The sequence below is a fragment of the Triturus cristatus genome, chromosome 4_2 (assembly GCF_964204655.1).
Source record: "Triturus cristatus chromosome 4_2, aTriCri1.1, whole genome shotgun sequence".
Classification (NCBI taxonomy): Eukaryota; Metazoa; Chordata; class Amphibia; order Caudata; family Salamandridae; genus Triturus; species Triturus cristatus.
The window spans coordinates 835,767,773-835,911,951 of record NC_140586.1 but is presented as its reverse complement, the minus strand read 5'-3'; positions in this window follow the sequence as shown (position 1 = coordinate 835,911,951).

The window sequence follows — 144,179 nt, the reverse complement described above, 5'->3', positions numbered from 1 at the left end:
TGGTATTCCATAGCTCTGTTAATACATTCTGGATCTCGCCCTGTTTGGACAAAATGATATATTTTATCTAGATGCGCAGTCATTCCTGGTAACTTCCCTAAATACACTGCGGCTCGTCTGATACGTAATGATGCTAGGGTCATTTCGTCCTCTTTGCCGGGCACAGGGTCATATCTGCAATCTATAAGAAGTTCCTTCAGCGTACGGGCACTTATGAGTTTGGGTGTACGTGAATGTGCTGACTCTTGAAACGTAAGTTTATTTATTCTGGGTGGCGTAGAAAAAATATTGGTAGCACCTCCCGTGGCCCCATCTGGGGTGTCGGGTGTGAAAGGATTCGTTGAACGTGACACGGCAACTATAGGTGTGGACACAGCTATAGAAGCAGCTGTAGGAACAGATGTAGAAACAGATGTGCTTGCCGGAACTTGTTGCTGTAGAGATACGGGTACCGGATCTTGGCGTTGAACCTCCCTGATAGGTGGTCTATGTGAGGCGGAATTAGCATACTCGGGAGCTGCGTCATCTAAATATGAGGAAAGAAAAACATCTTCTGCGGTTCTAGGATGCCCCTTAGGATGTACCTTTATTGGGAACAATGGGGGTGGCAAGTCTTTCGGTATTTCTGGAGTAGCCTTAGGTAATCCTTCAGCCAGAAGGGGATACATACCATTCATAAGGGCATTTCTTTGTCTGTCTACTTGTTCTGATTTCACTCGTGCACCTTCTTCGATTAATAGATTCTCTCGAACTTTATTTGAACTCTCTTTATTCTTTTCTTCCTGTCTACGTGCTTTTTCTGTGCGTCTATGAGATTCTTTACGCCATAACTCAACGGCGTCTTTCTGTGACTGTCTGACTTTCCTTTTCCATAACTCTTCCTCGACTTTCATGATGCACTCTGCATCCCAGGTTCCCGCTGTGGGCCACCTCTGACTTTCTGGTAATTCCTTGGTGTAATCTACCCATAAATCAAGAAATAATATAGCGTCTAAGCCATGTTTATGATACATGAAGTACCCTGGAGTGTCCCTAGGAGGAATAGGAACGGCTTCTTCGAGTACCCCTTTTCTTGTAGTGATCTGTCTTAGTTTCGAAAAGAACGGCATATTGAGAACTGACCTTATACTTGATTTTGACCAACTGACCTGATACTTGATTTTGAACAGACTTAATACAATAAACACGATAAAGAACAGTCATTCATACCACAATATGCAGAACGTTTAACACATTAAACATTAAACATTAAACATTAAATATTTTTAACCTTTAAAATAACCAACAATGATGATCGTCTGCATAACTAATCACCAAGCATAATTCTTGACAATAACTAGATACTTCGGAATACTTGATATACTGCTAAACAGTACAGATACACTGCTGAAACAGTGCAGACCGGATTTGTGTACCCAAACCCGTCTTGACCGGCACAACCTATGTGCACGTCAGAAATGCCTCCCCAGTAATGGTACTCACCGGGTAGCTTCGGAAACGGAAGGCCTCGGAAACCGGACTTGGACCGGACTGGACTCGACTCGACTCGTCGGAAACTGGACTCGACTTGGGACTTCGGAAACTGGTGGGCCTCTGTATACCTCGGATCTTGCTCTCTCAGCTAGGCTCTGGTCGGGATACTTCGCACTTCTCACCGCCTCGTCTGGGTGTTGATCGCAGTCTCAGTCGCCCCCGCTTGACCGGAGGGAGATACAGGAAATCCTGCTGGTACGCGTTATTGTCCGTCCAGCTGTGGCAGGAGACCGGGCCTGCAACTCACCGCCGGCGCGTGAGATGAGAAAGTGTCCCTGTTCGGGCGCCATTCATGTGGTAAATAAAATTCCTTTACCTGGACTTAATTTGATACAGAAACATAATAAAATAGCTCAGTAAAATGAGAGGCAGAATCCGTGGTATTAGAGGTTCGGAATGGGCTTTATTCCAATGAACGATTATAATCGGTTGCTCCAAGTTCCATCACCACGGAGGTTCAGGAAGTGAAGTACATACTTTATTGACAAGAAATGACTTTTATAGTACATACATTACAATGAGGCGAATGCAGTAGGCGTAACAATTGATAAGGAAAATGACGATTTATCTGCGTAACCAAAAATGGGTGTAATAAGGAGTAAAAAGAAACATAATTGGTTATGATGTCACATATAGGTGGATCTATAAGATAATACTTGGCATAGATGCGCGCGCAGCAGCATGACGTGTAATTGACGTGTAACTAGGGGGTGAAGGGGACTTGACATTTAGCTCTACATGTGGAGACGAAAAGTCTGGGGGGTCAAGTCAACCTAATCCCAAATCATATCTAACATCCTATGTTTAAAGAACTATGTTATCCACGAAAGAAGGACTCTCGGACAGAATCTATTCTATACTGACTGTGCGTGCGTGTACAAGCGTCTAAGTGTCTACACTAAATGCGAGGGGGTAGAAATATTCCATGGTAACAGGACTATGAATTACTTGCATGAGGGCAGAGAAGCCGGGCCTTTTGCTCGGTAGCTGGAAGAATGTTTACTTAAACTACTAGGCAGGAATGCATCGGCTGAGGGGGAAGCAGATAATTCGAAGGTGAAATACAGTTCTTGGCAGAGAATAGGCTGATGTCAGGCTTCGTGAGCCGCGCAGAGAATGAGGCAAAGTTCATGGTCACAGATGCAGGCTCAGACTCGAGCTTTCAGAGGCAGAAGGCAAGAAGAGTTTGATGACAGAATCAGGGCCTACTTGCCTGGACTGTAAAATGGCATAAGTGAACCATATAAAGCCGGTGGCCTTTCATATTTAGGAATGGAATATCCGGCCTATTCATGGCGGATCTGACAGAGGACATGTTGACGGTGGACGCACATGTGTTTGCGTCTTCATAACTGGAACTGGAGGAAACATACATGTACTTGTAACATGCACATAGAACCGTTGGGGTCCAAGATAGGGGACATAATTGACCAGAAAAATCCATATTTCCACAGTTGTTTGGACTGATACAAGGTGTACACTAGAACTAGTGACATCATACATCAGGCCAACTTCTCACATATTACCCCTAGCAGAATTGCTAAATGGGGAACAGGCAAAGGGACGTTTTGTCCTAGGTGTTCGGAGTTTAGTGCCGACTCAGTACATATGTTCGCAACTTGCTCGAAACTCACACCACTCCTTGTTAAAGTACAAGATTTCTTAAGGAATGTCCTTTCTCAGGATATTCAGTTAACCTCCACGACTATTTTGTTAGGGACACAAGACAAGGTTAGCAGAGAGAGCGGTGGTGCATTTATCTTTGTAGCCATGACAATACTGCGGATTTGTGTAGCCTCTTCATGGATAGACCCAAAACCTCCATTGTTCTCTCAATGGTTTGCCCAACTGGTTACGACATTTCAACCTCGACAAGGCTATCTCCGCTATAACAGGCATCCTGGGAAAAAGGAAGGGTTTAATTATATGGGAACCCTTAACGGTATGGCTCAATCAGGTACACTACTAGGGCCTCCGAAAGGCAAGATCCCTTCCTTCTTTTTCTAGCCAGTGACCGTCTATCAATTTTGTTAGTCTACGTTGCATGTGTTGGATGATTATTTAAAGGATTGTCCTTACTGATTCTCTTAAAGAATTATGGCAGGGACATCGTTATGTTTTTGGCGACCACACATTTTATTGTTTACAGCTCATTATGGTTGTTAAAAGATCTATCACCTGCTGGAAGAAACTGTAGAGAGAGAGAAGAGGTTGCCAAAGAGGAAAGAAGGTAAAGGTGTGGAGATACAGGACAGGGGTAGCATAGAGAGGGAGTAAAGGATTCATTAAACAAAAGAAACTACAGGGGGAATGGGAGTAAGGGGGTTGCAAAAACTAATGGGAGTAAAGGGGTGAGAAGGGGTTTATAAAAAAGTGGGAGTAAGAGGGAAGGGGGAGTAAGTGGTTTTATGATAAAAGGTTCCTCACTCATCCTATGACATTTACTAAGATTTTATGCCGTGTTTGCATCACAAATGATGCAAAGCGGCGCATAATCTTTTCTTTCAGATGTAGCACTGGAAATAACGTGAGAGTAACGCAAAGTAGCGCATATCGCTGCTTTGCATTACTTAGCGCCAAGATGGCGTACCATGGGTGGAGCTTGGGCATTCCCATGCAACCACCCAAGGCTTCTGACGCTAAACCCAATTTACTAAATAAAGTAGACAGGGCGTAGCATCAGAAAACTGCGCCTTTTTGAAGTAGACGCAAGGAAGGAAAATGCTTTCATTTCTCCTTCCTTTTCTGACCTTCTACGTGAGCTGCACTGTACAGCAATGTTGCCCCCCTCCCCCATTAGGGCAGGGAAGCGTCACCCCCCTGCTGCCAGTGCACCAAGAGTGAAAAAATAAAATGGTAATAAAATTAATTACCATCTTATTTTTCACTGCTCCCAGCCCAAGCAGTGTTTGGGAGCGGGGCATAGCTGGTGGCTGGCAGCAGGGGAGTGGTGCTCACTTCACCAGTTTACACTGCACAAGTCCCTTTGGCTAGCCGTCTTGCGACGGCCAGCCTGACTTGATCAGTGTAAACCTCTCCACATAGCTGTCTCAGGCAGCTGGGCGGGGAGCAGGCACAGGAGAATGCAGTAGGAGTGCTGAAGAGGACAATGGAAGAGGTCAAGAGGTGCTGGAATGACGTCAAGCACAAAACCAAGCTGAAGCTCGCCAACAACCGGAAGGCAGCAATGCAGACTGGAGGTGGGAGACCTGCGCCACAGGAGGAGCTGGACGACATGGAGGAAATGGTGTCCACAGTCATCAGTGGGGAGACAGTGGCTGGAGTTGGAGGACCGGACACTGCTCAACAGGACCGGACACAACAGCACCAGGGTGAGTGACGACCTGGGATAGGGAGGACGGGGGAGATGGGCACAATGGCATACATGCACAAGTAAGCACAGCACATCTGCCGACAAACCATGCCCCAGACCCCAACTCCCACCAAGAGAACAATGTACCCAAGTATGCAACATCTCAGCACTGTACAAGCACAGAAGTCAAAGGCACATCGCTTGAAAGGGATAAGGGGCAGCAAAACAGAGCAGCAGGGGCCACCCCTCCCCCAATGCAGCACACACATAACATGCAGAGCACATCAACACTGACAACAAAGTGGCACAAACCCCAACACGTCCACACCAGAATACAGGACACATCTGGTGCCGACTGGGTGTAGACACTGGCCAATCACAAGTGGCACTGCAGGGAAATCTGAGTTAATATTGTACAAGTACAAACACACATCCGTGATGTTGTCGAAATGTCCACTGCCCCCAGCAAATGGGCAGCCCCTCCGAAACAGCCATGATGTACACAGTCATGCAGTCTGTATGTAAATAAATAAAATGCGATAACACACATGTGAACACATTGTTAAAATGCATCTCCCCTTCACATTGCAGAGGGACAATCAACACCTCCTGCAGAGCAGCCCGAACCTCTCTTCTCTGATGACGAAGAGGACCACCACAGCTTCGACTCCGACGCTCACCAAGAGTTCATTAACAGTCTCCGCAGCCCACCTCCAGGAGCAGGGCAGCCCAGCTGCAATGGGGACACCCCACTGACTGCACAGACCACGCAGCAGGCAGCACCCACCACCACAGCTGCCTCCGAGGACCCCCACGAAGAACACATGGCCTTCCAACGCCGTGTGTTGGGATGCCAGGAGCAGCTGGCTGAACAGGCGTGGGTGGGCTTCGACCGCATGGCAGACAAACTAGATGCCATACGTGGGTGTCTAAGTCCCATCAGGGACCACTCACAGTCCCTAACGGACACCGACATTCCGCTCCATGCCGTCCAACGAACCATGGCTGACATCGCCAGAGTCCTGACTGTGTGACAAGAATGATTGTCTAGTCAGGGTGGCTCCAGCGAGCTCACCCGGGAGTTGGGACTCATGCAGAGGCTCATGGAGACCATGGAGCGGGCCAATGCGGAAAGAGCAGCTGCCACGGCTGCACACCAGCGAGAGGTAGTTGGGTTCCATAATGACCTCAAAACCATCCTCATGGCATTGCTGCCACAAGGCCTGGTGCAGATGCATGCTGCTGCTACCACTACATCCACATCTCTGCCCCTGAAGTGTGAGTTTCACACAGTGCAGCAGGCATTCCACCTCCGGCCCCTGAGGTGTCACTGCCACACAGTGTTCGAGAAAGGCCAACACCACCCACACATGAGGCACATGAAACCGCAGAGGACGAAGATGCGGATGAAACTGCCTTACTGGTACAGAGAAAACTGTAGCATTCATCTCCGCCATATGGCCGGTTTCATCTTGGTTCTGCCCTCTGCATCATCACCTTCCACTGTCCCCCGATACACTTTGCGACACTCACCTTGGACCTCGCAATGGACTGCCATATTCTGTTTGATCGCCAATGACACAGCTAACAGACTGCGGACTGAACTCTTCCACTTCCTTTGGACTGGTCATTCCCTGAATGACTCTGGCTGGCCCTCCACGGGCCAACGTTTACATGGCCCTGTACTGCTCCAGATGCAACACTCCACTGAACGGGCATTGTTATGTTATGTTATGTTAATAACTTTTATAAAGCGTGGCGATTACCCAAGGGTGTCCTGGTGCGAACATATCTATCCTGAGGCAGGGAGCAAGGAGGAACTGAGTTTATTCAGCAAAAACCCAGGTCTTCAAACCCTTCCTAAAGTCTAACATATCAGTAGAGTTTCTTAGGCGAATCAGAAGGTCATTCCAGGCTTTCGCCATGCACACAGCAAAGCTTCTGCCCCCCCACAAAGCTTTCCTCCTAGGCGGTACAGAAACCAGCTTAGCCCCTAACGAGCGAAGTGCTCTTTTCGGAATGTACCACTGGAACAGCTGGTTCAATTAGTCTGGGCCTTTGCCATGCAGAGCTTTGAAGACTATGCAAAGTGATTTGAAACGCACTCGACTCCTTACTGGGAGCCAGTGCAGCTTCCTTATTTCCTTTGAGATGGAGGAGAATGACGATTCTCCAATTATCATACAGAGAGAATCTTGATTTCATTAAAGACAACGGAGGCTGACATTATGCAATAACTTTTATTGCGCCGCTTAAGATGCAGCCCTTTAAAGTGTAACAAATACATCATAATAAGAACATTCCAAACAAGGCAACAGAGTCCCATGGTAACCGCTAGACTTCCTCTTAGAGCTGCGAAGAAAAAGGTAACTGTAGGTTAAACTTCCTCCATGAAAGAAAGGGTTATAACGAAGAAGAATCTGAAAGAAAAAACAAAGAGGGTAGTATTCACCATAAAAGGTGACAAAGTTTACATGAAAAAGGCATATTACATCAAGAGAAATAAACAATATCAAAGTATTACATCAAGAGAAATAAACAATATCAAAGTACAACATTAATAAAACATCCACCTGGGAGTGGTGGGAGGGATAATGTCAGCCTCCGTTGTCTTTAATGAAATCAAGATTCTCTCTGTATGATAATTGGAGAATCGTCGTTTCATTACAAGACCGGAGGCTACATTATGCAAGTTCAAAGCTTCTAAGTGCAACATTGCTCACATGTTCAACAGGTTTAAGGTAAAATTTAACAAAAGTTGAAGCGTTAGACCAATCAGCTGCTTTAAGAATATCTGAAAGTGATCGTCCACCCCAAAATACCTTACTTGCCATAGCGGCACGTGAGGAGTGTGCGCCGAATTTAGACAAATCTATTTCTGCTTCAAACATGACAGACCTTACCCATCTAGCAATAGTTGCAGACGAAACGGCCTTGAAGGGTTTTACATAGGAAATTAGCAATTGCATTTCACTGCGAGGTCTAAAGGCACTCGTCATTTGTTCATAAACCTTCATGCAACTGACTACACAAAGTTTTGGAGAGTCTGGAAAAAGGGGATAAAAGATGTTCTCAGACATGGTTTTGGTCCTTTTACATATTTCAAAAACTACTCCATCTCGGGAGTAAAATCTATTACATATTTCTAGGGCTTTTACATCGGATACTCTTCTAAAAGAAATAAGACAAAGTAAAGTAGCTAGTTTAGAAGATATTTGCTTTCTTGTAAGAAAAGAGTTGTCTGGCCAGGATGTAAAAAGGTCAAAAACCAGGTTAACGTTCCATAATGAATCATATTTGGGTTTGGGAGGACGTTTGATTTTAATACCTTTCATTACTCTGCGGATCAAAGGATCGGTACCAATAGAGAAATCGTTCAACAAGGAGTGCCCTGCTGAAATCGCAGATCTATAGCAGTTAACGGTTCTATAACATAGTCCAGAATTAAAGAGATCTGCTAAAAAATTTGCTACTTCAACTACAGGTGCTTCCACGGGATCCATATTCCGTTCCATGCACCAACTACACCATCTTTTCCAAGCACTGGTGTATCTTTTTCTGGTTCCGGGGGCCCATGATTCATCCAAAAGGCTTTTAGCTTCTCCTGAAAGACCTGAGTATCTTGAAGATTCCCTGAAATCTTCCAGGCGAGAAGGTTCATGTTTCCTTCTAAAAGAAGAGGGTGTAATTCTCCTTCCAGACCCTGTAGAAGATCTAAACTCCCTAGGATGAGACGAGGAATTTCCATGGCCAGTTCCATCACACCTGGGAACCAAATTTGTGAATTCCAAAAAGGAGTGATTAGAACAATTCGGCAATGATCTGAACGAACCTTCAGAAGAATTCTATGGATTAGAGCGAAAGGAGGGAAGGCATAACAATTGAGATTGTTCCAAGGTTGGAGAAGAGCGTCTACCGCTAGAGCAAGAGGATCTGGTCTCCAGCTGAAGAATTGGTCTACCTGGGACGTCAGTCTGCTGGCGAAAGGGTCTATATCGAAGGGGCCCCATAAGTTTTGAATTCTCTAGAAGATTAAAGGATTCAGTTTCCAAGCTTGAATCCAGTGGCAAAGTGAGCAAGGGACCCACGTCTGGGCATACCCTGCCAACTAAGGGCGAACAAAGCAAAACCAAAGGGAATGATGGATGGAGTGTTGAACATTGCAAGCACTCACCCCCAGTCAACTGATCTGGGTTAAATCCATCATCATTCCTTAGCTCACTCTGCCACCCCAGTTCTGACATGGCCATTTGCAAATCAGTCTGACCCTGTGCCTCATGGGAACAGTCCAACCCGAACTGCCAAGCCATGTCTTCCCTGGACCGGAAACAAGCATCCTGGGACCGGTTTCTGGATAATCAGCCGTCATCAGCCAGGCTAGCTTGAATCCACATCACCCTGCCAACTCCATACCACTGGAATCAAGCTATCCTGGCTGAAGTGGGGTGAAACCCCTCAACCGGTCCTAGGATGCTTGATCCAGTCCAGGGAGGACCTGGCTTGGCAGTTCGGGCTGGACTGTTCCCATGAGGTACAGTGTCAAGACTGATTTGCATATGGCTGGGTTCAAACTGGAACGGCATGGTGAGCAAAAAAACTATGGATTTAGGCCCAGATCTCTGTACTGGGGTGAAAGTATGACATTGTTCTGCATTCTGTCCATCAACTGTTGTTTTTGCATTTGTCACCCCGAATGGGACGGGTATGCCCAGATGTGGGCCCCGTGCTCTCCATGTCACTGGAATCACGCTATCCTGGCTGAAGAGGGGTGAAACCCCGAAACCGGTCCTAGGATGCTTGTTTCCAGTCCAGGGAGGACCTGGCTTGGCAGGTCGGGCTGGACTGTTCCCATGAGGCACAGGGTCAAGACTGATTTGCATATGGCTGGGTTCAAACTGGAATGGCATGGTGAGCAAAAAAACGATGGATTTAGGCCCAGATCTGTCCTGTGTTCTCTGGCCATGTAGTCACTATCCCTGTGTTCAGTGGCACTGTGTTCACCGTCCCCGTGTTCACTTTTGGCTCTGCGTTCACAGGCACTGTGTTCTTCACTGTTCCTGTGTTCACTGATCTGTGATCTCTGAGCCTGTGTTCACTATTCCTGTGTTCACTGACTTGTGTTCTCTGGGCCTGTGTTCTCTGTGCCTGTGCTCTCTGGCCATGTGGTCACTATCCCTGTGTTCACTGGCACTGTGTTCATCTGCCCCGTGTTCACCTTTGGCTCTGTGTTCACTAACCTGTGTTCTCTGGCCCTGGGTTCTATGTCCTGTGTTCTCTGGCCGTGTGTGTTCATTGGCCCTGGGTTCTCTGGCCTTTGTTCTCTGGCCGTGTGTTCATTGGCCCTGTGTTATCTGTCCCCGTGGTCACTGTCCCTGTGTTCACTGACTCTGTGTTCAATGGCTATGTGTTCACTATTCCTGTGTTCACTGGCACTGTGTTCTCTGGGCCTGTGTTCTCTGGCCTGTGTTATCTGGCCTGTGTTCTTTGGCCTTGGGTTCTCTGGCCTGTGTTCTCTGGTCTGTGTTCTTTGGCCATGGGTTCTCTGTCCTGTGTTCTCTGGCCTGTGTTCTTTGGCCTTGGGTTCTCTGGTCTGTGTTCTTTGGCCCTGGGTTCTCTGTCCTGTGTTCTCTAGGCCTGTGTTCTTTGGCCTTGGGATCTCTGGTCTGTGTTCTTTGGCCCTGGGTTCTCTGTCCTGTGTTCTCTAGGCCTGTGTTCTTTGGCCCTGGGTTCTCTGTCCTGTGTTCTCTGGCCTGTGTTCTCTGGCCCAGGGTTCTCTGGCCTGTGTTCTCTGGCCCTGGGTTCTCTGGCCTGTGTTCTCTGGCCTGTGTTCTTTGGCCCTGGGTTCTCTGGCCTGTGTTCTCTGGTCTGTGTTCTCTGGCCTGTGTTCTCTGGCCCTGGGTTCTCTGTCCTGTGTTCTCTGGGCCTGAGTTCTCTGGCCCCGGGTTCTCTGTCCTGTGTTCTCTGGCCCTGGGTTGTCTGGCCCTGTGTTCTCTGACCCTGTGTTCTCTGACCCTGGGTTCTCTGGCCCTGAGTTTTCTGGCCTGTGTTCTCTGTCCTGTGTTCTCTGGCCCTGGGTTCTCTGGCCTGTGCTCTTTGGCCCTGAGTTCTCTGTCCTGTGTTCTCTGGCCTGTGTTCTCTGGCCCTGTGTTCTCTGGTCTGTGTTCTCGGGCCTGTGTTCTCTGGCCCTGGGTTCTCTGTCCTGGGTTCTCTGTCCTGTGTTCTCTGGCCCTGGGTTCTCTGGCCCTGGGTTCTCTGTCCTGTGTTCTCTGTCCTGTGTTCTCTGGCCCTGAGTTTTCTGGCCTGTGTTCTCTGACCCTGTGTTCTCTGGCCCTGTGTTCACTGTGACCCGGTGATCACCCACCTGCCTCAAGCGGAGGCAGGTGTGAAAGGCGCCCTTTCAGCTCTGGTTGTGGTCTGTGCACAGCTCACCCCACTCATGCCCTGATGGACACGGGTCTTCGGCTGCAACAGGAAGCCCTCGCCCCCGCCGGGGAGCCGGGCAGCGGGGGCGAGGTGCCGCCCCTCTGATCTGAGCCCCCCCGCTGACCGCTGGGGGCTGACAAGGTCATTTCAAAGCCGCACGCGACCTTTCAAAGGCGCAGCTCTTTCCAAAACTGACTCCTTCTCTATCTGACATTTATCGCCGTCTCTCTTCAAGGGCTGAAGTCCTACAGTCACACATTTAGGGTTCAACAGTTTCATTTTTCGAGCACCTCCTACACTTGAAACACATATAGAATATGTGTATAAATATTATTTTTATAGTTTCAATCGAAATGCAAGTCTGGGATCCATTTTATTTATAAAATAGTTTTTGATATAGCGCTGTATGCCCCGGCAGGGTGGCAGAGCGCTTTTAAACAACGCCTTCACTGCAGTGCAGGTACATGGAAGGTTAGCTGAGGCAGGTGAAGTGGATAAAGGCTAACACCAGGGCTTTAAGTGGGATGAAAAAACTGGAGGGTGGGGGAGGGGGAGCGTCTCTCACAGGGGCGTGGCCGATGCAGTTAAGGGCGTGGCTTAAAAGGTTAGCTAAAAATCTATGCTTAAAATAATGTGCCGCCTAACTCCTCTGATTGAATCCAGATATATAATACAACAAGCATTGGCATAGCCAATAGGTCTCGCCTTTGGGACCTTATAAGTGTTTAGCCGTGCAACACTTGATGTTGCACCAAGGATATTGTGCTGCATACCTAAATACTTATAAAGTCCCAAAAGCAAGACCTATTGGCTATGCCAATGCTTGTTTATTAATCCTGGTGTTCCCTTGTACCAAATTGTGTGCTCTTTGCCAATCACTTTTTGAAAACATTTATCTTCCCCTCTTTTTACAGTGACATGAAGAACTTAAATCAAACTTAACACTGTTAGTAAGTATGCAGTAAAAAACAGGAATTTAACCCAAACATCATTTGATTTTATCAATGGGGGTGAGAATACCCCCTCTCATAGTCAGTCCGCTAACTACATGTGGTGTAGTGAGAAAGTTATGAACCTTGAAGCAAAGATTTGTACACTGTGGTGTTGTGGCTCCTGCCTCACCAAATTGAATTTAATGATGGCCAAATGGTGTCCTTTGTATGTCTTTGTTCCCTTATTTGCAATAATGTGATAGAGGTGGGCGAATCACTGAGGGCAGAGAGGCAAGCTAGATCCAGATGCGTGGCTCTGGCTCAGCATGATACAGATGCCTTGCTCAGCTCGAGCTCCTCTCGAATCCTCAATTTCAAAACAAGCCACGCCTTCATGTGCCTTCTGTCTGCCACCCACGCTCTAACCTCATGCAGCACGAATTCAAAACAAAGCCTTAACTTTCAATGTGAAGCCAGAGGGGAAAGATTACTAATCTGGTGGCTGAAGTGCACAAGGTGAAACCATAAATCATGGGATCATTCCAAGCTTCCTTGCTGTAACAAATTGTCCAACAAGATTTTTCTGAACAATTTGTTAAAAACACTAGTGTTACTTTTCTCCATCTCTTCAGACATGGAGGTTTTTTGTTGCTGCACATTATTTCTGATTCTTCATACATTTTGGACCTTGCAGCCAGTTATTATAAAGCCAAGAATGATTGAATTTAATTTTCTGAGTGTGTGTTATGAGTGCAGACTGAGTGTGAGAGCAGGGTCAGTGTAGGATGAGGGTGTATGAGTGTATGGTGAGAGATGTGTGGGTGTTGGGTGAGTGGAGGGTGACAGCATGGTGAGGGGTGTGAATGCAAGATGAGTGCTTTGTGTGTGGAAACAGGTGGTCGTATACAAAGTGAATTGTGTGTGCAGGGAGGGCTCTGAGCGTATGCAGTGTGTGGTGTGTAAGTGCAGAGTAAGAGGTGTGTGAATGATGTGTGAGTACTTAGTGAGTAGTACGTTTGTGCTGGATGAATAGTGGGTGACTGAAAGGTGAATGATAAGTGAAAAAAGGGTGAGCAGTGAATGACTGTTGGTTGAGAAGTGTATGAGTGGTATGTGTGAGTGCAGGGTGAGTAGTGTGTGAGTGCAGGGTGAGTGTTGTCTGAATGCGGGGTGAGTGCTGGGTGAGTTGTGCATGAGTGTAGGGTGAGTGGGTGTGTGAGTGCAAGATCAAAGGTGTATTGAAGGGTGAAATGTGTGTGAATCCCAGGTGAGCAGTATAAGAGCGAGGTAAGAGCTTCCGGAGCTGTGCGTGAGTGCAGGGAGAATGGTGTGAGTGCTGTCTTTTCACAAGTGCTGGTTGAGAGGTTTCTGAGTGCAGGGTGAAAGAGTCTTAATTCAGGATGATTGGTGCGTGTTCAATACAGGGTGAGACCAATGTTTGAGAGCGAAGGTGAGCAGAGTGTGTTCAGTGGATGTTAAGGGTGAGTGGTGCATACATGTGCAGGTATGAGATGTTAGCGTGGACAAGATAAGCGGTGAGTGCAGGGTGAGTGGCTGGAGTTCAGAGTGACAGGAGTGGGTGGAACGAAAGAGGTGTTTGAGTGCAGTGTGAGAGGTATGTCAATTGTGTCTGAGGGCAGGGTCACCAGTGTGTGAGGGCAGAATAAATGGTGTCTGTGTGTAGAATGAGCAAATCTGGGTGCAAGGTGAGCAGAGTGTGAGTGTTGGATGAGTGGTATCTGATTGCAGGTTACAAGATGTCAGTGCAGAGTGAGTTGTGGGTGAGTGTGCAGGGTGAGGGATGTTAAATGCAGGGTGAGCGGTCGAGGTCCACAAGGTTTGGCTTCCCAACTCATGGGTGCCGGGACTGAGTTCAGTACACCATTGTATGAGCAGGGGAGTCCAGATTACTGTATCCCACTCAACCCGCAGAGCATGTGTAGCAGTGTTGTGCCTGTGCTTTCTGGATTACTCACAGTCCTTTAAAGGGTTTAGGAGTACAATGCTAATTCAACCCCAATTTTGTTTTTTTGAATACCACACCTAAGTCTTACACTAAACTTGGCACTTTATACATGTAGAAGAGATTTATTTCAACAGTCTCATCCTGTTGCTTACTACCAGATAAATATTCACAATGAATATAACTAAAACAGCACATATGCATGTTGAGAGCAGCATGATCAAATGAACAGTTCTAATATACCTAGAATGGTCATAGCAGCCCAATACCCTAAAGCTACGGCTATGCACTGAACTGTTAGAGCAGGGAATGGCTTCCCTGCCTCTAGTGTCTTCTGGGGCTCAGCACACTGCATACCCGTTCAAAGATGGCCGCTGTGGCGATCAGTCTTCAGCCAGGAGAGAGTGTCCTCTCAAAAGGAAAGCACATGGAAAACTGGCCTGAGCTTCTCTCATCTTTTTATGGACTATGGCACCCTGGGAGCAAATGAAAACAATATCACGTGACTCACCAACATTCACATGGGAACACGGCATTCGGCCCTTTCACTAGTGTCCTTTAGTGCCAGAGACTACTAAGGCAATGAATGCTTTTTGAGACCGGAAAAATATTTTCTTTTAGCCTGTGTTTATTTTTTTCATTTTAGTAGGGGCCTGCAGAACCCCCTCACTGACTTTTAAGGATATGCCACGACAAAACAAGCACAGACAATGCCAAAGACTGACAGCCAACGCTTTGACCTATTGGCTTTGCCAGTACTGGTTTTCAATGCCTGTCGACCATGCTTTCCCCAAGGTGCACTGCAACCACATTTTGCCTTGTGGTGTTACTTTTGCAGGGGTGTAGGAAGAAGAGAATACACCAGCAGACCTGCCAGCCACCCCTTCTCTTTCTGCAAGGCATGTTACTGTAGCTGCACTACATTTAAAGCTTTTGTTAAATCATATGCGTCACCAAATATGATAGGTGTTGCTTTAATGTGCTAAAGCAAGCAAAGGCACATGCTTTATGCATGCGTTAGCACATTAAAGCCAGAACAATTCGCTTTACCACTGCTATGTCTGTCCCAAGAGGGCGCCACAGACTGTTACTAGGCGCCCTGCGAATGAGCAGCATGAGCCTTCAGCGCCACGTGCTGTTGCTAGGGATCCCAAGACTCAGCAGCATAGGTCTACACTCCCCCAGACTCTAAATAGGTGTCCTGGGATTGAAAGACGACAGCTGCAATTACGCACTATTAAAATGCCCCTGAAAAGGTGGATCACCTTAGCACAGACTGTCTGCCACTTGCTTCTCTTCTGGGCATGCTGAGGACAAATCAGAACAAGGGTGGTGAGGTGGGGGTTAAATCAATGAATCTCCTTTACCTTTGTAAGGTCGCTTGCTCTCCTACGTCTCCCGTCCTCGTCTCTTCGGGTCGGAGACAGATAGCACACAGGCTCCCCTACACTTATCGTGATGCTGCTGTCCCCATGACAGCAGTGCGTGATTGGTCTGAGCGCCATAGCTCGGCGCTCCGACAGGCAGTGGAAGCCTCTGCATGCTCTCCACCCAGGCTGCACATTACAGCCCGATGGAGAACATACGAAGTGCGCATGACTTTTTAGCCGGCCCAAGACAGCCGGACAAACTGTCCTGCACACTTAAGTGCCCATATTTCCTTCTGCCCCTGCTGGCTGTGATGACAGCCAATACCTGCCCCTAAACTTGCTCTAGCATGGAAAAGTTCAATGATAACAGCATTGTGTTATTATTATTTTATTTTTTCTTCTTTGCGCTGCTGAAAAGCAGAGGGGCGACGCTCCTCCGCCTCAGGGAAGGATCCGCCGATGCACATCTTTATTTAATGTTGCTAAGAAGCTGTTAGAGTAAGCTGTGATATTGCCCGGGTGTACTCGCCAGTCTGCACACAAATATCACGGAACAGGACTACTTCACAGAATGACGTCACCAGTGCGTTTTAACTTTCAGAAGTTTAGTACACACCATTGGGCAGTAATTACAGCCATGGAAGTGAAAGTTTTGCATGGACCGTTAGGGCCCTCAGTTGTACTGCGTGTAATTCACATGCACAGCGCAGACATAAAACAGCTGTTACTGCTTGTCACAAGTGGCTCTGCTCCTTATTGTTCTATGCACAAGTGACGCAAAATCTTTTTTTAACTAATTTATCACTAATAATCACTGGAAAGTAGAACAAAGCAGTGCATAGCACTTCTTTGCAATACTTGGCGCCAAGGAGACGTTCCATGGGTGATGCATGGGCGTTCCCCAATAAGGTTTTTGATGCAAAACCCTATTTGCTAAAAAAAGTAGACAGGGTTTTACATAAAAATAATAGTGCCCACTTCCACCAGGCCCTATCATGGAGAAATGCTATTATTTCTCATTTCTTTTTCTGACTTTGCATGCATACAGCACACACACAACGTTGGAAAAGCTTTAAACTTAGTCTAAGCATAGCATTTTGTACTGGAAGGTCATCCTCACAGTACAAAACCTGTGCTAGACTCATGCAGACACCCTTGCACTATGGTGCAAAGGTGTGTGCGTGGCACACGGCAGCACATTTCTGCGCCGGCGCTAGGGAGAAGGGAGGAGAGTGCCATATTTCTCTAAATAGGGCTCCCTCCCGCTCTCTCCGTCTCAGCTGCACTGTGCTGCGTGATAATTTAGTAAATCTGGGCCGCTGTGGTGTGTGAGTGGAGGTAGCGATTTCAAGTTTTCTTGAGGTACCATTTGATGATGGCTTCTGCATTCACCAGTCTCTGCCAGCCGCTGGTCCTGAAAAGAGTGCACCCCAAGAATTGCAATGGAAGTACACTTTAGGAGGCAGACTTATACACCCAGTTGCCATCAGTTTGACGAAGAGGAAGAAATACTCCATTGGGCTGATGAAAGATGTGGTTGTAGTCTCAAAGCAATGGCTGGAGGGAACTGCCCCAAACAGGCTAACGAGGATCCTGAAAAGCCCATCCTAAGTGTCCTGCAATCAACGCTCAGCAAGCTTTCAGAAAGTCAAGCCAGACCTAAAAGACTAAACCAGGAAAAAGACAATTTAGCAGAAGATAAAATGACATGCGATGCTATCACGTAGAAGCATGGAATCAACATGCAATTTTCATAAAATGCAGTAGATAGGGATGCAAATCCAGGGAGGAAGATGGCGCGTTCTTTCTCCAACCAGAGCAAAATTACAACCTAGTCTCCCGAATATGTCCCTACAATTTATGATAACACGCCAGCAATGAAAAGTAAAATATTATATTTATGAAGCTAGAAGGCAGTGAACTCCCTGTCCTTTAGATTATACCATGCCACTGTACAGTATGCATGAGAAATGTGCAGCGTGCATTAATTTAGTGCACCCCCAGCTCCGTTCAAAAGCGAGTCTTAATTCTACAGCGGCGGCAGCATCCAATGGGAGTGGACAATGGAAACAAAGGGCTGAAGAAGATGGGCTATTTTATGAACCACAACAGTGGATCAAACAAACCTAACTAAAAGCTCAAATGCAGCAGGCTTCTGTGTTAACTTAACTTTCCATTTCCCATTATTTGTAAGGAAGCCCACACTACAGTCCGCAACCAAGTCTGCATTTTTCCTCCCAGAAGGTAAATCCGCTTCATTCGTGTCATACGCGGCACACACGTAGGCGGCATTGGAAGCACATTAGGAAACCGAGGCATTAAGCAAGTACGCTCTTCAGTCATCTAAATGCAAAATACAGAAATATCAATATGCGTTGCATTTTGTCTTGTAAAAATATTTCTCGCCGCTGAAAAGGAATTTCTGGAGGGATCCGAAAAAATAGGAGGCCACGATGTGAATTACCCACTGTTCTGAGGGGGCAGACGTCTCTTTGCCGCATTGACGGCAGCGGATTGACTGGTTGAATTTTGAGAACATTTAGATGGAGGCCAGCGATGATATAAGGTCTCTATTGGAAGATACAGTAATTCCAGGCGTATCTATAAATGGCCTGTTTTATTTATTTGGAGTATTTTTACAAACTGCTGCTATAAAACAGACACAAAATGTTACCCTTGTTCGGAGCGTCTGGAAAACAAGGCCTCAGTGACTCTTGTATGAATTCATGTTCGTGGTAAGCTATATTGTCCTAACTCTTGGCATATGAGCTGTCCAAACACTTTGATCCACAGGATTTAAGCTATTCAGAATGAAACTGGTTGTTTTTATTCGGCATTTTGGAAAAGGGTCCACGCTGCTTTTCCACTTACTTATGCGGCTTGAGAGGCAATCTCGCCCTAAACCTTCGAAGTGTAATTGAATAAAACATATGTCTGACGTGGCATCAGTAAGAAAGTGGTGGAAGCAGTGGCAATTATGTTAACATCACCCAGAGATGAAACAGAAACAATCCGACAGCGGCCCCTTGGTGAACAAGCGCGGTCCCGAAAGTGAAAGGAGGACCACGCTACAGTTGATTTCTTGTCTTTATGGGGCCATGTGTTTCAAACGCATTGGCCCCATAAAGATAAGAAACCTTTTGCGACACAATGAAGGCAGACGAGCCCGTCCAAGTGGGACGGCTCAAAAAGCCAAAAGTGAATGTCACAAAGAGCTCTTTCCCAAAGGCTGGCCACCGTTTAGCATAAACGGTGACGCCGGCCAATGGGAAAGAGGGACGGGGCTTGAAGCCCCTTACAGAGAATTCCCCAAAAAATTAAATCTTGCCAGCGAGACTGCGCATGTGCGCAGCCCACGCCAGCCGAGACCTAAAAAGTAAGATTTCCTACAACAAGCCTGGACTATTGCCTTTGTCAATGGCTGTTAGTTGCATAATATACATAAGCGACAACTATGGCATTGATGCGTATAAAATTGAAAATGCTTCAGTTCTGAAATTTTGAGACTGTGAAAGAACTATAGGGGCATATTAACAAGGTGCGGCGATGATATTATCGCCGCTTTAGAGCCCGTTTTCGGGCGAAAAGCGGCGATAATATTATCGCATTATCAACAAGGACACGCTAGCGCGTGTATCCTTGCATTAGCGCCCCTTGTCAGCACGACTCCCATCTCATCGCTAATGAGATGCAAAGGAGGCGTGCCTAACCAGACTCCCTTGGGTAAATATCGCTAACCCAGCTTCCTCATATTAACAACGAGGGTTAGCAATATTTAAAATCACGTTAAGTATGCCTTAACGCAGGAATTTAACATCAGTTAAATTCCTGACTAAGGCATACCTAACATGGGGGTGGATTGTGTGGCTAACACCACAGGCCCTATCACCAAGGATATCGCCGTTTTCCATGGAACATCGCTGGAAAACCAGCGATGTTCCATGGAAAACATTGCTATCACTGGAATAATTATCGCCATTGCGCTATGCGTTGTTAATACAGCGCTAGCATGGCGATCATTATCTGCGATAGCCGGCGATAAAATTCCTCACGCTAATAGCGGCCAGCGATAATTATCACTGCCGCTTGTTGATATGCCCCCAGGATGAGTCTCTTTGAAGTTTCCTCAAAGGCAGTAAGGGGTGCTGCTGCTGCAGAGTTAAGATTTTTTTTCACCCCGAAGGTGAGGGCAAAAATGGAGAGCCTGATAGAGAACAGTCTTGGTACCTGCTTTTCAGAACTGCCGGTGCTGAGCACTGGCAAGACTCAGCCCACTTAAAGCCTTGGATAACACTGCAGGTACACAGGAGAACTCCAGAAGGATTGGACACTCAGAAGAATCAGTGAAAATGAGGTTGAAAGAAATATCAGCGTTTAGCAAATAATGTTGAAAAGAATCGGTTCTGCCTTATTTCAGAGAATGATTAAAATGGAGACCAGCACGGTGAAGAGTTTAGGCTGGTGAAACTCCATTCATGAATTTACAAAATAAAAAAAAAGTGTTCCTTGAAAATTTTGAGGATTGCAATAATTGAACAGGGAAGTGAGGCACTGGGTATAGGTAGGAGTAGAAAAACACCTGGGTATAGGTAAGTACAGAGGTACTAACATGAGAGATAAAGAAGTAGAGACAATAGCATCCGAAGAAGAAGAGCTAATAAGGTACAGGTGTTGTATCAGGTTGAGGTAGGTTTAGAGGCACTAGGGTATAGGCAGGCACAGTGGTACAAAGGGATATTTAGGGGTAGAGGTTCTCGGTGTATGTAGAGGTAGCAGCACTAGGGATAAAAGTACTTACTACGGTAGAGGTGGAGAAGAGGTGCTACAGTGTATGTGAGGGTACTCATACTAGAGTATAAATAGCAGTATTAGGCTATCGGTAGATGCAGAAGTACCAGGTATAGGTAGGGCTAGCAGCACTAGGGTTCAGGCATGGATAAAAGTACTATAGTAGAGGTGGACTAGAGGTGCTAGGGTACAGATAGAGGTACTAGGATATAGGGAAAGGTAGAAATACTAGTATATAATGAGAGGCAGTAGGATATAAGCAGAGGTTGAAGTACTAGGGTATAGATGCAGGTACTAGGATATTGGGAGAGGTAGCAGTAATAGGGTATAAGAAGAGGTTGAAGTACTAGGGTATAGATGGGGGTACCTGGATATAGGGAGAGGTAGAAGTACTAGGGTACAAGTAGAGGCACTAGGATATAGGGCGAGGTAGATGTTCTAGGGTATAGATGCAGGTACTAGGATATAGGGCGTGGTAGAAGTAATAGGGTATAGATAGAGATACTAAGATATAGGGAGAGGTAGAAGTATTTGGGTACAGATAGATATACTAGGATATGTGGAGAGGTGGAAGTACTAGGGTACAGATAAAGGTACTAGGATATAGGGAGAGGTAGAACTTCTAGGGTACATGTAGAGGTACTAGGATACAGGGAGAGCTAGAAGTACTAGAATCTAGGGAGAGGTAGCAGTACTAGGGTATAGGTAGATGTACTAGGGATAGGTAGAAGTACTAGGGTATAGGGAGAGGTAGTAGGATAAAGGTAGAAGTACTAGATGGAGGTAGCAGCACTAGGGTACGGGCATGGATAAAAGTACTATGGTAGAGTGGCTAGGGTACCGATAGAGGTACTAGGATATAGGGAGAGGTAGACGTACTAGCGTACAGGTAAAGGTAGTACGATATAGGGAGAGGTAGGCATACTAGAGTATAGATGCAGGTACTAGGATATAGGGAGTGGTAGAAGTAATAGGGTACACAGAGAGGTAGAAGTACCAGGGTACAGATGGAGGTCCTAAGATATAGGGAGAGGTAGCAGTACTAGGGCATAGATGGAGGTACTAGTATATAGGGAGAGGTAGAAGTAAAAGGGTATAGGGAGAGGTAGGTATACTAGGGTACAGGTGGAGGTACTAGAATATGTTATGTTATGTTATTTAAATTTATATCTAGGCGCAACAGCTACCCACACGGGTTTCCCGGCGCCCTGCGGAAACGAACGAGAAGAAAGTAAACTTACTGATTAAAAAGCCAGGTTTTAAGAGACTTACGGAAAAGAGTAACATTCATCTGTGTATGAAGAGACAACGGAAGAGCGTTCCACAGAACAGGGCCCAAATAGGAAAAAGAACGGCCACCCATACGGGATAGTCTGATCTTTGGTACCTGAAATTTGGCCTGAGTAGTAGATCTTAGAGTGCGTGAAGGCAAGTAAGGGTGGACTAGATTTTGCACGCACATGGGTGCCATACCGTGCTTGATTCTGAACATATAGTTCAGAGCTTTAAACTTAATCTGATTTTCAACTCTCAACCAATGAAGGTCCCTCAAGGAAGCGGAAATAGAAGATGTTCTCGGAGTTCGGCATAGCAATCTGGCTGCGAAGTTATGTACTCTCTGTAGCTTTTGTGTCACATCTTTGTTAGCTCCAAGATAGAGGATGTTACCGTAGTTCAACCGAGAAGTAACAAGAGCCTGGACTACGGTTCTCTGAGTAGGGCTAGGAAGCATCCACACGATTTTTCTCAGCCACTTCAGAATGGGGAAGCATGTTGCAGCAACCTTCGTGGCTTATTGATGCATAGATAGTGAGTCGTCAATAATAAAGCCAAGGTTGCGAACATGATGGGAAGGCTGCGGTACTGCACCCATTTCTGTGGGCCAGTGTTGTGGACCCCAGAGCTCTTTGTCTTTCCCCAATACCAGAACCTCCGTTTTTTCACCATTCAGCTTGAGAAAGTTGGCATGCATCCAAGATGCCACCTTACACAGCCCAGCCCGAAGAGCAGAAGGCTCTGAATTTTTAGCCGCCGAGAGTGAGAAGATAATCTGCGTGTCGTCGGCGTAAGAAAATAACGAGAGCCCAGTTTCTTCGACGATCGTTGCCAGGGGTCTAACATAAATGTTAAACAGCAGAGGACTAAGGATAGACCCCTGTGGGACTCTATAAGGGGATGAGTGAATCTAGGAGTTTGCTGCAGAGGAGAAGACCTGAAACGTGCGACCAGTAAGAAAAGAGGTTAGCCAGCTGAGAGCAGTACCAGTAACCCCTATAGATTGTAAGGCATTTATCAACACGGCATGGGACACCGTGTCAAAGGCCGCACTTAGATCCAACAGGACAAGTGCGACCGTGTTGCCAGCATCCAAATTTTGGCGCAAAATTTCTGTTACGCCAAGAAGAGCAGTCTCCGTAGAATGACCAGTTCGAAATCCAGATTTTGATGGATGTAAAATTCCATTATTTTCAATGAACTGCGACAGTTGACCATTAATATGCCTCTCCAATATTTTTGAAAAAGCAGGAAGCAAAGAAATGGGCCGATAGTTCGGCGACACCGTAGGGTCAGCATTGGCCTTTTTCAACGATGGAATGACCATTGCATGCTTCCATTCCAGGGGGACAAGAGATTCCTCTAAAGATGTATTAAGGGGTTCCTTAATGATTGCAAGTGTGGACAGGTCAAGCTGCCACAGTACAGAAATAGGGAGAGGATCACAAGGGGAACCAGATTTAATACGGCCCAGATGCTGTTTAAAGGATGTCATGTCAAGTGGTAACCAGTGGTCTATTTTATTAATGGTATTTATATCAGGCAGACCGTTGCCAACGGATGGCCAAATTAATTGGATGGGAATGGAAGATAATGAGGCAAAGGAAGATGGCATATTCCCAGTCAAGGTGGAATATATTAATTCCACTTTGTTAGTGAAGAATTGAGCAAGATCTTCACATTGCGATTTATTCAAATTAGGGGGAGTGGGCTGCGTTGCAGCACCTGATAATTCTTTTACCATTTAGAATAATGTTTTAGGACAATTCTTGGCCTCAGATAAAGTTAAGGAAACATATTTTGCACGGGCAGCTCTGCTGAGAAAATGATATTCCCTTTTGGCATGGAGATAAGCAGATTTAGCGTTAGGCGCAAAAGCCCTTCTCCACCGTCTTTCCATATTTTTACATTTGGTTTTCTCAGCTTTTAACGTGTCTGAGAACCAAGGGGCTGGAGGGCGATGATTGCTCACCCTCTTACGAGAGACAGGGAGGCAAGTATCTGTAGCTTTACAGATCCAATTATGAAACGTTACTAAATCAGTATCGAGAGTGTTTTTAAAAGTTGGAGCATTATTAAAAAGAAGTTTGCTAAAGTTATCTATGTCCAACTTTTTCCAATTCCTTGTTAGTTTTAAAGTACCACAAGACGCCACCTGCGAATTCTCCGAAGTCGTTAGTTAGAAACCAACTATAAAGTGGTCGGACCAGCACAAAGGGATAGCTATTAGACATTCAATATTGGATAAATTAGAAAATATAGAATCCAATAAGTGACCAGCTTTGTGCGTGGGTCCAGAATTATGAAATAAGAGTACGGCTAATAGTACAGGCAGGATCCTCCAGATGGAGATTAAGGTCCCCTAAAATTGAAAAATTCACTGAACTAAGCAGGAAGGGAGTAACCAAATCAGGGAAGCTTGTGACCCATGGACCAGCCGGTCCAGGGGGTCTATAAACCAATGTCCCTGAAAAGGTAAGATGTGGAGTTAGAGTCAGTTTAAACACTGCAGCTTCGCAGCAGGTAACCTATTCGCCAACAAACGTGCAGCTATATACATTTTTGTAAATTATAGCAATCCCCCCCCACTCTTTTATCCTCCCTATCCTTCCTGACTATGACATAATTAGGGGGTAGAGCGACGGCTATATCCAGACCTGAGCTGTTATTCAGCCATGTCTCTGTAAGGAAAATAGCGTCTGGTTGTTTGTCCATAAGAAAGTCAAAAACATCATCCTGATGTCTAGGGAGTGAACGACAGTTAATGTTAAAAAAGAGGAATTCCTTGGTAGATGGTGAAGTGTTTTCCGGCTGCAAATAAATTAATTGTTTAATGGGAGTAAAAGATGTTGAAACATTAGATGACCCACATGATCCTATGTGCACTGTTAAGTTACATCCCGAACAGCAATCAGTAGCTTTCTCAGGATTAATGAACGTGCAATCAGAATGTAAATTAGTACGGTAGTGCAACAGTAGTTTGGACAAGAAGTGTGAGAAGTTGGCCTGGTATATGCTGGTCACTAGTTAAAGTGGCCACCTTGCACCAGTACAATTCGACTCTTATGGTAGATAGGTTTAAGACAACCTTTTAAAGAAAGCTATCCTAGTGGTAGCTGTGGAGAGCAGCCTTCAGGCTAAGTCTTTAGAGGAATGTAAAGCAGCTTGTTTTACCTTATAATCTCTTGAATCAATAAATGAAAGGACACCACACAGGTATATATATATATATATATATAATATATATGTATTTATTTCTAACACACTCTACTAATCTCTTTATGAGATTAGAAGTCAAGGACATATGCACAAATCAACATTTCACAACAAGTTAAGCACAAATATGGCTGGGGCCCTAGGGGCGTACCGGTCCATATACTAAAAAAGAGGTTTAGGAATATTGACTTGAGAAGAGACAAGGCCTAGGGCCTTCGGAAGTGCTGGGGCCTCACTAATCCACCCAAGGCAGGTAAGTAAAGGACCCACGGGAGACGCATGCAGTGTGAGAACACAGCCGCGGATCCCAATAGACTTCAATGGAACAAGTCGCGGTTGGAATTTTAAAGTTTTAGGATACTTCGGGAGAGTCTACAAGCAAGTCACTTACAGGGTAAGTAGTTCTAGAGCCAACACACACAGGAGCACCGTAGTACTCGAGTTACCTCACCCAGGGAAGCCGGGTGCATAGGTGTCTTTTGGTGTCGGGTCGCGGCGTCGTTGTCAATGGGAGCCAAAAAAGGCTTGCTGCTTGTGAAGACAGAAGAAATGTCCGGTGGAATCCAAGGCTGGATTCAGAAGAAAGAAGACCTGAAAGCAGAGGAGACAGTGTTCAAAGTCACTTGTCAGTGACCCGGGGCCAGGAAGCTGGATGCCCAGTAGTCGGGTGATTAGAGGTGATCACGGGTGTCTTGACTCTTCAGCCATGAGTCCAGGAGGCGTCGACGATGACCAGGAGCTGGATTCGGCGTGTCCCACAAAGTCTGCAGCTTACTGAGGTGTCGGCAACCAGATTGGAGCCAACAAGCCTTGGCAGCAGCAAGTCTCGTGGAAAGTGAAGAAAGTCAGCGGTGCAGACCAGCAAGGTCTGAGGGACTCACCCAGTGAGGGTAAGTCAGGGCAGGCCTGGAGCAACCAGGGGAATCCTTTGGTTCTGTAGAAAAGTCTTCTGGGGACCCACAAACCAGCCGGCAAGGGATTGCGAAGACACCTCGGGAGGATTCACTCAACAGAAGCCCACGGTCACTCGGGACGAGGTAGGCTTCTGATTTTCGGTGGAAATCCTGCTGGAGGCTTGGACCACAGGTGGTCCAATGCACAAGTTCGTAGAATGTTGTGAAGGGGTTGCACTCGAAAATAGTGCTCAGTACCCAGGTATTGCAGTTCCTCGTCACTCGTGGGGTCCACTTGCCTCAGCATCGCTGGGGACTCACTATGGCCTTGGAGAAGTCAGGAAATCCACTTCCGGGGCTGCAGGGACTTCGGACTCCGGCGGGAGCGGGAATATTTGCGACTGTTGAGTCAAAGTTTTGGTGCCTGCCAAGCAGGGGAGTCACTCCTTGACTCCAAGGGAGATTATTCAGTCTTCCAAAGTGAGTGGAATGTCGAAGGTCCAGGATTCTTCTTCAGAGCGTCATCCAGGGATATATAGTATGCAATGGCAAGGGTTCCCTAACTTATACTACAAGGAAGGGAGGGACTAGCTCTATGACCACTCCTATGGGAGGGTCAAGGGAGTGGGTGGTTACACCCACTTCCCTTTGTCCAGTTTCACGCCAGAGCAGGGGCTGGTAGCCCCTGAACCGGTTTGAGCTGGCATTTGCACAGAGGAGCTTACTGCTCCCCCAGTGCAGGACTTCAAAGCACTCTAGGAGTGCACCCACCCAGCCCCAATACACTAAATCCTGTCTGGAAGGTGGTTACACCTCCCTGTGACAGGATGCCTATTGTTGGGCCTCCTCCACTGCGAGTTTCGGTCAGCAGCAGGAGGGCAGCCCAGTGTCTGTGCTGTTGGCATCCATTTTGTGATGCCAGGGCTCTTCAGGATTCTACCGTGTTTCCACAGTGGGTACATGTCTATCCCTCTAGAAGGGTGGGATCATACTCCCACACCAGTTACAGGCACCCCCTCACATGGAAACCAAGCACCCTGCCCTCAGGATTGATAGGGCCTGCCTTAGGGGTGACTGATAGGTTTATATGTGTGTGTAAGGTGAGATATAGGAAACCTATACCTCAGTGAGGAGTGCTAACACTACCTCACCCAGGCTGCAGTAGCAGGCCTGTGGTGTCAGATTTAGTCTGCTTCCCAGGGGTGGCATAATACACGCTTCAGCCCCTGGTAGGCCTGTGAAGTACCTATGCCCTTGGTACCTCAGGTACCATATACTAGGGGCTCATAAGGTACCACAGTATCCAATCACTAGTGCATCTAATATGCACTCCAAATTGATTAGCGAGAACAGAGAGGCTGGGGCCCTGATTAGCAGGGTCCCAGCCAGTCTATAGGCAGAAACCAGCGTTAACATCAGAAAAAAAGTGGGGGCAACATAAGTGCAGATCCTACTCTCCTACACAACCCCCCCAAACGCAGGGACAATAAACTAACCTTGACCAGTTGAGTCTTTGTGTTCTAAGTGGAAATACCTTGAGAGTCCATCTGCATTGGCAAGTTGGGTCCCAGGTCTATGTTCCACTGTATAGTCCATCCCCTGTAGGGAAATGGACCACCTTAAAAGTTTTGGGTGTTCACCTTTCATCTGTTTAAGCCATAGGAGGGGCTTGTGGTCAGTCTGAACTATGAAGTGAGTGCCAAACAAGTATGGCCTCAGCTTCTTAAGGGCCCACACCACAGCAAAGGCCTCCCTCTCTATAGCTAACCAACGTTTCTCTCTAGGGGTCAGCCTTCTGCTAATAAAAGCTACTGGCTGGTCTTGACCTTCATCATTCAGTTGAGACAGCACAGCTCCCACACCCAGCTCAGAAGCATCTGTTTGGACAGTGAACTTTTTGGTGTAGTCTGGACTCTGTAAGATGGGGGCAGTGCACATGGCCTGCTTTAGGTCTTCAAATGCCTTCTGACAGCTGGCTGTCCACTGAACCTTTTTTTGGCATTTTCTTTGAGGTAAGATCATTTAAGGGGGTCACTATAGATCCATATCCCTTAACGACCTCCTATAGTACCCAGTCAGGCCTAAAAAGGCTCTCACCTGTGTCTGGGTGGTTGGAGCAACCCATTCCAAGATGGCTTGGATTTTGCTCTGCAAAGGTTGAACCTGGGCTCCACCTACAGGGTGGCCCAGGTACACAACCTGACTCTGCCTTATCTGGCACTTAGTGGCCTTGATAGTGAGGCTTGCTTTCTGCAGGGCCTCCAAAACATTTCTTAGGTGGACTAGGTGATCCTGCCAGGAGGAACTAAAGACAGCAATATCATCAAGATAAGCTGAGCAATATGTTTCCATTCCTGTCAGAACTTTGTTCACCAACCTCTGAAAAGTGGCAGGTGCATTGTTCAAACCAAAGGGCATCATCACAAAGTGGTAGTGCCCACCAGGGGTTGAAAATGCAGTTTTGTCTTTGGCATCCTCAGCTAACCTGATCTGCCAGTAGCCAGCTGTTAGGTCAAATGTACTAAGATACTTGGCTGAGGCCAAAGTATCAATCAGTTCATCTGCCCTGGGAATTGAATAGGCATCAGACCTGATGACTGCTTTGAGGCCTCTGTAGTCTACACAAAACCTCATTTCTTTCGTACCACCCTGGGTATGAGGTTTGAGCACAAGGACTACTGGACTAGCCCAAGGGCTATCTGAAGGCTAAATTACACCTAGTTCCAACATTTTCTGGACTTCAGTCCTGATACAGTCCCTGACATGGTCAGGTTGCTGGTAGATTTTACTCTTGACAGGCAGACTGTCTCCAGTGTCCACCTCATGGGTGCACCAGGAAGTCTGACTAGGGGTCAGGCTAAACATATGTCTAAACTGTTGCAACACCTGTCTGGACTCAGTTTGTTGATGATCAGTGAGGCTGCTTGCCAAAGCAACACCATCTACTGACCCATCATCAGGGTTCTGTGAGAGCAGGTCAGGGAGAGGGTTACTCTCCTCCTCCTGTTCCTCATCAGTTGCCATGAGCAAGCCCATGCCAGCCCTGTCAACATATGGTTTCAATCTGTTGACATGGCGCACTCTCAGGGGGCTCCTGGGAGTTCCAAGATTCACCAGATAGGTGACTTCTCCCTTTTGCTCAACAATGGTATGGGGTCCACTCCACTTACCTTGGAGAGCTGCTGGGGCCACAGGCTCCAAAACCCACATTTTCTGTCCTGGCTGATACACAGTCAGCACAGCCTTTTGGTCATGCCAAGATTTTGTAATTCTTGGCTGGCCTCCAGGTTTTTAGTTGCCTTCTTCATGTATTTGGCCATCCTGGAGCGGAGACCAAGGACATAGTCCATCACATCCTGTTTGCGAGGTTTAAGAGGTAACTCCCAGCCCTCCTTCACCAAACATAATGGGCCTCTTACAGGATTCCCAAACAGAAGTTCAAATGGGCTGTAACCAACCTCCATCTGTGGAACCTCTCTGTAAGCAAACAGAAGGCAGGGAAGAAGAAGGTCCCATTTTTGCCTAAGCTTTTCTGGGAGGCCTTTAATCATTCCCTTTAGGGTTTTGTTGAAACGTTCAACCAACCCATTGCATTGTGGGTGATAGGGAGTAGTGAATTTATAGGTTACACCACACTCCTTCCACATTGCTTTTAGATATCCTGACATGAAGTTGGTACCTCTGCCAGATATGACCTCCTTTGGGAAACTCACTCTGGAGAAAACTCCAATGAGGGCTCTTGCCACCACAGGGGCTGTGGTGGTCCTCAGGGGAATTGCCTCTGGGTACCTGGTGGCATGATCCACTACCACCATGATAAATCTGTGCCCAGATGCAGTTGGAGGGTCAAGGGGACCAACAATGTCAATCCCTACCCTTTCAAAGCGTACCCCCACCACAGGTAGTGGTATCAGGTGGGCCTTTGTTGTGCCACCTGACTTGCCACTGGCTTGGCAAGTGACACACGAGCGTCAAAACTCCTTGGTGTCCTCTGACATATGTGGCCAATGAAAATGTGGAACAAGCCTGTCCCAGGTCTTGTTTTGGCCCAAGTGACCTGCTAAAGGGATGTCATGTGCTATGGTCAAGAGGAACCCCCTAAACGTCTGAGGTATTACCAACCTCCTGGTGGCTCCAGGGGTTGGATCTCTACCCTCAGAATATAGGAGTCCCTCATCTCAATAAACGTTATGGGACCCACTAGCACTCCCAGCAGCCTCAGCAGCAGCCTGCTGTTTGAGGGGTTCAAGAGAGGGGCAGCACTGTTGCTCCTTACTCAGATCTTCCCTAGAAGGGCCCCCTGCCCTCAAGAACTCAACCTGATCAGGCTCAAGTCCCTCTGGGGCAGTTCCTTCTTCAGGATCTGCTTCTCCTCCCTCAGGAGGTGAATCTGTGATCTGAGACAAAGGGGAAGGCACTGCCTTAACCCTACTGCTCCTCTTCTTGGGAAACACCTGGTCCATAGTTTCAGGATCTAGAACTGGTTCAGTGTTATGCATTTTGGCCTGCGACCTGGTCACAGCAAATACCTCTGCAGGGATGCCCAACATCTCAGCATGAGTCCATAACTCTACTTCAGACCAGGCTGAAGTCTCTAGATCATTGCCCAATAGACATTCGACAGGGAGGTCTGCACTGACTACTACTTTCTTGAGGCCAGTTACCCCTCCCCAGGAGAAATTCACCACTGACAGACTATGGTTGGTCCTGACATTGCTTGCATTGGTAACCTGGTACATTTCACCCAGGATGATCTGCCCAGGGTCCACAAGATCCTCTGCCACCATGGTGACACTAGCACCTGTGTACCTGAATGCCAAAGCCTGTTTGCCATTTATTACAGGCTGCTGTTTGTATTTGCCCAGATTACTGGGGCTCACTAGGAAGGACATATCAATGTCTGTATCACAAATCAGCAATGCCTGAGTGGGTACTCTGACTAGGCCAGAGTCCACTTCAGAACCCAGGGTCAACCCTACTACACCCTTTTTCTGATTACCACCTCCACCAGTAGCTGTACTACGGGGAACAGTCGCCTTAGGGGCAGGAGTGGTAGTGGTTTGGTCTTTGGACTTGTTACAGTCAGAAGTCCAGTGCCCTTTCTGTTTACAGATTTTGCCCCAGGGCTTCTTTTGGCATTTCCCTTTGTTAGACTGTAAATCCCCACCAGATGCAGATTGTTGGGGCCCTTGTGAAGACTTCTGGTCTTTTGACTTATCCCCACCTTTCTCAGAGCCTTTAGGATCCTGCTTCTTAGTGTCACCCCCTTGGTTCTGGGTTTTCTGCCTCACCCTGGTTCTGACCCGTTTGTCTGCCTTCTTTTCCAATTCTTGGGGAGAGGTCAGATCAGAGTCCACCAGGTACTGATGCAACAACTGGTTTTGGCAATTATTAAGGATCTGTTCTCTCATCATAAGATTATACAATCCCTTAAAATCAGTAACTCTACTACCAACCAGCCAAACCTCCAGAGCCTTGGTTGCACAATCTACAAAGTCAGTCCAGTCCTGATTCTGTGCATTCTGGGTGTCTCTGAACTTCAACCTATACTGTTCAGTGGTTAAGCCAAACCCATCTATTAATGCACTCTTCAGGACTTCATAATCATCAGCATCATATTCTCTAACAGTGAGGAGCTTGTCTCTACCTTTACCTGAAAAGGAGAGCCACAAGATTGCTGCCCACTGTTTCTGGGGGACCTGTTGTACTCTACAGGCCCTCTCCATAGCAGTTATCCATTTGTGGATATCATCCCCACTCTGGTAGGGTGGAACAACCTTGGACAGGTTCCTATGGTCTGGAATGTATTCTCTGACTCTAGGGACACTGTTGCTGCCACCAGGGGGTTCTAAGCCCTCTCTTTTAGAAGCTCTCTTAAGCTCAAAGGCTTCTCTACCTAATGCCAACTGCTTGGCCTTGAGGGCAAATCTTGCTTCCTCATACTGCTGCAGTTTGTACATTCTGTCAGAGGAGGTCTCCCTTCTAGGAAGGTATGAGTTCCTCTGCTGGACAGATTTCCTGCCAGAGTGATAGGAGTGGTCAGATTCCCTAGAAAGGGACCTAGGCCTCTCCTCCACTCTCCAGTTCTCTTAGGGAGAATTCCTCTGTCCTTTTCAGACCCTTGTGGGTGTGGCCCTTCAACCACAGAGTCCAGGTCATCTTGATTTTCATCATCTGACCCAGAGACTATAGCTGACCCATCCCTGATTCAGACCCCTTAGCTCCTAGAGCTAATCTAAGATCATCTGCTGTCAGCAGATCTATCAGGTGTAGTGTGGAGGGACTCTGTCCTATCCTCAGGTGCCTTGCAGCACACATGGCTTTCAAGTCAAAGAAAATCATGTCCTTATACTGAGGCTGGGTAGACCCACTGGTTCCAACCCTTAAGGACATTCTAGTGTTGTGCAGTGTTGTACTACCTACACTAGTTTGTGGCCTACTGATCCTAGCTTGAGCTGTAGAAAGGGTGTGCTATCCCTTGACACACAGCTCTAAGTTCAGTAGAACTTATTGATACTAAGCTTGACTTTATATGTACCTTGAGTACCTTTAGTGGTTTTCAGTTAGTAATTCAAATAGAGATTTTCTGGTAAAACAATGGCAAGCTGTAATCCCACACGCTGCCCACCAATGTAAGAAGTTGGCCTGGTATATGCTGGTCACTAGTTAAAGTGGCCACCTTGCACCAGTACAATTCGACTCTTATGGTAGATAGGTTTAAGACAACCTTTTAAAGAAAGCTATCCTAGTGGTAGCTGTGGAGAGCAGCCTTCAGGCTAAGTCTTTAGAGGAATGTAAAGCAGCTTGTTTTACCTTATAATCTCTTGAATCACTAAATGAAAGGACACCACACAGGTATATATTTATAATATATATGTATTTATTTCTAACACACTCTACTAATCTCTTTATGAGATTAGAAGGGAAGGACATATGCACAAATCAACTTTTCACAACAAGTTACGGACAAATATGGCTGGGGCCCTAGGGGCGTACCAGACCATATACTAAAAAAGAGGTTTAGGAATATCGACTTGAGAAGAGACAAGGCCTAGGGCCTTCAGAAGCGCTGGGGCCTCACTAATCCACCCAAGGCAGGTAAGTAAAGGACCCACGGGAGACGCATGCAGTGTGAGAACACAGCCGCGGATCCCAATAGACTTCAATGAAGCAAGTCGCGGTTGGAATTTTAAAGTTTTAGGATACTTCGGGAGAGTATACAAGCAAGTCACTTACAGGGTAAGTAGGTCTAGAGCCAACACACACAGGAGCACCGTAGTACTCGAGTTACCTCACCCAGGGAAGCCAGGTGCATAGGTGTCTGTGGTAAATAAGCAGGCGGTAATCTTCTTTGAATGATTTTATTCACGAATTGATGACACCCACAGCCAGGCGCTCCCGCTGCATACCAGGATTTCCACCAACTGATTAACGTTGGAAGAATCCTGGCACGCATCGTTCGCAGCCAGACTGTAGAACCACAGTCAAATGAACACGAGCTCTCGCGCCCTCAGTGCGAGAGCATGTAAGCATATACATCATACTACAACTTCTCTCTTTCTAACAAACAGAAGTGAAAGGATGACTAATAATACAGCAATAACAAATTGAAATTATTAAGACAAAACATAGTCATTAAATCTTACAGGCAATCTTCTTTGACGTGTATCCAAAACAGTAGGTGAAGACAATGCATGCCTCATACTATCATGAGGAACCTCATCAACCAATTGTCCACCCATAGATTCAACAGCTTCCCTCTGATGTGAACTATCATGCAGCCAAATTGTCCAATCAGATTGATCAAACTGTTGCTTGGATAATTTCAATAAGGATGAAACCTGTGAATCAGTAAGTCGGACAAGCGATCTCTTGTTCCACCACCCTTTATACCCAAGGAGTGCTGAACCTTTGTGCACATTAGTAACCTGCACTGGAGAAGAGAACTTAGACAAACCTTTTGCCACTTTTTTTGGATTTTTGATAAGAACCCAATCATTAATTTTTAAATCAACATCATTAAAACTTTTCTTTTGATCATGCACCATTTTCATGTAAGATTGTTTTTCTAGAACTCGTGATGCAAGATTTATATCTTGAGGCGTAGTCTTACTTTGTTTATCCTGCAACCAACTAGGGCACAGGGTAGTGTGAACTTTCCTACCTCTCAACAGGGAAAAAGGCGGAAGACCTGTTGTACAATGTGGTGAAATGTTGTATGACCATAACTTACTTTTCCTCAACAAACTCCTGAACATTTTTTTTTGATGAAAGAGCTACTTGAATAGCATCTTTGACCACTCTGTTAGCCCTTTCAACTAACCCATTAGATGATGGTGAGTATAGAGCAACCTTGAAATGAGTGACATCCTTTTCCGCTAAAAATTCCTCAAGTTCCTGGGAAACAAAGTGTGTACCATTGTCACTAACAATAATGGAGGGTGAACCTTCAATAGCAAACACCCTCCTCAAAAATCTAATGGCATTATTGGAACTAGGTGAGTCAAAAAACATATGATAAATCCATTTGGAATGATAGTCAATCAACAGAATTAAAAATCTTAACTCAGGAGATGAAAGATCGTAAGGACCTGAGAAATCCACCGCAACCTTTTCCCAAGGTTTGTTTGAAAATGGGACGGAATGGAGGGGTGTTTTCATGACTCTCCATTTTTTGTCTGATAAAAGGCACTCTGAACATGAGTCAACATAAAACTTGACTTGTGATTCTAAAGATGGCCACCAATAATACAATTTAATGAGTTGAGAGGTTTTTGAAATCCCCAAATGACCCTGATGTGCACACTTAATGATATCCTCCCTCAAACTCAATGGCGGAACAAAGGATTCATGTCTCATAACCATCCCATTGACCAAGGAAAGTTCAGAAGCAACCATGGAAAAGGCTTTTAACTCGTTTGACAGCTTTCTATTTTCTGGCCAACCCTTTACAATATATTGCATGACCAGTTTAAGGGTAATATCCTTACTATAAGCTTCCAACCAAATTTGTTCAGTAATGTTAGGACATTCTTTGATTGCATCAAGTGCAGCAACAACACACTCCGTGTCTTTAACAACATCCAAATCAGGAGAATCATAAGATGCCATGCGTGAAAGACAATCAGCCCTGACATTTCTCCCACCAGAAATATGTTTGATGGTAAAATGAAATTCTTGCAATTTTGACAATAACCTAATCAACCTGGCAGAGGTCCTACCAAATCCATCACCATCAAGTAAATGTGTAAGAGGTTTATGATCGGTGAATAGTTCAAACTCACGTCCCCAAATGTAATTCCTGAACTTCTCTATTGCCCAGACGCAAGCGTTCAATTGTACTATAATGGGTCTCTGCAGGTTTAAGCATTCTAGATGAAAAGGCTATGGTGTGTTCCTTTCCTGCTACCCACTGACCAAGAACTGCCCCCAAACCTGTGAGCCTGGCATCCACCATAATGAAACATTTAGCATCATCTTGAAAAGCATGAAGTGCAGGGGCTTCAACAATCATTTTTTTTGTTTGATCAAATGAGGATGAGACCTCCTTGGACCAAAGAAACTTTGAGCCTTTGCGCAATAGGGCACGTAATGGCTCCACAGTCTGAGCATATCCTTTAACAAAACGGGCATAGTACTCTGCCAAACCTAAGAAAGATCGAAGAGCATCTTTATCTTTGGGAGGAACAGCCTGACTGATGACCTCGGCAAGCGAAAACTTTGGTTTTATTCCTTGAAAAGACAACGTATGACCTAAGTAGACTAACTGTTGTTTACCAAATTGACACTTGTCAGATCTGATGGTCATGCCCGCATCATTCAATTTGGATAGAACACAAGTAAGATTTTTTACATGTGTTTCCCAGTCATTTGCAAAAACCAGAATATCATCTTGATAGGCTTGGACCCCTGGCACATCTTGAAATATACTATCCATAATTTTTTGAAAAACGCTGACTGCAGATGCCACGCCAAAAGGAAGCCTAAGATATTTATAGACACCAAAGGGTGTGACAAAAGTGGTAAGATCTTGGGAATCATCTGTTCAACAAATTTGGTGATAGGCTGAACGAAGATCGATTAATGAAAAAAAATTTGCACCCCCTAAAGTAGCAAGAAGATCATGAATTCTTGGGAGCGGGTGACAATCAATTAAGATGTTTTTATTCAAAGTGCGCAAGTCCGCACATAGCCTAACCTCACCTGATTTTTTACGGACAATAATGATGGGAAAAACCCATTCTGAAGAGTTGCAAGGTGCAATGACCCCATCATCACACAATTTTTTAAGTGTAGACTTGAGTTCATCCCTAGCACTGAGTGGTAATGTGCGAACCTTATGTACAAAGGGTTGAGCATTTGGTTTTAACTTAATCCGATGTTGGAAACCTTTGACAGTGCCAAGTTTATCGGAAAACAAATTAGGAAATAGATCTAGAATCTTTTTGAGATCATGTGAATGATCTGTGACATCAACACAATCTACTGTGCTTAGTTCATTTTCTGTCCATCCGGCTGGAGAATAACCTTGGGGCGGATCACCACGCATAATGGGTTTATCACCACCAGGAACAAGGTACAGACCCATTCTAGCAAGATCCTGCCAACCAACTATATTGCGTCCCCTAACTGCGACATAGACTTTAGTGTATATTGATCTTTCAAGACATTCCAACCTAGAGATAAAATATCCTAACATCTCTATGTCAAATTCACCAAACGCTTTTGGATTGATGTCTGTTTTGGTCAAGGTAATGGAATTCTTCCATTTCTCCAAAAACATTACATCTGATAAAATAGTTATTGGAGGACCTGAATCTGCCATGATAGGAATTTCAATTTTACCAAATAGTGCAACACCTATGGGGCCTTTGACATAATGAGAATTAAAAATTGAATTACATTCAATTGAAACAATCATATCATGAAATTGTTTTGTACAATCCTCAAGAGATTCTGCAACTTCTATGCTATTAACTCTGGTAGGTCTCTTGACAGATTTACAAACACTTTGAAAATGGCCAATTTTTTGGCATGAAACGCATCTTTTCCCTGACGCAGGACACATGGGATGATTGCCAAGATGTGATCGAGAACCGCATCTGAAACATATTGTATTAACCTTTTTGAAAGGCTGCTTATAAGTTTTGCGAATATTAACGGCATTGACAGAATTCGCAGAGTCATTTGAAATTGAACTGAAGGAGTTAATAGATTGATCTTGTTGAAGATCTTTTGAAGTAACAATGGACCTTTCAATACTCTTGGCAATATCAATTGTATCTTGTAAGGGTGGTTTTCTACAGCTGAGTAGGCGTTCCTGTATTTTTCTGGAAAAGCAAGCAAAAACGAACTGATCACATATATCAATTTCTGGATCTGCCTCAAATTCGCAAGTGGAAGCAAGGACACGTAATGCAGCAATGTATTCATCTACTGTTTCATCCTCACGCTGTTTCCTCTTGTGAAAATTATGTCTCTCAAGCATAATGTTTGGTTCTTGGTCATAATGTCTTGCCAAACGAGCTAACGCTTCTTTATAAGAATTCCAATGTTGCGCATCTCCAGCTTCACCAGGTGGTGTTGGAAATTTTGGTAAATTCTCAAAAACATGTTGCGCTGCCAGACCCAGACAACCATACAGAATAGCAACCTTGCGATCATGAGAAAATTTAACAGCATATATAGCCACAATATGATTTTCAAAGGCTTTAACCCACTGACGCCATGGAATTTCAGGTTTGCCAGGTCGTTGTAAAAAAGGAGGAGGTTGTGCAAAGTGCTGAGCAGAGGCCATGACCAAAATGGATTATCAATAAATTATACTTAAATTATAAATGAGACAACATTTAAGTAATAAATGACTTATTATGCTGTTAAATAAAACAATTTTAAATTTAAAATAAGCAAGTGAGGAGGACAAATTACTAATATATGCGTTGATAATGAAGCAGTCCTTTTAAAAATGACCAGAATATCACTGAACTAAACTTGAAAGTGCATATGAAAGGTGTGCCTGTCACCCTTGAAAAGTGCAGGCTGAACTGTGCTTGAAACAAGAGTGTGCCTGTCACTGTGTGTTGAAAGCGAAGATTGGATCATACCTGGGATCAGAAGAATAGTGTTGATCAGCTAGGTAATTGAAAATGCCCCAGTGCGTGGCTGCTTTCGCGTAGAAATAAACAAGCGTCGATTTTCTTGACTCGAGCTTGTAGGCGTTGCTAAAATACACTTGCGTGTGACGTAATGCGAAGGGAGCGTCTGGGCTTGCTCTCCCTGGTTGCTAGGAGACAGCGCGTTGTAACCGCGATGTCTCCAATTACGAGGAAATCGCCCAGAATGCCTTCAGCATAAACGCCGGAATACAGGAAGCAGCTTCACAAGAGATAACCAATGAGGCTGGCAGCAGGAGCGTGCAAACGTAGCGAGGCGGAGTCTTGCGAACAGCTGCTGCGCCTAAATCTCCCGAAATATGCTGGTGGGTGTCAGACGCGTTGATCCGTCCTTCTTCCTTGTCGCCAATGTGGTAAATAAGCAGGCGGTAATCTTCTTTGAATGATTTTATTCAAGAATTGATGACACCCACAGCCAGGCGCTCCCGCTGCGTACCAGGATTTCCACCAACTGATTAACGTTGGAAGAATCCTGGCACGCATCGTTCGCAGCCAGACTGTAGAACCACAGTCAAATGAACACGAGCTCTCGCACCCTCAGCGCGAGAGCATGTAAGCATATACATCATACTACAACGTCTTTTGGTGTCGGGTCGTCGCGGCGTCGTTTTCAATGGGAGCCAAAGAAGACTTGCTGCTTGTGAAGACAGAAGAAGTGTCCAGTGGAATCCGAGGCTGGATTCAGAAGAAAGAAGACCTGAAAGCAGAGGAGACAGTGTTCAAAGTTACTTGCCAGTGAGCTGGGGCTAGGAAGCTGGATGCCCACAGTAGTCGGGTGATTTCAGGTGATCACGGGTGTCTTGACTCTTCAGCCACGAGGTCCAGGAGGCGTTGACGAAGACCAGGAGCTGGATTTGGCGTGTCCCACAAAGTCTGCAGCTTACTGAGGTGTCGTAAACCGGATTGGAGCCAACAAGCCTTGGCAACAGTAAGTCTTGTGGAAAGTGAAGAAAGTCAGCGGTGCAGACCAGCAAAGTCTGAGGGACTCACCCAGCAAGGATAAGTCAGGGCAGGCCTGGAGCAATCAGGGGAGCCCTTTGGTTCTGTAGAAAAGTCTTCTGGGGATCCACAAGCCAGCCATCAAGGGATCGCAAAGACGCCTCAGGAGGATTCACTCAACAGGAGCCCACGGTCACTTGGGACGAAGTAGGCCTCTGATCTTCGGTGGAAATCCTGCTGGAGGCTTGGACCATACGTGGTCCAATGCACAAGCTCGTAGAATGTCGTGAAGGGGTTACCCTCGAAAATAGTGCCTGGTACCCAGGTATTGCAGTTCCTCGTCATTCGTGGGGTCCACTTGCCTCAGCGTCACTGGAGACTCACGATAGCTTTGGAGAAGTCAGGAAATCCACTTTCGGGGCTGCAGGGACTTCGGACTCTGGCGGGAGTGGGAAAGTTTGCGACTGTTGAGTCAAAGTTTTGGTGCCTGCCAAGCAGAGGAGTCTTCCAAAGGTAGTGGAACGTCGAAGGTCCAGGATTCTTCTTCAGAGCATCGTCCAGGGATATCTAGTTTGCAATGGCAAGAGTTCCCTAACTTATACTACAAGGAAGGGAGGGACTAGCTCTATGATCACTCCTATGGGAGGGTCAGGGGAGTGGGTGGCTACACCCACTTCCCTTTGTCCAGTTTCGCGCCAGAGCAGGGGCTGGTAGCCCCTGAACCGGTTTGAGCTGGCATATGCACAGAGGAGCCTACTGCTCCCCTAGTGCAGGACTTCAAAGCACTCTAGGAGTGCACCCACCCAGCCCCAAAACACGAAATCCTGTCTGGAAGGTGGTTACACCTCCCTGTGACAGGATGCCTATTGTTGGGCCTCCTCCACTGCGAGTTTAGGTCAGCAGCAGGAGGGCAGCCCAGTGTCTGTGCTGGTGGCATCCATTTTGTGATGCCAGGGCTCTTCAGGATTCTACCGTGTTTCCACAGTGGGTACATGTCTATCCCTCTAGAAGGGTGGGATCATACTCCCACACCAGTTACTGGTGTGGGGGTATGATTCCAAAGCGTTTGACACCAAACACGACATGTTTTGATGCAGCCATCCCAAAGTTAGCATTTACCGCTAGGTTATAATGCACTTAAGAGTATATGGTTTAACCGCATCCACAAACAGCCACAGAGAATGGACTCTGAGAGCTGCAGAGGGGCCCTGCTCAGGCAGAGGCACCCCCTCACATGGAAACCAAGCACCCTGTCCTCAGGATTGATAGGGCCTGCCTTAGGGGTGACTGATAGGTTTATATGTGTGTGTAAGGTGAGATATAGGGAACCTATACCTCAGTGAGGAGTGCTAACACTACCTCACCCAGGCTGCAGTAGCAGGCCTGTGGTGTCAGATTTAGTCTGCTTCCCAGGGGTGGCATAATACATGCTTCAGCCCCTGGTAGGCCTGTGAAGTACCTATGCCCTTGGTACCTCAGGTACCATATACTAGGGGCTCATAAGGTACCACAGTATCCAATCACTAGTGCATCTAATATGCACTCCAAGTTGTTTAGAGAGAACAGAGAGGCTGGAGCCCTGATTAGCAGGGTCCCAGCCAGACTATAGCCAGAAACCAGTGTTAACATCAGAAAAAAAGTGGGGGCAACATAAGTGCAGATCCTACTCTCCTACAAGAAGGTCAAAGGATTTCTGTTTAGTGAAACAGGTGTCCTGGCCCCGGGTCCCTGCCTGGCGCGGACGGGCACAGATGGGCTTGCCTTTGGCGCACCACCGGCGCGTCCACTGCGCGGCCGTGCACCCATGTTGTTTAAATAGTGTCCCCGGTAGCGAAAATGAGGGGAGAGGGGGTGGAGCCACGTCCCACTATTGAGAGCGGCAAGATGTAGCAAATGAAGCGAGCAGAGCAGAAGCAAAGAAGAAAATGAGTACAGGTAAGCCTCGTTTTATAGCATCACGCACAGAATGCAGGGGATATGAAAGAACAGTTGTTAAAAACAAACAATATTAAAATATCATACAAGCAATGACAAGCTGTCAGGCAGCGCACGATCATCTACCGCAGCGCGGCCGGACACCCGCGTTGTTTAAATAGTGTTCCCGGTAGCGCAAATGAGGGGAGAGGGGGTGGAGCCACGTCCCACGAATGAGAGCGGCAAGATGCGGCAAATGGAGGGAGAATGAGAGGTAGATGTGCTAGGGTACAGATGGAGGTACTAGGATAAATGGAGAGGTAGAAGTACTAAGGTACAGATAGAGGTACTAGGATGAAAGGAGAGGTAGAAGTAATAGGTTATAGGAAGAGTTAGACGTACTAGGGTACAGATGGAGGTACTAGGATATAAGGAGAGGGAGAAGTACTAGGGTATAGGTTGGGGTTGAGGTGCAAGGACATAGGTATAGAGATACTGGGATGCAGGCAGGCACAGACGAATATTAAGGTATATCAGTGGAGAGGTTCGAGCTATGGGCAGAGGTGGCAGCACTAGAGTATAGGCGGGGGAAGTAGAGATACTAAGGTACATCAAGGAACAGAGGCACTAAGATATAGGTGGGGTTAAGAGTACTAGTGTGCAAGTAGCGGCAGAGGTACCAGGGTATAGACAAGTGCAGCAGTACTGACGTTAGAGATAAGGAAGTAAGGAATATTCCATAGTAAGCAGTAAATGCATTAAGTTATAGGTACAGCTACAGGGTACAGGGTATAGGTATTGGTAAGGGTATAGACACTAAAGAGTTGCCAGGTACAGAGGTACCAAGCTGTATGCTGTACTAGATATAGTAGGCATAGGCAGGCGCAGTAGGGTGTGACAGGGTAGAAGGATTGGGTAGATGTGGGATAGAAGTGTTAGGTTGTATGTGGGTAGTGATATTAGGGTATAGACAGAAGTACTAGGATATAGGCAGAGGTAGAAGCACAAAGGTACAGGCAGGGAACATAGGTATAGAGGTGCTGGGGAACAGATAGAAGTAGAGTTACAAAGGTATAGATGGGGTAAAGCTATTATGATATATGGAGAGGCACTAGGGCATAGCAAGGTGCAGAGGAAGTAGAATATAGGGAGGGGCGAGGCGACTGGCGTATAGTTAGCAGTAAAGGTACTAGGGTAAAGCTAAGGATCGAGGACAAGAATAAATGAAAAAAGATAGTTCCGAAATAAAGAGGAAGTAGTGGTATAGGAAGGACGATGGTGTCAGAAACCAGGGAAGTCAAGTGGGCGGCCCGTTCTACAAACAATACAAAACAATGGTACACAGGAAAGAGCGAGGGGACTTAGGGGAAATGGACAATCCCCCATAAAAGGAAAACAAGAGATCTATGTGGCCTTTAGATCAATAATTGAAAAAGACAGTCAGTATCACCTGTGACATGAGGGATTAGTCTTATTGGCTTCACCAATGCTTGTTTGCTTTTACAATTGTCTAACACAAAAACTTTCAAAGATGGCTACCCATGACTGAGCATGCATACGCATGCACAGCATACAACTTCTAATGTTCTTTATTATACTTTACCAAAAAAATAATAATAATCGAAGACCACCACTATGCGACCATACACAGGAGTGTTTTTGTGATAAACTATAACAAACACCATTCAAAGATGGCTACTGTGCATGCTCACGTATAGACACGCTAGCCAACCATATTGTTGGTTATAATTTATTATTGGTTTTCTGTCCCAAGATGGGTGAGAACCATTTTTGAACAGTAAGTAAATAAAAAATTATGTGCAGGATTCCGCACACATAAATCGAAACAAGTGGCTATGTAGCAACTGCGGAGTATAAACACGCAAACAAATATAGTGCAGGTGTACGATGGGAAGGGCGGGAGAAAACTGGATGGAGGAAGAAAAAACAGAGGGAAGAGGAAGAGGCAGGAGAGAAACTAGTACCTCGTGAACTGGAATTCAGGGATTCTGCAGGAGGCTGAAGGGCACAGCAACAGCCAATAGAAACCAGTGACATGAGCCAATCGCTTGTGGTCTAAGATTTGATTGACAAGCTCTCTCTTCAATAGCTGCAAGAGGAGGAACTCACGAAGCCGAAGTGCTTGAAGTGGGCTCACCCAAAGTCCACTGTAATGATATGTTAAAATGTTAGCTATGATGGATTGTCAATGACAGACACAGTATGTGACATCTTAAAAACCAGTGCACATTATTTTTGGGGGTAATTAAAGCGACCTTTTCGGTGTGCGCCCTTGGCCTGGGAGCATTCAGGTGCTTATGTTTGGGAATCCACTCGTGTGCAGTTTTCAAGACCAAACATGGTAAAATATTGTAAACACAGGAATAGAAAATCATCAACTACTTACTAACATGTTGGCTTTGCATCCAGGTACGTACATGAGCATTACGCAAACAGAAAGCAGTGGAGTGCCAGGAAACGGTTCATGCTCCCCAAGCCAAAGGAGATAAACGTGTTTGGGAACGCGATGACATCACTGCGAAATGAGAAAATACATCTTTGCCTGAAGGGTGAAAGCACCTGGCACGGATAGGCATTAGTCATGCCAGGGAGAACTGATGCTCCAGTCCCTGGGGTGATGTCATGCGCTTGTCTGTACTCTAGCCAACAGAGACAGGGAATTCATTGGAGGGCGGGAGCAGGGAAAGGGTTTCACATCCTTCACTCTCACTTAAAAAGAATGAGAATACTGCTGTGTCAACACGACTCAGCCCAGCTTTGTCATTACCAACACCAAGAGAAAAGCAAGAAACCAGCATTGTGGCTCAGTGAGCTGAACACTTGGCTGGCAGAGCCAACTCACCCTTCCATCCTTCTGAGGTCGGTAAATCAAGTAATAGTAACACCTGTTATTTACATCACTTAGAAAGGACAATACGAAGCACCATATGATGAAGCAAGTTATTCATACATTTGCAGTAAAATAATCTCATACCGGGCTTCTGCGTCGATTTGGTGTTGTACCAACATATTGTAAGCAAAATATCGTCTGACAGAAATATCGTTTACAAAAAATATTTCTCAATTTGAGTTGATAATAGGCAGTCTACAGCCACTGGGACAATATTTTTGTAAACAATATTTAGAACACAATAGTTCTGTCACACATTATTTTTGCAAACAATCTTCTGAAATACCACAGGGGTTTACTGTTGTAGCTGTAAATGAGGCAGAGCGTGCATGCATGCAATGTTGGCAAAAGAGTCCTCCAACCCTACAGAGACCAGCAACGGCATGTCGTCTTCACGCTACGGGTTAAGTCTTGAGCTTTCATGTAACACAGCAATGCATTGTGGGAGTTGTAGTCTTGGTATGCTTTAGCTGGAGTTATAACTGATGAGAACATTGATTAGTAGAAGGTAGCCAGTACTGGAACAGAAATGTCCGTGTAACATGGAACCACCTACTCGTTCTACTACTGAATAATCGGCGTGTCATAGTAACTGAACTCTCAGGACACTACATTCATTGTGTACCTGCGGGTTAAAAACTGCTGCCCTCGCAGAGTGTTGACACATGGTCCAGTCCTTCCAGATTTCATTACTTGAGGAAAGGATGGAGTAAGATTTGCAGTTCCTCACTCCACCCTCTTCTGGCTGCTAGAACAGAGCAATGGTACAGGGTCAAGTCCCCTTGTCCTCCATTAATAACTGTAAACTCCTGACACGAGTTATAGTGATGCACCCTAATGGAATCTTTTTACATTATATGTAATAATTATATATTGAGAGGTCTTGTCTCAGCCTATGCTGAGTGAAGCCAAGGCCTCTGCACCTAAGCGCTAACTGCAGTGTAAGGAGGGTCTCTCGAAGGGGATGGGCAGTGTGACACTACGTCAACAACCTCACATAAGGAGGCCTATCCTCTACAAATGAAGTGCGTTACATGTACACGGTGCCTCTCTTTTAAAATGAACCCAGCGACATGTTATAGCTCTGAGTCTTTGGACAGCTCAAAACCAATTTAGAGGAACTTTTCTTGGAGTATGGACATTTTGGTTGGCACACTTAAATTTAATTCAACCTATAGGATGAGACCCAAAAAAGACCCACCTTCTGTTCTTCTACTGATTTTACCGCTGCCCTCCTGGCAGTGCTTTATTTGAGCCGGTGGTTTCCGGTGCTCGGCACCGGCACTTAATCGTCAACAACGGTCCTTGTGACAGTCTGCCACAAGGTGGCGCTCTCTGGCTCATTTAGAGAGGACCACAGTAACAATTAATTATTAATTCAATATACATTAAAAATTACTATTACCTGCCGCCCAAGCAATTCCTATAGCTTTTGGTGGGCAGAAGTATTTTGAATTGTCACACTTGTTGGAGTGTGATGGTTAGCTGTTGTGATGTTACTATCCTTGGCAGCATGGCTGGGGCAATATGTCGTGAAGAGAGCCCTGGCACTTATTTTGTTTTACAAATTAAGCACTGCCTCCTGGCTTGTTAGAGGCACCATCCTGGCAATACATGCAGACTGGCTCTGCCTCGGGTACAGTGACCTTTAAAAGGATACATCAGTGATTGTTGTAACCATCCCTACTGGCACTCAGAGGCAAAAGTTGTGCTATGCATGTGACTGACTGCACCAGCCCTACTGACTAGCTCTCTACACCAGCCCCACTTATCACAGGTAGCGGCTCTTTAGGCATGTGTCCTGACACACTGACTGACCTTTCAGCGGCATTGGTCAGTCGCTCGGTGTGGTGCTTGCTACTGCAGAGGTACCACCTGTCTGCATGTCACTCAGTTGGCCCCCGATTTACTGGGCTTTAAAAAACAAGAGTGCATTTATTTATACGGCTTAATGATCCACGTAACCCTTTAGAGGCGTCCACTGTGACTGACAGCCCTGTCAAGTGTCACGCATCAGACGTGACACTAACGCATTTCAGTGTGGTGATCCGCATCACCGCACTGAAATGGAAAGTCACGCATAAATGGCATAGCGCCTCCTCGGCTGTCAGGCAGTAGCGCTGCTAATCATGCACCAATATTCAATGCAGACTGAACGTAAAGCTAAATTTAGCAGTGCGCTATGCGCCCTGCTACTGCAGTACTACGATGTAACACTAGTATTAACCACGTGGCGCCGCAATCCTGATAGATGACATCAGTAAGAGCGCGCCGTCGCGAGCGGGTGGTTGTGGGAGGGAGGCTTCACTTGTAATGGCAGAGCTGCGCGTGGTAAATAATATTGAAATAAAACAAATAAAAATGCAGATCCCCACGACCGGCCGGAGCCGCCCCACCGACCGTGGCGGCTGCTGGAACTCTCATCTTTTGCTGAGAGTCACTGAAGTATGTCCGAGCAGATGACATTTGCGGCAGAAGTCGCTGCGGCCACAAGGCGCCGCATACTGAATTGTCGCTCCTCTCCTCTCACAAAGTTAGTAAGTGCCTGCTGTTCAAGTAATTCAAGAATAAGTGTGTAATTCCTTGAAATAGCGAAGCGACACTCTTCAGATGTACACCAAAGAGCAGGGAAGGCAAAAAGGGGCACTTGACCCGCTTTATGTATAAGGGCTCATGGGGCACCGATTCATGACCGCAGCAACAAATGTAGTGCACTGCAGCGCACAGGTTCGTGTCATTTAAACAACCCTAACCCCCAGTCCAAATTACGTATTTGGAGCAATGTTTGATAAAGATGGCAGCAGTTTTGAGCACCGATGTTTTGACACATGACATGACCAGTGTGCACAGCTGTTCCGTGCTCACCCGATTTCTTCATTTGACTTGACAGAGTTTAATTGAAGGCCTTCCAGACATCCCCGCAAGCCACACGGGCCTTCTCTTGGATCAGTGGTATTATACCCACCTCCTTTTGCACATATACTGACCTTGGTGAGGGGCACTAACCTCACGTCAGCCAATATCCCACACTCGCCAATGTGTCTGCCACATTCCAATGGCACCTGACAGTTTGCTTGCCTCCAGTATGTTTCGAGCACCAATACAACTGTCAATCAACCAATCAATCAATCAAACATTTGTAGAGCGCACTACATACCCGTGAGGGTCTCAAAGCGCTGGGAGGGGGGGGGCGCTACTGACCGAACAGCCAGGTCTTGAGTAGCCTCCTGAAGGTCAGCAGGTCTTGGGTCTGTCGTAGGCTCAGTGGGAGGGTCTTCCAGGTCTTGGCGGTGAGGTGGGAGAAGGATCTCCCGCCGGTGGTTGTTCTTTGGATGCGCGTGACGGTGGCGAGTGCGAGGTCGGCGGAGCAGAGCTGGAGGTTGAGGATGTAGAAGGAAAGTCGTCTGTTGAGGTAGGCTGGGCCGGTCTTGTGGAGTGCCTTGTGTGCGTGGATGAGGAGCTTGAAGGATATCCTCTTGTTGACGGGCAGCCAGTGCAGGTTTCTCAGGTGGGGGTGATGTGGCTGTGGCGTGGTACGTCGAAGATCAGTCTTGCCGAGGCGTTTTGGATGTGTTGCAGTCGTTTGATGAGCTTGATCGGGGCTCCCGGGTAGACGGCGTTGACTTGCTTGGTCATGGAGAGCGTTGAGTCGAGGATGATTCCCAGGTTACGTGTGTGGTCGGTGGGTGTCGGGGCTGCCCCCAGTGCCGTCGGCTGCCAGCAGTTGTCCCAGGCTGAAGGGTTGGAGCCGAGGATGAGGACCTCCGTTTTGTCCGTGTTCAGCTTCAGTCTGCTGATCTTCATCCAGTCGGCGACGGCCTTCATTCCTTCATGGAGGTTTGCTTTGGCGGTGATGGGGTCCTTGGTGAGGGAGAGGATCAGTTGAGTGTTATCGGCGTAGGAGATTATGTTGAGGTTGTGCTGTCGGGCGACATGTGCGAGCAGGGCCATGTAAATATTGAACAGTGTCAGGCTGAGGAAAGATCCCTGGGGTACGCCGCAGATGATCTCGGAGGCTTCAGATCGGAATGGGGGGAGGTGGACGCTCTGGGTTCTGCCGGAGAGGAAGGAGGTGGTCCATTCCAGAGCTTTGTCTCGGATACCTACGGCATGGAGGCGTGCGCGTAGTGTGCGGTGGCAGACAGTATCGAAGGCGGCGGAGAGGTCCAGGAGGATGAGGGCTGTGGTCTCACCATTGTCCAGCAGGGTCCTTATGTCGTCGGTGGCGGCGGTGAGGGCGGTCTCGGTGCTGTGGTTGCTGCGGAACCCTGACTGGGAAGGGTCCAGGATTCTGTTATCTTCGAGGTATCGGGTTAGCTGTCTGTTGACGATCTTCTCGATGACCTTGGCTGGGAACGGGAACAGAGAGATGGGCTGGAAGTTCTTGAGGTCTCTAGGGTCTGCCTTGGGTTTTTTGAGTAGGGCGTTGATCTCTGCGTGTTTCCAGCTCTCTGGGAAGGTCGCGGTCTCGAGGGAGAGATTGATGACGTTGCGCAGGTGGGGTGCTATAAAGCTGCTGGCTCTGTTGAAGATGTGGTGCGGGAATGGGTCTGACAGGGAGCCGGAGTGGATTGTGCTCATGGTCTTGATGGTGTCATCGATGCTCACGCTGGCCCAGGCTAGCAGGGGGTCGTGGTCGATGGTGTGCGGAGAGTCTGTTGTGTTGCTGTCTGTTGGGGCTATCTGGGTGTTGAAGCTGTCGTGGATGTCTGTTATCTTGTGGTGGAAAAACGTGGCGAGGGAGTCGCACAGGGCTTGCGACGGCAGGATGTCGTTGGTGTTGGAGCTGGGGTTGGAGAGTTCCTTCACGATGATGAAGAGCTCCTTGCTATTGTGTGCGTTGTTGTCGAGGCAGTCTTTGAAGGAGGTCCTCTTGGCAGGAAAACTCTGGTGACTAATGGACCCGCTGGGGATCGATCAAGGTTTGTCTAGTGGAAATTTTACACAGAAAGTTAATGTGCCTGCTGCAAAGCACAAGCATCATGCAGCTCACAGAAGAGCATATAATGTAAATAGGTTATTTGGTTACTGCTTTTGTCAGAGAGATCCTTTCAATAGTTGCAATTTACAAATGAAAATCTCCCCCGATCTTTCATTATCCTAATGTTGCAAAACGGGTTCAGTTGGGTAGAAATCAATTGTTATTAGTAATGACAACCGCAAACCACGGTGGGACATTTTAAATTCTGATTTTGTGCTTCTTCAGATCAAGCACTCTTAAACTATACCCAGTATGAATGACGTATGACTCCTTTCCTATACCTCTTTTGCAACATTTCATATACACTGCTTTACACACGTATGATTTATTGTTTCCATGTTTGATGTACAGTTCTCTGACACACTAAGGGGCATATTATCAAGACAGGCGATAGAATTATCGCCGCTTTAGCGGCAGAAAACTGCAGCTAAAACGGCGATAATGGGCTTGATAATATGCTCTATGGAATTCCCATTGAAGTCCATGTTAGATGTTCTTCACATTTAACATGGGCTTCAATTGGAATTCCATAGAGCATATTATCAAGCCCATTATCGCCGTTTTAGCTGCAGTTTTCTGCCGCTAAAGCGGCGATAATTTTATTGCCTGGCTTGATAATATGCCCCTAAAATGGTACAAGTAGCTCTAAAAAGCAAAACAAAAGCATGTGGGAGAGAGTGGTTATGGAGACTTAACGGTCACTGTTAAAGGGTGGCAAATCGCAATCGTCTTCATTGCTGGATTTTGCTGGCGAGAGTGTGTCACTCATAGTTGTTGAAATGTCACTCATAATTACACTGAAATTATGAAAATGTCACACATAGCAATCTGACACCTTGGCAGCTATGGACTGACTCTGCTCCAGCTCCATCAGCTTTTAAGAAACACGTGTGTATTTGCGAGATTAGCTGTACTCTGAGGCTGGGCATTCGCCCCATCCGTGTGTTCGTGTGACTGACTCTGCCCCTGGCCTATCGCATGACCTGCCAGAGGAGGAGTAATGACCCAATGGCAAAATGTTATTTTACCTGGGGCTGTAAAATGGTTTGCGCTGGAGCTAATTTCTTTCATTTGTCCTTTTCCTCGTGATCCTTTAGATAGCATTTCTTTTCAAATTCTGCTCAATGCTAGCGTGCTGGCTGCAGGGGTCATTTCACCTTAAAAACTGAGCACTACGCAGGCAGCACGTGGCCTGGCAAGCAGTGTCGGAATCATTTGCTTGTGTGCAGGGGCGTTATTACACTGTAGTCCTCTAGATGGCAGTAAAACCCCTTCTTGCTGTCAGCCTGACTAACTGATCTTGTGCACAAGCGCGTTATTACATTCCAGTCCTGCAGATGGCAGTAAAAGACCTTTTTTCCTACCAGCGGCGCGGTCGAGCACTTGCAGTCCTATAACAATCCCACATTATGGTGTAGTTGGGAAACTTGTCTCATAAGCAGACTGTCTCTACTGGAAGAAGTGCGGTGCCTTTGAATGGTCTGCAGGGCTGGGGCAGGGTTAGTCACATGTCAGGATCACTTATTGGCCCCGACTGCGAGGCGGTCGGTGTTTCCAGACCCCTGTGAAAATCCCTGAATGCGTAAGTGGTGCTGTGCAGGCAACACGGAGGCTCTGGTGTTTTGGGCAATTCTCTGCCCCCCTCCACCAACACTTTAACCCACACAACCCAACAGTTTGATACGAGCAGCAGGAGTCGGGATTCGTCAAGGTCTTGGCACTCAACCCGTTTTCATAAATTACCCCTTGCGTTTTTTCTTTCTTGTATGCCTAGAGCTGCCGACCTTGATACTGGTAACTAGTTTCGAGTCTCGGCGTCAGCTCAGCCGCCTGTTATTCTGGGCAAATCACTTAATATTCACATGTCGAAGAAAAGGAATGTGCCCTTGTGTAATATAACTGGTGCTCATGTAAAGCGCTTCAATACGTTCTGGTCGAGTTAGCGCTATATAAAACTGCAAAGAAAAAAATGCCTTTAAAACACCTGTTATTTAAAGAGCAGTGAAACTACAATAGTAAGCACTGTGTAAAAACAAGATGCGGCTTTCTGAACAAGAGAAAATCAGGCAAAAACCCTGGTGGTCAGGGCCGTAGCTTCCATTGGTGCATCAGGTGCAGTGGCACAGGGGCCAACAGAACCGTAATTTTTGCTGTATTTAACTGTTCAAACAGCAGCCGGGAAGCCCGTTTCCTTCTTGCACTGGGAACCAAGACATACTGGCTATGCCACGGCTGGTGATCTGTACAAGCAGGGCTTTAAATGGGCCGGGTCTCACCGGGTCTGAGCACTGGCAGTTTTTTTAAGGGGGCTTCGAAACGGGTCTCTATTGGGCTCTGTTGTGTGCCCTGGCACAGGCGGTCCGCTTTTTCCGGACTGCAGTGACAGCAGGCACATCCATGTGCGCTGCTCACACTGCTCTTCTCACTAGTGGAGAAGTTACGGCATGACGTCATGACAGGTGAGCGTTGTAGGTGAAGGGAAATCCTTTAAAGAGACTAATTTTCTCTCTGGATTTACCTTCTCTTTTTGAAACACAGGAGCAGCAACGGTGTTGTGGCGTCACCAGGGCTTTAAGTGGAAGCTTTTTCAATATTATATACAACAAGCCATAGTTGCTGCTATTTATCTTATGCAACTAACAACCATTGACAAAGCCAATAGTCCTGCCTTGTTGTAGGTATGATGTTACTTGTTGTATCATATATCTGGATGCAATGACAGAAACAGCAAAACACATGTTGGGCGGCACACTATGCTAAGCACAGATTTTTAGCTTATGTGTTTTTAAGCCGCGCCCCTAATTACGTTGGCCACGCCCCTTTGAGAGACCCCCCCAGTTTTTCATCCCACTTAAAGCCCTGTGTACAAGGTTCACCAACAATCAGGGTTGGTACTTCTGTAATGAGGTAAGCCAATACCTTTATCACACCACCACTAGGTGGAGCTAAATTACAAGAAACTGCTCAAAAAATGATCTTTTTATAACACAAGGAGAGATCCAGCGACAAAATGCTTGTTTGCTGGACGTCTGATAAATAAACCCTTGCAGATTCCTGCCGGGAGTGTACAAGGAGCGTCGCAGTAACTCCAGTGCCAAGAGCTGGTCCTCGGTGATGGGTAGTTGTAAAGTGCCATCAGTAGGGGCTCGCAGTGCCATCAGGAGTGGCTGCTGTCAGGGAAAAGTGGCGGGGCACATGGGCGGGGGGCGACGACAATAACAACGCACAAGAAAAAAAAAGAACTTACCTGCCGCCCACAGCATTGGCACTCTTCTGCTCTTCTGGCTCCACTGCACCACAGGCTGAGGCTCCCAGACACCCCTATGGTCAATCCAAACGTTGCTCTCATGCTGTTGGCAGTATGAGAGAAGCGCTGGAATTGGCCAGAGCGCACTGGATTTGCGCTCCCAGAGAGACTGGAAGCCTGTGCCTGCTGTCTCCAACCCGACGATACAGCACGGGTTGTAGACATCTCCACCACATGCTGGTTTGGCCGTCCTAAAATGGCCGGCCAAACCCATATGTGCACTTAGCACTCACCACTCCTCCTACGCCCATCATGATGGCCCGCCACCTACACTCAGTCCTATGGAGAAATATAAAATGATAATAAACCTGTGTTATTATTATTTTATTTTACAAGTTTTGCATCTGTTGGCGGTGGGGGGGGGGCTTCTCTGCCAAAAATGGAGAAGAGGCGCGCCATCGGGTCCAGCACCTCACAGCCCAGAGGATTCTGGTATATAAAGATGTCTGGTTGGATTTGTGACTCTAACCTCCTAAATGCGTTTGCGGTTCTGTTGTTGTTCAATGTGGGTTCATTTAAATAACTGGTAGGCCGATGGTATATGAATTTACATGGCAGTGGCCAAACGGCTTGCCAAAGAGTTATGTGCTATATGGGTTAATTTAATGGAGGGTTACTGGAATTATGCAAGTCTGCAACCAAGGCATTTTACACATCAAAATGGCTTTGCTGCATTTGACACATATGCCACATAATCTACCATCTGCTGCATAATTGGCAGATTTAATGAAAAAAATCTTTCTATCTCAAACGGATCAAAAGTTACTAAAAATGGAGCAAAGAATCATTGCACAGTGAAAAACCCATCACAAAAATTGAGTTGTCATCTTTCAATTTTTATTGCTGTATTTGGCTGTTAAACTTGAACTAATAAGGTAACATCTTTGGCTGCATGGTGTGACCAAGTGTAAAAGTAACAAAATAATGACAATACTATCACAAAATGTGCCACACTAGGCCACGAAATTTGCTTTTTCTTCTCAAATAAGTTAGTCAACCCTCCCATATGATTTGGCCCACACCTGCCGCATAATTCCAGTGACCCTGATTGCATGTAAGTGGTCCATACAGAGCCTCGACGTAACCAAAAGCCACCAGAGCTCCGTACAGGTTCAAAGATACAGTCAACTTGTGACTGGCCAGGCTGCTGGTTCCTAAAAGCAAAACTGCGCTGTAACTGCATCATTCATGACGTAGCAGCCTATGCGCATCCTTAGCTCTTTTCTAACAAGTGCAGCAGGGTTGGGCGTTCCTGATGTATACGGGGATGTTACACAAGGGCAGATAAATATGTTTTTCGTAGGCACTGGGAGATTAAAGGATTTGCCCAGAATCACAGAATATTGAGCTGATGCCGAGACTCGAGCCTGGGTTCCCAGTTCCAAAGTCGACAGTTCTGACCGTTACCCCACACCCTCTCTCTTGTCCGTTGCACCACGTGTTATTTTTTTTATGTGTTATCAGAGTGGTGGTGTGGGCATTGGGAGCCTTTACAACTATCTACTGGCCTCTGTTCAGAGCAGGACTTGCCATTTACTGCTGAGGGCCAGCACACTCAGTTCAGTGCATACTGCTGCCCTCTATGCCGCTGCTCCCTGGTGTAGATGCTTGTCCTTCCTCGCTGTTTTCACTGCTGTGCCTTTGAAACGGTTGTGAATAGTTTTTGAACCCTGGCCAAGAGCATTTCGCTCTGAAGTTTCAGTGAGTCCAGTAGAAACACCTCAGCTGGTTTCTGTGCTTCCACCCCGGGGAGGTAAATATAGGCGCAGGGTGAACACAAAAGGAGTTTCGTCAGCAGGGAGGCCCGCGCGCCGACGCCACGTGCCTCTCGGTGTCAGGCGGGCCCTGGCCGCGTGCCGCTCGGCGCCACGCGGGGCACGGGCAAACCTTGGCGCGTGCCTCTCTGTTTCCGGTATTATACCCTGTCCCCAATCAAAACGTGAGGCCATTTTTATTAATTAGCGGGCACCGGGGCGCCTCACGGAGAGGCAGCCAGCAGAGAAACACATTCTTGAGTTCACTTCAGACCTTAGAATGTCAGCGAGACTTTAATGCTAGCAACAGTAAGAAGCAACTCAACACGTGTAAAAATTGCTTAAAATATTATATGCAAACATGAGATAATTACAGATAAATGCAAGTGCGGGACCTCAAATATTAACACAATATTGACTGCAAAATATATGATACATGTACAAAGGAAAGGTAACAAGAAATTAGATAATAAACATCTAATAAAAATATACAGATATAGTTAACAATAACTGATAAATATTAAAGCTGGCCCTAGTGCCTTTTTAAATAATGTCCTGATTTTCTTCATATCTAGGTAGCAAAGGCATCTCTGTATACCATCGTACATCTGGGGATACAGCGCCTTTCCACCATCTCAAAATCTGTTTACTGGCCATTGTCAAAGCTCCAGAAAAACACTTTGGGGCAGATTTACAAGCCCCTTGCGACACTTTTACGCCGTCGTTGCGTCACTTTTGTAATGCTGCGGCGGCGAAAACAATGCACCACTATGCGACATATTTACTACGTGATGCATCTAGTGAGATGCGTCACGTTGTTAAACCCTGCGCTACATTATACCTGCACCAGATATAATGTATGCAGGGTGGGCGTTCCGTCGCAACGAAGCCCCGTAAAAGTGACGCAGTGAAATCTACAAGATTTCACTGAGTCACTTTTACTTCCCTGCTGCGTCAAATCCTTACGCCTGCTCCTTACGCCTGCTTGAAGCAGGCGTAAGGAGTGACTCAGCATGTTATGTATAGGGCACCCCTGAGCAGTACTCGAGTTGCGTCGCGCTTGCGACACGACTCCAGCACTGCGTCACCCTTACGGCGACAGATGCGTCACGCATCTGTCTATCTTTGCGCCACGGTGCGCCGCATTGTAAATACGGCGCATCCATGGTGCATCCATGGTGGTGCAAGGGGTATTTTGAGTCACGCAAAATAACTGGCGCATCACTGCTAATATGCAGGGATGCGCCAGTTATTGTAAATCTGCCCCTTTTTATATTCCAGAGACAGGTCCAACCATTTTGCGAGAGTCTGTGAAAAGGTGGAGTGTGTATCTCACCAGTAAACAAGCATTTACAATGCAATGGTCTCGGCAATATTATAGGTAGAGCTATTGGTATTGCTCATTATTTTTTTATTATTTTTGTATCACTAAATAAATGGCATTGTCATTTCTATTGGCACTTAACTTTTTATGGCACCAGAGAGAACTGCAACCTGGACTGGACCCTCCAAACTAATTTTGAAAGAATCAGGACCTCAGGGGCAAGGTATGGCGACGGCCGATGTTACAGCACTGTCTAGACAGATGTACCATACTACCTTTCACAACTTTCTTGCTCTCAGTTTTAGTGACCACGATATCATCAGGACAGCCAGAGGTGGAGTTGGAGTTGGAGGTTTCGACACAAGAGTAAGCCTTTATCAGCTTCCCACCTGGAAAATGTTTACCGTAACTTCTCATGAGGGGCTTCAAATCTGTATCTCTGCTAGCCACTCAAACCAAAACAGCAGGTTTCTGGGTAGCCATACTCATGTCTGTTGCTAAACCCATCACCTGGCAGGGAAACTTATGATAACCATGACAATCACCAGAACCTCAGAAAATCCTTACACTCTAGGTTTTTCTTCTGTTAGCTTGTCAAACTCATTTAGGCAGATGGACTTTAAAAAAAAAAAAAATCTTTCTTATTGAGGTCTAAAATAGTTGTGGTCTATAAGAAACCCCAATGACACAGTCAACACAACAGTTACCACAATGTTAAAATAATATATATTTTGACCACATCTAAGCGTAGAAGTTCAGATGAACAGAAAACCATGGCTGATAATGTATATTGCAACAGACACACTGGCTGATGAGGGGTGAAACCCCAAAACCTGTCCTAGGATGCTTGTTTCTGGTCTAGGGAGGACTTGGCAGTTCAGGCTGGCCTATTCCCATGAGACACAGGGTCAAGACTGATTTGCATATGGCTGGGTCTAAACTGGGGTGGCAGGGTGAGCAAAAGAATGATGGATTTAACCCAGATCTCTTGCCTGGGGGTGAATGTTTTGATTTGTTCTGCATTCCATCCATTAATTGTGTGTCTTTTGCTTTCTCGCCCTAAGTGCGCCAGGTATGCCCAGACATGGGTCCTGGGCTCACTGTGCCACTGGAATCAAGCTATCCTGGCTGAAGAGGGGTGAAACCCCAAAACCGGTCCTAGGATGCTTGTTTCTGGTCCAGGGAAGACCTGGCTTGGGAGTTCGGGCTGGACTGTTCCCATGAGGCACAGGGTCAAGACTGATTTGCATATGGCCATGGAGCACGCCGCCCAGCTCACACAGCTCAGCCCCCTGCCTGGGCCCGGCGCGGGAAGGAGGTGTGTTAGAGACTGACCCGGGGACGCAACCAGAGACCAAACAGGAAATGGACAAACAGCGAGAAGAAAGCCCTGCGGGAGGACACCGAGCGCGGACAAGCAGCTTGACTGCAGCCAGACACGAGCGATCACATGGACAGTGGCGAGGCCGCCGGGACTGCCAGCCCATAGCTGCTACTTTTAGGAAACGTAATCTCTGCCCAGCCTCATTAATAGCATCCTCATGAGTACAAAAAAACATACAAAGTATATTTTTAAATAATTTGCAAAATGATGTCAAATGTTCCTTTGAGGCGGCGATTAGCCGAGAACGTCACTTTTTTTGGCTGAAGTGCTCATTCCTACTCTCACTGATTTTGTTTAAGTTTACGAATGTTCGCCTTCCTGGTAGGTACGCTATGTTGATCCTTCGGGAGCCCCGGATGGTATTTTTAAATTTTTGATTCAGCAATTTGCATATCGTCTGGGGGCAAAGGGGGTTGTCGGTTGCAGGAGGGAAAGTTCAGTTGAGGCTTAAAGGTAACCAATGCACTTAAAGCAAAGCGTGTACCTTGTTTTTTAAAGTTATTTTTACTACCTTCTTTGTCAATAGACCAACCAAGGTTTTTATATCAAACCAAAGGGAAATTACACGGCTAGAATATGGACTGTTCGAGTCAATAAACTGTGATAGTTTAACTATGTAAATACTGTTGTTGTAAAGAACAGAGCTTTGTATATTTGAAATGTTTAAAAAAGATTGCACTCTGTGTAGCGTTGTAAACCTGTCTCCTGCATCACCTGCTGTGTTGTAGATATCATAGTTACCCTAGCAAAACATATTTATGTGCAAAGAAACCCCGATTAATTTAATTTATTAACTGTAGACGTTTTTGAACCCTTCACAAAAGCAGCATCACATCGTATTTTTGTGAGTTTATTGTTAACACTTCTCCTGACGTTCAGGTGAAGCGGTGCCCTTCTGAAAATAAAATAAAAACCAAACAAACAAAAACACAATTTAACAAGAAAAGCGTGGACTGGTCAATACCGATCGTTGTTACGCCAAAGAAAGAAAGTTGAGTTTTTAGATATTGTAAAACAACCCGGTTCACACCAGCAATGTGATGCCTAGCGGAAGGAGCCTGGCGTAGGGACAAGAACTTCTGAAATGCGCTGTAAACCGCTACCTAACAGAAAATATTCTACAGAGCTTTAAGTGACTAGTATTACCCCAACTAAACGACACTAGTTTCTTTATCCACCACAAAGAGATGAAAGTCGGAGCAAGAGCTCCGTGACTTTCGTATGTTTAACCTGCAGGGTCCCAACCCACAGAAGCAGCAGGGAGACAGACCACCTGGGCTGCCGTACTAGTTTGAGCATGCTGCCCTTCTTTTAACGTGCTGTTGCGAGAGGGGGCGCTTTGCATGAAGGAGGGACTCCTGTCTCGTGTAGGCTTTTGAAGGGGTAGCAGGTATAGCAATTCAACTGGTCGTTTGTTTTTGCTAATAAAATTGTGCCTCCCTAGACCCTACCTTCCCGCGTCCACTGATCACGACATTTGAATGGCCCGTCTGCATTTCTAGGCAGGGGATGAACCGCACCATTTCGTGTTCGTAGTGCAACACAGCCCACTACTATATGATCATACGCATTCACTCACGAAGCAATCAACATTCAATGCACCGCTACTGCTGCTGTTTCATGATCATTCCAAGCATCTCCAAGTGTGTGCCCATGGTCAAGGGTTGTGCAGCCCGCGTGCGCAACAGACCTGAGATCCACCTGTCAGCATACTCTGCGCTGCCCGTGAACGGCTGGCAGCTCACCCTGCCCCACGAAGCACCAGGGCCCTGTTGTCTGTGCCTGCAGGGTTCGAGTACGCACCGGGCCCCGCAGAATTGTGTGAGTGTGTTCGGGGGAGGGGGAGGGGGGTGGTTGTGGACCACGCACTGGGCTCCCGAGTTCTCGGCTGCAACTCGCAAGGTTAACGTGCGCATTGGAAATGAAAGCGCAACACTACACACGAGACTACAACTAACACTACCCTCTCAAAAACAAAATAACTCACAATGGCTGTTAGCTCGTACTCTTCAGAAGTAACTCGATAAGTATTTACTACTCCCCCGAAAGCCATATTTATTGTCAAGTTACTGGTCCTGTTGGGTTGTTTCAATAATCGTGTACACAAGGATAAAATTAAATAATGTATTGCGTAACTTTTTTATTCCCCTTCGTTTTTCTTCTGTAACTTGAGCAGAGCGTGTCCTAGGGATTGGCTGTAGCTGCCAGGCATCGGTTTCGATTGTATCTGAAATGAACAAAAGCGTGAGGACCGCTGCGTCCCTAGGGCACTGCTCGACACATACAATGGCCACCTTAGAGCGAGGACAAGGCAGAGATGCCCTCTGCTGGGCTGCTCGCATGCGGTCCAGCAGGAGGCTCAGACCTCTAGGGATCTGCCCCTCCACCCGGCGAGGCTCCAAGGGAAGCACCTAGCAGCCCCCTTCACCCGAGAGTACTACATAGAAGGCAGTGCCCATCCCCCGCCCTGGGAGCAATGGCGGCAACTAATTGATTGCAATTATCAGCAATTGATGGGTGCGAGAGGGAGACGTTACGTCAAGGATGCGCGGTAAAGCACAAGTCTTCGGTGCACTCTCGCCGTCACCACCTCCGCTTCATCACTTTATAACCCAATAGTTATTGGAGCAAATGGCATGTCTTTTGTTCAAATTAAACTCGCCTAAACGGCTCTTTCCTCGAACACCGGTCAAACCTCCAATTCGCCGTCTTCCGGGAACCAGGTGAGAAACATAACAAGACAAAAATAAACTCTAAGCTCTGTACTCGGGTGTCGACTCACCGACCCTCTTTTAGTCACGTCTCAGGAATATAAACACTTACCAAACATCAGTGTACAAAGGCGACAAAGCAGAGTCGCCACGACGCTGTTTGTTCACCCTCTGTCACCCCTGAACACAGTGTGGTTTAACGTGACTAAGATCCGTAAACCACGAGGTTATATTTGTTTATGAAAGAACTTACCTGAATGTCGCAGTAGACGCGAGAGGAGTCAACAAACCAACTAGGCGGGCAGCGCGAGAGAGCAACAGCAATCAGATCCTCACGGCCAGACGATGGATAAAAAATGGCGGATGGGAGCTTCCAAACTTTTTCGGATTCGGGGGCGTGTTCCTGCTGTTCTAAAAGGGCGTGGCTAAAAAGTGGAAAGAACAGCAACGAACACGCCCCCCAAATCTGAAAAAGACGGAGCCTATTTGGAGGGACGGCTCTCTCCTCCAATGGCGGGCCTCCGTTTAGGAAGCCAGCCAATGGAGGAGAAGCAAAAAGAGAGGCGGGCTAAATAGCCACTCTAGGAAACATTAAATCTTCCGACTTCCGGTTCTGCCTTCGGCAGACCGGTAGTCCTCGACCTAAAAAGGACTGGCATGGAAACCCTAACATTTCCAAAACATGTCCCCTAGGGTCCCCTTTGCAAGGCTTGCAGGCCAATGTACAGTTATTTACCGAAAACACCGATTTTCATGTTCCATGTAAATAATACATTCTCGAAGCCAAGCTATACACAGGACAGCTCCCGCCACTGTGCATTGGGTAATTGTTCCCAGGTAACAAGGGAAAGCTCCTTACATGCATTTTTTCTGCGGGGAACGCTCACTTTTCACCAGTATTTCCCTGTGTCACAATAAGTGGTGACAAGTCAGGGCGTGCAAGCGAACATGACTCAGGGCACAGGTGCAGTGAACACCATCCTGTCTAGACGTTAATTAGATAACAAGTGATACTTCTGCATAGCATGTGGTGCAAATGTATGTATATTTATGAGACACATTTACGAATAATATAGCTCCTTGGAGATTATGTGCATGTTTGATATTCATTCCAAACACGCGACTGGATTTTACTGTTCAGCGGTTCCAAGAGCCCAGCCCTCACTGAGTCACCTAGGGATCATTCTGGGGTGGCGGTTTACAAAGGTGCTATTGTGACAACAGCTCTAAAGCCAAAGACTTACACAGGAGAGTCATCTTTTCCCATCATCCACCACAGTGCATCAAAACTACTCATTCAATGCTTGTTATTTCTTCAGGCTGCCAGCAGGGGCGCCAGATATTTGTTTACTTTGAAAGTTGGTTTGGCATTGGTAGTAGTGTAAGTCCTAAAATAGGAAAAGTCAGAAGTCGCAGGGCCCTTTCAAGGGCCGCGGCAGGAGACCAGGAGGCAGAAGTATCAAGGTGGGAGGTTTAATATCTTTAATTACTGTGACCACCGACAAAACCCATCAAAGCTGGCCTCTCCTGCTTACCCTACTCCTGGGACCCATGAGCAGCGAGTAGGATGCGCGGCAGCCAGGAGTGCTGCGCTGCACCTGATTACTGTTAGCCAGGACAACTGGAATTATGTGGCAGGGGAGGAATAAATTATGTGACAGAGTAAACAAAATTATGCCGTAAGAAAAGACGCATTATGAGGCATGATGCAGTAAATTTGTGGCAGTATTGCTACACTACTTTTTCTTTTTTATAATTTTTACACTGTCTGGATAGAAGTTGCACCTCGTGGGCATCAGTTTAACACCTAAATGCAGCAATCAGCAAAGTAAAGGTGGTGCACAAGTCCTAAAAAATGAAGTGGGAGGACTCACTCAGGGGCATATTAGCAACACTTTGTGATAACAATCGCAAAGCGCGCTTAGCGCTAATTTTTTTAACGCCGGCTATCGCAGGTTTTTATCGTGGAGAGATCGCGTTATTAGCAACGCGTATCTCTAAGGCGAGAAAAATTCCTGCGATAGCGGGGAAATTGCCGATTTGCAGGGAACATCGCTGGTTTTCCAGCGATGTTCCCTGCAAAACGGCGATAACCTTGCTGATACGACCCTGTGGTCGTATCAGCATAATCCACCCCCTATGTTAGGGATAGCTAAGTCAGGATTTTAGCAGACGTTAGATTTTGGCGAAAACCGCAGTTTTCGCCAAAATCTAATGTCTGCTAAAATGTGTGGGCTGCCTTGTAAATATCGCGATGTGAACATCAGCGATATTTTACAAGGTAGTCAATTGGGGTACGCCCAGTGACGCCCACTTTGCATCTCATTAGAGATGCACAGGGAGGTGTCGGGAAAAAGGGTGCTAACATGCGATTATGCATGTTAGCACCCTCTTGTAAATAGGGCGATAGTTTTATCTCCGCTTTTTTGGCTTTTTAAGTCAAAAAAGCAGAGATAAAGCCCATGTTAATATGCCCCCAAGTTAGGCAGAGTGGGCGTGACAGCAACACACGTGACACCACAGGCCATGACATCACAGGAAGTGGCATCACAACCCATGACTTCACATGAAGTGACATCAGCTTTTAAGACCTCACATATTTTCAGTAGGTCTATAGTGAGTACATGTGAGCGCATTACAATATTCAACAAATGAGATTTTGCATTGGGGTTGTGCCAAAATATTGACACAACCCTGACGCAAAATCTGGGCCTCAAATTATATATGTATGTGTTTTTTAAACCCTGCTACAAAGAAATTAGCAACAAGGAGAAACGTGGCAGTAAATCTGTTCTGTTTAATTGGTTGCAATGACTGTATTTTAAAATATCTCATGGGGTTAAGGCATCTGCTGCAGAGATCTTTGTGTGCCAGTTAAATCTCAATGAATAATAATAATGGTAAAATAACTCTGGAAGTTATGTATTTGCTGGAGAGAACTGTGTTTTGTCTAGTCCTATTTTTGAACCAATTAGCATAGAGGGTTTCCTGCAAAGCTCATTATGTAACACGCAGATGACAGATTTTAATTTTATGTAAATGGATAAGTGGGCTACTGCTTTTAAGACAGAGAACATTTTGTTATATGCGTTTCAGTTCAATTCAGAAAAACTTTATTTCGGTCTATGCGACCATAAAAGTATTCTATCAATACACTGTGCATTACAGTTCATTACAGTTTGAAATTGTCTAAAATAATATGCAGTCCTCTTTGCATAAATGCAGTTACATCGCCTTGGTATTATACAGGGAAAAGAGGGATCTACACTAACACATAACTAAGTCCAATAAGCTCGATAAAATACATGTGCGAGGTGAGTACAAAACAAGAGGCAATGACGTAAAAAAGGCAAGCACCAAGGAAGACCCATCAATAGTGGCAATAAGGATACAGTTAATTTAAGCAACATTAAGAATCCAAAGGATAATCATACACTGGTGGTTCATTATAGTTGCATTGTAACCGACATAGGAACACAAAATGTACACATTTAAAACAATAAAAACGTGAATGATTTTAAAGTTAAAAACAATAAAAAGGTTTTAAAAATGAATTAAAAATCCTAAAGAATTAGGGACAATGTGCTGCTTGTGGCTGGGCTGACATATGTACAAAGGTCCAGCGCCTACGCCATATTAAGGTCAAAAAACCAAAAAAACAATGAGCTTGCAGGTGTTATACCTCAAAACTCTAAATGCCTCTATACAATGTACAAACCCTAAATTCCTACACAGTGGGAAATGCCAGCCCTTCCTTGCTAGTTTATAGGCAGGGCAAAAAAAGAGGACATGAAGCTCTGACTCTTCCTGCCAGTTACAGGCTGGACACTCTCACAGGACTGTGTTTGACCAATTGCAGGCAAAAAAACGGAGCGGCAAGGTGCCCAGTCTGAACTGGACATATAGTTTTCTTGCCAGGAATGGATAAATGTCATCTAAAAAAGGCTCAAATAAATACTTGTCTTTCAAGGATAAAAATGTGACCGTCAAGTGTCCTTGGACTGGCACATCGAGCTTACACCAGGGAGGCTAGGGGTGCTCCCCCACCATCCTCCCCCACCTGGCTCACCCATCATTTTGGGATCTTCCTCTGACCATTGAGACCTTGCTAGCTGACCGATGCCCGGTGGAGCTACCTGTTAGCTAAAGAGGAGATGGGTTGTGGACTTCCCCCTCGGCCGTCACCTACCCAGCCGGACTTTGGGCAGACTTTTTTTCGTCTCTCCGTTGTATTCTCCCCCTACCCTTTTACCCTTCCCCCTACCCTTCTACGCTCCATTTATCTCGTCTTCCTATGCTCTTTAAAATGTTTTTCTTTTTTAACCGAGACCTTGCTATTTGGCTGATGCTCGGTGGAGCTACCTGATAGCTAAAGAGGAGATGGGCCGGACTTGGGGCAGACTTTCCTTCGTCTTGCCGTCGTATCTCCCTCCTACCCCTTCACCCTACCCCCCTACCCTTCTACGCTCCATTCATCTCATCTCTTATGCTCTTTAAATGTTTTACTAGTAACTTATGTAACCTGTTAACTGATGTAATTTTGTAACTTTGTGGCACCTCATGTAAAGCGCTCTGATACTTTTGGGTCTAGCCAGCGCTATACAAAACTCAATAAACAAACAAACAAGTGTCCTATGGACGAGCTCCCTTGCACCTCTGCTAGCTTACTCATTCGGTAGGCTTTTACCACTTCGGAATGTGAGATTACAAAACACGCTGCCTCTGGATTACTCCATAAGCTTGGTTTTTCCAGCCTACTACATTCTTTTTTTATATGGCTGAACCAAGGGATTTTTGCTGCTCCTGGAAAGCTCAATATCTCTTTTAATTCATCTCTATACTTAGACTGCCAATTCCGGGGTCACCCAAAGTCTGTGCCAGAAGGTTAGGGGTCTGAGACCTATCTCCTCCCCAATAGGTCTGATTCCTAGATCCAGCCATAGAGGGATGAGGGGAGTGCTAGAGGGGAGACCCAGAATCTGGCTCATAAAACTGTTTTCTACTTTACTCACGTCTCATAACAACAGTGCCCCCATAATTCAGCCCCATACATTGTCGCAACCCTGGCTTGCACCTTTTGAATCACCACTATAGGCCCAGCAGGTTTGGAAGAAGAATTTCTCAATAGTTTAGTAATTTCTCCAATAGTCTAAGCAGACTTGAGTTTAGCTTTAGCAATTTGCGGACCCCACTCCATGTTTTCTGTCAGGGTGACCCCTAGGTATTCGAATACCGTCACCCTATCCAGCATGATGCCATCTAGACAGGGGTTGGGACGAGATGTCTTAGGTGGATTAAAGACCATAAACTTTGTCTTCTGATTATTGATCTCCAAACCCCTGTTGTTGCAAAAGATGGCAAAGCGATCCAAGACCCTCTGGATGCCCATGGGGGATTTTGACATTAGAAGGGTGCGTCGTCAGCAAACATCCTTGCTGGGACCTTGGTGCCTGCCAGTTTAGGGGCGTCATTATCCTTCAGTAAGTTGGGCAATCAGTGCATTGACAAATAGGCAAAACAGGGTGGGTGCGAGCACACAGCCCTGCCTTACTCCTCTGGGAATCGGGAGTCAGGTCACCTCTTTTCCAACACCTTACCTGAGCAAAATTGCCTTCATGCAATTCTATAAGTGTGCTCAGGAGGTAAGGGGGGATCCCCATATCTCTGAGTACCTCCCATCACTTTGCCCTGGACACCAGATCAAAAGCCATCTTAAGATCCACGAAAATCAAATAGAGGCTGCCACCCTCCATTCTCACAGTTTTCCCAAAAATAAGTTGAAGTCTATACATTTGATCAACGGTGGAACTGTTCTCCCTGAATCTGGCCTGATATGGGCTTAATATCTCATGATCTTTCATCCACCCCTGGAGGCGATCAAGAATTACCCGTGCAAAGAGTTATTGTGCGACATCAATTAAGCTCATCGGTCTATAGTTAGCTAGCAGAAGAGGTGAACATTTTTTAAAAATTGGGACTATTTCTGCCCCTGCCCGGGTTTCAGGGATCGGCATGCACTTCAGGATAGCATTAAATAGAACCTGTAGATAGGGTCCCCAGAATTTCGGTTCGTCCCGGAAGAGATCCCCCGGAATCTTATCCAATCCCGGTGCTTTGCCGGGGGGGAGCTTATTTATCGCAATTACAACTTCTAGCAGAGTAAACTCGATACCTTCTACATGATTATACCTAATAAGAATTACGGGTGAGTCAATGTAGGAGCGGGGTAGTTTCTTTGGAGTGTATAAGGCCTGAAAGTGCACTTCCCAAGCTTCTGCTGCTATATTAGGTTCTAATGCTGTCTTACCCTCACTGCTGCCCGTACTAACTATAGACCAAAACTCCTTTGGCTCTTTGGTAGATAGGGCAGTTTTTAAAGCATCCCAACTATTCATTTCCCATGTCTCTTTCGCTAGTCGTGTAGTCTCTTTGTACAACGCCCTCATTTGTTTAATTAGTGGCTTATCTTTGGATTTGATGGCCTCCAATAAAGCCCGTTTGGCCTTGCGGCAACAATCATTAAACCATGATCGGGTAATCCCTTTTTTCCCCTTAGTGCGCTTCTTTGGATAAAATACATCAGCCAGCTTGGATATCAACCCAGCATGTAAATCTGCAATTTTATTAATAGGAACGGCGGACACCGCTGCTACAGCCTCTTCTCCTAGTCTATTAGGACTGGGACTACTGCTGCATATAATGCTGACAGCTTTCCCGGTGACTGCTGTATTGCCCCCCATTAGATTTTTTCCTATTATTGGAGAGCGGTAATCTATTGTCTGCAGGGATACTAGTGGCCAAAGCAATTCCCGGGTCCAGCAATTCCAGTTCCAGAAATACAGCATTGTGATCGCTGTCATGACGTGAAAGGACAGCAAAATAGAGAGCTCTATTGCATAGCCTAGTCTCCACTAGAATGTAATCAAGGAGAGAGGCTTGGCCTACTTTGTTAAATGTTAGGTTCCCTGGCGTGTCCGGAACTGTGCGACCATTACACGCTCCCAAGGATTGGGTCAGTGTAAGTGCATTAATCTGAGTTGCCAGCGGAGACCAGGCCTTTATTGGAGGAATTTGTGAAATTCCCCCCCACTATCACCCAAATATTTGGGGGGACAGTAGGAATACAAGAATTCAGTTGCTCACAGTAATAGGGCGGGAGTAAATGTTAATAAAAGCCAGTTCCAGCTTGGTAGGAAAGCTAAGTACTACACATTGGATATCATTGGACAAAGAGTCCAGCTGTTTGGTTGTACAACCAAGGTGTGAGCCAACCCAAATGCATAGACCCCCAGATGGTCTACCCCTCCCTCCCGAGGAGGCTGGGATGGTAAATGACGCAAACCCCACTCTAAAAGAATCGTGCCGTGCCCACGTTTCCTGGAACAAGCAAATATTGAATTGCTCCACAAAAATCCCCCAGTCAGGACAGGACAATTTACTTTTCAGGCCAGCAACCTTCCAGGATAGGACTTTTAGCTTCCTTCCTAGATTCTGATTATCAGTAGGGACCTCAAGAACATGGCTGTCTAATGTTTGAGGGCCCCCTAATAGGACCAAAGGGAGGTTACCAGATATCTTAGTAGGTTGTTTTGTCACCATATCACTGGGTTTTAAAGAATCAAGGGTTAGAGAGGCTGATAGGCCTGAGAACTCTACCCTTGGCCTTGCCATGTCACCATCTACCTGCTGTGTTACCATGGCCTAATCCCGTGTATCTGTCCCTCCCCCAGGGCTACTGGACTGGATAGGTCGGTCCCAGCTGGTCTCCTCCGATTCACCGTAATACCCCCGTAGTTTTCATCCCTGGGCCTATTCTCTCTCTCTGTTTGTCAATCCACTTCTTCAAGGCCCTCAAATCTGTTTCTTACGGGTACGTTAAAGAGCAAGGGTCTGAAAGAGGGATACCTACAGCCGTTATTCTGATGGTTCAGTGGCCGTCTGCCAGAATCTAAAGAGGTACTAGCCCTATCTGATATATGGCAGTGGGGCTAAAAGTGGTCCAGTGGTAACACTTGAATCTCAGTGTGGGACTCTGGGGGACTGTGTTTCTGGCTTAGTATCCAGCATACGGTCTGGAGATTTCTAAAATGTATGACTACACAGTCTCCCTGCTTCATCTTAGGACTATTTCTCACCCAACCAACGCTACGGACTATTAAAATTTCTCCTGGCCTGTCATAGGAAAACTGCCTATACCTTGCCATCGAGAACAGGCTTTTATTCCTGAGATCCAAATGTGACTCTCACTGGCCATTTTGAAGCACTGGTGCCCCTGTCAAGATGATGACATAGGGAGATGAGGCTGGGGTAAATTTATAGTGGGTTGGGTTGCCGCTTCTGTGCTACCCACTGTATACTCTCCCCCCCCCCCACCCCCCCCCAGACCCTTCTCTGGACTCACTGGGCCCTGGTAGGGTAGTGGTGCTTTTGTTTTCGCTCTGCTTAATAGTTGCTAAGCTGTCGCTCCTAGCCTCGCAATTAAGATTCCTGCGTATTGCGTGGGTCGTGTGGGCTTGCACCTGCTGTAGACCTAATCTTGGTAAGGGCGACCTGACGGTTTTGTCACTCTTCTTGGCATAATTATTGGACCAACTAGGGCCCCGTGAGCTAATGGAATCCTGGCTCATTTGGATCCCTGGCTTGTCTGCGGGTATCAGGCCTGAAGTGTCTGCCTGGCAGCTGTAGTCAGTCCCCTTCAACATGGATTGTATTGAATTGTTACCCATGTTTGTTTGCCTGCTATCCCCCAGTGTTTCTAATCTATGCATGCGATTTACTAGAAGGGCAACCTCTTCCTTTACAATGATTTTAAATTGAGCCAATAAATCTTTAACCATATTCTGAACCCAGAATGGATAGACCAAATCAGTTTGGGTATTAGCAGTACAATCTCTGGTTGCATTGGAGGTATCCGAGGGCTCCATACTAGTTGCAAGCCCTCCCGTAGCTTTCTTACTCTTAGGTGCCCCCCCACTTACTTGCTTGCGCTTCCCAGTCTTACGTAAAGTAAGGGTAGCACCCCCCTTACGAATTTCTGTTTCATGGACGACTTCTTGTCGTGGGGATGGCTGGGGCACGTTTGTTCGGGGTGAGGAAGATGGAGTGGGGGTTTTGGAAGTAGGTTGATCTATCAGCGGAAGGCAAAGATCTGTGGTTAGAGACAGGCGCCTTTCGTGAGTTCTATTTCTGAAGATACCGCCCCGATTGCCCTCTGTAACATTCTACCAATAGAGGTCGGGGGTAGCAAAGAAGAGGTGGTTGTTTGTGGGCGAGACTGTTTAACAGCACAAGTACGTTTCCCCATTGCAAGACTAGGGCAATACAATACCACAATGAACTATAAAGAACATACAGCTCCTACACCTTGTAACCTTCATTGTCTTACATAACACATCCTTTATATTGATGTACACACATATGATTTATTGTCAATGTATAATCTGTAAGTGCGATGTGAAGTGCTTTGACAACCTGCATCGGGATGAGTAGTGGCACTACCCATCCTTATGCATGGTGTCAGAGCGCTTTACATCATAACAAATATAGACAACCTGCAGGCGTTGCTTAAAGTGTCAATCTTACTTGGTGCCTGTTGCCTGTTGCTTCATTCTTGCCGCCACCGCCAGGAGAGTTACTCGGGCAGGCAACAGTCCCGGTTCTGGCTGCGAGTGAGGGACGCCGATCGGGACTACAAGCCCCAGCATTCTCAGCGGCGCACACGCCGCCCACGCACGCCCCAAAGTGCCGGGAGGCGCTTAGGAACACCGCAGGGCTCCCGCAGCACGGGAGTCAAACTTACTTGGTGCCTGTTGCTTCATTCTTGCCGCCACCGCCAGGTGAGTCACTCGGGCAGCCAACAGTCCCGGTTCCGGCTGTGAGTGGGGGACGTCGGCCAGGACTACAAGCCCCAGCATTCTCCGCGGCGTGCACACCGCCCACGCATGCCCCAAAGTGACGGGAGGCGCTTAAGAACACCGCAGGGCTCCCATCCGAGCCCGTCCATGACCGAAGGAGACTGGGCTGGGCCCCCCCTCTGAGTGTCTGATCAACCGAAGGTCAGTCTCGCTAATATATTCATATTCTGTCTATATTAAAGCTTGCAAATAATAAGGGCCTTCGAATAGATAACAAAGAACGTTCAAAGATGTCCAAGCGCGAGGGAAAGGTGAGAAGCGCGCTACCCAGTGGATGCGTGGCGGGGACACGACCAATTTTTAGTGAGAGCGGCCCCTGTTCTTGAACACGAGATAGCAATTACAGAGCGATGCCTATCCCTTGAACCCTTATTGACTAAAAGATCATCTCTGGGCGCCCTGGCCTCTGCACGTACCCCTGACCGCTGCCCTAATACTGCTATTGGTAATACTAATGTGGCGAGTAACCTTACACAGCCTTTAAATGGGTTACTGGAAGTAGCTATCACACAGCCATCTGCGGAGATCGTGCAAAAGAGTGCTGTAATTAGCCCACTCCAACGAATTTCTACGAGGTCTGTGCCCCTAACTAAAAAGAAAAGTCTCAAAGTGATCTCAGAACCCACAGTAAAGAGGAAGAGGGGAGGGGGTCCACAGAGACCAAATACCGCAACGATTCCCAGGATAAATAAAATTGGAGGAGGTGCCACATTAGATCCATCTATTACAGCAGACAGTGCCCCCCCCCCCCCCACTGCTGGAGCTCTGAATTTTGACCCACCAGGCAACTTATGCCCCGAAGCTAACGAGGCTATGTGGAAGAGATTGGAAAACCTACTCCAGATATCTCTAAACCCTATTATCTGTAGACTGAGCCAGATTGAGGAAAGACTCAACAATTTTGAACTACAGGCTAAGTCAAATCTCTGTGTCCCTGATGGACTATCTGCTCAAATGAAGTTCCCATCGGTGCCTATACCCTGCAAGTCGAGCAATACTGCCACAGTTAAACCCAAATCTACAGAACTATCTGCAATTAATTAGTCACCCTCCAAGAAGACCCTTACCACAGCACCAATCTAGATCTTTCTACGGCTGCTATGATTGAGAACACCGCAGAGATAGGGATCATGTAGAGTGAATTCGCTCAATCCATCTTAAGTTCACCGGGCAATGAACGCTCCTCTGTAGTGGTAGCAGCTAATATTGAGCCAATGGCAAATCCTAACAGTAGCAACGCTATAGCAAGACAGGCAGGCTCTTTACCAGGAACATCTGGTGCAGAACCCTTGATGAAGCATGAAAGACCGGATCACAGTACAGCTTTAGAGGGTCCTCTGACCCTACATCTTCCTCCAGCAGCCGCTTCGCTGGTGGTGGTCCTGAGGAATGTCCCAGTATTGCGGGAAGGTCAGACCGAAACTACTGAACAATTATTTAAAACCAGGCACTGGTTAAACAAACAATTGAAGGGTGTTGGAATTTGGGATAGGGATATTCATAATCAGATGATCATGGCTAGACGATCAGCTTGGATAGGACCATCTAGGAAAGAAGGGAGGGGAGATTGTGTAGTTGCCAACTTTAATAATGTGTATGGTGTTAGACTTGTCTTGGATCGATTGGGTAAAAACTCAGGAAGTTATTCTGACAAAATCTCAGTCTTGCCACTAGGGTTTTTTTTATAGACCCCATTACCACCCCCTAATAGGGAAGGGTCCACCAAGTGCAGCGAGACAGCCATGGGCCCCCCCAAGAAGCATATATAGATCTTAAGATTTAAATCTTGCTAATAGATTTGCCCCTCTCTCGGACCTAGATGCATGTGATTGACTACAATCAGTCACCCCTACTCTGGTACAGAACACCGTTATTCTGCCTACTCTCTCTCCCGTTATTAACACGGGACAACAGATAATAAGTTCCAACAATCTAGAGAGCATGGAGATCCTGTCACCCCTAGCTCTGGGTGATAGTCCGACCACTTCCTTGCTAACATTGATATCTTGGAATATTGCCGGCCTACCATCTACGATTATGTCATCTGATTGGTCATCTTTCATAGAGGGGCACAATATCATTGTTTTTCAGAAGAAGTGGTCATTGAATATGATTTTTCGTCCCGGTTATCTGGCCTTCGGTAAATTGGCAACTGCTAGACATAAAGGGAGACCCTGTGGGGGTCTGAATGTTTGGGTTAGACAACAGACAGGCTATCAGGTCGAAGAGATAATAATCGATAGCCCTGACATTCTGGCCATCAAAGTCCGTTCGGGATTTGAGCCAGATCTTATATTGATCAATGTGTATGCGAGAGGGATAGCGGGTGGGAAAGCATCATCAACTGTCTCCCAATTGGATACCTTTATTCAAACCATGAAAGGGGTAAAACATTTGGTAATTGCAGGTGATTTTAAGTGCACTTTTGAGCCCCTCGGCCATGAAGATTGCAGTCTTAGCAGTGATGAGGACTCTAATTGGGGGATTCCGCTTTTAACGCTGCCCCCAATTAATAAATGGACTGAAGCAGCCTTTCAGTTAAAAAGCCTATGCCTGGTCTAAGGGCTGTAAATGGGAGGTCGATATCAGACAGCGAAGGCACCCACACTTATAATAATGGGATAAGAAGTAGCAGGATTGACTACTTTCTTATTAATCTAGAATTATGGTCAAGACTTCTGGATATGAAGATTTTACATACAATGGAGAGTGACCATGATCCGTTATTGCTAACCCTAGAGTTAAAGGGTCAGGACCCGCTAAGAGCAAGTACCAAAACAATGACAGCAGATGTAATTATGTCACATGATTGTCGTTGGTTAAAATGGGCAGTGATATCAGAAGATGACAGTACCAACTCTTTCCACTTTAGATACTAATGAGGACTCTTTTTCTGCTGTTATGAAGGTACATGAGGACCTCTTTACTAAGCTGAAAGTTTTCTCTACTAAAAATAAAAGACCTACTAGGCATGTAATTAAAAAATCAGCCAAATGGTATGATGGGGCATGCAGGATTGCTTTTAGGCACCTTTTTCAAGCTATTAGGTTGGGAGTACCACAGGAGGTCAAAAATGCAAGGTTAGTTTATAAAAAAAGTACAACACAGGGCAAAGAAGAATTTTGACGAAACTAGATGGAAGAATCTGCTACATGCTAGTAAGGGTAAAAACTGGAGGCAATTTTGGCAAACAGTCAAATGGGGCAGCAGAGATATAGGGCCTGTTCCAGTCAATAATGTGCCACCAGAACAATGAGTTTTGCACTATCAGGCCCAATTTGCTTCCACAATAGGTACCCCCATACACTATCCTGAAATAACCTCTGATAATGTTCTAACTTTTGGTATAGGGGAGATTGAAAGAGTTTTGGACGGTGTCCCTGCAGGCAGGGCCCCTGGTCCGGATTGTATTCCGGCCGATATATATAAACACAATAGGAACAACTGGCTTAGATACATCCATGTTATCTCCAATGCCCTGGCTAGAGGTGCCCCCATACCAGAATCCTGGCGAGGGGCAGAAATAATCCCAATATACAAGAAAAGGGATCGTGCCAGACCAAGTAATTACAGGCCAATAAGCCTAATTGACACATTACAAAAGATTGTGGCCAGGCTCGTGTTGGGTAGAGTAAACACATGGATAGATGATCAGGAAATTCTATCCACCTATCAATCGTATTTTCGCCCCCATGTCAGTACTATTGACCAGGTTTTTAGATTCATGATGATTTATTGGAATACTGTGATTTTAGCCGGGGGGACTCTTTATGCTGCATTTATAGACCTAAAATCAGCATTCGGTCTAGTGCCCAGATACAAGCTTTGGGACACATTAAAGGAGGCAGGGATGCCCCCCGAGCTCCTGCTTTTTATCATTAAATTGCATGAGTCTAACTATGCCCAGGTACGGTGGGGACAACAGGGCGAACTAACTGATTGCTTCCCAGTTAATAAGGGGGTAAGGCAAGGGTGCGTTCTGGCCCATACACTTTTCTCCCTGTTTATAAATAAGGTTATTTCATATTATACTGCCTACCCTACTGATGCTCCTACTCTTGCCGGTTCGAGGGTTCCATTGTTAATGTTTGCTGACGATACTTTAATTCTGTCTAAAACTCAATCTGGTTTGCATCGTGCCCTTGACAGATTTACTGTTTTTTGCAACGAGCTAGTAGTTAACATCGACAAGACCAAGTTCATGGTGTTGCATAAACATAAAATAGTAAAAGGCAGAGTAATGATGAACAATGTGTCCCTGGAGTAAACTGACACCTTCACATATCTGGGTGTAACAATGGGCAAGAAGATGAACTGGAAACCCCAGATAGATCTGTTAGTCCTCAGGCATAATCAATTAGCAGGTGCCCTACTAAAAGAACATCGACTCTCCCTTACCAAACCGGTAGGGCCAGCTCTAACAATTTATAAAGGGAAGATTAGTTCATCGATAATTTATGGTGCAGTACTTTGGGGTTTTGAAAACCTAGCTCCCCTAGTCCTTGCCCAAAATAAGTTCCTGAGATTACTAACTGGTCTTCCTCAATCGACTCCTCTCAAACCCTTATTATTAGACTTGGGGTGTACCTCATTCGAGGAGGCAGCGGGTTTTAGACCCCTGGCCTACTGGAGACGATTATGGACAACACCTGAGCTAGCACCATATGCTAAGGCAGTAAACTATATTAGAGAAGCAGATACGTCTTCAAAAATTAATTGGTTACAAAATATCAAGGGCACATTATTTGAAATGGGGCTTCGTAATTTGTGGGAAGATCCAGAAGGGAATTTGTTTCCAAGTAAAAATTATTATAAAGCACTTTATAGGGAAATGGTCAGTCATAAGACCATGTTGTTGGTGAGTAGTACCTCCCTGACAGGCATCTTTCTAGAACATAAGTTTGAATTCAGGCCTGAAGCACACTGGGATTTCATCGCGAGACCCTGTGATAGGAAATTATATCACCAATTAAATACTTCACATCAAAGTGGCATAATGCTTTAGACACCAAATGCCCTATGTGCCTAACTATGGAAGAGTCTATAGTCCATGTATTGTTTGAATGCCCAGCATTTAAGGGTCCTCGACACAAATGGCTCAAGCCGATCTGTTCAAATCTTGGCACAAGATCTTGCCAAATAGCATTGCGTATTTTGAAAACAGATACACGCGAAGACGTAGCTATAGCTATGGCAAAGTTCTTGAGCTGGACATGGGCCCTTAGAAGAACCTGTCTGGAGGCTACCGCAGTTACTAATCTGCATTAATTAATTTGCATATATATTTAGTGAGGTGTATCCTCTGTGTACTGTACTCCCATGAATAACCAGATTTTTTCTTTCTTTTATATGGTGATTCAAATTTTTACTTTTAACATTAAGGATATCAATCCTAGTTACTATTTTTACTACTATTAAATGTTATTAAATGTCTTTCTTTTACATAGAATGGTACCATTTTAACGAAAAATTCCCTTTTTAATGATATTTTAAGGAATTTTAAATTGCAATGACTATTTCCTAAGGCATTTTATGGTGTTTTATGATTTTGCATGTATTATCTTTGTGTCTTTTATGATTGAAAATATCAAATAAAGACTAAATTGATTGATTGAAAGTGTCAGGGTGCCAGAAAATGCCACAGGACGAGTTCAGCATATTTCTGTGAATTCCGTGAGAAGTAGGAGAGGAAGGTGGCATCCCCTGAAGGCGGCCTGCTTTGCAGCAGGGTAGACGGCGTCTACCCTCTGAAAATAGGGGGTAGACAGCATCTACCCACGTCTACCCTCGACTCGAGCCATGAAGAAAGGTGACCTGTCACTGTGAGGTAAATGGACTGCCACTGCGTGGCAACACGCAGCACTGTTTATAGTAACTTGTGATCTGTTTCAGCAGGAAACACCTTTTTTTTGGTAAGTCTGCAAATTATGCAGAAGATGACGGACTATGTGGAAAATTTGTAGTTATGCAGAAATTGTCACAGCATCGCATAGTTCCACTGGCCCTGCTCATTGAAAGTCCACCCTGCAGTGGGGCTTCCCCCACCTGGGTTGGCCTGATCTGCACTGCTCCCCAATTTACAGAGAACACGTTGCGTACTGGTTAGTGAAGTTAGTTAACTGCTCCATGGGTAGGGCGCACTCTACCTCCCAGAGGGGATCTCTAGAGGTCATTCACCACAAGGCCTGGAACAGGAACGTTTTGAGTGGTTTCCTGAAGGATGCTAAGCAAGAACCTTTATAATACGAATAGAAAAGGAATTTAAAACGGAGGACCAAAGACTGGGAATGCCCTTCTATCTCTGTATTTCCATTTAAATCTGGGGTCCCCTGACAGCTCTGGTGTTTGTCTGTGGAGGTAGTGGTAGGAAGTGTGCGCAGAGATATGTTTAGAAAGATATGCCTGAGTTAGGTGTCTTTTTCATTCAAACACCCAACATGCTCAACCTTTCCTTATCCAGTAGCCAGTTGAGGGAGCTTCTAGCCATTCATGTAGATGCCCACATTCGGTCCTCTCTGGTTCCTCCCAGTGTGCCTGGCGGTAACGCCTGCTCAGAGACCACTGTAGGGATCTTGATGGCAGCTCCGACAGGTAAGGCTCAGTCCTCAAGGGAGGGAACGGCAAGTATAAGGCTCTCAGTTGTACAAGTTGGTTGAAGCGACTGCTCACCACCGAGGATCTTGGCATGGAAGTACATCTCTGCATCAAATGCAACAGCGGAATTCTTCACTTTGGCAACAGGCGAGAGATGTGTACTAAAATATTTGGAAAGGGGACAATAGATAGGTTTGCTCTGCATTTAGACCCAAAAGACGATTAACTCAGTTTTGGCATTGCTACGTGTAAGAAAGTTCTCTCCCCAACCAATTTCATCTTTGCCTAGGCTGTATTGGAGGATGGTGATGATGTTGTCACTAGCAAATTTAATTTACATTTGAGTATCGTTGGAGTGTGAGTGACCCTCTACAAGTTAGTCAGAAAACAAGGAGCACCGACAGGAGGGACAGATGTTGGATAGAGCAGGAGAGGGTGGGAACCCCTGAGGAACTTCTCAATATTTTCTTTGATTTTCCTTGAAGAGAAAGGGACCACTCTTCTTGAGAAGAAAGAAAAGATGCATACCAATCATTAGCCAGATCGTGCCTTGGCAGTAAGTCTGTTTAAGGGACTAGAGTGAGCCACCATGTTGAATACAGCAGATAAAAGCAATGTCATCAGCAGGCAGCCTGCTCCCTCATCATGGAAGCTATGCCTGCTGTCTCTGAAGCCCCTAACGTGCTCTCAGTGCCTGCTGCCTGACTGACTAAGTGAGAGACAGTTCTTATATGGGCAGGTATTGCCGAGTCCCTGCCCCTTCACCCTGATTTGGAAACAGACCCCCCCCCCAAAAAAAAATCTCCACCACCAACATCCCCTCACAGGGCACAGAGCACACACCGCAACCATCAACACTTTTGGGTTAGGAGTAGTAACAACACTAATCCTGGGTATGGTACTATACTTAGCTGTAGCTAGCAGAAATATCAACAATACCCACACATGCTTTGATTAAGCAATTGTACATGCTGTAAGCCATAAAACCAATTCACAAAAAGTGAACTGTGAATGAAAATATTAGGCAATGAGAGAGGTGATGATTTTGGGGTCCCCCCTAACCTAGGGGTAGGACCAAGCAGATGCCTTGAACACAAAGAGCATATCATGCTGGTGAACGATTCAGTGGTGGTCCCTTCCTCCTAGGACCACCCCAAGCACAGTTATGGGCAAAAATATAATCCCAACCAAAGGCCCTGCAAAGCATTATGGCACGAGATCAGCAGTGGGCAGTGAATATTATAGTGTCCAATATCAAAATAATTCTACAAAGAGCTGCAGTTCAACAAGTCGTTACTAGATGTCCCTCACGAGTCAAATGCAAAAGCATTGAAATTATTATTACATCAAGCTGCAGTTCCACTAGTCGTTACTAGATGTCCCTCATGAGTCAAATGCAAAAGCATTGAAACACTTTCATGAAGCTTTTGCATTTGACTCGTGAGGGACATCTTGTAACAACAAGTGGAACTGCAGCTTGATGTAACAATAATTTCAATGCTTTTGCATTTGACTCGTGAGAGACATCTAGTAACGACTAATTGAACTGCAGCTCTTTGTGGAATTATTTTGATATTGGATATTATATTATTCACTGCCTACTGCTAATCTTGTCCCATAATGCTTTGCAGGGCCCTTGGTTGGGATTGTATTTTTGCCAATAACTGTGCTTGGGGTGGTCCTCAGATGATGGGACCACCGCCGAATCGTTCAAGAAGATGTGCTTTTTGTTTTCAAGGCATCTGCTTGGTTCTCTCCCTAGGTTAGGGAGGATCCCAAAATCATCACTTCTCTCACTGCTTGCTAATATATTATTGTCACTTTTGTGAAATGATTATATGCATTTTAGTACATAAATACAGAAATACTTATTTTATCATAACTTGCACTGTGCAAGATGCTGGTCGCAACTATGCACTAAATAGATCTACTACACAAATTACACCTCGGGTTATATAACACTCCATTCAGTATTATTTTGATATTCTTTAATGGCTAACCTTAACAGAGACTCAAATACATAGCCATTCCTAACTATATATTGCTCCTGCGTATCCTGCATTGAGCCTACGCGTAAGATCATGACTGGTCCAACTACCTGTGAGGTTCCCCAGGCGTGATCTTGCACAGGAGGCCCATTTGCCCAGAAGGTCACCTACCTCAGGCACCCCCTACGCCCTCAAATATCACCCCCAAGGGGCTGTGCAAATAGCTTGGCGCCCAAGCGCCTGTGCGGGGATTGGCCGTAAAGGCCTGTTGGAAGCATTCACTCCCTCACCCTCTAGCCAACTTGCAGTAAGCACCCCCTTTAAAGCCCTGAGAGACCGCTGTCCCCCACCTACCCCAATTAACAATGAGGATGCCTTCTAAGGACCATAAATGCCCCACCAATCATGACCTTATCGCAGACGAAGGATACTATCATGATATACGACACGTGCTGACCACTGCAAGAAAAGAGGTTAGTCATGAATAAGAGGGTAACAAACCGTAGAGCACGAATAATGTGTGCAACAAACAGTAGAACATATCTACTGGACTCAATATCTGACATTTAGAAAAAAACACCCAGTCACACTGCAACAGGAACCCAACATTGACTCACAACAATTTGCTGCCTCAGGGGATGGCAGGTAGGACAAACAACTCAATTTAAAATTCCAGCTGGCAATGCGTTGTCGGAGCGGTGAGCAGTGAAAGAGACCACTTCACCGCTCCACTGCCCCTTTTAAAGGGGTGGGGTCCAGCACTAACTGGTTCCTCCGACCCAAAGTGCTTAATGAACTTCCGGGTCCCCGTGCCAGGTGGAGCAATGCACGCGCATGTTGAGGGGCCTGGTGCCGGTGGCGGCACTTGCCGCTGTCACCAGCCCCAGCCCTTTCTGTGGGGACTGGCACTGCGCTATAGGCGTGGCACTATCGAGGTCAGGGGGTCTCTTGTCATTGTATAGATAAGTCTGCAACTGGTTGGTGAAATTTTTTCACCAAAGTGGAAACTGCCCGGAAGTAAGCTAGAACAGAGGTATAATTAATCCCTTTTTAAAAAGCTACAGCACTAATACACTGTTCCAGTCTTCCGGGACAAATCTTTCCAATGAATAAAAGTTTATTAATCGGGTCAGAAGTACATACAAAGCACATTTCATCTTCCTTCGTCAGAATATTACCATTATGAATTATAAAGCAAATAAGGCCTTCCATTAGTCTACATTTCAAATTCAGATTTATGTTTAGATGTATGAACTTTGTCGGGTCATCTACCTTTTAAACCAAATAACACCCGTATTTACACCAACTTCAATAATTTATAAAATATTTGCGGCTTGTAGATTCTGACCTTAATGTTTACTGTGCTGTATTTAATTTTGCCCTGTGATTAAAGTACTTTCTTTTACCTGAAGATGAACACTGGGCTGGAGATACCTTATTGCATCTTTTGGTTGACTGTTGAGTTCTGAGCTCTTGCCCATCCACACTACCTCCCAGAGAAGTCTGTGACACTCACTTTCGCAGTCCTGGGAGTCAAGTGCAGAAAGGGTTGTACTTGGCCCATTTTGCAGAGCTCTCTTGATCCCGGGGCATCATTGGTAAACAACCTTAACCAGCAAAGATGGGGTCCAGTGACCCCTGTCTGCCTTGTGGCCCTCTGGAGGAGCCTGGCAACATAGGGGCATACCAGCAACAACCAGCGATAATTATCGCTAAGCGCACTTAGCGCTAGGATAATTATCGCCGGCTAACGTGGATTTTTATCGCTGAGATAGTGTGCTATTAGCAACGCTTATCTCAAAAGTTAACCCACTGAATGCACTGTTCAGAGTGCAGACATGAACTCGTGTCTACACTATGAACAGTTCGATAGTGAAAGACGGTCCACTTTTCACTAAAGGCAGCAACCCAGCCTGCTTTTCAAAGTGGGGCAGAGCTCCCCCTGTAGGCTGGTGTGGAGAGTTACAGCCCCCGCTTGCAATGCGATGCATGGTAGTCCCTGGGAGCCCTTTTCACACTACCAAGGTTGGCCTACAGATGGCATCTGGGTGCCACCTGTGTGTGGCGCAGTGTTTGTGGGCCTCCGGATGACCTATTTACGTCTGCAGCCGTGTCCATAACACGGCAAGGAGGCAAAGGATTTCCCCATTTGCAAGAGGCCACGCCACTACAAATAAAAGCATACCCCATTCTGGGTCGTGAGCTGGTGCAATCTACATTACAAAACTGGCCACGCAAATATCTATGGCCCTTTGGTAATGCCATAGTGCCCCAGGGGCACATGAAACAGGACCAATATCTGTTGTGCTCCCTCCCCACTCCTCCACGGACCACCCTCCACCCCCCACACTCCTCCGGCACTGTGTACAGCCCATGGATTGTGTTGGCACATAATGACAATATCTGGCATTTAAACACACCTATTTATAGCATATCATGTTTCCCTTGATTGCTAGGAAATTATTTGTCATTGTGCAACACATACAATTAGAAAAGCCAGACTTACTAGCTTTGGCCTGGTAGGTAGATACCAGCTACATGAAATCCTGTGGAGGCCCCTAGGCAGTTGAAACTTTGTGCCCCCCCCCCCCCCCCCCGCAAATTATCTCCTAATACCCAATGCACTGGATTCTTTACAAACAGCCAGCTGCCAGAAGATGAGCTTTTAAGGGACAAACTGTTATGTGAATCTGATGTCTCTGGTTTATGTACTTTAAGTTGTTAATGGGTACATTACATTAATTAATACGGTATTTTCTCTGTCGCGTCTTTAATGTAAAGTTTTTCGTTTCTTTGAGGTGATTTATTTTTTTCTATCTTTTGGAAACAATATTTAAGAAAGCTTGATTGTAATGTTCGTCGAAGATCAAATCAAGATCGTTTTGATGGTTGGTCGCGGGGCTCCTAAAAGCAGTGGGGCCCCTAGGCCGGTGTCTACTTTGCCTATTTGGTAAATCGGGAACTGAAGCTACCAGAGAGCTCGTGAAATGGTGCCTTGAGCGTCCTGCGTGACGTGTCTATCCTCAACTTTTCCTTTGTGTCACCTGCAAGGAAATCACACCATTAGGAGCCCAGATCACCCTTGTTTTCCACCTAGTGGGAAAGAAAGTATAGTTTAAATGAACATTTGAAACACATTTCAAAGCAGGGCACGTACATTTCACTGGGAAAATATTCTCATAATCACAGCTGATGGGAGGATGCCCTATGCCAAGCGCTCCGGGCACACTTTGTGTTGTAAAACAATAAAACACATATTTTTCGAGTATAGCTAGAGAAGAAATTCACACCCCAACCCCCACCCCCACCCCCACCCTCACCCCCTATGGCTCTTGTAATAATTGCTTCCGGCAGTGTTAAAAGATCCGTATCTGAAGGTATCTGTAGTTACAGGGGGGCTTTTTTACAAGCCCCTTGCGCCGCTTTTGCGTCATTTTTAACATTGGAAAAGTGACGTACGGGTGGCGCAAGGGGCTTGTAAATAAGCCCCAGGGTATTTAGAGCACAGGCCAGGATTTCACTGCCCTGTTGCCACAGGTGACCTCTGACCTACAGCAGTAATATACAAGGCTTGAGTATCACTTGAGACCACAGAGATAAGAGAGGCTCGCGCTGAAACCGCCGGTTCCTCGGGTGTTTCACACCGCACTGGTGATGCGGACTGACCCATGTCTCCTGCAACTCGGGGTGTCTCACTGGTTGGTCATCATGTTAGATTCCTCGTCTCTCTGAACTCAGGGTGTGGAACTGATTGGCCATTATGGTGGACCCCGTATGGACAGCAACATCATAAGGCCACCTCATTTCCTGATCTTGACACGTCATGTAGCCCTGTCTGTACCCAGAAAGTCTCCAAGGTTGGCCAACCTGGGACACAATTCATCATTTACTGACCTCAAAGAGCCAGACAGGTCGGGCAGTACTGTTGACTCAGCACTTTTTTATGGGACCCGGTTATCTGAGTGGTTGGCCTGTACAGTGGACACTTTATATATTCAAGGTTGTCCAGTATGCCGGTCAGATCACAATTCTTTGTACAGAGGGAGCGTCTACAGCTGGCCAACATCGGAACCACTTTTGAGCGCCTGAACACTCAAAGCCTACTTACTATTGGCAGACAGCGGCAAATCCAGTGCCAAGAAGACAGGGGCAGCTGGGGCAACACTCTCTTTATTTTCTGTCAAATTTTATCACACTAATAGTGACAAAATACAATATATTATTCACTAATAGTGTAGTAAAAATGGAGTACAATAAGCTGGAATATGCCCTTCCACAGCAGCTGAGGTAAGTAAAAAATGCTTTTTAATGTATGTTGTGTGCATGCTTGTAGATGAGAGTGTGTTTATGTGTGAGAGTGTATATGTGTGAATTTGTGCAAGTATGTGTGTGTGAGTGAAAGTGAAGGTCAAAGAGCGTGGGGATCACTTCCGCTACCCCTGGAATTTGGGTGAATTGACGCCCGTGTCTGGTTGGCCTTGTGGCAGTGGTGGTTTCCCTGTGAGGGTGGGGGGACGTCGGGTGGGGCCCCGCTGCCAGCCGTGCTAAGGCATTGTGAATAATAAAATGGCGATGACATGAATTGATCGCCATTTTATTATTCCCAAAGCCGTCAGTCTGACCAGGAGTGGCCGGGAAGAAGTGGGGCGTGTCCTCTGCTGTTGGAGGACTGGTGATGTGCTGGCCTGACACTGCAAAGTGCGCAAGTCAGCTTGATCGGCTGTCTTGACCCGGTCAAAGTGACATGCGCACTTTGCAGGTCTCCACCAAGCTGTCCTAGACAGCTTAAAGGAGACCAAGCACAGGCCTACAGGGCCTATAGGAGCTTCCAGCCAGGACGCTCCATCCAATCCAGGTGCTGCTCTCATGCAGCATGAGAGCAGCTTCTGGATTGGTTAGGAAAGTTTCCGCTTCCCATGGAGCCCATCGGAGCTCCTTTTTTCATCTATATGTGTTGTGGGATGCGGCGGGGCACTTCCCCCCCCCCCACCCCCCCCCACCACTTTTGTATGTTACCAGCCGCTCCTGCCTTGTGGTGAGGCTCACAGGCCTCCCTAAGGGAGAGTCAGCAGAACGGTGGGGAACCCCTGTCTCCCTGATTCAATGAAGTCTCCCGGTTTCTTCTTTCTGATCAAAAGCTGCAAAAACACACAGAGATATTCAATAAATTCGAGCAGGTAGAATGGAGTAAGGTGGAGTAAAGGGATATCACAGAGGTAGATTGCCCAAACCCTTGCTCTATTCCCTGGCTCATGAAAATCTCTCTGGTGTACGATGCTCTATATGAAAGCGAGAAACTAGCACACAATTCACAGAGACCCAGGCTGTGAGACTCTGGGGGCAGGACGCGAAACTCAAATTGTGACTAGAATTTGTTCTGTGGAGCAGAAGAGAGTCCATCTCTCCACTACTGTGAGGTTGTTTCTACCTCTAATCCTCCCTGGATATAAATGAAGCAGCCTCAGTGTCAATGAGGCTGAGAACCCTCGGCGTGGTTGGAAGACTTCTGCAAGGCCCCCCTGGAGTAATCGCCTCCAATGATTAACATGAGAGGGGCATTTGAGCATTAAAACAAACTGTGTGCAGGGACATAGGGAAACAAAAAACCCAGAAGGATGAGCAAAAATGCTTACAAACATCTGGGAATGTAACACTGCTAAAATGTCTGTATGCCATCTTAGCAACACTTTTTGAAAAATAAATATCCAAAGTCTGAAAAATGTATTCGAGCTTGCTGCAGGAAATGTAGGGGGCATATTAACAAGGCGGCGATATGAAATTATCGCCGCTTTTGCGTCCGTTTTCGGGCGAAAAGCTGTGATAATTTCATCGCCTTATCAGCAAAGACACGCTATCGCGTGTCTTGCTGACTTAGCGCCCGTTCCCAGCACGCCTAACTTTGCATCGCTAATGAGATGCAAAGTAGTCGTGGCTGTGAAACCAACCAGGGAAAATATTGCGAAGGCAGCTTCGCGATATTAACAAGGAAGGGTAGCGATTTTTTAAATCGCGTTAAGTATACCTTAGCGCAGGAATTTAACGTCTATTAAATTCCTGACTAAGGCATACCTAACATGGGGGGTGGATTCTGTGGCTAAGACCACAGGCCCGATCATCTAGTATATCGCCGTTTTCCACCATGGAAAACGGCGATATCCACACTATCTCTGGAATTTTTATTGCCTCGGCGATGCGCGTTGTTAATAACGCGCTAACCGGGCGAGAAATTCCAGAGATAGCCGGCGATAAATATGCAAGTGCTAAGCGCGCTTTGCTATATTTATCGCCGGCCCTTGTTAATATGTCCCAAAATATTTGAAACCACATGCGGACTGCGTTCATGTGCACCTTAGATAGCAGTGACACTGCCAGCTGCCGCCCTCCTAGGTTTTGTTCAGTGCACATCTTGAAGTCATATATTTCAAGGTCCTATTATGTGTGATAGTGAAACAAAGGAAAGAAAGTGGAATAAAACAATTACCTAGGATCACACAATTTGGTAAAGTGTGGAAGCTGGGATTAATCCCAGGGTTTCTGGTTTTACATTGTGCGGTTCAGCCACTAAATATATATGCTTTGCTTCCCCTACACCACCCTCCTACCATTCCATGACCACCACCCAGGAAAATGTTTGCAAGTACCCATGTTATATAGGAATCTCTAAATATGTGCAGGTCAGTTTTGAGGCAAGGAATGTCCTATTTTCGCAGCACCGAGGGCTTCTATTGGGGATTTTGAAACATGTTCATCCTTTGGTAGATAGCCAATGTAAGGATTTATTCTCCTCGAACAAGAATTTGGGTGTCGGTATCACCTATTGCCGCTCATTAAATATGTCATTAATGCCATTCAAATTGAGTACCCTAAGCGGTGCACAGCTCTTTACAAAACCAAAAATAAAATCCAAATAAACGAGAGGGTAGATATGTAGATGTCTCTTACCTCTGGGGCTTCCTAGGAGGCGCTTGAAGCGTCCCAGACTTGCAGCCTTTTCAGTGCTAGTTTAGATGCGACACAGATGTCCTACCCTTAACATAGGAAAAGAGGGGCAGCCGACTAAAGGGTGTTTTTTAAACTATGGGTTTCTGAGTCATGGCATAGACAACTCAAACTTCGCTCTCGTTCTGTATTTGATATCAATCAATCAATCAATCAATCATTCTAGTTAAAAAGCGCCAAAGACGCGGAGAGGGTAGCAAAGCGCTAAAAGAAGTGCGGGCCCCCGAGTCAGCTGGCATTATACGTCTATCCTCAGTGGCTCAAGCCCCTTAGCATGTCGAAGAGCTTCCATTCAGCACCTGTGACCACAGCAAGAGGCCTCTTCCTGCTTTGCTTTGAAGACCTTTGGTGATATAAGATAATGTTTACCTGCCGAGCGAAGAGAAGGCGTGGGCAGTGTTGGCTCAAATAACCCATCTGTGAAAAAATCAAAGTTATTCACTGTTACCCATCTATAATTCTATATACAGTTGTCCTATAATAAGGGGAGCCTGCCTTACTGGCTAGCACTGCCGACATTATTCAGAGAAGCAATTACATCTGAAGAAGAAATCAAATATTTGAGGGAAAACCACACTCTTCAAACACAAATGGGACCAGGCAAGAAAATGTGTCTTCAACTGTAAAACTGTAAAAGTTGAGAACTATTTCCCTACACGCCATTCCTCCAAAGACGTGCAAGTCGAACTCAAAAACTTAGTCCACAACTACTACGGTTTACGATTATCCAAACAATGCGCCATATTATCAAGATCAGCCTTAAAATGATCGCTGCTTTAGTGGCAGAAAACTGCCGCTAAAGCGGCAATAATGGGCTTGATAATATGCCCGTGAGAATTTCCTTAGAAGCCCAGGTTCTGGTGTCAACATGGGCTTCTATGGGAATTCTCTGCGGCATATTATCAAGCCCATTATCGCCGTTTTAGCGGCAGTTTTATGGCCCATCATTCTTTTCTATCTTTCTTCTTTTATAAGATTTTAATGCTGTACATTTTATTCAATGTTTTTTATTAACTATGTTAATAAAAATAACCAGAGAGATACTCGTGGGGAGATCTGCCGTAGCAGAGGTGCTCCACTGGTCTCATTGTACCTGTAATGCCCTCTGTGGTTGGCTAGTCCTCCTCGGTGATGCTGTGGCAAACGGCTGTCACCGCAGGCATTAGAACCAGTGGAGGCCTAATAAAGCAGTGCCAGCGCACTGAAGCCAGAAAAGTGCTAGAATCGGTGCCAGTCTGTTAAAGGTGAAGGTCCACACTCAGCGGATATCTTGATGTCCTTTATTGTAATAAACAGCTGCTGAGGATACACGTAGAGGGCCCAGAGACAGGCTCGACCTGTGCTTGCATCCAAAGGCAAACATGCCACAAGGTCAACCAATGAGCACAGGACAAAACTGTTGCATCACTATGACATAGAGAGAACATGTTCAAGCATAAGCCCCAATGAATGCAAGTACCTTCAGACACCACAGTCTCACACCGACAGAGTGTTTGGCGGAGAAATGCAGACAACTTCACTCTGTCCAACCTATAAGGGATATACCTCAGCCATATAGGTCACAATATGTTAAATAATCATTATGTGGTGCTTACAACCCTCACAAGCTGTTGAAGTGCTATTTTTTTTCAATTTCACCGCCAATTAAAAATATATTATTTAGTAACTCCTGTAGTTATTAGGATTTGCGCTGAGGATGCACATGATAAATGTATTCACTCTTTTACTGACTCCTCTGTCGCTCACACATCTAAAGAGTGTGTTGATGCCAACATTACTGGACATGGATACACGGCGAGGAGGAACAGCACTCTCTGAGGCGTTTTTACAGTAGAAGTGACAGAGCTCAGTGTTAGCCTCCGTGGCTTCATGCCGTGCGCCGCTTCTTCAGAAACGCAGGGCTGCACCACATTTACAACAATATGGTGCAGCCCTGCGTTTCCCCCTGTGCTGGCGCTAAATTTAGCTGCCTGGCGCCAACGCAGGCCCTCTAGCACCATAGTGCAAGGGTGCCTGCGTTGTGGAGAATGATTGTTTATGTGCAAGAAGGTGTCCCATCCTGCACATAAACAAGCTTTAAATGGCGTTTTGTAACTTCTCTGTGCTGCTTAATGCAGCACACATGGAAGTTACAAAATGGGAGACCTTCCTGTACATAAACAATCAATGTTGTTGTGCTGTTTGAATGTGTGCTGCACAATGCAGCACACATGGAAACAACAAAAATAAGAAAATTAAACATTCCACCTCGTTGCACCAGGGTGAGACCAGGTTTTCCCTGGTCTTAATTTTAGTGCTGCCCCCATATTTTTGTCACCCTTGTAAATATGGGGCAGTGTCAAAATCATTGTGTGTTGCAGTGGAACGCCCACCACAACACCCATGGCCCTCCCCTTTCACGCTAAGTATAGCGTGAAAGGGTGCCTTATTTACAAGGCGGCATTAAGCTTAAGCCACGTTAAGTGGCTTAACGCTGCCTTGTAAAGAATGCGAAGCCCTTATCGTCACCACAACGTTGTGAAAAGTGAAGTTGTTGTGGTGGCGATAGGGGCTTGTAAATATGCCCGCGTCTGTAATAATTGGACAAATGCCTTTATTCTGTTTGCACCTGTCCAACAGGCTCTCCTGCAACCACTGTAGGCTGTGATGTGTTCCCAGCAACCCCCTTATATGCTAACATTTTAGAAGAGGAAAGTTACAAAAATAATCCAGTGAATGTATTTCTCTCGTTGACTTCTTTTGAAGGAGACACAATGTCAGGTGGGAGACAGCCAAAATAAAGCAATTTTTTGCTTCAAAAATTGGGAGTATCCCGCCTGCATCGGGTCTAATGGCATGTATGGACCCCGGGTACAATGGAAGTGTATGTGAACGTGAGAACAGAGGGTGGAATGAAGGTGTAAAGATATATCTATTTCTAAGCATGAGCTGTGGTTTTGATCAATAATTTAACTAATCGGAGTACCTCGACATCTTTGTTGCAGAGTGGATACCTGTGATTTCTTCCGCCTCTCTGAGCGCCTGCGGAGTACAGGATTTATATTTATAATTAGAAGGCATTGCCAGATTTTTTTCAAAGACACCGTAAATTACAACTGGAAAAACGAGTTTTTCAGTTCTCTGTGAGGGATAGGTGAAAGGTCTTTAAACGGATTGTAACTAATTGTAACTGAAGATAAGATTGGTACACGATGTGTAAAGCGTATTTTTTGTAAAATAACATATGGTTTAATCTGAGGGGCGTTTACTTTCCGCAGCCCCTGCAGCGCCGAAGAGGAGCATGCCTCCTCTTCAACATGGCGCCCGCGGCTGCTAGGAACACCCCAGGGCCGCTCCTGGCCACCCACCACTCAGGCCTGGTGAATGTCGCATTAGGAGTGTTGATGCTCTGTCAAGAACAACTGGGAGGTAATTCAACAGATCAGACTTTTTCCCTATTTTGGGCAAGAGGCTTGCACGACGACAGGACAGGATACCTTCTGAAATGAAGCCCATTCCTCTCAGCACCGTGAAGTATACTTTAAGACTTCCATCCACGCCTCTGCAGGGATGTGCTATTTAAGGACCAACATTCATGGAAAGGCTCAGACCGAAGGCATCTGAGCACTTTATAAAACTTAATAGATCTGAGCACTTTATAAAACTTAATAGATTGTACAATTTGAAACACAAACATACTACATTATAACAGTAACACATCTGGAAAAATAGTTTCAGTATAAAGAAAGGGACAACCAAATTACTTTGAGAAGATAATGAAAAAAACAAAAGAGAGTTAGAGACTTTGGGGGATATTAGCATGGGCAGTATCGCCGTTTTAGCGGCACTTTTTGCCGCTAAAGCGGCGATATTTTCCTCGCCCTGTTTACAAGGTGGTGCTAACATGCATTAGCGCATGTTAGCACCCATTTTCCTGACGCCTCGCTTTGCATCTCTAATGAGATGCAAAGTGGGCGTCACTGGGCGTACCCCTGACGGACTACCTTGTAAAATATCGCTAGATGTACATCACAATATTTACAAGGAGGCCCGTGCATTTTAGCAGACGTTAGATTTTGGCTAAAACCACATTTTTCGTCAAAAACTAACGTCTGGAGGAGCCGAGCGTGCAACCAAGATGGCCGCGTAGGTGCGAGGCTCCCGGGGACCTCCGCAACCTCCTACGACTATCCTGAATTTATCCTGTCTCGGATGAGGGGACTGTGTTGGTGAGCCTGAGCTGAGGTGGCACCCGTTTCCCGTTGTCAAATCGGACCTCGGACACCGGAGTGAGCACCAATTGAAGTCTGCGGCCTTCTCCTCGCCAGACCCCGGATTTGCGCTGAGGGGTGACCCAGCGACGAAGTGAACAACAGCGGCGGGCCGGGCCTGGCGAGTCGCGTACCCCGCACTTTCGCTTTCGCTTTCGCAACCCCCTTGCCGTCTCTGCAGGGTTGGGTCGCGGGGCTCTTTGTGTTGGTGTGGCCTCGCTGGGAGACTCGGCCTGCCTGCCGGCCGTGACCCACCCCGCCGATCTGGGGTGGCCCCCCCTGGAGCTTGTGGCCCTGATTGCCTGCCCTTCACAACGTGGCTGGTGCGACCGGGGGACTGGTGGCCATGGCCACGAAATAAGATGGAGACCGGGCAAAGACCAAGTCGACCCGGCGTGGCACCACCCATCAGGCCAACAGTATGGACCGCTATACCCTCCAGAAGGGATCTCCCGGCGGACCGCACAAGTCCCCTGAGGGCCCTCCTGATGCCCCGGACCTGCCCACGGATCTGACTCTGCGGGATGTCATGGGCGCCATTGCCGAAATGAAGGCCTCGGTGGGCCAGCGGTTCGACACACTGGCACAGAAGATCGACTCGGTCCTCGTGGATGTTGGCCTGGTGAGGGCCGATCTTTCCAAGACCAACGACCGAGTTGATTCTTTGGCCCACACCGCATCGGGCCTTACTACTGAGGTGGCGGCACTACAAGCAGAGGTGCGCCGGCTTAGTCAGGCGAGCGCGCTTATGGATCGGCGCCTGGAGGACTCCGAGAGTCGGGCCCGGAGGAACAACATCCGCGTCATCGGGGTGCCCGAGGGACGGGAGGAAGCGGCGGCGGACCTATTTGTGGAGGACCTGATTGTTACCCATCTCCAGCCACGGGGGCTGAGTAAATTCTTCGCGGTGGAGCGGGCCCACAGGGTTCCCGGGGGAAGGCCGAAGGTCGGAGCCCCTCCGCGACCTCTCATTGCCCGGATTTTCAACTTTCGGGACAGAGACGCTATCCTGCAAGCCTCCAGACTGCATGGGCCGGTTAAGCTTGACAATATGGAGGTGAATTTTTACCCTGATTTCACCCCAGCGGTCCAGAAGCAGAGACTGAGCTTCCTAGGCGTCAAGCGCCGTCTTCGGGACCTGAACCTTAAATACGCTATGCTCTTCCCAGCCAAGCTGCGAGTGGAGGTAGAGGGTCGCACGCACTTTTTTGATCGTCCCGAAGCGGCCGGAGACTGGCTGGACACTCTGTCTGGGGATCGTGATCGAGGGGGCGGGGGGGGGCGGCGGGGGGAGACGGCACACTGGATCGGGATTGAGGGGGTAATATTGGGCTTCACTCTGGACAAAAATGATGCCACTTTCGATTAAGCGTCTGTCTGTATAATTTCCCCTCCTATGGAGGTTGTGTGGGGTGTACTGGGGGTTCTCCTTCCTCCTCTAGGGGGTTTAGCTAGTTTTACTATATATATGGGGCGACAGGCACACTGCACGTTGGGGGGGCTGTTTGGGCTCATGCAGGGGTGCAGGGAGGGGGGAGTTTTGTTGGGGCGGGTGGGCAGGGATGGGGGGTGTTGTTCGTTTTTACCACAAGGCAAAAGTATCATTGTGTTAGCTCTATAGTGCTCTCGGGGGGACAAATGGTGGCTTCTGTCTATGATGGGGGGTAGGGAACTAACTCTGTTGTCCTGGAACGTAAATGGACTGGGGGACAGGATTAAACGTGGTGTGGTCCTGCAGTTCTTGAAGCGAATCTCGCCCGATGTAGTTTTTCTGCAGGAGACACACCTCATTGGCAACTCCTTCTGCGCCATGAATCGGCGTGGCTATCGCCTAGTGGCCCATTCGGGCTTCACGTCTGGCTCAAGGGGTGTGGGCATCATGGTTAAGAACTCGCTCCCGTTGGAGATTGATGAGGTGCTCCATGACGACAGGGGACGTTACACGGTCTTGGTGGGTAGGATGGAGGGCAAAGTGGTCGTTTTTGTGTCAGTATACGTCCCGCCGGGGCTGCAGTCAGCTACCTTTGCGGACCTGGGGCGCCTCCTCCTTGGCCTTCCGGGGGGGATTCTGGTGGTGGGGGGGATTTCAATGCGGTGGTTTCCGGGACTGTGGATCGTCACCCCCCTAGGGACCTCCCCCGGGCCCAAGCGTGGCTATCTGGCTTATTGGACACTTTGGGATTGGTGGATTGCTGGCGTTTAAAACATCCCACGCAGCTACAGTATACCTTCCATTCGGGGGCCCATGGTAGTCTCTCACGACTAGATTATGTCCTGGTCCCGGCGGCCTATGTTGGGAGGGTGGGAGAGGTGCGCCATTTGGCACGGGGTATCTCGGACCATTCCCCGCTCCTGTTACACCTGGATCTTTTTCCGAGGGGTGAGGGTAGGGTGGTCCCGATCAATCCCTGGTACCTGCGCGACCCCACCATTCGCGCTGAATTGATTAAATCCCTCCAGCGCTATTTTGACGAGAATGTGGGGTCCGTGCCTTCGGCTGTCTCACTGTGGGAGGCATTCAAGACAGTACTACGAGGAGAGGCCCTGTCCCTTATTTCCCACACCCGGAGGCGCGAGCGGGAGGAGGTGACCCGGGTGGAAGCTGAGATAGCCGAGTTGGAGGGTAATCTAGAATGTGGGGTGACGGATGCCATATTACATGTTCTCCAACTCAAGCAAGCGGCCTATCGGGCCCTCGTCACGGAGGCGGCCAGGGGCCTCAGTAGAGAGCAACAGGGGAGACTGTATGATGTGGGTGATAAGGCTGGTAAATTGATTGCGTGGCTAGACAAAAAGGAGAGAGCGAGTCGTGTAGTCCCGCTGATTGAGAAAACGGACGGTGTGTGTGTTACTGAGCCGGAAGAAATTGTCTCCTGCTTCGCGGATTATTTCCGTGGGGTGTATTCCCCGGTGTCTTCCCGCTCTGAAGAGGATTCCCGTGCCCTGCTCAGGGATATCGCGCTGCCTTCCCTGTCGGAGGAGGACAGAGTGTCGTTGGACGCCGCTCCAACCTCCGATGAAATCGCCCTCGCCATACGTTCGGTTGCTTCCGGCAAGGCCATGGGTCCTAATGGTCTCCCCATCGAGTTGTACAAGTTGCGACCGGATACGCTGGCACCATATCTCTGATCGATGTTCCTGGAGGCTCACTCGGTGGGCTCCCTCCCGCTGGACCAGCGTCTGGCTACAATCGTGGTTATCCACAAGGAGGGGAGACCTCCGAGTATGAGGACCGCGTATCCCTATACGCTGATGACATCCTCTTGTACCTAGCTTCCCCACGTAAATCACTGATAGTACTGGTTGATGTTTTGCATTCATTTGGTCGTAACTCCGGCCTTGTCATCAACTGGGCTAAATCGTGCGTGTATGTTCTCTCTGGGGAGGCTCCTATTCTCCCGCGGGGCTGTCCGATCCAGATCGCCCCGCAGGGATTTCGGTACCTGGGTGTCTTCATTACTCTGGACCCGGAGGCCCGGTATGATCGGAACTTGCTTCCCCCCCTCCAGCGCCTGAAGGAAGATGTCACGCGCTGGCGGCGCTTGCCGCTTTCGCCGCTCGGCCGGGCGGCATTGTTTAAGATGATGTCTCTGCTGCGTTTCCTGTACGCTTTGCAGAATACTATGGACCTCGTCCCAGCGCGCTACTTCCGCGAGGTGGAGAGTTTGCAGCGCCGCCTGTTCTGGGACGGGAGGCCGCGTATCGCCCTGGCGAAGCTGACGCTCCCATGGTATGACGGAGGGATTGCCCTCCCGGATATCAAACGGTACTATTGGGCCTCCCAGCTGGCTGCGATTAATCACGGCCTGTACGGGCCCGCCTTAGATAAGATGCTACTCCCGGGTGGGGACTATAATCGAGCGCTCTACTCCAGCGCGCCCGACGCTCGGCTGACCGGCCCCACGCGTGTCATGGTGCGAGTGTGGCACGCGGCTAATGTGGCGATGGGGTGGAAGGACCGTCTGACCCGGGCATCACCACTATTCGCGTCCGAGCAGTTGGGCTCCCTGTGGACCTCGAAGGGCTTCGAGAAGTGGGACATGATAGGCATCAACAAAGTGGGGGATCTCTGGATGAGGGGAGGATTTAAAACGTTCGAGATGCTGCAGACGGAATTCCAGTTGCATGACAGGGAGTACTTTCGGTATTTGCAGATCCGTCATGCACTGGGCTCCGTCTTCCCGGACGTTGCATCCATCCCGGAGTATTCCCCCCTGGAAGATAGAGTGCTGGATGGGCACGTTCCGGACAGCACGATCTCACTGATCTACAAAAAACTGATCAAACTGATCAATGACCGCTCGGGATTGCTGACTGCCCTTCGTGAGGCTTGGGTTGCCGACGGACTGGAGCGGGACGACGAGGACTGGACCTCTGCGGTGGCCTCCCCGAAAGAGGTGGCCATACCGGCCCGCCTTCGCTTCGTCCAGCTCAAGATACTCCACAGAGTCTACATGACGGGGCCAAGGCTCCTGCGTATGGGCTATGCTGTGGACGGGTTGTGTAAGCGTGGGTGTGGCGCTTTGGGGACCTTTCTGCATATATTGTGGGAATGCCCGGAGGTGGAGCGATTCTGGCGTGGTGTGCATGAGGTCCTGCGTGTGGTTACGCATGTGGTGCTGCTACCCGAAGCGAGGAGATGCCTGTTGAATGTGTGGGAACCTACCAACTACTCGGCGCCACAGACGTGGTGGGTGACTCTGGGATATATGGTGGCCAAGCGCGATATTGCTCAACTGTGGGGATCCCAGAGGTCCCCGACTGTCTCGGCCTGGAAGGAACATATGGATTGGTGCATGTTTCGGGAAAAGGTGGTGTATGTGGCGAGAGGTAAGCCTGGGACATGGGTGAAAGTGTGGGGCCCCTGGAACGCCTACCGCGGGGGAATCTGTGCTCCGCCGTTATTGCCCGATCCGTCGCCTGCCCCATCCCCTTAGCCGACCCAGCTTCCTTGTTCCGGGCATTGAATTTACCCAGCCCTAGTCCTGATCTCTTCCCCTTCTTGATACTCCTATGGACTGGTAGGGTCCCCCTCTCAGGGGAGCACATGCTGCTATTTCTGATTGTAGATTGCCTTGTGGGTTTGTTTTTCTGGTTGTTCTTTCAGTTTAAAATGAAACCGTACAGTGGGGTCCGGATGGTGTGGCTATCAACGCTGCTAACTCCTGTGCATCTTCCTCATCAGCAACACACGCTCTACAATGTGTATCATATGCTTCTTTTGACTGCTAGCGGCCGGCCGTGAGGTTGTAGGCCCATCTTTGTATATTTTTTGAGTTTTGTAATAAACGGTTTCAAAAACAAAACAAAAAAATTTTTAAAAAAACTAACGTCTGCTAAAATGCTGACTTACCTATACCTAACAATGGGGTGGATTATGCTGATACGACCACAGGGTCGTATCAGCAAGGTTATCGCCGTTTTCCATGAAACGTCGCTGGAAAACCAGCGATGTTCCATGGAAAACACCGCTATTGCTGGTAAATTATCGCCATTGCGCTATGCGTTGTTGATACAGCGATAGCATGGCGATAATTGCCAGCGATGGCAGCGATAAATAATTTCTCGCGAAGAGCGGCCAGCGATAATTATCGCTGCTGCTTGATAATATGCCCCTTTGAGAGCAGATAGAGAAGCAAAAACGAGAATTGGAGAAGGGAGACAAAATAAAAAAATAAAAAGTGTTAGAAACAGAGAGGAGAATACAGAGAAGAGATAAAAAGTCAAGGGAGGGGTGAAAAAAAGAAGAAGAGAGTGAATAAAAGAAGGAGGAGAGAAAATAAAACAATCATTGTGATTGGCATAGCCAATAGGTCTCGCCAGTGGGACCTTACAAGCATTTAGCCAGAGCTATTGGCTTTGCCAATGTCTTTAAGCTATGTTGTAGAGCAGTGTGGCTGCTGTGCAGCATGTGGAAAAGTTATCATGAGAAAGTGTTATAAGCATTTTTGTTACCTTATATATAACTAAGAAGACATTAGGTACAACTGAACGACCCCATTAAAAAAAGAATTTACAGAGATATGGATGGGGCCCTGATCGCGGAGAAATCAGTTTATATACATAGGGGCTGTCCTAAAAAATGGTCTCGGATCTGGGGCAGTTGGAATACCTACCGCAGAAACATATGTGAACCCCCACTCGTAGAATCATTATCAGAAATGAGTGGCTGATGCAACCCAAGATAAAGGACTGGTCATGAGATGAACTATATACCACTGGCCCATGGAATGTAGTCGGTATGACGACCGCCCACTATGATGTATCTACTAGTACACTGATGTATGCCTTGATGTGTCAACTGTATATACCATTGATCAATGCTAACATGTGTCCAACTGTTTTTGTCATCCAAAATACCAATAAAAATGTTTTTAAAAAAAAGAATTTACATAAAAATATCTTCTTGTTTTTTTTGTCCTTTCTATGCTGGCAACTTCTACCTGCCTGTTCTAACACTTGTTTCTTATAGCTATTTTTTTTGTTCTGGTGGGGTTGGTGGGTGTTAGCGCACGATTGTGCTCTTTCATTTGTAGGGGTGCATCATAATCACAAGTAGTTTGCACCTGCATTTATTCCTTTGTCGTGTTAACATTTGGTCATTAGAATGTGAAACCTAATAACATGAAAAGGTGGAATGCTAGAAATATTTAGTGCAATGTGAAGAGATTAACGTGGCAGTTGTGTTCTGAATAATGTACATCTCATTTACTGAAATGTAATGCATTGATTTAAACGTGCACCATATTAATGTCTGCATATAAGTGTGCTTAACTGAAACTTTAACGTGTAGAACTTGTGTAGGTTGCTTACAATTATCCATGTATTTGATGCGTTCATACAACGTGGTGATTTAGAATTATTTAGTAAAATGATTATTCACATGTGGCTTCATAAGGCCTACTTGCTATTTTCTTATGTTGGCTGATTTCTGCAGGTCTGAAATGCATTTTCCCTGGAAGCTCTCATATTAGACTCGGTAGTTTGAATTTCATGTGCATGTTGAATTTTTCCTTTCTCACGTTTCTGTTGCAGGTGGAAAAATGTGTCTTTGTTAGTTAGAATGCTTTTGTTTTAGGAGTTAGGCTTGGGGAGGAGAGGATACATTTGTACAAGGAGTGCTGATAATGTGAGACGGTGTTCTTTCTCACTGGAGGAGGTCTGGGAATCAAGGCCATCGAGCCAGGAGCTGGGAGTTTCGAAACCAAATGAAAAATCACCTATGAGGAGGTGTCCAGCAGCATGAGGTGATCGGATGATGTGAATTGGGCGTGTTTTATGATTTTGGTGTTTGAATTTGGGACAGTGCCCAGGGGTTGATATGGGAGAGGAGCATCTTAGAACGAGCTCTGTAGCTTCATGCTACTTGACCCATACAACATGAGTGCACTTCTTAGGAAGTCTTCACACGCTGGCACCTTTTCCTGAACTTGCCTGGGGAAATGCTAATTAGGGATGTCATGTTAGTAGTAGTGTAGGGACAGACTAATGCTTTTTACTGATGAACCTCAAATGAAGACTGATCTTGACGTGGGGGCAATCATTGCCTGCGTTCTGTTTTTGGAATTTGTCATTCTTTTCATGCTTCAAAGGTTAAACATAGCACGCAGATTTGGCTTTGTATTAGTTCTGATGTTTTTTCTCAACCTCATCTTGAGGTGCCTGTATGTCCAATTATTTTTGGCTTTGTAATAAACCCACTGACCAAGAACCTGGAGTCTGTGATTCTTTGGAGTCATGATTCTTTGAAGTTGTGAGCCGGACCTAATGAGCTATTTCTCCTCTCTACACTTTCAAGGAGGTACAAACGGTCCATTGACCAAGGGTTCCAGAGTAAATTGACAAAAGGGAACCCGGCCTCTTCAGGGGCATAAACAACGGGAGGGTGAGAAATAGTACATGAATTACAACATGAGCACAGGACGCACACTAGGGAAGAATCAGCAGATTCCAAATTTAGAGGGCAGACTGAGGTGCTGCTGAGGTGGTGGTGCACTGGTGTGGAGCTGATGCTGTGCTGAAGCTGAGGTGGTACTGTGGAGGTGTCGAGTGATGCTGAGGAGATGTTGCAATGGTGCTGAGGTGGTACTGAGTAATCATCAAGCAAAGGGTGGAAGTGGAACACAATGTCGCACCGCGCAAAAATTACCTATTTTGGTGGGTATGTAGTTTAAATACACAAAGTATGTAGAGGTAAAATAAGTATTGGTGCCACTCAGGGTAAATACACATCTTACCGCCTCAGATGTGATTACACAAAGTCAGGAGACTTTTGAGTTTAAACATTATAAGAGAGAAACCACGGCACTCTTTCAAAGTACATATAGGGGCCGATTCCGATCCTGGAGAAACCAGGTACGAACCGTCGGTCGGAGCGTTTTCTCCGTCCGACTCGTACCCGGTAAAAACACCATACAAACATGCAAGTACGATTCGCACGGAAACACCATTTCCGTACGATTCGTACAAAACACCGACCGACACAAAAACACATACAAATGTGATCCGGGACGGCGCGTACGCGACATGCGGACGGAGTTAGGCAGCTTTTTACGTACCAGCAAGTACGATTCGTACCGACAGCACTCCGGACAGCTATATTTTTACGGCACACAAAAGGTGCCGGTAAAGCTAAGTACGCCACGAAGCGTGAGGAAAAGGGGGCCCGGTACGTGCCGAACACCCCCCGTATGTCCGCACCATACCCCCAGCCCCCCCGTATGTCCGCGCCGTACCCCCATCCCCCCGGTATGTCCGCGACGTACCCCCAGACCCCCCCGTATGTACGGTGCGGACCTCCACCCCACCCCCGTATGTACGGTGCGGACCCCCACCTCAGTATGTGCGGTGCGGACACCCACCCCACCCCGTATGTATGGTGCGGACCCCCACCCCACCCCCGTATGTACGGTGTGGACCCCCACCCCACCCCCGTATGTACGGTGCGGACACCCACCGCACCGTACATACGGGGTGGGGGTCCGCACCGTACATACGGGGGTGGGGGTCCGCACCGTACATACGGGGGTGGGGTGGGGTGGGGGTCCGCACCGTACATATGGGGGGGCTGGGGGTATGTTGCGGACATACCGGGGGGGATGGGGGTACGTCGCGGACATACCGGGGGGATGGGGGTACGGCGCGGACATGGTGGGGGGTGTTCGGCGCGTATGCGGGCACATGTTTGGACGTCTCCATGGTTGCTGTGGATGTTCGCTCCGTACGGTGTTTTTACCATACGATTGTGGATTCGGATGGACGGGACGGATCGTACTTGCGCGTTCGGACGTCGGTTTACCGAGTCGTACGTAAAAACGTCCGGGGACGTGTCGGACTCTTTTTCCGACCTGAGGACGTGTCGGGGTATATTGCCAATGCGATTCGTATGGTGTTTTTTACATACGAATCGTACTTGCCAGTTTGTACGGGACTTGTACGATTCGTACGTAAAAAAATCCGGATACGATTCGTACAGTGAATATTTCTCCAGGATCGGAATCGGCCCCATAATGTCTGTTTATGATGTTCAATTGTTATACAAAGAGATTTTTTTAATTATTTTCACACGTGCAGAGAAAGAATTTAGTTTCGCTTAACACACATTTACCAACATAATACGTTTGTTTTCATATTGTTACAAGGAATCAAATGTTCAAATCTAATTTGAGGCAAACATTATTCGGTGATGAAAACCAACAGCCGACACGTGTTCCGTCACAGAGATGACTTTATCAAGGCTTCAAAGAAACAGGATGTCTCAGCATAAAAGATATCATGGCAAACGGAATGTATGATGTAGCCAAAGAAGGATTTCACCTCACATGTTTCCTGATACCAGTCTTGAGTAATTCAACCTATGTGATTCTAATGCAGTCCAAAATTTCTCAATTCCTCAAAAATAGTAACAATTTGTGATGTTTTTGCCAGTGATTTTAGGGCACAATTTTATGTAGGAGTTAGATTCTGAGCAAACTTCATCTGCTCGCTAACTTATCTTCAAGTAGATGGAACTCATCAGTCACTGCCTTATAAAAGGTGTCAATCAGATTATCTGAGGGTAAAGTAGGTATGAAAACCGACATAAGTTTTAGGCCACTGTCTACGTTCAGATTGGACGTGATGTCGAGGTCTGATAGTAAGGCGGGGCCGGCATCGGACCTGCCAATGATATGGCGGTCCTGCCGGCCCCGACGACACAGGAGGCGGGCCTGTCGCGCACCGTGTGACGCGACAGGCTCGCCGTCCAATCCTTAGCAAACAAGACATGGCCCAGAAGGGAAAGTTTCACTTCCGGGTAATGGAAGTCGCCAGTGCCCGCCCCTCTTGAGGGGCGAGCACTCGCCACAAATAAAAGGCTGGGCAGCAGAGGAATCTTCCTCTTTTGCCTTTCGCGCTCCCCAGCCTTATTTTGCGACCTCATTAGGAATGCGCTGCCAACCTTTTAAGGCCTTTCTGACTGTGAAGCTATCAGTGAGATCCCTTCTGTCCTTGGCTTTGGAAAGAAAGATATCGCCGCCACGTCTCGCCTTGCTGCCGCCACTGTGCGTCGCTCATCGTGCAATGTGCCTAAATAGCGCAGCAATGCCCTAGGGGTGTGCCACTCCTCCGCCCAATCCATCCCCAAAAAGGAGCAATATGCCCAAAACAACCCCTCATAGGCTCATGACTTCCTAGTGTTAGGGGGGGGCCAGATAGTCGGGCAACTATGCTGGCCTGTGGCGGTAAGGTCATGATTGGTGAGCAGTAAATTTAAGGTCCTTAGGGGCGGCGTCATTTCTTGAATGGGGTCGCCCAAGGGGGAGGGACGAATCATCCCTCCTAGAACTCTCCAGGGGCAGTTACAGCCATTGTGGCTGTATGGGTGTGGGGGAGTGGGGAGTTACGCTTTTCCTAGGCTGTTGGTCATCCCGCATGTGCACAATGATGCCAGTAAAGGATGCAGAACTGCAAGGGCCCCCGATGGAGAGAGTATACAGGGCGTATGGGGGTAACTGGGGGGGAGTACCCTCACGGTGAACAGGCCCTCTGCGCATGCGCACTCAGGCGGGAGGGCGGGGTTTCAGGGATAAGGATCTGACACCAGTTATTGACCTTGCCGTAGGCTCAAACATGGATACGCAGAAAATGATTGCCATTATGATTATGAATGATGTATGCTTAGATTCGGATAGGAATAACTTGTATTAGAGTTATGTTAAGGATAGCCATCTGATATCTGTACATATCAAATGTAATCAAATGTCAATGATATGATTGTCTGCGTAAAGATTGGTTTTTGTGAAAAATTAATATTCAATGTTTGATAAATTTTGTTAATAAATACGGCCGGGGTTATCTACGACCACCTTTTCCAACTAAACTCTTGTTCCTGATATTCTGTGGGTCTGAACAAAGGAGGAGGGGGTATAGGTAGTACCAGGCCATATAGTACATCCAAGATATTTTTGGGGAATTAAGAAAATTTGGAGAGCATTATAATCACATAGGTTGAATTACTCAAGACTGGTATCAGGAAACATGTGAGGTGAAATCCTTCTTTGGCCACACCATACGTTCCATTTGCCATTATATCTTTTACGCTGAGACATCCCGTTTCTTTGAAGCCTTGAAAAAGTCACCTCTTTGACAAAACAAGTGTCGGCTGTTGGTTTTCATCAGCAAGCATTGTTTGCCTCAAATTGTATATGAATATTTCATTCCTTGTAACAATATGAAAACAAATATACTATGTTGGTAACTGTGTGTTAAGCGAAACTAAATTCTTTCTCTGTACCTGTGAAAAGAATTCAAAATTTCTCTTTGTATAACAATTGAACATCATAAACAGACTTCATATGTACTTCGAAAGAGTGCCTGTGTTCATCTCTTATAATGGTACTGAGTGATGCTGTGGTGGTGCGGAGTCATGCTGAGGTGGTGCTGCTGCACTGGTGCTCAGGTGGTGCTGATCTAGTGCACAGACAGTGCTGAGGGATACAAGATGCTGCTGAGGTGGGGCTGTGCTGGTGTTGAAGTGGTGCAGTGCTGATCCTGAGGTGGTGCTGCACTGGTGCTGAGATGGGGCTGCACTGATGGTGGTGCACTGATGAGGAGGTGGTGCCGTGCTGATGCTGAGATGGTTCAGTGGTGCTGTGGTGGTGCTCAGGTGGTGCTGAGTGATGCTGAGGTGGGAGTGCTGTGCTGGTACTCAGGTGCTGCTAAACTGGTGCTCAAGTGGTGCTGTGCTCAGCTGAAGCTGCACTGATGCTGAGGTGGTGCTGCGCTGATGGTCAAGTGGTGCTGTGTTTGTGGTGAGGGATGGCTGGCTGGTTCTGAGGTTGAGCAGCATTGGTGGTGGTGATGCCGAGTGATGCTGTGGTAGTGCTGAGAGATGCTGTGGTGGTGCTGAGTGATGCTGTGGTGGTGCTGAGTGTTGCTGTGGTGGTGGTGCTGCACTGGTGCTCAGATGGTGCTGAGCAGGTGCTGAGTGCTACTGAGTTGATGCTGTGCTGAGGTTATGCTGCACTGATGCTGAGGTGGTGCTGTGCAGGTGCTGAGTTGATGTTGAAGTGGGGCTGCACTGGTACTGAGGTGGGGCTGCAGTGGTGCTGGTGAACTGATGCGGAGGTGGTGCTGTTCTGAGATGGTGCTGTGCTGATGTTGAGGTGGTGCTGTGCTAGTGTTGAGGTGGTGCTGCAGTGGTGCTGTGCTGTGCTGCAATGGTGGTGGTGCACTGATGAAGTGGTGGTGCTGATGCTGAGATGGTGGGGTGGTGGTGCTCATGTGGTGCTGTGATGCTGCTCAGGTGATTCTGAGTGATAATGAGGTGGTGCTGAGTGATGCTGAGGTGGTGCTGAGTGATGATGAGGTAGTGCTGAGTGATGCTGAGGTGGTGCTGTACTCAGACGATGCTGGGCTGATTCAGAGGTAGTGCTGCGCTGATGTTGAAGTGGTGCTGAGGTGGTGTTGCCCTGGTGCTGCGGTGGGGCTGTGTGTTTGCTGGGATGGTGTTCTGCTGGTGTTGAGGTGATGCTGTGTATGGTGCTGAGGTGGTGCTGCGCTGATGCAGAGTTGATGCTGCACTGGTGGTGGTGCAGTGATGAGGTGGTGGTGATGTGCTGGTGCTGAGTTGGTTAGTGTTACACTGGTGGTGGTGCTGTGATGATTCTGAGATGATGCTGTGCTGATGCTGTGCTGATGCTGCACTGATGCTGAGATGGTGCTGAGGTGGTGGCGTGCTTGTGCAGAAGTGGTAATCAGATGGTGCTGAGTGATGCTGAGGTGGTGCAGAGTAAGGCTTTGGTGGTGCTCATGTGGTGCTGTGCTGGTGCTCAGGTGGTGCTGATTGATGCGGAGTTAGCACTGAGCTGGTTCTAAGGTGATGCTGTACTGATGCCGAGGTGGTGCTGTACTAATGCTGTACTAATGCTGGAGTGGTGAGGTGTTGGTGCTGAGTAGGTGCTGCACTGGTGCTGAGATGGTGCTGTGATTATGCTGTGGTGGGGCTGCACTGGTGCTGAGTTGGTGCTGCACTGGTGGTGGTACACTGATGTGGAGGTGGTGCTGTGCTGATGCTGAGGTGGTGCTGTGGTGGTCTTGAGGTGGTGCTGAGTGATGCTGTGCTGGTGCTGAGTGGGGCTGTGGTGTGCCGAGAGATTCTGAGGAGGTGGTGCTGTGCTGGTACTCAGGTGGTGCTGAGCTGGTGCTCACGTGGTGCTGAGTTGGTGCTGTGCTCGGGTGAAGGTGCGCTGATACTGAGGTGGTGCTGTGCTGATGCTCAAGTGGTGCTGCGTTGATACTGAGTTGCTGCTGAGGTGGGGCTGTGCTGGTGCTGAGGTGGGGCTGCGCTGGTGTTGGTGCACTGATGCAGAGGTGATGCTGTGCTGATGCTGAGATGGTGCTGCATTGCTGCTGAATTGCTGCTGAGGTGGGGCTGCCCTGGTGCTGAGGTGGGGCTGTGCTTGTGCTGAGGTGGGACATTGATGCAGAGGTGGTGCTGTGTTTATGTTGGGATGGTGCTATGCTGATGTTGAGGTGATGCTGTGCATAATGCTGAGATGGTGCTGTGCGGGTGTAGAGGTGGTATTGTGCTGATGCTGAGTTGGTGCTGCAGTGGTGGTGGTGCACTGATGAGGAGGTGGTGATGTGCAGATGCTGAGATGGTGCTGATGCTGAGATAGTGCTGTAGTGGTGCTCAGGTGGGACTGTGGTGGTGTTCAGATGGTGCTGTGCTGATGCTAGGGTGATGCTGAGGTAGTGCTGTGCTGATACTGCGCTAATACTTTATTGGTGCTTCTGTGGTGCTGAGTGAACTGAGATGGTAGTGTGGATGTGTAGAGGTTGTGCTCCAGGTGGTGATGATTGCTGCTAAGGAAGGGCTGAGTGATGCTTGGTTCTGCTCAAGTGCTGCAGTGCTAGTGCTCAGGAGAAGCTGCAGTGGTGCTACTGAAGTTGTGCTGAGTGATGCTGACAGGTCCTGAAGTGGTGCTGCACTGATGCGGAGGTGGTGCTGCGTGGTGCTGAGGTGGTGTTGCACTGTCAACTTGCGGGTTATATTGTTAAGTAACCTCACATTACATGCCACATTTGTGGAGCATGAGGAGGCATCCCTTGATATTGGTTGTATTTCACCAACGATTGAAACCTAAAAGAAAGCATCAAATGTTGAAAGCACGCAACTTAAAGCTGCTTCCATTTTCATAAAACGGAGCAAAAGCAGCAAATAATCATGCTGTCAAAAGCACAATGTAAAAAGGTTGATCCAACTGTCGGCCATCTTCTTAAACCACACTTCCATTAAGTAAGTATATCATTTAAGGTTTGCAGGTTGAGCTGAAACCAAAAAAGTCATAGGATGAAAAACAACAGTCACCCACTGAAAAAGCACTTGTGATACCAAAGACAGTGGAAAACAAGATATGGACATGATTTGTAGCCCTCGGATGAGCATGTTCAGAAAGGCAAAACAAGCCTGGGCAAAAATAAAAAGTGCACTACTTTTTATTTTTGCCCAGGCTTGTTTTGCCACAACTAACTTATAGGGCCGATAATGAAGTGATCCATTTAACACGGCAAGTCTCCAGGATGTGATCAAAAAAGCAAAAGGGGCCACAAATGTAAACTAAAAGCAAAAGACACACAATTGATGGACGGAATGCAGAACAAATCAAAACATTCTCCCCCAGTCAAGAGATCTGACTGGGGGAGATCAGTCAAGAGACCCCCCATCATTCTTTTGCTCACCATGCCACCCCAGTTTAGACCTGGCCATATGCAAATCAGTCTTGACCGTGTGCCTCATGGGAACAGTACAGCCTGAACTGCCAAGCCAGGTCTTCCCTGGACCGCAAACAAGCATCCTAGGACCGATTTTGGGGTTTCACCCCTCTTCAGCCAGGATAGCATGAATCCTGTGGCATTGTGAGCCTGGGACCTATGTCTAGGCATACCCGGCGCAGTTAGAGCGAGAAAGCAAGAGACAAACAATTGATGGACCGAATGCAGAACAAATCAAAACATTCTCCCCCAGTCAAGAGATCTGGGTTAAATCCATCATTCTTTTGCTCACCATGCCACCCCAATTTAGACCTGGCCATATGCAAATCAGTCTTGACCCTGTGCCTCATGGTAACAGTCCAGCCCAAATGTAAACTATTCACCAACAAAAACAAAGAAATGTAGAAAGGCACATGAAAGAACGAATCGAAACGGATGGGTGTGCTGAAAACCCATACACTATATACAATGGATTTAGGCCCAGATCTCTGTACTGCGGTGAATGTATGATATCGTTCTGCATTCTGTCCATCAATTGTTCTTTTTGCATTTGTCACCTCGAGTGGGACAGGTGTGCCCAGACCTGGGTCCCGTGCTCTCCATGCCACTGGAGTCAAGCTATCCTGGCAGATGAGGGGTTTCAGTCCAGGGAGGACCTGGCCTGGCAGTTCGGGCTGAACAGTTCCCATTGGGTGCAGGGTCAAGACTGATTTGCATATGGCTGGGTTCAAACTGGAATGGTATGGGGACAGTCGCGGCCGGCATGACTCATGGGTTGGGAGGCAGAGGGGGTCCTGCAGGGAGGGGGAGGTTTAATTTTAATTATAAAAAAAAAATAACTTACCTTAGCTGGCCAGATCCAGTCCCTTGTCTTCTCTGCTCCTCGTAGGAAGCAGGCAGCCTCCCTCCCCTCCCCTAAGCCAATCACAACGCTGCAATGGCAGCGTTGTGATTGGTGGGGATGGCGCCCAGCCAGAAGCCTATGGGAGTCCATTTTCTCCATGTAGGCTGAATGAAGCCTACATGGAGAAAATGGCAGAGTGTGCATAACTGGTTTGGTCAGCCCTAAACAGTCAGGGTCCGCAACATTGGGCTAGCCACTCCTCCCCTGTTGCAGGACTGCCATCCGCCCACCCCCAAGCAAACCCTTCTGCTTTCTCGCAGTGCGAGAAGCAGTAACATAAAATGGTATTTTTTTAATGTAAATATTATTTTATGTTACTGCTTCTCGCACTGCGAGAGAGCAGTGGGGCGACGCTCCTCCGCCCACATGGAGGAGCCGTCCTTGCATGGGGAGCAAAAAAACAATGGATTTAGGCCCAGATCTCTGTACTGGGGTGAATGTATGACATTGTTCTGCATTCTGTACATCAATTGTTCTTTTTGAATATACATTATATACAACATATCTCGAGAGACAACGCATGCTCTGCAAAGGTGAGACTTAAAAAACAAAGGAAAAGAGTGAAAAATAAGGGGAACAGCGGGAAGGAGACAGAGAAAGGACTACAGAAAAGAGCGAAGGGATCAGTGAAGAGAGAGCGAGGAATGATCAAGAGAAAAAAGGAAAGAGAGAGAAAGCAATGTGTCTAAAACCCTGGGATGTCTACCCTCAAAATGAAATGAGCTGGAGTAATTTAGGTGCACTGCTTTATAAATAGGGCACCTGGTTTTATGATAATCGTTGTGTTTTGTTAACATTTCCGTCTGTATTTGCCCATATTTGTTTTGCTCATTTGCCCGTATTTATTAAAAGTTATTTTGAGTTTTGTGAAAAATCAAATCTGTGCGTTGTCTATGTGCATTTATTTAACCAATAAATGTGAAATCGCACTTATATGTCTGTCAGTTTTTTGCCCTACTAGCAGCCAACATAATACAAAACGAAATAGTCATTTAATAATTCATTTTCATAAAACGATGTGTACATTAGCAGTTATGTAAGGAAATCACATCTTTTAGGGTGACGCCTACTAGACAGCGCAAGCAATGTAGATGCGAACGACCTATTGTGGACTTACCAAGATCATACAGGGCCCTAGAGCCCCTGCATTGCTTAGCATTTGTTGGTTTTATTATCACGCTGCTGTGCTTGCTTCTTATTTGATGGCTTTCCTTGTCCATCTTGTTCCTCCCCTGGAGCATAGCGTCTTCACTGTTCTCTTGACTGGCTGACTTGAGTCCTTCCGCTCCTCACTGTCAGGGAACTACTTTAGTATTATGGGTTAAGCTCTCCATCAGAGTGGAATGTGGTTTCCAGCCCTCTCATTCTTGTATTGCTTTTGCCTAACTTGCTCCAATATTTACTACTCTGTTTCCCCTGCACATCTGTCTATATATTTATTTTTGTCTGTCTGTTAAATATATATTTTTTGAGGCGGGCCAAACACCAAATTGCTGCTGTCCCTCCACAACAGTGCTTTTGCGCATTCACAGTTTCTTTTTGACGTGGTCGATTTAAGTGACGCTCAGAGCAGTCAATAAAAAAAAAGAAAGAAAATGATGCATGCACACACCTCCAGAATGATACAACTGCCTGTTTTTCCTGCCACTACTAAACAGCACTGCCAAACAGCATTTCTTTTTCACCAATGCTGCTCAGCATCGCCAAAACGCATCTTCAATACTTGTTGAGCTCCCCAGGTTGCTATTCTTCCTAGATACTGGTCTGGCCTTCATGAATGATAGTGCTGATTCCAATTGTTTGATTTCTGCACGGGAAAGTGTCACAGGGAGGTGTACAGTAAATATTTATTTGCAATTTTATATAGCGCGGACATGGCCCGAAGGCATCAGAACGCTTTACAACAAGCAGGATACATTGGTTACAGTGGATTACAGTTATCGTAATTAAACTCGGACGTTTACATCGGTAGATGTGTGCAGGAGTTACCGCAAGAGGCAGTTACAGCAAGTGGGCATAGGACATACACAGTTAAAGCGTCGATTTAGATGGTTGGGTCCTAAAACGAAAGTAGTTCAGATCACAGCAGAGAGAGTAGTTATGTCTGGTCGAGGCTGATTAACCAAGATGTCTGTCAAATAGGAAGAGCTTGAGGTCTTTTTTGAAGGTGACTAGGCAGGTGGTGAGGTGGAGGGAGGGATGCATAGAGTTCCAGATTCTAGTGGCACTACTATAGAAGACTGGTTCATGTATCGTTCTCGATTGAAGGTGGGGGTTCCAGAAGCAGGGGTTGTGCATTCCTGAAACCCCTGTTTCTTCCGGAAACTTGCCATTTCTAGATAGGAGGGTGAGGATGAGTGCAGCGCCCTGTGGGTAATGCAGGCGATTTTGAATTGGGCTAACGCTTCAATGGGAAGCCATTGGATGTTTAGCAGGGCAAGAGTAATGTGGTCACATTTCTTGAGACCTAAACCAAAGCCTGCTGCAACATGTAGTGTTTCTCTCAGTGAGCCTAGGTGAACTTTGGAAATGCCTGAGAGAAAGGCAATTCCACAGTCTAGTCTGGAGAAAACAAGAGACAGCACCACTGAGGTCTTGTGCTGGAAGCCATTATCTGATGCCCCAAAGCTGCCTACGTTGGTGTTGTGCACTGGTGGCCATGGCTGCGATGAGTCTGTGAAGGTTGAAATGATTATCAAGGGTGATGCCAAGTGATCTGGCACTCTGGACAATGGTGGAGCAACCTTACAGAGCAGGACGGTTAGCAATCCATTCTTGTACTGGGTTTTTAGATTTCCGAGGTGAGATCAAAGGAAATTCTGTTTTCGTAAGGTTGAGTTTTAGATGGTGGTTGGGCATCCAGTTTTGAATCTTTGAGAGTGTATTTTAGAGCAGCACAACAACTTCCAGGGAAGGGATTTTCATGTAGATTTGGGTGTCATCGGCATAGAGATGGAAGAGGATCCCAAAGTTTCTGAGAATCACACATAGTCATTCTAGGTAGGGATTAAAGAAGGTTGGGGAGAGGATCGAATCTTGAGGGACTCCTTGGTGAACACTGACTGGTCTCGAGAATGAGTTGCCCATTTTCACAACTAGGGAGCGGTTGGTTAGGTATGAGGAGAACCAGTTGAGGACTGTGCCTCAACATCCCATGCGTTGTTCCAGAGTACGAAGGAGGTCCAGCTGGTTGACAGTGTCGAATGCAGCAGATAAGTCCAGGAGGACCAAGAGGCAGGAGTTACCGGAGTCAAGGATTCGAAGGAAGTTGTCGACTATTTGGAGGATCGTAGTTTCTCTGCTGTGACCCTGGCGAAAACCTGATTGGAGTGTGTCTAGGAGGTTGGTTGTTCAAATGTGTGAAGCGAGTTGGGATGCTACAAAACTTTCAATGACTTTGTCTAAAAATGGGAGCGTGGAGACTGGGACGTTAAAGTTCTCTGGATCGAGAGTTAGTTTTTTCAAGAGGTGAGAGATGTGACCCACTGTTAGTCACTCTGGAAAAAGGCCCCGTTTGAGAGAGGAGCTGACATGGTGATCCATATGGGAAGTAGGTGTGAGGCAAGAGATCTGCTGATAGAACCTGGAATGACATCCTGAAAGTGGTTTGAGGGTTTTACTTTGAAGACTGTTCGTTGTAGGTCCTGTACAGAAATTGGAGAGAAAGATGACCATGATTGTAGTGCCTTGCATGGTGGAATCCCAACCTTTTCTAGGGAGTTGGTGGAGGGTAGCAAGGAATGGATGTTTCTAACTTTGTTATCAAAGAAATCCACAAAGTAGCTGCAGCAGACCACAAATGATTTAGGAGCTGAAGTAGTGGAGGGATTTGTAGTCTGTGCAATGACCTCAAACGGGCGCTTTGGTCTATTCTTTGCAGAATTCCTGAGGGGTCTAATACTAATATGTGATGATTTGGCTCTGAGGATTTGGTCTTTGCATTGTTTTCTCGCTTTGCAAAGCCTAGTGATACTCAGGTGAGATGGCGCTTGTCTCCAATCTTTCTCACATTTTCTGATAAGAATTCTTTCTTCGAAAAGTTATTTTGAGAACCAGGGCCTAGAGGGTTTTGGTCTGGATAATTTTCACTTCAGGGGTGCACATTTATCGATAACCGATTCCATTTAGGAGTTGTACTTGTCGGTGGCCTCATTGATATCAAGATGAGGTGTAATTGAAATCTCAGTGGGAATGGCCATGATGGCCATCGATTCTGTGTCAAGGTTGGATGTGTACCTGAACCATATTTTCTTTTTCTTGGGTTGTCTGTCTGTTTCAGTATAAGAGCTGGATAGGGAGAATGGGATCTGCATGTGATCAGACCAGTCAACTGGGATGGGGTCATGTGTCTTTAGGTAGGGGGGACTGGAGATTATGAGGTCCAGAATGGGGTCTTTGTTGTGTGTGGCTTTATGGCAGTGTTGTTGGTGATCATTGGCATTGAGAAAGGAGGTAAAAGTATCCACATAACTGTTGCTCACGTCTCCCCAGTGGACGCTCAAGTCTCCAAGGAAAATATTGTTGTCTGAGCTGATGAGTTGAGGGGTGAAGAAGTCTGTGCATTCCTCGATGAAGGTTTGGTTTTTTGTCCTGGTGGATCGTACATCACATTCAATCTGAGGTTGGAGGTAGTGGATGTGGACAGTTCCACTTACATGCATTCAAAAGACTGAAGATGGTTCGTTGGGAGGGTTCGGCACCTCAGAGAGTTTCAGTGAATGAGTGCGAAACCGCCATCGTGTCTATCTTCCCAGTCGTAATGCCAAATTGAGTAGTTGGGAGGAAGAAGGACTAAAGCATGGTAAGATGAGACATTGATCCACATTTTGGTGAGGATCCGAATGTCAAGCTTATTAGTCAGGATCAAGCCTGATATCTCTAGACAGTGTTCAGTGCCGCATAAATTGAAATGAACGTTGTAGGTTATTGATGCCGTTTTCCTCCTTCTCTGTGTGCTGCAGAATGCAGCACACATACAAAGAGGAAACAAGGAGAAATAAAGATGTTTCTCCTTGTTATGCCTCTCCTGGAGAGGCGTAGGATTTTGACGCATTCCCAGTTCTACAAGTCCTTGTAAATCAGGGAATGCGTCAAAATCCATGGGTGTTGCGTTTGAACACCCACCACAACACACATTGAACACCTCTTTGATGCAGAGTGAGGCAACGAAGCGACTTGTGCTGCTTTGCCTTACTCCATATCTACGAGACCATGAAAAGCCGCGTAAAGTGGCTTTACATAGCCTTGTAAATATGGGTCTGCACTCTGCGGCACCGCTGCATCTAAAAAAGTGACGCAGCCGCGGCGCAGGCTCCTTGTAAATATGACCCTAAATATACTCTAGTTGCTATGACTCAACCCTCTGGACTCTGTATCCTCACACACACAGCCTAATGCAATCTAATATTTCCACTTTAGCATTCCCTTGGTGAGGAGTCAAAAGAACAGTTTCAACATCAAGGATTAGAAAATTACAAATGGGTACATTTTCTTACAAACACATAATGTTTTTTAAATAAACCCAAACTTCTTAAATTGAAAAGTTGTTCTGTACAACACAAATCCTCATTACAATTACAACACTAATACAATACAACATTTAAAAATGAAAACCTTGTGCAATTTTTCAGTTCTTTAACAGTTATCTTTCTAGGCACTAATTCGCAACGAATATAGACAATTTTTATATAAGGTCATTTTTTACATAAATAAGAGAAAAATCGATTATGATTCAGAAAGAGGCAACATTCAAAAGGTCAAATACAATTCAAGAACAAATAATAGGCGACACTTGTTTCGCGGTGTCTTCTTTACCACTTCTTCGGGGCTCAATTCATTTCTCAGAACAGTTGAAAAAGTATATTCGTTAGATTGCAGACATAATACCATGTCCAAATCAAACAATTCTTAAAATCCTATCGGTGCATCATGGAAACGTAATCCATAGCTCCAAATTTCTATTAAGCTTTCAATACCGCTAGTCCTTTCATCTCAAAGGCCAGAAACTTTTCTAACTTTTCTGCAAGATAGACCTTAGCTAATGAGCCACCTAGCTGTGGCATGGCTGGACAACTGTAGTGACGTTTGTTTTACATTCACCCTCTGAAGTCATGAAATGGATCCCTAAGTAACGTATATATAAGCCTATGCACGCGCTGTTCCTATTTCTACTTTCAATGAGTATTCTCTATATGCAAAACAAATTCACGAGACAGAGTACACAAACTTCTTCAAAGTAATCCCAGTCGTTGCTGTTCTCTTGTTCTTTTATTCAGAAAATGGCCCAGCCAACACGTGTTTCGTCGCAGGGGAGTACCCTTCGACTTCTTCAGGGCTAAAAAACATAATCAAGTGTCATGGATCTTATGATCCGAATGTATTGGTCGTAGTACAGAATGATGAACAACATATTCACCATATAGTGGAAACCCTGTATCCCATCATAAGCTGCAATTAACATGCATTGCATCTGTCACAAACAAAATATATACGTGCCACCCCATTATGGTGGGTTCTAAACAAGCTCCGCATGAAATATATTAGGTGACATAATTGCATGCAAGGTGTCATTGCTATCACATTCCAGTGTGCGGCAATCAATGATGCGGGGAAGAAGGGAAATACAGATTAGTGGCCTGTAAAATGAATAGAATTACATTTTAACAATAACCCGGCGATAAAGCGGGGAGAGAAGAAAAGGGGATCAGACACAATTTATCCAGGTCCCCATATTTCAATACTGAGAGTGACCAATCATGTTTACCTTCACGGTGTATGATTCATGCTGAAGAACTACTTGACAAAGGTGGAGAAACTGTGGGTGGTATCCTACCTGTCAGGCTAGTAGATTCAGTGTTAACGTTCTAAAATAAAGGAGTAAAAGAGAACTCCATGTGAGTAAAAACGCCCTCGTGTGTGGATAATATCGTAAGCCTGTGAGTAGGTGAGTTGAGACCTCTCACCTCTCGACCGGTTCTACTTCCATCCCAGCTGGCAAAATGAGTTGCCGTCACAGTTCACAGTACTCTCCGTTTGATATTTATCGTAAAATCTGTGTGGGTAGAAGATGATTGACTGAGTAACCCATATCACGAAATATGTAGTGTGGAGGAGACACCATGCTCAAATAATTTTCCCCTCATTAGCATGCCTGCTCCTCACCTTATGTTATTAAAATGCTCAAAGGATTCCATTGATCCCTTTTTAATTCTCAAGGTTCAAATTCAGTTTTGTCCGATATCCTCGATTCGCACCCTGTTACGGGTCCCTATGGGGTCAATAAAGCCATGTCAAACCTGTCATCGTACCGGAGTCCGTATCCCCGAAGCCCCCCTCAACGTAAAGTGATGTATTCCTACCTCAGCGAGTACGCTTCTACCGTACTCCCTGCTCCGTGACTCTCTAAGTGACCCGGAAACAGTGATGTGGCAAACTCCGCTTCTAATAGGCGGAATGGAGAGTGGAGAACTAGACCGCTGACCGAGGTTTGATTTCGGAAGTGCAGTGAACCGAAAGTGGATGCTGTGTGCCGATATGTAAGCAGAAAAATATCATGCCCCCTCAACTAGCTGTTATGATTGCCAGTCACGTTCCGCAGGAGCGTCAGGAACCTGGAGAAGAGTCCTCAATCTTCCCCTATGGCCTTCCGACTCTATCAGACTCTAGAGTAGCGGATGACATATCAGGGGAAAACAGGGAAACAAAACAAGGGCAGGCGGGGAGAAAAGCAGGTTGTGATGATGGACCACGTCAGGAATAATGACGCGAATACCCAGCTGCAAAACAAAAGAATGTATTATACTCTATCCTTATCATACAGCCCCAGTGTAGGAACAACACCCCTTTATGGCACCTACCACAGCTAAGGGTCCCAGCTAGTAGGATAGGAGGGTGGAATACCCTGCACGGCTATTGGTCACTGTTGGTAGGATTTGTATCCCTCCCTATACTCCCCTACGATAAAGGAACAAAGGTTATGCAAGTATCTCACCTTTTTATCTAAACATACACTACAAGTATACTTGGCTCGCCCCCACAGTTCTTCAGGAGGACTAGATGTAGGTCAGGATTGTAACCCTCCAATTCTTTCACAAAACGGGAGGAGCGTGCTTGTTCTTTTATAGGTTAGGGGAATCTTCTGCCAAAGAATCCAACCACAGTAATTACATCCACAATAACATGTAAACAATATTATATATATATATATAAGTCAGCGCAAAGCGCTGCTACCGTGATTCTGATGATAAAGCGCCGTCACATGAAAACTGAACAGTGGTCCACGCTAGTACCCCAATCAATAGTGAAAGAACGGGGTATTAGTAGTGAAGATGATAGAGCTTCACCCGTTAATGTGTAGAGATAGGTCGTAGTACCCGGCTAAGAACCAGGAGCGAGTATGGCCGCCAAACTGAGCAATCGATTAAGGTACAACCAAAGGGGGCCTCAGCGTTAGACCACACTACGGGGAATCAACTGGTCTCCAGGCGAAGCACCGGGTCAGGTCACACCACCGGGTCAATCACATCGGGGGAGAACGGGTTCAGGGGAAATGCATGCACTGGAACAAGGAATACAAGGCAAAAAGATAGCGACTTTCCCAAACGGATGAAACCGAGGCGAAGGCACACCAAACAGGGAACACCGCAGCTTACAGCTCCGACAACTATGAAACAAACGTCAGCGGAAACCGTAACTTCAGGAACGGAAGTCAGGCAAAGGGAACAAGGACGGAAGGGGCTCGGAGCAAGAACGCTAAGCAGCGTTTGAGGAAACCTACGTGACTTAAATGCTAAAAACGTCTTGGGGCGGACCGCAGGGCATGACACTAGCTATGGGGACATCCACTAATCCAGCGGTGAGGCTAAGTGATCAGGCGATGTTGTGCTCAAGTATATTAAAAGACGCGAGTTCTGTACCTACAGCTGAGTCATTTCAAGCTACGTTAGGTGTGCTTGTGTGGGTGCCAGTAAACATGATGCTCTCCAGTAGATACTTTGGAGTCCAGAAAGATAATAAACCGACCCAATTTGAATTTGGTGGGCGTGTACAGGCCAGAGGTTGATTGAGTATGTGCACATCGCAGAAGATACTTCCATCATTATACAGTTGCTCTGTCATCTGGTCACTTGTTACACTGCGGCATTAACATCAGTGCAGGTGTCATATACTTTACATGTTTAATAACCACAACACTCCAAATACCTTATTATGATACTGGCATTATGTAGGAGTGCCCACTTCTTTCTTATGTGGTGCCCTGGCTATGCAGTTTATTCTACAATGTGCATGTTAATCTGTGAGTCATCAAGTCTCCATTGAGTGTTGGTGGACGACTCCAACGAGGCACCAAGTCCTGCCTGTATCGTATGTCCTGCTGTTTTATCATCATGCTATTGTCATCCTATAATGGTGGCAGTCAGTAGTGTGTCCCCTAGGATGTGCATGTGAAGGTGTCCCACTGTTGGAACGTGGCCACTGTGGGTAGTGTTATCGAGATTATTCAGTCTCCTAGGAAATACTGCATCTCGTGGTCAGTATTCAAGCCCCTCTTAACCGTTTTGAGGCGCATGATCCAAGTCGCTTCAGTTCTTCTCAGTCTCAGTTTCCGGTTCCCTCCCCTATGGTTCTGTGCAGTGATGTCAATCCCGTAGCAGGAGAACTGTTTATGGGGTCCCTGTGACGTACATGTCATGGCATGAATGGCCATGGGGTATCTTTTGTCAACTTGTTTTACTGCTCTTGCATGCTCGCTGATTCTTTCTTTCAATGTCCTGATCGTGCTCCCTACATACATTTTGTTGCATCTGCACTCGATGATATGAACCACAAATATTGAATTACAATTAATGTAGTGCCTTATCTTATAATCTTGTCCGTCGTGTCCTGTGAAACCCTTCCAATTATCCGATGCCCATCTGCATACCCCACAGGAGCCATATTTGTGAAAGCCCAAGGAGCGTACGGTGAGCCCGTTCGGATTACTCCTCTCCTGTGGGACACTGGGGCTTAGAATATTTCTCAGAGTCCTACCCTTCCTGTACGTAATCTGGGGTCTGGTCATAGTAAATTCTTCCAGTGATTTGTCAGCTTTCAGAATACCCCAATGTTTGTTCATGCTTCTGACTAGGGATCTTGTAAGACCATTGAAGTTGGTAATAAGTCTGACCGGCTGTTTCGTGTCCATGTCTCTCCCTTTGTCCATTAATGTCTCTCTTCTAGATTGTATTTATTTATTTATTTTTGTGTTTTATAGAGCGCAATCTTGACCCGTTAGGGTATCAGAGCGCTTTACAGGAATCATAGAAATGTACAATAGGCTTGGAATCACAATAATATACAAAAGGTAAAGAGGGGCAGGGTGCAGGATATATAAAGTATAGAGGACACGTATGTACAGTTTGCATTTTATAGTTACTCGAGACAAGTCCCCAGGTTTCTAGGAGAGGTGACTAGGTAATCCGAGGGGAGGCGCTAGTCGGGAGTTGATCAGGGTCTCTGTGCTGGTTGGAGGCAACATTTAACCGAGGAATTTACCCATAAGGAAGGTTTTGGCCTCCTTTTTGAAGCGTGCCAGAGAAGGGATTCTTCTGATGGCGAGTGGGAGAGAGTTCCATATTCTTGGAGCAGCCCCAGAGAAAGCCTGATTGTAAGTTTTTTTTTTCCGGAAGCGTGCAGGTTGTAGCAGGAGATCTCTGGCGGATCGGGAGTTTCTGATTCCTCCGGATACCACATGTTTCTGTGCAAGATAAGCAGGGGAGTTTCAGTAAGGCCTTGTGTGTGATGCAGGTCAGTTTAAGCTGTATTCTAGCCTCAAGAGGAAGCCAGTTCAAAGCTTTCAGGTGTGGCGAAATGTGGTCGAATTTTCTTGAGCTGGTAAGAAGTTTGGCGGCAGTGTTGAGGCAGGCTTTTAAAGGTGCCAGGGAGATCTTAGGTAAACCCGAGAGGGTAGAGCAGCCATATTCCAGTCTGGAGATGACAAGTGCTTGGACTGCCATTTTTATGTCGGCAGGGTCGAGGAAGGGTTTCAGTTTCCTAAGGTAGCACAGGTGGAATCTGGCTGATTTGGCTGTCGCGTTGATGTGGTCCCGCATGTTCAAATTGCTATCCAGGGTAATTGCCAGAGATTTTGACGAGTCCACGATGGTCGGTGGGCAATCTAAGACTATGATAGCCTTAATCCATGTCTGCATCTCGGGATTGGTTTTTGGGGGGAAAATGAGGAGAAATTCTGTTTTCTTTGCATTGAGTTTGAGATGATTGGAGGCGAGCCATTGGACAGTCACTTTCAGGGCCTCATTCAGGGAGAGAATCTCCTCGAGGGATGAGGTTTTGATGTAGATCTGAGTGTCGTCAGTGTACATATGGTAGGAGATATTCGCTGTGCATAGAACGTTGGCAAGTGGTTCAAGGTAAAGGTTGAAGAGTGTAGGGGACAGGGTTGATCCTTGAGGGATACCAACCGTGACCGGAGAGGGGGCCGATAGGTTGCCGTTGATTAGGAATCTCTGTGATCGGTTTTGGAAGAAGGACCTAAACCATTCTAGAACGGAGCCATCCAATCCTATCCTGAGTTTGAGGCGTTCGAGTATTTTTACTTGATTGACCGTGTCGAAGGCCGAGGATAGAGCTAGGAGGATTAGGAGGCAGGTTTTCCCTTGGTCAAGGGCTTGGACGGCATTGTCAACGAGGTGGAGCATGGTCGTTTCGGTGCTGTGCCCGGGTCTGAATCCAGATTGGGCTCTCCTCTCATTGTTGAGGGATCCAGTGAACCTGGGGTTCCTGTCTTTGATTTGGGTTCTCTTTAGTTTTAGTGGGGCTAGGTCATCCAGAATGTTCGATATAGTTGCAGAGTAGTGATCGTTGAGGTCACTGACCGTTGTGATATGCGAGGGGGGGGGGGGGAGGTCTGAATTGCAGCGAGCCTCCAGTTCCCTGTGGACCAGGTTTTTAGTGTCTCTGACCCAGTGTTTAGGAATCACTGGTTGCGGTGCCCTTGTCTTGTGGGTGCCAGGCAGTAGGAAGGTGATGGTGTTGAGGTCAGACCAGTCGCAAGGGTCTTTAGAGATAAGCTTGACTGTTGATTCCTTAGAGATGATCCAGTCAAGGGTGGCCCCTTTCATATGTGTTGGGAGTGAGCAGGCTTGGGTCAGGGCTTGATCGGCCAAGAGGTCTTTGAGGATCCTTGGGGTCATTCTAGTGTAGGTTGAAATCACAAAGGAAAATATCTTAAGCGTTGAAAGAAATCTTAGCTATGATGAGTTCCATGAGGTGGTCAGTGAAGGCGTCATTCATGCCTGGGGGGTGGTAAAAGATGTGTAAATTGCACAGTTGGGTGGAGTTGCTGCAAATGGAAAGGGCGAGGTATTCGCAGGAGTCTGTGGTATCCGCCAGTTTAGTGACAAGGAGGTTAGAGCGGTAGATGCATGCGATGCCTCCTCCTTTTTTGCTAGATTGCCTGTCCAGTCTTGCAATGCTGTAGTTGGGATGGACTAAGAGGTCCAGGCATGTAGATGAGGAATCTTTGAGCCAAGATTCTGTTAGAATTGCTAAGTAGAAGTTTTTGTTCAGGATGAGATCAGCAATATCGGCGGCGTGCTTAAAGGCCGATCGGCAATTGATTAGGAGACCAGATAGAGAGGGATCGGAGGGAGTGTTGGGAGTCAGGGCGGACAGGAGAACTGGCGCTAGGTTGCTTTTGACCACACTTCTGTTGCGGAGGGTAGCCGATCTGTCGGGGTTGATAGTGACCGTGCAGATGGCATGTTCGGCACTCATGTCTAGAGGACATAGGGTAGCTGGGGTAGAGTTGTAGTCATGGAGGATGGCAAGGATTTATTCTTCAGTGAGGTCTTGCGGACTTGGGGTGTCAAGTGTAGAGTTGTAGGAGAGGATGAGATCTAGGGTTTCTTCCTCCGAGAGGTGGAATATTTGCTCACCAGGGCGGTGGTGTCTCTGGGATAGTGGTAGTGGGTGCATGGGGGTCTCTGTGGTGTGAGGGGGGTGGAGTTTCGCTGGGGTTTGAGGTTGGCGAAGGAGAGTTCAGCGAGGTGAAGGAGGTTCATTAGATCCAGAATGGAGATATGGATGCTCTGAGTTAATTTGGCAGCTCTTGAGTGCAGGGTTTCGATATCCATATAAGAGGGTGGCGTTATAGGGCAGGAGGGCGGTATTTCAGGAGCAATACTATCAGCATGCAAAGGGGATCGGGTAGAAGGGGTGGCTCGACCTGTATAGAAGGTTTTTGGAGGCAAATCGGTCTCACAGTTAGCGTGGGGAGCTAGCGGGGAGGAGACCAAAGGTCTAGGGGTGAATCTGTTGGCAAGGCTGGGAGATGTACAAGAGGGGATAGGATGATCTGTGTTGGAAACCCTTAGAGTGGTGGTTTGTGGGTGGCTAAGAACGCTACACAGGCTGGTCAGCGGGTCGAAAGGGCGATTGTTAGTTGCCTTGCTAGTGTTGTGCACATGGTTACTGAGGGGAGTAAAGAGGTCCGCAAATTTGTTAAGGTTTTTGGTTGAGGCTTGGATCAGGACAATGCCATTTTTGTAGAGGGTGATTGTGAGGTCAGCTCGCAGGGTTGCGGAGGGTGCTATTGTAAGCTTAATGCCATGTGGAATGTTCCTGGTTGCGCGTACATTGATACATTCAATATTCTCTGTGCTGCCTTTGAGAATGTAAATTGATCGTAACCCCTCGCTTTAAATCTAGTCTTCATTTCTCCCAGGCATGAGTGGAACTCTTTGTCTTCGCTAGAGTTCCTTCTCGCCCTAGTGAATTCTCCATATGGTATTGCTTACGGAGAATTTACTAGGGCGAGAAGGAACTGTAGCGAAGACAAAGAGTTCCAGAATGGAGAATATTGAATGTATCTAGAAGAGAGACATTAAAGGACAAAGGGAGAGACATGGACACGAAACAGCCGGACAAATCACTGGAAGAATTTACTACGACCAGACCCCAGATTAAGTACAGGAAGGGCAGGACTCTGAGAACTATTCTAAGCCCCAGTGTCCCACAGGAGAGGCGTAATCCGAACTGGCTCACCGTACGCTCCTTGGGCTTTCACAAATATGGCTCCTGTGGGGTATGCAGATGGGCATCGGATAATTGGAAGGGTTTCACAGGACACGACGGACAAGATTATAAGATAAGGCACAACATTAATTGTAATTCAATATTTGTGGTTCATATCATCGAGTGCAGATGCAACAAAATGTATGTAGGGAGCACGATCAGGACATTGAAAGAAAGAATCAGCGAGCATGCAAGAGCAGTAAAACAAGTTGACAAAAGATACCCCATGGCCATTCATGCCATGACATGTACGTCACAGGGACCCCATAAACAGTTCTCCTGCTACGGGATTGACATCACTGCACAGAACCATAGAGGAGGCAACAGGGAACTGAGACAGACGCACTGAGACGACTTGGATCATGTGTCTCAAAACGGTTAAGAGGGGCTTGAATACTGACCATGAGATTAACCCTGGGCGTAGTACTATGCTACGCTCGCGGAGCATGCGTAGTTTGCGCTACTACGCACTACGCGAATTGCACGTAGCACAGTGCAAAAACGCAGAGCGTTACGGGCCTTTTTTGCTTGCTCGCGGTCCTCAACATCAAGTTGGCGACCGCGAGCGAGCAAAATCAACATCCTGGCGAGACTTTTTCCTCGTTCGAGCGTGGAAAATAAACCTCCCGGCGAGATTCTCAACCCGGGGAGGTCAGGTTTCTCATTACGAGTGGTCGCGTATGCTCGCGACCGCTCGCAATGAGAAACTACCAGTCCGCGTTGAGAAAGCTGCCGCTCGAGTACAAATCTATTCGAGAGGCAGAAAATGACCGCTTGCACTGTGCAAGATGCCGTTTGCAATGATTGCACAGTGCAGACAAGCATTCGGCACTGTGCAATCAGTGCGAACAGCATTTCCCTCCCGCACTACGCAGTTCGCGTAGCTACGCGTAGCATGGGTAGTGCGAAGTGCACTTTGTGTAGCTACGGGTAGCGTTACTGCGCAAACTACGCCAAGGGTTACACGATATGCAGTATTTCCTAGGAGACTGAATAATCTCGATAAAACTACAGACAGTGGCCACGTGCCAACAGTGAGACACCTTCACATGCACATCCTAGGGGACACAGTATTGCCTGCCACCATTATAGGATGACAGTAGCATGATGATAAAACACAGCAGGACATACGATACAGGCACAACTAGGTGCCTCGTTGGGGTCGTCCACCAACACTCAATGGAGACTTGATGACTCACAGATTAACATGCACTTTGTAGAATAGACTGAATAGCCAGGGCACCACATAAGAAAGAAGTGGGCCCTCCTACGTAATGCCAGTATCAAAATAAGGCAGTTGGAGTGTTGTGTTATTAAACATGTAAAGTATATGAAAATACCAATGATTTTTTTGACACCTGCACTAATGTTAATGTCGCAATGTAACATGTGACCAGATGACAGAGCCACTGTATAATGATGGAAGTATCTTCTGCGATGTGCACATACTCAATCAACCCCTGGCCTGTACACACCCACCAAATTCAAATTGGGTCGGTTTATTATTTTTCTGGACTCCAAAGTATCTACTGGAGAGCATCATGCTTACTGGCACCCACATGAGCACACATAACGTATCTTGAAATGACTCTGCCGTAGGTACAGAAGGAACTTGCATCTTTTAATATACTTGAGCACAACATCACCCGATCACTTAGCCTCACCGCTGGATTAGTAGATTTCCCCATAGCTAATTGAGGGGGCACAATATTTTTCTGCTTATATATCGGCACACAGGATCCACTTCCGATTCACTACACGACCGAAATACACGACCAAAACCAAACCTCGATCAGTGGTTTAGTTCTCCACTCTCCATTTCGCCTATTAGAAACCGAGTTTGCCACATCACTGGTTCTGGGTATGGGTGGGCGTAGTTGGCGGAGTACCACTACGCGGAATTCTGCAGAGTTGAACAAAAAGTCAGCTGCACAACTCCGTTCTCCCTCATCCCAATTATTAAGACAGAAACCTCACATACCTTAGATACAATAACAAGTAACTCTATTTTTACATGCAAAAATGCATGTAGTCATCTCACAAAAGTGAAAATGAAAATACAGCAAGCAGCGAGAGAGGTGATGATTTTGGAGTCCTCCCTAAACTAGGGAGAGAACCAAGTAGATGCCTTGAACACAAAGAGCACATCATGCTGAAGGATTGGTGGTGGTCCCATCCTCCTAGGACCACCCCAAGCACAGTTATGGGCAAAAAATACAATCCCACCCAAAGGCCCTGCAAAGCATTATGGGACAATATTCTAGGGTGCAGTGAATATTATAGTATCTGATATCAAAACATTCCTCAAGAGGCAGGCTGTGGGCCTCAGCTGAGAGCTAATACTATAATATTCACTAAACTCTAGAATCTCACCCCATAATGCTTTGGTGGGCCATTGGTTGGCATTGTATTTTTGCCCATGCTTTATAGTATGTAAAGGTAAAATTGTTTTATCAATGGAATGTGGTTGCAGTAGCTTATTCCAGAGCTTATGCATGAACTCTGTTGTCATGTATTAATAAAAGTTTTAAACAGAAATCTCACATACCTTTAGTAATAAAAAATTAAAAAATCTTTGCATGGTAAAATACATATAGCCATCTCACAAAAATGAAAATATAGCAAGCAGTGCCTTTAATAAAACAAAAATAATTCTATCTTTACATGCTAAAAATTATAAAGTCATCTCACAAAAGAGAAAATGAAAAAGAACAAGCAGTGAAAGACGTGATGATTTTGGGGTCCTTCCCAACCTAGGGAGAGAAAGAAAAAACGATGGATTTAGGACCAGATCTCTGTACTGGGGTGAATGTATAACATTGTTCTGCATTCTGTCCATCAATTGTTCTATTTGCATTTGTTCCTGAAGTAGGAGCAGGAGAGCAGGAGCAGAGACACAGGACCCAGCGGCGGCAAGGTAAGGGATTTTTATTCTTTTTTTAAAAAATGGTGCTCCTTCCCGCAATTGCGATCCCCGTGCGTCACCCCCCGGCCCATGCCCACACCCCACCCGTGAGCCATACCGGCCACAACTGGTTCTGGGCCAACAAAGAAGCTACACTGTCCTGCCGTCGGTGGTCCTGCTAAAATATGTCAGTGGAGAAGACCCCAACTTTTTCTTTAACAATTTTGAGTGGATGGCCCAAGCAGCGGCATGTCCCGCAGACAAATGGGGTCAATATTTGGGTCCCTTGCTGTCTGGTGATCTATAAACCGCCTATCAGGCATCTAATCCCCAAGGAACCTGCCCCTACGTTGAGAATAAGAGAAACATTCTTGAGAGACTTGGGGTGGATGAGGAAATGTATAGGGTGAGGTTGCGACAGATCAAGGAGGGGCCACAGGAAACTCCCGGGCCCTATACTATTGTGTTACGGCTAATACTGACTGATGGCAACAACCCCTCACTGCCTCGAAAGAAGATATCCTTGAAAAGATATACTTAGAACAGTACCCTGCTTCTGTTCATCACCAGTCCAGAAATGGGTACGCCAACACTTGCAGCTGATCTTAGATAGAGTTGTTGAAGTCACAAGTGGCTTTAACAGAGGCCATAAGGTCCAGAAAGGTCGTGAAGAAAGCAGCAGGAGGAGCACTGGACCCAGTTCAGTGAATCCACATAGACCAGGGTTACCCAAGAGAATCTGGGAGCCTGGGTGCTTCCGTTCTGCCAGTGTACTGCCGAGAGAAGAGGATGGAGGAGAGGCAGCGGCATTGTTCTCAGATACATTTATTTTATTTTTCACCACCCCCCCGCCTCACCACCCCCATTCCGAGGCAGCCGCCACTGTATGCCACTCTAGGTGAAGATGAGCCATATGCAAACCAGTGTTGTAAAAGGAACAGTCCAGCACGAACTGCAGAGTAAAATCGCCTCTTGATGGAAACACATGCAACCCCAGAGCAGTGGCGGCTGGTGACATTTGAAAGTGGTGTGGCGTAAAGTTATCGTGTTACTGCACTGAGGCAAGCGAGCGCAGCGAGTGAGCCTGAACAACCTACAGGTGGTTCGGGGAGGTTTCCCCCACCCACCCCGAGAATTATTTTTAAAAAGAGTGGATAAATGGAGCATTATGAAGCATATTTGAGGAAGCAAGAAGGTTGATAAAGCCCTTGCGAAAGTGTTATGACATCAATAGTAGTGATTTCATATTTTTTTTTTTTTTTTTTTTGATTTCATATGATAATGACGTAGGTAGCCGCTTGTTCAGTCTAATCAGAGAACTTCACTTTACAACCCCCAAAACCACAACGCACTGACTCACCTGTAAGCACTGTATTTTCCTTTACAATTGCCTTCTCAATATTTTGGCAACTGTGTACCTCCTTCACACACAGTTGCACAGAATCACAATCGCAACTTAAATAAGTGACCTTTGCTTTTATTGTTCAGCAGAGGCCAGAGATTGGATGGCCAAGTTCTCTGAACACCCTTTTCACCCAGTGACGGGCACTGTGAGAAATTGACACAACCTTCAGGCTTTGCTCTAAAGCTCTCAATGGTGGCCCATTAAAAATGCCTGAATGCAACTCAGTTCAATGTATGCACTGTACAAGAAATATGCTGCACAACAAAAGACAGAAATACAGCATCCTGGAAATAGGGGGCACTCTTAAGGAAAGCAAGATTAAGTAAAAGATGTGAAACAAACAAAAACTATATCACTGACATGGAATACCTTTATGTTTTATACATTCATTGTTCAGAAATCAGTCATTTCCCAGTTGTGGATGGGTGGATGGGTGGATGCATGCATGCAGGTATGTATGTGTGGATGGATAATTGGTGATGTGGATGGATGGGTAGGGAAGTAAATGAATGTGTTTGAGGAGGATGGATGGCTGAATGGGCCCATATGCTGATGGGTGAATGAATGGATGTGTAGGCTATGGGTCGATGGATGAGGTTGTGGAGCGAATAGAGGGATGCAGTAAGCAAGGGGTGGGTGAACTGGCTAGAAGAATAAAGAAACCGCCACTGCCATAATTATGCAGCACACGCTGCAGGGTGACACAATTCGTGGTCCTGTTCATGGCACACAAAAAAGTCTGATGCAAACCGAGAATAAGACTGTTGGCAAGCACACAAGCAGCGGTGCACCCAACAATCTGCAGCTGAATTCATATCACCCACAGTGGAAAATCATTATGTGGGGATTTAAAAAGAGACAAACTGATACGATCAGCACAAAGTATTCCATGTCAATTTAAAACAAATTACACATTTTCCGGTAGTAAGGAACGCAAATATACTGTGATGTCTTGTCTTGTCATTACCACCGAAATATTGTTGACACTAATTATTTTTGAGTTATGCTAAGGGTTTTTCAAACCAGTTTATGAGACGTGTGCTGCTTGCTCGGTCAGAACGCTCATTGGCTTGTGCTGCTCAGCCATATTTTGTTTTTATAACAGAACATCTTTCACCGTGTGAACTGAGCAAACATTTTACGTCGCATATACATGTCCAGCCTGCAACAGCCTTCAAGAATCGGACATTTAAAGACAAAACTCAAGAATACATACAGAAATAGACGCCGGGTGGGTTTTCAGGCCTAGGGATAAGACAGTCAGAGAGAGGCTGAATCCGCGGCCATCGGGATGTTATGGGGGGTGGGGTGGTGTGGGGGACTCGGATTAAAGGGTGAGTAGTAGTCGCGAGGGAAGGGGGGTCGCGCGGGGGGTAAATAAAATGAAACTTAACTTACCTTTCCCGGGTCCCGCGTTTTCTGAGCTTCTCTCCATGATAGAGTCCAGGATAATCCTGTAACCTCGGATCTGTAACTCTGCACGGATCCACTTGACTGCAGAGTGACCAGAGCTATCCTGTACCCTAGGATCCCAAAGCGAGACCAGAACTATCCTGTGTAGCCTCAGATCCCTGCCCTGCAGCAAGATCCTTCTCTCCATGATCGAGTCCAGGATTATCCTGTAACCTCGGATCTGTAACTCCAATTGAGACTAAAATGGTGGGGTGTTCTTCTGTGTGAGGAAATGGCGCATGCTGAGTGTGCGTTAACTTAGACTGAAACTAATAAAGCGGTGCAAGAGGTGAGGGAAAACACCCTGAGCCCTCTAAAGAAACCCTAGGGTCAAAGATCAACGTATATATAAGCCTATGCACATGCTTTTCCTATTTCTACTTTCAGTAAGTATAACAAATTCACGAGACAGAGTACACAAACTTCTTCAAAGTAATCCCAGTCATTGCTGTTCTCTTGTTCTTTTATTCAGAAAATGGCCCAGCCAACACGTGTTTCGTCGCAGGGGAGTACCCTTCGACTTCTTCAGGGCTAAAAAACATAATCAAGTGTCATGGATCTTATGATCCGAACGTATTGGTCGTAGCACAGAATGATGAACAACATATTCACCATATAGTGGAAACCCTGTATCCCATCATAAGCTGCAATTAACATGCATTGCATCTGTCACAAACAAAATATATACATGCCACCCCTTTATGGTGGGTTCTAAACAAGTTCCAGCTGTCAAGTTCCGCATGAAATACATCAGATGGCTGTATTGCATGCAAGGTGACATTGCTATTATATTCCAGTGTGCGGCAATCAATGATGCGAGTAAGAAGGGAAATACAGATTAGTGGCCTGTAAAATGAATAGAATTACATTTTAATGATAACCCGGCGATAAAGCCGGGGAAAAGAAAAGGGGATCAGACACATTTTATCCAGGTCCCCACATTTTAATACTGAGAGTGACCAATAATGTTTACCTTCACCGTGTAGGATTCATGCTCAAGAACTACTTGACAAAGGTGGAGAAACGATGGGTGGTATCCTACCTGTCAGGCTAGTAGATTTAGTGTTAACGTTCTAAAAAAAAGGAGTAAAAGAGAACTCCGTGTGAGTAAAAATGCCCTCGTGTGTGGCTACTCTGTAATAATATTGTAAGCCCGTGAGTAGGTGAGTTGAGACCTCTCACCTCTCGACAAGTTCTACTTCCGTCCCGGCTGGCAAAATTAGTTGTTCCGCTTATTAACATGCCCATTCCGCACCTTATGTTATTAAAATGCTCAGAGGATTTCGTTGAAGCACCCCGTTAGGGGTACCTATGGGGTCAATAAAGCCATGTCAGACCTGTCATCGTCAGAGAGATGTATTCTTACCTCAGCGAGTACGCTGCTACGCGTGCGGAGACTTGTTAACTACACATACTATAATATTCACTGCACTCTAGAATCTCATACCATAATGCTTTGCAGGGCCTTTGGTTGGGATTGTATTTTTGCCCATACTGTGCTTGGGTTGGTCCTAGGAGGATGGGACCACACCGGAAACGTTCAGCATGATGTGCTCTTTGTGTTCAAGGCATCTGCTTTACCTCCTCCAAGGTAAGGGGTGACCCCAAAATCATCACCTCTCTCATTGCCTGACGTTTTCCAAAGTACACTTTAGTGAATTGGTTATATGCTTTTGAGCATGTAAAGGTAAAGATGATTTACCAAAGGGTTGTGGGCATAGTAGGTAACTCCATTGCGTAACAGAGTGAAAATTCTTGCATGAATTCAATGCGTAGTTATTAAATCTCTGCAACTTCATCACAATGCTGCATTGCAGCGTTGTGATTGGTCTGAGCACGGTGACATGGTGCTCAGCCATGGGCTGGAGGGGTGGTAATATTCTCCATGCAGGCTGTAATGCAGCCTGCATGGAGAAGTAGGAAAGTTCGCATGAGCAGTTTTTTTTTTTGCAGAACAGTTGGGCAAGATGGCGGCTGTTTGCCCGCTGTGAGAGTTGTTCCCCCGCCATGCAGCAATCCAGTTACAGAAGAACCCCTTGAAGCTATGCATCAGAACCTGAAGTGTACCAGGGTACACTACAAGCATTTGGGCGAGATATTTAATGCCTCTGGATGAGTACAGTTCAAAGGATTCGTGACCTGTTAATACGGACACTGAAAGTGTTCCGTATCGGCGTACAGCGAATCAAGCATGGCACATACCATTGATGTGAAAGGGCTCTCCTGAGCCTCGTCGCTGTGCGAAGGAACCCGGGTGGACCAGGCGAGATCGAGATGCCCCCGAAGACAAAACAGTCCATAAAGGACGGCACCATGGAAGGAACGAAGGTGATACCGGCAGCTAGGAAGACGGCTGATCTGAAAGGCGGAGACGCTGCTCCCACGCTCTCCCAGGAAGGGGTGGAGATTAACGGCAGGACGCCCAGCGGTGATCGGCGTCCTGTCGACCCGGCAACAAGGTCCAAACAACAGATGGTGCCTGGGATGTTCTCCGGACGGGGGAATAGCAGCATGCAGGCAAAACCCACAACGAGAGGCAAGACGTCCAACAAGGTCTTGGCAGGCGGTTTAGGCATGGAGATACCAACTTGAGGCTCCTCAGTCAAGTTAAAAACAGCCCTTAAAATATCACGGGAGAAAGGAGTGCCAGATTCTTCCGTCTCAGATGTCATCAACAAAAACATTACAGGCACTACTAACACTGAGCCTCTGGAATGCTGGGAAATGAAGACTCGATGATTATAAACAACCCGCAAGACAGTGTGTTTGTTGTTCATGAAGGGCGGGTCTGTAACGATGGTAGCGTGTGGTGGGATTAGAGACCGGGGTAGAGGGCGCCAAGCGAAAAATTGAAGCAAATTAAGCCAGAATGGGTGACGTACTCTGGAAGTTAGAGGATTTTGAAAATTGGCAGAGGAGGAACAACCTAAGACTGCTTGGCATAGAGGAAAACACCAAAGCCAATGACATACGTGGTTTTGGGTTAATACTTTTCGAAGGTGCCTTCCCTGAGTTGGCGCAGAAGGACTGGGAAACCGAGGTGCAGAGGGTACACAGGTTCCCATTGATGTTGAAAAAGAATAGAACAGGTTCAAGTGAAAAACCTAGAGCTATCCTCATCTTTTTCGTAAACTTCCTCTTACGGCAGGCAATATTCGAGAAAGCTCGACTGGAAGCCAAGAGATCAGCTGAGGGACACTCTTTCTTTGTACGACCAGATTTTTGTCATACAACGGTGGAAAGAAGATGGAGGCTTCGTCAGCTGATCAATCCGTTTCAGAAACCTGGCTGTGAAGTGTTTTTGATGAACCCGGCTTGACTTAAGGTTATTCACAAAGGGAATACCAGAGTATTCACCTCAGAGATTCAGGCCAAGGATCACTTACAGGAACTTACAAGGGGATAAGAGAGCAATATATGGGTCAATAATACTTTTTCTATTGGTGTTTTAGATATCTAATATTCCAGGTTTTAGTCCGCTAGGAACTTTCTCTTTTCTTCTCTTGGGGTATACTCTGTGTTGTTTTGTGAGGTACTTCTGGCATCCTTGACATTTTAAGTAGGGGTGGGGGAGCAACAGGGGAGCACAGCGGAATGCTGGAGGCATCACAAGGGTTTGCGGACCTTTTTTGCCTTATTTAGAGGGTGGGGGTGGACTGGAGGGAGAGAGTGCAGGGATCCAAAAGAATTCAAAGGGAAGGTTGCATGTTTTTCGTCTGTTGTTTTTTTAGATCTGCTATGGATTTGCCACAGGGTGTTAGGTTTGCATTCAACTATCAATGGGGAAGCTTAGAATTTCCTCAATTAACTTTGTGGGCTAAATGATCCTGTAAAAAGACGCAGAATTAACCATGATATTCGTTTCTTGAGGGCCGATATCATTTGCCTTCAAGAGATACATATTGAGGCTTGCAGAAGGATGGTCATGGTATTGGATGGGTATCAACTGATCTCTTGTACTACGCAGGATGTAAGGACTAAATGGGTGGCAATATTCGCCCGGAGGGGCCTGGCTAGTTTTTCACGGTGCACCGCGGATAAAATGGGAAGATGGGTAATTACACAATGTTGTGTAGGCAATAGTTTGTTTACCCTCTGTTCGGTCTATGGATCAGTGTTAGATGATCCAGCACTGTTTGATTGGCTGAATATTGAATTAGTTGGGTGGCCCCTTCCTATTATTATCTGCGGGGACTTTTATATAAATATGAACTGTTCGGTCTCAAATTATCCTGGGATAATATCTCAAGGGCGGAAACCTAAAGTATATAAATCTCTGCTTCAATTAAGAGTATTGCATGGGTTGTAAGATATCTGGGCAAAACAAGATAAGAATGATCCGGGATTTACATATTTCTCCGCCCCTCATAAAACTAATGTCAGATTCGATTATTTTTTCATGTCACAGGAACTGGCACATGGTAGCAAAATAACTAAGTATCCTAGAGTCATGTCAGCTCACAACCCTTTGGTTCTCGAAATTAATATTCAGAAAAAACTACAAGTTGCTCGCTGGACATTCAACAGGGCTTTGCTAAGTGATGGTGGCTATATACAGTATATGGAGAGGTGGATCCCCAGGTTAATTGACGAAAATCTGGGTAGTACTAATTTACAAATTGTTTGGGACACCCTAAAGGCGGGCATTAGGGGAGAGACCTCTAAGTATGGATGGGAGACACAAAAGGAGGATAGGGAGACGTTAAATACACTGTATGACGTATTAGAAAAGGCCGAAGCCCACCTGATAAAGGTTCTCTCTGAGGGTGATGACCGAGAGATTGCTCAAGCAAGGATAATAATTGACAGGTCCGCAATCACAGAAATTTAATTTAAGAAATCAGCCGGCAGATATATGGCCTGGCGGAGCAAGGTCTATGAGAGCAATGAAAGGGTGGGTCATATGCTCGCAGTCCGGTCCAGAGAAAAAGAGGTCCAAACCTGTATCACAGAAATTATTGATCCTGATGCCGGCCTGGTTAATGAACATAAAGCTATTTTATCGACATTTCAGAAATGCTATCAAAAATTATATACAGAGGATATTCGGGGGGTAGAGAACGAGATTGATGAATACCGTAACGAAATAAAGCCGGAACAGCTTTCCCCCGGGGAGAAAGATATGTTAGAGCAGGGGTCTCCAACCGGTCGATCGCAAGCTACCGGTAGCTCGCCGACCCTCTTGGAGTAGCTCGCCCTACTTTCTAATTATAGAAACGTCATTTAAGCATTTTATTTGTTATCCCTTCAATTTCTTTGCCAGCTCCAAGATCTTGCCCGCCCTCACACAAACCAGCTACTCTGATTAGCTGATGTGAGCTCAGCTGGGGCGGGGCGGGCCAAAGAACATGACATGACGTTCTTCCTGAAGTTCTGTGTGTATTTAGCATGGTTCTTGAGGTGTTACTTAGAGGAATGTTGAATGGAGGACTCCATTACACTGATTTAGAAACTCATGGCCAATGTAGGAGGAAAGCAGGGTGGTGAGTGCAATAGACAACTGGAGTGTGTGAACGTGCACGAGGTGTGATCAGATTTGACATTTGTTTTTTAGGAACAAATTCATGCTCACTTGTCGGAGCGTTTTCAGTATTTCATGATGTGCACGAGTTTGAATTAATTTGATCTGTACATAAGATTTGTTAATGTATAAGTACGATTTATTTATTATTTCAATGGTATGTAAGGTTACCAGAGGCATTTTCAATCAATGCAAATAGGAGCTATAATGCAGCCCTCTTTATGCATAGTTACAGAAATGTCTGAGAAATATCAGCTTTCCCCGCAGTCTGGGCGGGAGATTAGAGCCCTTTTGAAATACCACGAGAATAAAGCGTTCTACCAGTGTCCTATTTATTTTTCATGCTTATTTTCAGAAAGTTATGTTTTTTATATAAAAAATAATCCAGCTATCTGTTTTTGCATGTGTTTGCATTGTTTGTAGGTGAGTCCTACTCAACAGTAGTGAGATAAGGCTGGACTAGATGAATGTATTGTATTCCTTTTTTTAATGGATTTCAAAGGGTCGTTCCTGGCTAGAACCTGTTATTGATCTGACTATGGAGCTTTCTGTTTATTGAGGTATGCACTGAGGGACATTGCCATATGTTTCATGCTACTATATTATTACTGGAAGTAGAAGAGGACTGTGCAGTGAGTGCAAGGCTTAGCAGACAGTCTGTTGCTGAACATTGCAGAACTATACATTTTCTGAAAATGAACTTTGCAGAGTTAAAGCCTGTGTTATAGAACTGAGAAAAGTGCTTTATAATGAAAGTATATATTTCCAAATATATGCCATTTGTTGTTCCAATAGTCTGAAAAGGCCCGGACATGAATGAAAATCATATGTATTCATTTGTAACAGAACTTTTCTCCCTTTCTTTTATTTTTTTTGACAATGAAGAAAGGGGAAGCCTTCTATTGAAGCATTTTAATAGCGCTTACTAATATGTGGCACTGAAGCACTTACCTACATGGTTAGCAAGCTATGGCATGTGTAGGGTGGGTGGTTCGAAGTGTTTTCTTTGGTTTTTGATCCTATGTTGGAAGTGCTTCCTTGTCTTGCCTGATAAACACCAAGGTGCAGTTATTGTTATCATGTTATGGGACGCATTGCATAGCAGTGTGGTGAATGAGGTGTGAGGCAGATGTACAGTTTACTTTGTTATGATTTTCAGTCTGCTGACAGCTTTGACCAGCTCTATAGTTGTATTTTGTTCAAACCAACGTATGGGCCACAAAGAAATTAGGCTTAAAGACAATGAAGCAGGGTGCGCAAGTTGCTTGGCCTTTAGTAGCTCACGACGATTTTCACTGATCAGAAGTAGCTCTCACTACAGAAAAGGTTGGAGACCCCTGTGTTAGAGTCACCAATCAAAATTGAGGAAGTGGGAGTGGCGATTGAGTCCCTGCCATGCGGTAAAGCTGTAGGGACGGACTTTATACCAGGGAAATTATATAAAAAATTCAGGGCTCAACTAATGGCTATGATGTTAGAGATCTTTTGCAGAGTCCAAGCTGGTGAGGTACCGCCCGAAACCTGGAACTCAGCTAATATTGTGATATTCTCTTAAAAAGGTAAACCTGCAAATGAGCCTGGGTCATATAGACCTATTACGCTGATTAATAGTAACACGAAAATGTATGCAAAAATTCTCGCAAACAGACTGGCATCGGTGATTAAGAAGTTAGTCTCTCCTCATCAGCACGGATTCGTCCCTGGACGGGAGACCATAGACCATATTCGCCGGACCATTGCCCTATTTGACTATACTAACGTAACGGGAGACCCTATGGCCTTAATGCTTCTAGATGCAGAAAAGGCCTTTGATAGGGTCTCCTGGCCCTTACTATGGGCAAGTATGGCAAAAAGCGGCTTAGGAAAGGGGTTTATAAAGTCTATTAAAAGTATGTATCGGAAACCCACTGCTAGGATAGCCCTGATGGGTATCTCTTCTGATGTAATTAGGATCACAAAGGGCACGAGATAAGGGTGTCCTTGCTCTCCTTTACTGTTTACCATTTACATTGATCCCTTAATCAGGAAAATCGAGGAGAGCCAAAGGATTCAAGCTAACTGTGCCAGTGGAGGAAAAACCAAAATCTTAGCCTATGCGGACGATCTAGCGATAATCACGCCCATCCCTCGAGATGCCCTATTGGAGATAAATAATCTGACTAGTCAATTCGGCAAGCTCTCAGGTTATCATCTTAATGAAAGAAAAACTCAAATTGTTATGAATGATAAAACCAACCTAGATGATTCACGAATAGTTCGGAGTGCTAGATATTTAGGGGTAGAGATTAGTCCAAATGTGGAAGAAATTGTTGATATCAATGTGGGCCCACTGATGCAGAAATTGAAGATGGATTCTAATAGGATGAATAATCTACATTTTATACTGGTCGGTAGAAGTAATGTAATTAAAATGTTATTTTTCCCCAAAATCCTATATTTTTTAAGAGCTATCCCACTGGAAATAAGTAAATCTTGATTTTAAAGTTGAATCAACTGACACGTGGTTTCTATGGGCCGGACAGCGTCTCGCAGACCTTTAAAATATATGACTTTACCCAGAGACCGGGGGGGTGGTCAGTCCGTAATTTTCAAGTTTATTACTGGGCAGCAGCTCTGAAACAGATGGCCGACCTATTGAAAAGTGACTGCGGGGATTTAAGAGAAGTATCTATTCATGAGTTAATTTATGGGGCAGAAGCCAAGGGATGTCTCATGTGTCATACTGATTTTGCTTATTTCAAGAGCGTCCAATTTAAGGTTTTGCTGGGTGCGTTTAAGGTAGTTCGGAAAAAATGTAAGATTGGCAGAATTCACAGATATTCTCCTCTAGCTAAAAATAGGTTACTCCCAGACATATTCCGGGATGTTTATTCAAAAGTTTGGATTGAGAAAGGGGTATCGCACTTGGGGGATTTAATGGTAGACAAGGAATTTCTTCCATTTGATATAGTTAAGGAAAAATACGGGATAGGGAATAACCACTTTTTTAAATATCTTCAGCGAAGGGACTTTTTGTCCAAAAAGATAACTTGCTGCAGCAAAATCCCTTTACTAGATTTGGTATGGGGGGCACGTCCATCAATGTCCACAATATATAAAATAATCAATAAGGAAATGGAGGATGACTTTGTCAAACACACAAACAGGTGGCAAGAGATGGTACAAGCTAGGCCAGGAGATTGTGAAGATTCCCTGCAGCTGAGCCAGACAGCATTTATCTCGTCTAGCCTTCAAGTGCAATGTTTCAAGACCTGGTGTAATCTATATATTACCCCGGCACGGATTTACAGATGTGGTGGGACTTCAGAGATACACTGCTCTCGGTGTGGAATGTTAGCCGCTAATAGCGTTCATATGTTTGCCACTTGCCCAATGCTTGCCCAACTGATAACTAAAATTGGGCAACGTCTCAGCATTATGCTTGGACACTCGGTCGAGCTTACCCCCCAGGTTATACTATTGGGGATTAGTAATTAGGAAATGGATTAACTAACCCGGAGTTTGGTATTTATAGCGATGGCGGTATTATGGCTTTGCCTGGCTAGTGCCTGGCTTGATCATGATCCTCCCTCAATACATGGTTGGTTAGGGAAACTATTATCAATATATAGGTGGGAGATTGCGGTATACAAAAGAAGAGGAAACAGAGTAAGGATAAGAGGTCTTGGAATTTGGGAGCCTATAAGTAGATGGATTAATGCCGATGTGGATTTAATGAATTCCAAGCAGATAAACTAGGTACTTAGCCCCGTGGCAATGTAAATTTAAATTTAAAGGTTAAGCAAAAAGTATATGCAGTTAAATATATTTAATTTAGTGTCTTTTGGATTCAGAGGGTGGAGGAGGGGCTGAGGAGGGGTCAGGGTGTAAATGTAAATATGGACATCGATTATATTTGGTCTCAGTATGATTTGTTATCTTTTTTCTGTATGATGTCTAAATAAAAATGTAAAAAAAAAAAAAAGTAAAGTTGATTTACCAAAGGTTTGTGGGTACAGTAGGTAACTCCATTGCATAACAGAGTGAAAATTCTTGCATGAATTCAATGCGTAGTTATCAACTCTCTGCAACTTCATCACAATGCTGCATTGCAGCGTTGTGATTGATCTGAGCAGGGTGACATGGCGCTCAGCCAGGGGCTGGAGGGGTGGTAATGTTCTCCATGTAGGCTGTAATGCAGCCTGCAAGGAGAAGTGGGAAAGTGCGCATGACTAGTTTGGGCGGCCCAAGAGGGTCGAACAAACAGTCACTGCGCACTTAGGAATGGGCAAACCACTCCTCCCCTGCCCTACTACGTTAGTAGAGCAGCACCGCCCACCCACGAAGGAAATATAAAATGATAATAACTTGAAGTTATTATAATTTTATTATTTTGCTTCTAGCACTGCTTGAAAGCAGTGGGGCGATGCTTAGCGGAGGAGCCGCCACTGCCTAGAACGTCCGCCAATCTCCCTATGGCTTTGTCCTGGAGCTGTGATTGACTGGTCAGGGCCTTATGGAGGTTCTCCCTCTCTTCAGCGGCCGAGTTTAGGAACTTTTGCATTCTCTTTTCTAGCTTCTGTTTGCTCTCCTCCATATGGGTAACGAAAGCCTCCATATCGCCAGATCCCACTTCTGACACCATATGTTGGAGGGCTGGGCGGTTATAAGGACACGGAGGCTGCGTAGGTTTCTAAAATTTGATATTTAGTTCACAGAGGTAGGCTGGTAAATGTCCTTCTCTCTCTCTCTCTCTCTGTCTCTCTCTCTCTCTCTCTCTCTCTCTCTCTCTCTCTCTCTCTCTCTCTCACACACACACACACACACATACACCAACTTCCTGGAGTTGCGGCAGGCCAACCAGCGTCCTCCAGTGGCGTCCACCACTCTTCAGTCCACATCTCTGGGGCCTTGTTGACACTGGTGGCAACTTCTTCAGGTCTGGTCTGGTCTTCCATTTCTTCTGGCGTTCTGTGGCGGGATTCCTTTTCTTCTTCCAGCTTCTCGCCATCTCTCCTCCTTTCGATAATGCTGGCTGCGGCATTTTTGTCCCCTCCTTCAGTCCATCCAGGTTGGTTCACAGCTATTGTGGCTCTACCAACCTGTTCCACGATAGAGTAGTCCTTTGTTAATGTTAGTGACCCTCTACGGCTGTGAGGCAAGATGACAGAGCGGATCCTAGGGTTCAATTCAAGTAAGAAAGATGTTCACGGGGCTTTTCCCTGCATCCTGGCTACAACTCGCCCCGAATATTGGGAGGACCTTTAGTTTCACTCTGTTGCTCATCATTTGTACTATTTTATTTTGTAAATTAATGCATAGGTGTTTTCAAAACTGAAACTCTGACTTGATAGTGATCTTTATTGAGCGTTTGATTGACACATACCACATGCCTGTGTTCCTAATCCACACGGCCTTGCTAGCCCAAGAGATCCATGATCTAGAGAGGAGCCTTTGGTCCTCGTGAGCAGTTCAACAGTGCCCCAAGCACTGAGAGCCAGTGGTGAACCACAGTGACTCACTTAAGAACTGCACAACAAGCCCTGACTGAACCAGGACATGGAGAACAGGCTTGACACTAAGTAGTCCCATTAGAATACACAGTGGTGTTGTGAACCCCCCGCTCTTGCAGCTTAAGGGGGGGTGGTGTTTACAACTCACAGTAGCTCTGCTGACAAAAGCTTTTAAAACATGGGACACCGATAACAGAGGTCAAGCAAGGAAAATTAATTCAAACACAGAAAGGAAGAGGGAAAGAAAGAGAGCTAGAGGGAGAGAGAGGGCTGGAAGGAAGGGTGAAAGGAAAGGCATATTAAAATAAGAAAGAAACTCTGACGAGAAGCAAGGGTAAAAAGGATGAAAGGGGATGCATGGGTGAATGGACTAATGGATGTAAGGATAAAACAATATGTGCATGACTAAAAGAAAGAAAGTGGCTGGAATGATAAAAGTCAGGATGAGTGGGTGAATGGATGAATGGTTGCCTGGATGAAGGTGTGAAAGGATGGATTGTTGGATTGATAAAAAGAGGGTTAATTGGTGGATGAAAAAGAATGGATGGATGAATGGATGGGTAAAAAGATGTATGAATGTTTGGAAGTGTGAGCGGAAGGGTGGATGGCTAATTAATAATGTATGGCTGGATGGATGGAATGGTGAAAGGATGGGTGAAATTATGAAAATATGGATCGATGGATGAATACAATGAAAGGCTAAAAGATGAACAGAAGGGGTTAATAAGGGACCTAATCTAGAGTCGGTAGGGCTTACTCGCTTCGCCAGAGCCAGGAGCCAAGGGGAAAGGCAAGTCAGGTCATAGACCACAGTTAAAGCAACATGAACATATTTATGGCAACATGTTTATTTTTTGCACTCCTTGGGTAATTATCGAAAAGTTAGAATCTTTCAGCAAATTTCTACTGCACTTTAAAAAAAAAAAAAACTTTTATTAAACTGCTTCAAATATCTCTTTGAAATAAATATCTAACAGCGTTTTTGATGTGTTTAATTTTGTACTAGAGATTCTACTTGTATTCTTTATGTTTGCAACCATGCTCTCTCTTTCATATGAAAGAGCTACTTACCATGGAATTAAGTGGTCTGTGTGCAATGTGATTTTTGGGACCATGTATTATAAGGAATAAAGTACCCATGCTGTAAATAACAAGGATATTGCAAATCACCTTGGAGTTCCATAACCTTATAAAGGAACATGACCTTTAGCCATGTGCCTCTATATGGTTACTGAACTCCTCAGTTACTTGCTTTATCCCTATAATGTGGGGCTGGGTTACTTTATCTCATACACACAGTGATTATGCCCTGCAAAGTATAAGGGTGCTTTACAATATAACATGAACAGACACTTTATCACCTGGCACCGAACAGTGAAAAAGTATGAACAAGCAGATTCTAAGTAGGAGAAAATAGTGGGAGGAGGGGAGGCAGAGGGGTGTCACTTAAGCAGTTAAGAGTAACATGGGTAGATAAGGCGAAGAAGCAGTATGGCCAATAGGGCTGTGGGGAATAACTCTGCTTGCTTAAGGTCATAGCTAGTACAAATGGGAGAAGTAGTGTTTGCATGTAAGGCATGGCGTGCGGAGATGTAGTGTGCATTTTACAGCGTGAACATGCAGTACTCAGTAGGATAGGCCTGCTGTCTAAGTATTAGACCTCAAATACCTGATTGAATAGTGCTGTGGAAATTAGACTTTTTAGGGGCCCACTGGTTCAGGGATTCACCCTTCTCTGTCCACGGGTCCTTAAACCAACAAAATAGAGATTGGCACGGAAGCTGGAATTCAAAATAACAAGTTTATTCACTCATGAGTGAGACCACGTCCATACAACACCCTCAAGTGTTCCAGGAGGTAGTGGCTTGAATACACAGACCATGGGCCTTATATACTGTGTTTGCTGCGGAGTAAGCATGTAGACTCAAATAGAAGGTACAGACATACAAAGGAATAGCTATCGACTAACATGGGCAGATGGATATCAGATAGTCAGCAAAGTGGGAGGGGAGACAGAACTGCTTACATCAGTAGGATATGATAGAAAGTTACATTCTCAAACAGGTGCATTCTAGCAGCTACAGGCCTTTCTGAGCCTCGCTGAAGACGGCTGAAATGCCAGAAACCGGTCCTAGGAAGCTTGTTTCCGGTCCAGGGAAGGCATGGCTTGGCAGTTCGGGCTGGACTGTTCCCATGAGGCACAGGGTCAGACTGATTTGCATATGGCCATGTCTGAACTGGGGTGACAGAGTGGGCTAAAGAACGGTGATGGATCAAACCCGGATCTGTTGACTGGGTGTGAGTGTTTGATTTGTTCTGATTAGGCCTGGGCAAAAATTTCGTTCCGTTCGCGGAAATTGCGATAATTTGACATTTTTGCGTTCCGCGGAGAGCGCGAAAATGTCAAAAATTCCGGTTTCCGCAGCTTGGCGATAATTTGTTTCTTGCTCGCGCTGTAAAATGATACATTCTCGCGCGCGCGCGATCGCCTTACCTGAATCCCTGCGTTCGCCGACAAGTTTTCTTGATCCGGTCGCGTTCTCCATGAGATGTTGTATTGTTTTTAGCCATTTGCGCTGTCTCGCGACAGTTCGCGCCCGCAGTGACGTCATGCGTCGCGCGATCACGTCTTTCTTCTCGCGATCATGCACCGCGAGAACAACTCAAAACAAGATGGCCGCGCCCGCAAGCAACCACATGGGTAAGTTGGCGACCCGCAACCATGCAGAAAATCTCGCGAACATGCCGGAAAAAAACTTCCGCATCTTCGCGATATTTCTGCTTGTTTGCGATAATTTTAAACATTCTCGCGATAATTTGCGAAGGTTAATTCCGCAAATTCCGCCCACCCCTAGTTCTGATGCTCGGTCCATCACCACCCCCTTTTGTACTGCTTTGTTCCCCATAAGTTGGCAGGGTATGCTCAGACGTGAGTCCGTTGCTCACTTTGCCACTGGATTCAAGCAAGCCTGGCTGAAGACGGCTGAAATGCCAGAAACCGGTCCTAGGAAGCTTGTTTCCGGTCCAGGGAAGGCATGGCTTGGCAGTTCGGGCTGGACTGTTCCCATGAGGCCCAGGGTCAGACTGATTTGCATATGGCCATGTCTGAACTGGGGTGGCAGAGTGGGCTAAAGAACGGTGATGGATCAAACCCGGATCTGTTGACTGGGTGTGAGTGTTTGATTTGTTCTAATGCTCCGTCCATCACCACCCCCTTTTGTACTGCTTCTCTTAGCAAGGCATCAAAAAAAGGAACAAAGCAAGGAATCAGCTCTCCAGCCTGATTGGTGACCCCGTCTTTCACCCAAGAATGATCCGACACTGGTAGGGGTACACGTTCCTTCTGGCCTTCCACCTTCACCGCTGTTATAGTGGCCAGCAACACCTGAGCTGGATCCCTTCACCTCAGCTCCAAATTAGACTTGCACTTAGTCCCCTGGTTGGATCTGATATCCTGGCCCCTCTGGCAATGGTTGTAGGACAGCAGATATCTGTTAGTGAATAGAAGGGAAATCTTTAGACACAACATACAAATAATCAATCAAAAGAGGATATTCAATTTCAGAAACGCCCCTATATTATCATTCTGAAGAACCTAAAAAAAAAGGAATTTCAAAACAACTATTATTTTAACAAACTTGTACTTATAAGTCATAGAAATCACGATACAGCTACTACTTTGTGAACCTTCACTATTGTGCAAAACTGCAGACACTTCTAAAATTATTTTCCTTGCATAAGAACAACCATGTTTTGCGCTTATGACCATGCTTTCATATTATAGGTGTAGCGGGAAACTTTAAAACTGTGAATGTAACAGAGATCCACATTACATGAATAACTGATAAATTAAACACAACCTAATAGATACATGAATTTTCCAGCAGAACTATGTGGCAGACAAGAAAACAAGCAAAGAACATTTTGGTCTTAAAAAAGAGTGCTAAGGGCATATGGGCATCTTTCCTAGCATTGTGAACCATATGCATCATACTTTTCACGACCTGGGCCATGTAATATCATATTCAGGGGAGAAACTTATTCACCAGCTCTAGCAAGGGCTGTCAGCTCAATTACATAGACTAACTGATGAGGGGCTCGTGATGCTTCTGTGACTTATGTAGTGCTGCAATAACATCAACAATAATGGTGATGCCACCTGGGAATTTGGAACAGAAACCACCAACATATAGTTCCCCTTAAAGGTCAAATAAGGGAACAGCAGTCTATTCTACCCATCCTTTCATCCTTATCCAATTCCAATTTCATCAGTTTACAGAAAGGAGGGGTAGTAACATGGCGTATTTATTTATTCATTTTGTTAATTCTAACAGTTTGTTCAAACAGTATTACTTAATAGCCAATTAGACGTGCACTGGTGAGGTGCTTTGTCTCTATTTATTCAAGAACATATTCACAGCATCCTGTGAAATAGATGACTAAAGCGAGCCCAACCGATTGTCTCATGGCCATTCCTAGACAGCTCAGACAGACTAGAGAGAGAGAGAGAGAGAGAGAGAGAGAGAGAACACAACAACAAGCTGCCCTGCATACTTTCCACGCAGAATAGCTCACAATAATACACATCATAGGCACATAAACCAAGAAAAAAGGACACAATAATACATATACCAAGCACAAAAACCAAAAAACCCAGTGTGTTACTTAATTTTGCTTACCCTTAATTTGCCCAGGAGCTAGTCTCCTACCCCCCTTCGACAGTAGGTAACCTAAGCAGGTGACCTCCTGTGGACAATGCTCACCCCCTTTGGCAGCTGGGCACGGACAGACATGTAGGAGGTAAATAACTTGGGGAAACCACACCAAGGAGGCCATGTCCAATACTATTGGACTGTACCACTTTATAAATTTTGCTGTACAAGCACATTGAGCTAACTAGAAAACATTAATCAAATGACCAACTACCAATTCCTTTAGCTTATTGTGCTGTTTAACATGATGGCGCATTAATGCAAACTTTATTTTATTGCCTCCTCATCTGGCCCTGGCACAGCATCCTTAAATGCATGGCAAAGCTGCTCTCTGTGTCAGGAGCTGCACCAAGCCCACAGAAGCTGCTGCCCCTCCTTCTCTCTCATGGCTTCATAGAAACTGCCTGGTCGTTTGCCAAAAATAATAAGCAGAGCCTCCCCTCTCTCTCTACGCTCTGGTCCCCTCCTTCGGAATGTCTTCCAAGGTCAAAGTGCCAGAGCAAGCCTGCCAGAAATAAACCCTCCTTCGTCCACTCTGGTTTCTCCCCCCTTCTTTTTCATAGAGAAAGAGAGCACATTCCTACATGCACTTTTAAAATATGTGTCTTTCTAAGCACAGAAATAAACAGCACTGTTTAATTTAAACGCCGATTCTTCTTTACATTTTTTAAAAAGTTGCACTTTTCCTATGTAAAAACGAATGCACATTGTTACTAGTATTTTTGATCAAACCATATTTTTATTTATGTATTATTATTTATTCATTCTTCAAAATTTAAAGTGTAATTCTTCCAATGGCGTCTGCAGAACACAATGACGACAACAAACCAAATTGAGCTCATTCCAGACATTTTCAAGAAGGGGCCACCAGGGGTGTGGAATTTTATAAAATATCTACTTGTCCATGGGGCAGTTTGCTTCATAAATCTACTTGTCCTGTAACAAAATCCACTTGTCCCTTTTGTGCCATGTAATGCGGTGACAAATTATGGCAGCAATCTCATTATATAAGAGCTCCGGAATAGCCTCTCTGATTATGCCTGGGCTCCTTCCATAGTAGGGTTTGAATACTAGCAATTCCCTTATGTTGCCACGTTTCAGCATATCTACATACTAGCGCTGAAGGTAAGCATTAGTTCCAGGGTTGGAATGCCCTTTTGAGTCTGTGCAAACCTACTAATTTGCATATTTTAAGGGCTTTTACCAACTCTTCTCTAATCTTTTCCCATACTGAGAAAGGTTGGAAATTTACTCCTGACAATGGCAGACGTAAAACTTCTTTCAGGGTTGGGTAGAAAATGGTTGGAGGGAAAGTGAACTTGCAAACACTCAGATTTTCACATGAGCACATCTACACCTGCATATTAGCTCATGCTAAAATAGAGTTCACAAATATTTTCTAGGAGTACCATTTCTTGGCCTACTTCTGTAAAGTCTTGTGAATTCATGAAAGTCATATATCTGCACTTAATGCAAGGACATGAGTGCACTTTTGAGACTTTATTTAATAATTGGGCCCCTGATTAGGTCTGGCGTTAACCATGACATTTTGGGTCTATTAAAATTCTGTCTCTCTCTCTGTCGGCTAGCTTCACTGTGAGTGACAGCATTCTGTTCTTTCACAAGGAGCATAATCGACACACGGACGTTTTGTCCAGTGCCGGGAACTACTGTTGCAATGTGTGATTTTTGAGACCAAAACTATTTTTGCTTTTGCCAATGTTTGTTATAATGAGGGCCCGGTAGCTCCCACACCAATAAGGTTTTACAAAAAACATGCCAAAACAAGTCACGCAGTGACAAAACCAAAAGGCTGACCAACAATTTTAGACCTATTGCTTTTACCAATGCTTGTTTATTTTTGTTTCCCATAATCTTATTAAAACTGGTTTACACTGATTTTCCATTAGGAATATTTTTGGGAAACACTAGCATACAGCAACACATTTGACTAAATGATGCTGCAGGAAAATGGTACCTAAAATGTTGCAGTATAGCAAAATATTTTTGCATTTTTTTTGTCAACATTTTATTTGGAAAGCAAAAAATAATCAATCTTGCTTTCAAGCTTCTGCATATTTTTGCATCTAATCAGACAGCATTCTGGGAGCAGTATGCATAGCCCCATATTGCTAAATATTGAAAACGTGTGTACACATTTTTATACTGGAGCCACTGTCAGTAGTACAGTCTGAACTTACAATATGTACTTAGATTACTCACCATAATAATAAAGGTTTTGCATTAATTAACTATAAATACAAGTTTGAACAGCATTAACACATGGACACAAATATTACATTAACTTCAGGCAAAGCCTTTCCCTGATCCATAATGTGGTACTGTAAACTGGCAGTCAAAGGGTTTGTGCTGTAGGGGGTTGGGCCTACTTGTCCCAAGGACAAAATACACATGGAAACTTGTTGCCCTTGACCCCAAACAATATGTCCCGGGCGTCGAGCTATAGGAATTCCACATCCCTGGGCCACAAACTCATAACACACAACACAGCTTGCTGAGGCAAGCCATCCTTACACAAAGAGCACAGTCACTACTCACTCAAACAAGTACTTCACAAACATCACCACCGGTGTCAGTCCACAAACCTCATAGATACTCAAACACATAATCAAACCACAAATCAACACCAGGACAAAAATAAAAGGCAGCCCACAGACTGTACTCAAACCAAACCAATTGTAAATCATATTTACAAACAAAAGAGCTCTCAAAAGTAAAACAGCCCAGAGACTGTTCCATATTCAAGAAGACAGGCTCTAGCCCCAGACCTTTTCCAAAATACGCCGAATTACCAGTTGGTCTGGCAGAGTGTTCGCAAACACTCTGTGTCTTTACCAAATCATACTTATTCCAGAAGGCATGGCTATTACAGGGGTCCGCGGACCCACCAAAAAAAGATAGGGTAGAACCCCCAAGCCTTTGCAAGAAGAGACCGAATTACCAATTGGCCTGGCGGAACACTCAAGAGCGCTCCGTATCACCACTTATAAATTTTACTAAATGCAGGCATGTTCTTCCAAGAATACCCATTCAAATAAATATCATAAGGAGAAAAATCCCCACACTACCTGCCTTTATTTATTGCAATAAATAAACAAACAAACAAAACCAGAATCTTGGCCAAGCAAATCCAAAATCAAGAGTGCCGCTTCAGCGACCTTACCAAACAAAAGTCTCCAGCCTCCAACTGCCAATCTCTTGGTCGACCTAATGGTCACTGCACAAACGTGCGCCAAAGGAAATCTCAGTCGGGACCGGCCACCACCCGTAGGGTCAGATCAGGAAAACCGGAAAAGTCACTTCGGTCTGCAAAGACATGGGTCTCCTCATGCAGGGGACCTCCTCAGCGATATTCCATTACTCCGTGAAGACCACTCCTTCGGGCGGCCGCGTCTCCGATGAGCCCCACGAGTCGGGTGCAAAACTGTGGAAATTAGCCTTTTTAGGGGCCCACTGGTGCAGGGGTTCACCCTTCTCTGTCCATGGGTCCTTAAAACAACAAAATAGAGATTGGCACATAAGCTGGAATTCAAAATAACAAGTTTATTCACTCATAAGTGAGACCACATCCATACAACACCCTCAAGTGT